Consider the following 140,393-nt stretch of genomic DNA (forward strand, 5'->3'; position numbering starts at 1 on the left):
GGGGACCCACCATCCTTGCCTGTATATAGGGGAAGGGGGACCCTGACCCACGTGACAGGACAAGGAGAGAGAATCCTCCTTCTTGAATCCCTTGAGAGGAGAAGATCTAGGTCAAAAATTGGCAGGGGTACTCAGGGCCAAGTGTAGCAACTGAAATTTCTTGTTTTGTTTTTTCAATAGGCTAGATGGGGGTTTATAAATTCCCTTTAGTATAGATGAGATCCTTTGCATGGAATTTTAAACCACCCTACAGCGTTTAAGAGAGAATTCCATTCCTGATACACAATTCTAGAGGGTCTCTTAAAAATTCCACAGAGAGATGATCCACCTCCTCAAGGTGAAACCCTGAAGGGCCGAAGTGCTACATATCTTTTCCCTACGAGGTGCGACTCCTGGGCGGTGCAGTTAAAACCCGCAGCAGGGTTGTGGCTAAAGGCAAGTGGAGAGCTCCCGAAGGCAGGGTGCGACTGTAGGGGAGCGTGGCAGAGGCTGGGCTTGTGCCAAGTGACCCCCTGGCAGCCAGGGGCCCAATTCCTGGGGGCGGGGCTTGCCACCGGCAAGCCCCGCCCCCAGGAATTGGGCCCCACTCAGGCTGGGGTTGCGGGGCCCAAGCCCGAGCCGCCGGGGCCCGAGCCCGAGCCGGCTTTAGGAAGTGCGGGGCCTGATTCAAATAGTTTCGACGGGGCCCCAGCAGGGTTGACTTAAAAAAAAACAACAAAAAAAACATAAAAAAACCACATGGGGCTTGTACTCACTGGGCCGCGCTCCTAGTCTTTGGCAGCGGGTCCTTCGTTTGCTACGGGTCTTCAGTGGCACTGAAGGACCTGCTGCCAAAGATATAGAGCGCCGTCAGGTGAATAAAAATTAAAAAGGCGCTTCTAGCCAGGGAAGGGATTCTCTGCCACTTGCCCCCCACTCAGCGTGGGGCCCTCTTAGGCGCGGGGCCCGATTCAGGGGAATTGGTGGAATTGGCCTAAAGCCGGCCCTGCTGGCAACAAATACAATTCATTAATGGCTGTTATCCGAGGAAACCAAATGCGCGGACAAGCTACATAGGTGCCCTGTTGTACGCTAGCCCCTGCCTGCCCCCTCCCGGCCGCCACGTGCCCCGGAAAGAAGGGGGTTTTCGCACAGGAGTCCTCCAAGAGCATAGAGCGGGTGGCTAGAGGAGCCAGGAGCGTAGGTAGGGCTCTGAGGAGCCGCTCTTGCCGGCGTAACGGGTTATCAGCAGGAAGGCGCTGCGCGCGCAGCTCGTGTCGTGCTTGGAGGCGGTGGCTGCGGGGTGCCCGCTCGCGCCGCAGGTCTAGCCGGAAGCGGAAGCAGCGGCGGCGGCGCAGGGCCTGAGCGGACCCGCCGAGCGCAGCTCTGAGGGGGTGCGGGACGGTGAGTGCGGGGCGTTCGGCCGCGACAGCCCCCGGAGTCGGGGAGCGCGAGCGGGGCCACAACATCCGGGAACTCGGAGTGGGGGAGGGGGAGAGACCCGGATGGGGCACGGGACGGGCCTGAGGGCCGAGACGCGCGTCCCCAGCGCCAGGTCTGAGCGTCTCCCTCCGCGGGCTTCCCCGCCTCTGCTCCCCGGTCCCGGGGCGCCCCCTGTCCCTGCCCCCCGCCTCTGGGGCTGACCCCCCCCATAACCTGAGGGTCCCGGGCGCCCCCTTCCCTGTCCCCCGCCGCTCGGGCTGTCCCCCGAGGGTCCCGGGGCGCCCCCCTTTCCCTGTCCCCCGCCGCTCGGGCTAACCCCTTCTCCCTCCGAGGGTCCGGGGGCGCCCTTTTTTCCCTGCCCCCCCGCCTCTGGGCCTGCTTTGTTTATGCTGTAGGGTGTGTGTCTGGAGCCAATTCCTCTTCTGGTTCCTTTGAGATGGGAGGGGGTTTGACATTTACGAGGGTTTTCACAGCTGAGCCCCGGTTTTGGAAAGTCTGCTGATGAAGATGTTGTAGAAATAATATAATTGTATTGGGTGAGATAGGAGGGTTTTAATTTTGGATTGTCAGCTATGTCCATTTAAAAGTCTTCATTACTGTGATCAAATGAAGGATGCAAAGAGACTAAAGTCCTTTTTTGCAACTCTCAGATAATGACCAAGTAATATTTATACTGCATTGAGGAACACTGTGCTTCCGACTGGGTTCTCTTAAAGCAGAAACTGGAAACCCCTTTGTCACAGAGTGGTTTGGGAGATGTTTTGTTTCTGTGTCTAGCTGGACTGGCAGAATAAGTGGATACACAGATTGGGGAGTCAAGTGGATGAAGGGAGGGGAAATGTTCCCCTGTGGTCTTAGAGGCTCTACTTTAGTCCCTCAATCACGAGGCTGACACTCACCTTGAGGGAAGTAGTGTTTTGCATTGTTCCCTTGTCACCATTTTTACTGTCTGAAGAAACAGTAGATGGGTCCAGAAGTTTTATCTAGATCTCTTCAGGTAGATGTGAGATCACCATGATGGGATGGTAGAATATGGTAGGAGGAACCACTGACACCCCTGGTTAGGGCTCTGCACCTCAAAAGAATGGCACTTAAAGTGTCTCAGACAGAAGGTGGAGATAAAGTAGAAATAAGGCAGCAGAAGAGATCTAGAAAATCCATACAAGATGAGGGAGAAACCAGGAATGACTGCTTTGTTTTTTGTTTTTAACTTGATTTTTTTTTTTTTAACCAGATTTGAGGGCTTTCAAAATCTGACAGGCTTTCCACATTTATCCTGTCTACATTTTGCATTTCTCTACCAAAAAAATAGACTTAATTTTATTTTCTAGCTCTCATGAATTCATCCAGTTCTGTGGGGTTTGAGTTGTGATACTGCAAGGGATACTGAGAGGATAAAAATAAATTATTTTTAATTATTTAAAAATTATTTAAATCAGATTTGAGTTAAAATACATTTTCTTTTAAAAAATGTTTAAAATTACATTAGAAATTATTACCCATGGTAATGCTTAAAATGATTATGATCTATTAAAATAATGTAAATAAACCCAAAATGTGGCATCAATGAGCCCTCCTCAAATTTTAATGCATTAAATGGTGATTTTTTTTTAAAATTATATACAGAATCAGGAGGAAAGTGTAGAAATTAAGAATCTGAATAAATGTATGTTAAACTATATAATTGCTTAAATAAATGTGAAAAGGTATGGTACATCTCCCTGGATAGCAAAAAATAGTATTGCCTTTACACTAAATTTTATATTTGGTTGCAAATTAGCTCATTTTCATGGTAATACCAGTTGATCTGAATGAACCTTTCTTTAGGAAAATAACTACAAAATACAAATGCAAAACAAGTTTAAAAATGACTTAAATCATCTTGATTAAATCAATCTACCCATAGGGTTTAAATCCAAATAAGCTGTTTCACTGGAATTTTTCTTTAAAAAAAAAACAAAAACAAAAACAAACAAAAAAAAAACAAACAAAAAAAAAACCAAACCATGGAAATGGTTGATCTTGTTTTTTAAAAAAACAGTAAAATGTTATAACTTACAATTTGGCCCTAAATTGATCTGATGGTGGCTTTTTAAGAGGCTTATAGTTTGTTCCAGTTCCCAGTGTAACATTGATAGTTAATTTCTTAAAAGAAGATCTGGCCAAGCTGTCCTCAGATGCTCCCTGAGCCTGGAGCTGGCACCCAGGCTGATCCAAGCTAGAGTAGCCTTCAGGCTACTGTCTTACGTGAAGTACCAACAAGGATTTTTGAGGAGCTGGGTGTCATTGTGCAGGTTGTCTGGGCCTCTTTCTGAGACACGTAGGAACTGCTATGACTGCTTTATGCCACTAGAGGCTTTCCTTATGCCAGGGAATCCTCCTGAGGCCATTTAAACCAGGTTTTATGGCTGCTTTGCACTGGAGCAGGGCAAAGCAGTGAGAGAGGATGCTGGATAATCAATCTCTACTCTGGCCACTGCATTCTTAAATCTCACTTGTCTTTCGAATATGTGTGTGTGGAAGATTCCCTAACAGATACAGTTGAAATCTATTTTTTTCTACAAATAAGGACTCCAGTCCCCAAGAACACCATTTTGCATGTCAGTGAAAAGCTGTTAGGAAGTACTGATTTTTTTTTTTCACACCATATTAATATAGACTGGATTCTAACTACGATCAAGAAGTTGAAAGGCTCTGTATATCTACTTACAGATACTCTGAGCCATCCACATCCCTTTTGTGTCTGATTATTTAGGTGTCATTTATCTTTTTTAACAGAGCAGCAGTGCTCTTTTGTATTAAAGGGACACTTTATTTTAATTTTTTAAAAACTGACTATATTAAATAGTGTCAAGTCCTACACCTGCTCCTGAGTCTCCCTGCCAATTTCTGTAGTTTTACAATCACTTTTCCCATTTAACAGTGTGTTCTCATCCCTATTGCTTTTGTGAAACAGGGTAAACTAACTGGTATACAGAGGAAACTGTGAAACAGATTACAGTTTATTGTAAAGCAAATAAACTTGAAAAAAATACAGGGAAAAGTTTTTCCTAGCCTCTTTCAGTTACAGTAATTTTAGGTGTTTGTAACAAAAGAGGCTATAAAACTTTTTAGAAAAAAGGTGATTTTTATGTTGATGGTGTCCCTGTAATGTTTTTTTGGGTTTGATTACATGCATTGCTTGCTTTGTGAAGCCTTTTTAAAATTATAACTTATAATTATTAATAGTGCTGGTGATGGCTTTTATGGGACTTTCCTCCAACTCTTCAGGCACGTTGTCATGCTTTTCGCTTACTATGCAGTGAGCTGTAAGAGGCTTTCAGGAAGTTGGTAAAATGTGAACAGTTAGTTCCAGAGAACGTTGGAGCTCCTGAACTCTGTAGAAGTTGGTAGGGACCTGGGTGTAGGAAACTAGAAATGTTTGCCCATAGAGAAAATGACAGTTTTTACTTGAAGTGCCTTTCTTATGTCCCTAGATGCATCACTGCAAGAGATATCAATCCCCTGAGCAGGAGACCTACATGAGTCACAAATGGAAGAGGAGGAGGTCTCACAGCAGAGAATATGAAGGAAGATTGCGATACCAGCCTCAAAGGGATCTTCCAAGGAGATCACGGTCTAGAAGGTGAGAGCTGGTTTAATCGTAGGCTGGGATTCTCCTCTAAGCACCTATTCTGGAATGGGAGGGTATATATGGCTGGGTGACATATTCTCTAATGTACTTGTCTTAGATTCTAATCAGATTTCAGGGATAGAATTGGGAGATGACAACATGCATTTCCTGATCATGGCTAATAGCTTCAAAATTATAAGTCCTTGATATGGAAGTAAATGGGTTTATTTGCTTCCGAGCCTGTTGTTAAATCTTTGACTCCATATCTGACTACGACCCCTTTCTAAAATACTGAGATACCTTAAGTATTGATGAAAGAGAACTTTCTGCCCTGGAGTCAGTGTTTCTCAGTACTGATACCAAGGAGTGAATTAAATCTCTAATGTCAAACCAAGTTGTATTCTGAAATTGCTGACCATATTTAGTTACTTGGGGTAGAGTGAAAGTGTTAGGTCAATTTTTTTTAAATTTTAGGGTGTTTTAGTTAAGCTATATGTGTTCTTTCCTAATTTGACCCTGCTTCAATTCCAGCCTTGTTCAGAGTATCCATTGGAACAAACCAAAAATAATGCACAGTGCAAATAGATACAGCATAGGCACTAAGCATCTGCTGCAGGGAACACTGCTGGGAACTGTGGGGATGGAAACTGTAATGTTTGCAATTAGTGCTGCATGCCGATGTGGTACACTGTGTATCTGAAACAGGATAGCTAGTCAGCATAGCAGCTTGCACAGGTGTAGTCTGCCTGGTTCAACTTGCAACTGCAGTTTGCTAGTGCAAAGGCAATGAAAAGTGTATCCAGCTGACCCTTAAATTCTTTAACCTTTCCATTGTTGATTTTTATGTTTTGTTGTTCTTGAAGTCTTTATATCAAGATTTGAAGACTTGAGTAATTCAGCCAGAGGTAATGGGCCTATTGGCCTGCAATGTGCAGGAGGTCAGACTAGATCAAGGGTCTCAAACACGCGGCCCACGGAGTTATTTCCTGCAGCCCGCCATAGCTTCCTTCACCCCCGGTCTCCACACCCTCCCCCCCCGAGCGCACCGTATCCCTGCTCCTCCGCCTACCTCCCAGCGCTTCCCGCTACCAAACAGCTGTTTGGCGGTGCTTAGGACTTTCTAGGAGGGAGGAATGGGGACGCAGTGCGCTTGGGAGGAGGCGGAGAAGAGGCGGGGCGGGGATTTGGGGAAGGGGTTGGAATGGGGGCAGGGAAGAGGCGGGGCAGGGGTGGGGCCTCATGGAAGGGGTGGAGTGGGGGCAGGGCCGGGTACAGAGGTGGGGGGCTTTTGTATCTTTGTATGAAAAGGTGTCAGTGATGCGGCCCTCGGGCCAATGTACTAGTCCTCATGTGGCCCTTGTGGTGATTTGGGTTTGAGATCCCTGGACTAGATGAACGTGATGGTCTCTTCTGGCCTTAAAGTCTAGGAATCTGAGATCTATATTTCAGTTTCAACCAAGGTCAGTAGTGACCTAAAGTTGATGCCATCTGTTTGGCAGCCTGTGTTAAATTAGTTGGTTTTGGTCCAGTATCTAATGAATCAAGTGAAATCACTATCCTACTTGGCAACAATTGGCCCCTTGGTTGGCAAAGAGGGAGAAAAATGAAGAAAATTAGCAGCCCCCAAAATTATGATTAAAGAGTTGATTGATTGCTCTTATGTAAAGATTGAATGGCATCAAGTTGTGGTTAACTGCACATCAAGAATACATGTATAAAGTAAACTTCAGACAATCTTAAAATATAGGACATGCTCACTTTGAATGTGAAAGGGCAATAAACTGATCTTTGTCTTTATGAACTACAAGCTTTCCTACATAAACACTGACTTCTCATTTAGTATCATACACCACTATGACCATATGGGGAATCTGTATGTACAACTTATGAATTCTGGTTGATATGAAATTATCATGGAATGCCTCTGTGTGGATATGGAAGCAAACATTTGCTGACACTACTATAGCATGTCTTTCCTAGACCTAATAAATGGAGTTGTTAACTTTCACGATTGTGCTTTAACCTGACAATGGGTGTGCTAAGGAGGTTGCCTGAGCAGGAAAACCAGTTTGACTAAATTTCTCTTCCGGGGGCTGATGAAGTGGAGTGTGCAAAATCACCAGCAGAACAAAGAATCCAGGTGTTGGTAGAGGACATAACTCAGGACTCAGACACAAGGGCCAGAAAGGGAAAGAGATGGGCTTGCTTTTGTTGTGGGAGTAGCGGGTAGCAGGCATTTAGACCATGGCATTGCCTCTGCCAAGAGGGATATCAGACATGAGATCTGCATCCTAGAGCCTGGGACAGGGCCTAAACTCTGCCCAGCCCCAGCAAGCTAAGGGAATGTGGGTGTGACTGGGGTCCCAGGGGAGCCACACTGAGATTGCTCAGTTAGGGCAAACTGTAAAGAATGGGGCAGAGAATCCCCAAAACTGGTGGTTATTCTGATATTTAGATTTACCAAGCCAGCAACAAAACAGCTTCTATAATGCTGTACTGGTTACCCAGGCCCAAAAACACAGTTCCCTTAAACTTTAAGGCTTAAAGCAACCCAGCCTTAGGCTCCCACCCAGACAACCAAGTCAAATATGGTAGGGCTTACTGAAAATCTTGTTCATCATATAAAAAGTTCTACCAGTCCCAACAGATGGTACACATTACCTACCAGGTTAATGACTATTTCAGATGTTACCCAAATACATGCGTACAACCAATTCTTGTCAACTAAACTAAAATTTATTTAAAAAGAAAACAGAGATAGTATTGGTTAAAAGATCATTATACATACAGCTATAAATAGAGTGTTTAGGTCAGTTTTATAGTAGAGATGGTGAGCTTCAGAGTTGCAAAGAGTCCTTTCCAAAATCAAGTATCAGAGGGGTAGCCGTGTTAGTCTGAATCTGTAAAAAGCAACAAAGGGTTCTGTGGCACCTTTAAGACTAACAGAAGTATTGGGAGCATAAGCTTTCGTGAAAGCTTATGCTCCCAATACTTCTGTTAGTCTTAAAGATGCCATAGGACCCTCTGTTTCCAAAATCAGTTCGTCAGATTATAGCTCAGTGTCCAAATATTGAATATCTGGGCAGTCCAGATGAGACTGGAGATCTCCTTCTTACGCCTCAAACTTCCCCTGAATGAAGCTTAAGAAGATCTGAGATGAAAGACTTTTGATCTTGAACTAATCATGTATAGAGATTTTTTTGCAGCATCTTGACAGCACCCATCCTTGGGTGAACAATAGGCTTTTGAAGTAACCTATTTTCTCACTGGTAACACTGGTCTACAATTTTTGAGAAGTCGTCTGCTTCAGAGATAAAATGTGCGATTTATTATGTATTTTGATGTGCTGAATTCAAATATGACAATTAAAACAACTGATTGGCTACTGTTTCTAAGATATTTAAGTTTTTACATTTTATGTCTATGTATAGTGTGTAGATAGAGTTTTAATCATAAATTGTAAACCCTAGGTCTTTTCATGTGTTTATGGTTGCTTTACATGATAATTTTTCACCTGTCCTGTTTATGTAACGCTTTAAAAATCAGCAAAAGGGTTATATAAATAAAATTTATTATGAAACAAAGGGCAAAAAACTATTATGTACATAGTTTAGTCCTATTCAGTGTCTACTCGGCACTTCTTGGCTTGTCTCTTGTATTCATTAAATGGAGCATCTCTTGTCACTGTCCAGCAATAGTCTGCAAGCATTGATGGGCTCCATTTACCCTGATAGCGTTTCTCCATTGTTGCAATGTCCTGGTGAAATCGCTCGCCGTGCTCGTCGCTCACTGCTCCGCAGTTCGGTGGAAAAAAATCTAGATGAGAGTGCAAAAAATGTATCTTTAGTGACATGTTGCAACCAAGGCTTTTGTATGCCTTGAGGAGGTTTTCTACCAACAACCTGTAGTTGTCTGCCTTGTTGTTTCCGAGAAAATTTATTGCCACTAACTGGGAGGCTTTCTGTGCCGTCTTTTCCTTGCCATGCAGTGCATGGTCAAATGCATCATCTCGAAGAAGTTCACGAATCTGAGGACCAACAAAGACACCTTCCTTTATCTTAGCTTCACTTAACCTTGGAAATTTTCCACGGAGGTACTTGAAAGCTGCTTGTGTTTTGTCAATGGCCTTGACAAAGTTGTTCATCAGACCCAGCTTGATGTGTAAGGGTGGTACAAAATCTTCCTTGATTCAACAAGTGGTGGATGCTGAACACTCTTCCTCCCAGGCTCCAATGACTGTCGGAGTGGCCAGTCTTTCTTGATGTAGTGGGAATCTCTTGCATGACTATCCCATTCGCAGAGAAAACAGCAGTACTTTGTGTATCCAGTCTGCAGAGCAAGCAAGAGAGCAATAACCTTCAAATCACCACAAAGCTGCCAGTGATGTTGGTCATAGTTTATGCACCTCAAAAGTTGTTTCATGTTGTCATAGGTTTCCTTCATATGGACTGCATGACCAACTGGAATTGATGGCAAAACATTGCCATTATGCAGTAAAACAGCTTTAAGACTCGTCTTCGATGAATCAATGAACAGTCTCCACTCATCTGGATTGTGAACGATGTTGAGGGCTGCCATCACACCATCGATGTTGTTGCAGGCTACAAGATCACCTTCCATGAAGAAGAATGGGACAAGATTCTTTTGACGGTCACGGAACATGGAAACCCTAACATCACCTGCCAGGAGATTCCACTGCTGTAATCTGGAGCCCAACAGCTCTGCCTTACTCTTGGGTAGTTCCAAATCCCTGACAAGGTCATTCAGTTCACCTTGTGTTATGAGATGTGGTTCAGAGGAGGAGGATGGGAGAAAATGTGGGTCCTGTGACATTCATGGTTCAGGACCAGAAGTTTCATCCTCTTCCTCGTCTGACTCAAGTGAGAATGATTCTGGTGCATCAGGAACCGGCAGTCCTTCTCTGTGGGGTACTGGGCGTATAGCTGATGGAATGTTTGGGTAATGCACAGTCCCATTTTTTCTTCTTTGACACACCTTTACCAACTGGAGGCACCATGCAGAAGTAACAATTGCTGGTATGATCTGTTGGCTCTCTCCAAATCATTGGCACTGCAAAAGGCATAGATTTCCTTTTCCTGTTCAACCACTGGTGAAGATTTGTTGCACAAGTGTTGCAGCATATGTGTGGGGCCCACCTCTTGTCCTGATCTCCAATTTTGCAACCAAAATAAAGGTGATAGGCTTTCTTAACCATAATGGTTATACTGCGCTTTTGTGACGCAAAAGTCACTTCACCACAAACATAGCAGAAGTTATTTGCACTGTTCACACAAGTACGAGGCATCTCTGCTCACTTTGGCTAAACAGAAATGTGTCCCTTTGCAAAATCAAACACTGACAAATAAGAGAGCACGACACTGTATGATTTCTAGAGCTGATATAGGGCAATTTGTTCAGCAGAGTGATGTAAGCTTCGTTATGATTGCATCATCCATGACTTCTAGGAATAACATGATGCAATTCATATCATCTATGACGCAATACCTGCTTCAGATTGCATCATTCATTGTTTTGCCTAAAAAGCAAGTATTGTCCAAACCCAGTCATAGATTTATTCATAGATCCAGTCAAAGATGTATTTTAGTCATTTCTGGTTTAAATTGAGCTCCCTTCCCTTTATAACTCACTTATCCTCCGCCATTCCCAAGTCAAGAGTCGTATATACTGACCCAATAGCATATCTTGAAAACTAGAGCCAATCAACAATTTTAAGCATCATTTTCGTTCTCAGTGACCCAGAATTAGTAAAGTTTGACTACATTTATTTCAGAAGCATTTTGGCTGTAGAGCAGTGTAATTAGCTACATGGATTATCATAAGGCAATTGCTTATCTCCCACCATTTGCAAGTGATTTGCTGTATACTTCAAAGAGAAATTGAGACAGTGATATCACTATATTTACAGTTCATTTAAATGTTAATATCTTTATCTTCAAGTGATTGCTCATGTCAATTCCAAGCAGGTGTGTGCGCGCTGCATCCACAGTCATCAAAAGGTTTTCCCCCTAGCAGTACCCATCAGGTTGGCTGTGTAGTCCCCTGGAGTGGCGCCTTTATGGCGGTGTATATAGGTCCCCGCCAACCTGTTGCCTCTTCAGTTCCTTCTTACTGCCAGTTGGAGCTTCTCTTTCTCTCTTGCCTCGGGCAAACGATTCCCTAGCATTCACTTTCTTTGTTTTGTAAATAGTTTTTATTAGCATAGTATTGTTAGTTTTTAGTTTAGTTAGTAGTAAAGTCTTTGTAGGGGGCTTCTACCCCCCCCCCCCCACTCCCCTTCGGGAACCAGGGCATGCCTTGGTCTCAAGGCTTCAGACCCCATGGGTTTTGTCAAAAGCCTATGTCCAGGGAAGATCCTCACGACTCCTGCTTAAAGTGCTTGGGAGAAGCCCATCAGAGTGTAGAAATCTGCAGGAGCTTCCACCCAAGAACAAAAAAGGAGAGGGACTTCAGACTTAAACTTCTTCTTATGGAGTCGGCCCTTCGCCCGCAGCTGGCACAGCCTGTGTCGGTGCTAAAATCCAGCATTTCAGGCGGCGCACACCGGCCTCAGTAAGGGATGCCGTGGTGCTGGCAAAGGACCCGGCACCCAGAGACTCGCAGAACCAACACTCTCCGGCACTGAAGACCACTTCAGTGGCCTCTCAGCACCGGTCATGCTTGCCGGTGCCGCAGAAGAAGCAAGGAACTGAGAGGGGGCGTTTGCCAACAGAGCAGTGGAGCGCGATGGAGCTCGCGCAGTGTGTCCTGTGCTGGGACACTCAGCTCCTGCTCAAGCGAAACTGGCACCGTTGACGCCGGTCAAACAGGCGGAACGGTTGAGTCCGGTCCCATTGGACTCCCCGGTGCAGGAGAGCCAGATGTGTGAGTTGGACATGCCATGTACCCTGGACGCATTTGAAGCCACAAGGGACCTTATAGAGATGATGGCCCAGCAGTTTCTGGAACTGGCACTGCACAAGGGGCCAGTTCTCTCCAAGGGCAAACTGGCCATGCTTCGGCAGCAGTCCCTCTCACCGGGGCACCGCTCTCTGGCACCCTCGTGGTCCCTAAGGTTGGACTCAACCTTGTAGCCGGAGTCCTATATCTCCAGGCGGAGCCAGCACCATTCTTATTGTTCCTGGCAGGAGGAGGCACACCACGTCCCTATGATGCCCTGGCCTCCTCAATGGCAAGCTCCAATGCAATGGCCGTTCTGGACCCCCTGGGCATACCATCAAACCCAGGGGCTGAGCTCCAGGTCCCTGTCCATTGCTTCAGACAGGTAGAGCCCCCCATCTGCCTCAATGGTAAGGGAACCTCCAAAAGGACCGGAGCCCGACACCCAACCCGGCACCATGCCAGCCACCGTGCGGACAGCATCGCTGGGGGAGGAACCTCATGAATTGGAGGGTCAGGAGGAACCTGTGCCCATGGGGACTTCTTCATCTTCCTCTCCAGACAAGGCAATAGCGTCTGCCTCTTTGCCGGCCATGGACAATAGGGCCCATCAAGAGCTGCTTAGAAGAGTATCTCAAAACCTAGGTCTTCAGGCAGTGGACGTGTCAGAAGACATCCCATGGATATTCTGATGCCAGAAGAGTTGTCAAGAGTGGCCTTTCCCTTGATCAAGACCATTCATAATACCACAAAGATCCTCTGGTAAACTCCTGCCTCCATTCCTCCCATGGCAAAGGGGGTGGAAAGGAAATACTTTGTACCCTCCAAGCGATAAAAATACCTCTTCACCTGCCCTCAACTGGGCATGTTGGTAGTGGATGTGGCCAATGCCAAGGAAGGGCAGGGGCAGTAAGGCCCTATGCCAAAATCCAAAGAAGTTGGACTTCTTTGACCATAAGGTCTATTCCATCGGGGGGCTCCTGCTTCGAATTGCTAACCAGCAAGCGGTGCTCAGCTGCTCCCTCTGTCCAAGTTTAAGGAGCTCCTTCCAACAGACTCCCTTTCTGACTTTGGAGCTGTTATTGAGGAGGATAAGGCGATTGCAAGGACTTCCTTCAAGGGTGTGTTGGACACGGCGGACTTGGCCACCTGCACAATGTCCAGTGCCATTGTTATGCGCTGAAGCTGGTGGTTGCAGGTCTCGGGCCTCCCACCAGAGGTACAGCAGACCATTCAAGACTTGCCCTTTGACGGCTCGGGTCTGTTCGCAGAGCAGATGGACTCTAGGCTTCATAGCCTAAAAGTCTCTAGGAAAACCTTAAAGTCACTGGACTTCCACATGCCAGCCCCACAGAGGAAGCATTTTAAGCCTCAGCCCCTGTCTCGCTTCTACCCCTCTGAGCAGAGATGGGACTATAGCAGGAAACGGGGTAGGAGTAATAGGCAAAGGCCTCCGCAGTCCTTCTTGAATCAGGGACAGGGCTCAACGAGGCAGTCTCCAGCTTCTAAGAAGGCTTTTTAAAAGGCATGCCTGAGCGGCGCAACACCAGTCCACATCCCAGATCCTTCCCCACCTTTTGTGAACCATCTATCCCATTTCTACTGTGCTTTGGCCCAAATAACCTCAGACCGGTAGGTCCTGAGCGTGATAGAATTGGGATATTCTTTCCAATTCTTTTCCCTCCCACCTTCCCTCCCTGTCACTCTTTAGGGACCCTTCTCACGAGCAACTTCTAGTGCAAGAGGTGCAAACGTTCTTACTTCTCGGGGCGGTAGAGGTCCCTCTGAAGTTTAGGGGCAAGGGTATGAACTCATGATATTTCCTAATTCCCAAGGCCAAGGGTGGGCGCAGGACTATTTTAGACCTGGAAAACTTCAACAGATTCATGAAGAAGTTGAAGTTCTGCATGGTCTCCCTGGCTTCCATCATCCCCTCTCTGGATCTGGGGGACTGGTATGCCGCCCTCGACTTGAAGGACGTGTCCTTCAGGTCTCCATAATTCTGTCCCACATAAGATTTCAATTTGTGGTAAACAACATCCACCATCAGTTCACAGTCTTCCCTTTCAGCCTTTTGGTGGCCCCTCAGGTGTTCACCACGTGCATGGCAGTCGTGGCGGCCTTCCTACGGAAGCAGCAGGTGCAGGTATTTCCCTGCCTGGACGACTGGCTAATCTAGGGACAATCTCGGGCCCAAATGGAGAACCATATGAGCCTGGTGCGCATGATGTTCCTCAAGCTTGGCCTCATTCTGAACAAAGGTGGCAAAGTCAACTATAACCCCACTCAGAGGTTAGTTTATCGGCACCCTAAACTCCACCCAGGCCAGGGCTTTTCTTATGGAAGCTTGTTTCCTTACCATGAGCGCCATCGTAAACGATCTCAGCAGATTCCCAGCCATGACGGTGCGGAATTGCCTAAAATGACTTGGACCTATGGCTGCTTGTGCGTAAGTGGTACAGCATGCCAGACTGCGGCTTCGTCCCCTGCAGGCTTGGCTGGCCCTGGTCTATAGGCCGAACCGAGACCACCTGGACAGACTGGTCATTCTTACCCTTCAGGTTCTCGAGTCCTTCCAGTGGTGGCTCGACCCACAAACAGTATGTGCGGGAATACCCTTCTCCAAACCTCAAATGATGCTGTCACTAGTATCCGATACATTGGTGATGGGATGGAGAGCACACTTAGGCGACCTCAGGACTCAAGGTCTATGGTCCTAGGCAGAACTTTTGCTGCACATCAGCATCAAGGAGCTGTGTGCAGTGTGCCTTGCTTGCCAGATATTTCAAACCCATCTTCAGGGCAGATGTGTGTCAGTATCGACAGACAACACCACAGCCATGTGTTGTATAAACAAACAGGGTGGTGCTTGCTCCTCTCCCACGGGTCAGAAAGCCCTCAACCTGTGGGAATTTTGCATTGCCCACTCAATACAATTGGAGGCCTCGTACCTTCCAGGTTCACAGAACAAACTGGCCAACCACCTCTGCAGGTCCTTTCACAGCCACAAGTGGTCTCTTTGCCCGGATTTCCCCATCAGTGTTTTCCAAAGATGGGGCTCTCCCCAGGTAGACTTGTTTGCGACACAACACAACAGGAAATGTCAGCAGTTCTGCTCCTTCCTGAATCACTGCCAGGGCTCGCTTGCAGACGCCTTCCTCCTTTCCCTGAAAGGGTGCCTGCTGTATGCATTCCCACCATTCCCTCTCATCCACAAAGTCCTCAAGGGCCGACAGGACAAAGCGTAGCTAATTTTGATAGCTCCAGTGTGGTCACGTCAAAACTAGTTCACCATGCTGCTGGGTCTGTCCGTGGACACACCTCTAACGCTGCCCCTGGTTCCGGACTTGATTACCCAGGACCATAGCTGCCTCCATCACCCCAAGCTGGAATCTCTCCATCTCATGGCATGGAAACTCTATGGCTAAATCTGTTGGAGCTTGCATGCTCAGACTCGGTTAGGGAGGTTCTCCTCGGCAGCAGAAAGCCTTCCGCTCTTGCTATTTACCTGGCTAAGTGGAAGAGGTTTGCAATTTGGTCACTTCAGAAGGACACTCCTCCATTGCAGACCTCGATTCCCTTCATCCTGGACTGTTTACGCCATCACTTGCCAAAGATTCTGGCTCCACCGTTGACGATGCGCTCCACAAGAACGCAAGCTTCCTCTGCAGCGTTTCTGGCTCAGGTCCCCAATCAGGACATCTGCAGGGCGGTGACGTGGCCATTGGTTCACACCTTTGTCGCACTATGCCATCACTCAGCAGGCTAGAGACGATGCCGCATTTGGTAGAGCAGTTTTTCAGTCTGCAACTCGGTGAACTCCGACCCCTCCTCTGGGGGACTGCTTGGGAGTCACCTACTTGGAATTGACATGAGCAATCACTTGAAGAGGAAAAACCTTTTGTCACTATTGTTCTTCGAGATGTGCTCTCATGTCCATTGCACGAGCCACCCAGGAGTATCCGGCAAGAAGGAACAGAAGAGGCAGCGGGTGGGCAGGGACCTATATACACCACCATAAAGGCGCCACTCCAGGGGGCTCCACAGCTGACCCAACGGGTACCGCTAGGGGAAAAACCTTCCGATGACTGTGTGTGCAGCGTGCACACACCTACTTGGAGTGGACATGAGCATCACATCTCAAAGAACAACAGTTATGAAAGGTAGGTAACACTTTTTTATTTCTGAATTAAGAGAATCCAGTGATAGACAGAAACTGTTTGATTACATTCTAATAGCATATATGTAAACACTACGGCTGTCAAGCGATTAAAAAATTTAATCGTGCTGTTAAACAATAATAGAATACCATTTAAATAAATATTTTTGCATGTTTTCTACATTTTCCACATATATTAATTTCAATTACAACACAGAATACAAAGTGTACAGTGCTCACTTTATATTTTTGATTACAAATATTTGCACTGTAAAAAACAAAAGTACATTTCAATTCATCTAATGCAAGTATCGTAGTGCAATCTCTTTATAATGAAAGTTGAACGTACAAATGTAGAATTTTGTACAAAAAATAACTGCATTCAAAAATAAACAATGTAAAACTTTAGAACCTACAAATCCACTCAGTTCTACTTCAGCCAATCGCTCAGACAAACAACTTTGGTTACAATTTGCAGGAGATAATGTTGCCTGCTTCTTGTTTACAATATCACCCGAAAGTGAGAACAAGTGTTCTTATAGCACTGTTGTAGCCAGCATCGCAAGATATTTACATGCCAGAAGTGTTAAAGATTCATTTGTCCCTTCATGTTTCAACCACCATTTCAGAAGATGTGTCCATGGTGATGATGGGTTCTGCTCGATAATGATCCAAAGCAGACCGGACCGAGACATGTTCATTTTCATCATCTGAGTCAGATGCCACCAGCAGAAGCTTGATTTTCTTTTTTGGTGGTTTGGGTTCTGTAGTTTCCGCATCAGAGTGTTGCTCTTTTAAGACATCAGAAAGCATGCTCCACACCTCATCCTTCTCAGATTTTGGAAGGCATTTCAGATTCTTAAAACTTGGGTCGAGTGCTGTAGCTATCCTTGGAAATCTCACATTCATACCTTCTTTACGTTTTGTCAAATCTGCTGTGAAAGTGTTTTTAAAACAAACTTGTGCTGGGTCATCATCCGAGACTGCTATAACATTAAATATATTGCAGAATGCGGATAAAATGGACAGAAGACATACAGTTCTCCCCCAAGGAGTTCAGTAACAGATCTAATTAACGCATTATTTTTTAACGAGCATCATCAGCATGGAAGCATGAAGGGGCATATGAATGTTTAGCATATCTGGCACGTAAATACCTTGCAACGCCAGCTACAAAAGTGTCATGCGAATGCCTGTTCTCACTTTCAGGTGACATTGTAAATAAGGAGTCGTCAGTAGTATCTCCAGTAAATGTAAACAAACTTATTTGTCTTAGCTATTGGCTGAACAAGAAGTAGGACTGAGTGGACTTGTAGGCTCTAAAGTAAATATTTGTAATATAAAGTGAGCACTCTACATTTTGTATTCTGCGTTGTAATAGAAATCAATATATTTGAAAATGTAGAAAAACATCCAAAAATAATAAATTTTAGTTGGTATTGTTTCAGTGTGATTAATGATGATTAATTCTTTTGTTGTTAATTGTGAGAGTTAACTGCGATTAATCAACAGCCCTAGTAAACACACACACAAACACAAATATTATCTATCAGTATATTTCTAAAGGTTGAATCTGGGTCAATTAGCCTGCAAGTTCCTTACTGGCCCCGGATCACAGGGGGATTCGCTGTTTGGATCACAGCAGTCTGGTCTGTCAGGAGAAGCTCGATCAGATTTGTGGACCCCCCCCCCCCCTTTTTTTTTTTTTAAAGTAGTAACATCATTATATTATTATACTATTTAAAAACGGAAGCACTTGGTACTGAGGTTGAGGCTTCAGTTTATAAATAATTGTGGAAGAGAAGTTTGTAGCTGATAAAGGTAGGAGGTCTAGCATCCTTTGGCACTTAGTAACACAAGCAGATTTTTATACTATCTTGGTCTAAAATTTACTCTAAACATTGTATAACTTGATGCAATGTTATAGCTGGTCAGTCCCAGACTAGAGAGACAAGGTAAGTGAGGTAATCTCTCTTGTTGGACCAACTTCTGTTGGTAAGAGAGAGAGGCTTTGGAGCCACACAGAGCTCTTCTTTAGGTATAACTTTGGTGTTATTGACCAGTCATAGAATCATAGAATATTAGGGTTGGAAGGGCCATCAGGAGTTCATCTAGTCCAACCCCCTGCTCAAAGCAGGACCAACCCCAACTAAATCATCCCAACCAGGGCTTTGTCAAGCCTGACGTTAAAAACCTCTAAGGAAGGCGATCCCACCACTTCCCTAGGTAACCCATTCCAGTGCTTCACCACCCTCTTAGTGAAAAAGTTTTTTTTCCTAATATCCAACGTAAACCTCCCCCACTACAACTTGAGACCATTGCTCCTTGTTCTGTCATCTGGTACCACTGAGAACAGTCTAGATCCATCCTCTTTGGAACCCCCTTTCAGGTAGTTGAAAGCAGCTATCAAATCCTCCCTCATTCTTTTCTTCTGCAGACTAAACAATCCCAGTTCCCTCAGCCTCTCCTCATAAGTCATCATTTTTGTTGCCCTCTGCTGGACTCTTTCCAATTTTTCCACATCCTTCTTGTAGTGTGGGGCCCAAAACTGGACACAGTAGTCCAGATGAGGCCTCACCAATGTTGAATAGAGGGGAATGATCACGTCCCTCAATCTGCTGGCAATGCCCCTACTTATACAGCCCAAAATGCCATTAGCCTTCTTGGCAACAAGGGCACACTGTTGACTTATATCCAGCTTTTCGTCCACTGTAACCCCTAAGTTCTTTTCTGCAGAACTCCTGCCTAGCCATTCAGTCCCTAGTCTGTAGCAATGCATGGGATTCTTCCGTCCTAAGTGCAGGACTTTGCCCTTGTCCTTGTTGAACCTCATCCGATTTCTTTTGGCCCAATCCTCTTTGTCTAGGTTCCTCTGTTATCTTATCCCTACCCTCCAGCATATCTGCCACTCCTCCCAGTTTAGTGTCATCTGCAAACTTGCTGAGAGTGCAGACCACACCATCCTCCAGATCATTAATGAAGATATTGAACAAAACCGGCCCCAGGACCAACCCTTGGGGCACTCCGCTTGATACCGGCTGCCAACTAGACATGGAGCCATTGATCACTACTCATTGAGCCCAACGATCTATCCAGCTTTCTGTCCACCTTGTAGTCCATTCATCCAGCCCATACTTCTTTAACTTGCAGGCAAGAATACTGTGGGAGACCGTATCAAAAGCTTTGTTAAAGTCAAGGAATAACACATCCACTGCTTTCCCCTCATCCACAGAGCCAGTTATCACGTCATCAGAGACCAGGGTGGATTTGATTTAAATCATTATTTAAATCACTAGCCAGGAATACTCGATTTAATCATGGATTTCTACATAAAAGTGCATTCTTGTTGGTTGTTATAACCTTAATACATATTCCTCACAACTCAGAGATAGATGTAGGTTTCATTTTTAGAAGGTACGCACTATATATTTTTAAAGCGATTTATTTTGAAAACTTTTCAGATTAGTTTTACAGCTATATCAGAAAATGAATGGTTGTTTGGTTATTTCATTTACCAAAGGTAATTGAAGCAGATATTTATGAAGTCACTGGGAGGAGGACTATCTCCAATTCAACAGGTTAATCATTAATATTTCTTGCCATGCTGTATTAGGAGGAGAACATCACCAGACAGACATTTAAATTGTTTTATTTAACTAAAACAACAACGTTATGTATTCTGGATTTTTTTTCTTTAATAGCAAACATAATATTTTAACAAAACAAGCATATGACTTTTTGAATTTAGTTAAATATTCACGTTTTTTAAAATCAGATTTGTTTTTGTTAAAATTGTTTAACTAAAATAGTTAAATGAACTATATTTTTTAAAAAAATTAAATTGACTGGGTCAACATGAGAAACTTAAAATATTGGCATTTGCAGCTAACTCAGTCGTCTTCACCTTCATTTTCCTGTTTGTTCATAATCTGGAAAAGAAAAACAAGCTTTCCTGCTTTTTGAGGTCCCAAACGATTTCTCAATTTGGAATGAATTAGTCCAAAGGAAGAAAATGTTCTTCTTACACCAGCAAAAGAAGCTACTGCTGTTAAAAGTGAGATTATCACTTCAACAGTCTATGAATCCAAGTTGCTTAAGTGACTTCCACCAGTTCACTGGTGTGACTTTCTTTAAAACATCATCAGCAAACATATATTTCTTGAATGGTTCTTATTCCCAAACTGGGTCTCTCTTACGGCCTGCTGCCATTATAGGTTTTCCCTTCTAGTGAGAGAATGGTATGGTAGATCTCAAATCAGTGAAGGCTACACTCAGAAAGACCTCAAGACTTCTGGAATATGCTGTTCAAACAGTTTCACTTTTGTTTCTACTGCCTGTCCCTCCCTTCTCACATTTATCTCCAGACTACTTCTTGTCCAGAACTATTCTGCCACCCAACAATCTCCTATTCACTGAACTTTTTGAAACTTTGCACCTTTAGAGAGAGGTAAGGGATTGACTCTGTACACAAATTTTCAGAGGAAAAGTAGGGATGAGGTCTGTTATTTCTCACCTCTATATATTTATTTATTTATTTAAGAACATTTTTGCTGTTAACAAGCATGTTATCTCTGGAGAGACAAATCCACAGTTTGAGAACAGCAAAACTAAACATCTCTGATGGTATCTTCTAGACCAGAGGTGGGCAAACTATGGCCCGTGGGCCACATCTGGCCCACGGGACCCTCCTGCCTGGCCCCTGAGCTCCTGGCCTGGGAGGGTAGCCCCTGGCCCCTCCCCGGCTGTTCCCCTTACCCGCAGCCTCAGCTTGCCCCGCTGCTGCAATGCTTTGGGTGCCGGGGCTGCAAGCTCCTGGGGCAGTGCAGCTGCAGAGCCCTGCCTGACCCGGTGCTCCAGGCAGCACGGTAAGGGGGGGTTGGATAGAGGGCAGGGGAGTTCGGGGAGGGGGGTGTGGTAGTCGGGGTGGGGGTGTGGATAGGGGTTGGGGCGGTCAGAGGGAGGGGAACGGGGGTTAAATGGAGGTGGGGGCCCCGGGGGACAGTCAGGAAGGAGGGGAGGGTTGGATGAGGGAGCGGGGGGCGGTCGGGGCATGGGTTCCGGGGGTGATCAGGGGACAGGGAGAAAGGGTGGTTGGATGGGGCAAGGGTCCTGGGGGGCAGTCAGGAAGGAAAGGACAGGTTAGATGGAGGGGCGGGGGTTCTGGGGGCTGTCAGGGGACAGGGGGGGTTGGATGGGGCAGGAGTGGGAGTCCGGGGGGGGAAGGGCGCTCAGGGGGTGAGAAGCGGGGAGGTCAGATAGGGGGCAGAGGAGGCACAGCCTCCCCTAACCGGCCTCCATAGAATTTCCAAAACCCGACGTGGTCCTCAGGCCAAAAAGTTTGCCCACCCCTGAGCACTGAGTCCAATTGGGTAGATAGAAAGATTAACCTAAATAATCTGTACAGAAACCCCTGGAACCCCATAAGATTGGGTCCATAATCCATGAACTATTGGAACTCATTTACAAAACTTTTCTTAAACATTACATGAATATATTGTCTCATACTATAGAATTAGAATTTATTATCCTTATTCCATGATGAGATACATTATAACTCAAAGATATCTTAATTAAGATATCTGTAGATGGGTTTTTTTCCTCAAAAAGGATTTTATAAAAAAAATCCAATTTAAAAAAAAAATGATTTTTTTTATTTATTTTTTAAATAAAAATCTTTTTTTTATCCATCCTGTCTGAGACTAGGGACTGACTATAGAGACTGAACGGTCCTTTTGGCCCACAGAGGTAATCCTTTCTGGTCAAGATGTGCAGTAACATGGGGGATGCTTGTGTTGAGCATTCAGCACCTGCTCTGTAATTAAATGAAGGACTCTAGTCTTTAGGGCTGTCAATGAGAGGAAGGATGGTGTGGTGGTTAAGGCAATGGTGGGGTTAAGTCCCCATTGTGCTACCCTGGGATTCTCTGTCCGCCTGGGCAAATCACTCTCTCTGGGCCTTAATTCCCCATCTGTTTAAAAACACAAAACAAAAAAACTTCCCTGCTGCATAGGGGAAGGGAGGGGTTGTGAGGAAAGTACTCTCAGACTGTGGTGATAAGGCACATAGATAGTATCTAGTCCTTCCCAGATCTACATTTGCACATTAAACCTTTTTTCCCACAAAGGAGAGAATACCATATGGTTTCTGACATCCCTTCCGTTTGAAATACTTGGCCAAAAGTCCTGTGATATGGTGCAAACTCCCAGATCAGGCTTCAGTTCAGAACTAGATCTGCTACCGTTGTTCCTCACTACCCTGTGGAGGGCACAAGAGCATGCATAGTCAGGCTGCCTTTGTGTGCAGCAGCGCTCTGTTGTTTGTGCAGTGTGCTCTGCCTTTTCAGGTTTGTAAGTGGGTTCTTATTTGTAATGCAGCCACGAGAGGATGCCTTACCAAAGGAGGTATAGAGACAGACGGGAGAGTGATAACTACAGGTTTGAAGACCGAAGCCCTTCTTTCGGAGAGGATTATTACTCTACCCGCTCACACCACTGCCGGAGATCGCGGGACAGAGAGCACCACCGAACGAGGAAGCACCAGCATCGCTGCCGGAAACGCAAGACCAGGTCTTGTAGCAGTGCCTCATCGGTGAGTAGCATCCAGATGAGTTCAGGATTGTTCAGGTTTTAACTTTTTACCTTCTGTAGCTCTGAATACACTGGGTGAGTACCTCTAATCCCTCTTCTGTTTTGTTCTTGATTATGTTTCACTTCACTGTGTCTTTAAACTGGAAGCATTAATAGTTGTTAATTTTGACAGACCATTCCTAGCACCTGGAAATAAAGCCTAGCTTCCCAAGGCACAGGGTGGGCAGGGGGAGTGCAGTGAAGCCAGATGGATCACTTGTCTGCACACTTACAAGGGGAGCGCCTGGATGCAGACCTGCACTGTTGCAGTATCCACTATGGTTGTGTGTCCTCCTCTTTTATTCGCTTGAAGGTTCCACTTCTGCTGCATATTGAAACTTCTGCCTGACTGGATATTGCTACATTGTGATAGCATAAGATACTTTAGTGTAGATATGTTTGTTGTGGCAGAATCTTGTATCCCTTAGGACAAGTCAGCTGTGTCAAACCCATTCTTCAGAACTGTTAGCACTCTGGTTATCAACCACTTCCCCACAATACTCGGGAGAGGTGCCCTGTCGTCACTAGTTTCCTTGGACTGAAGTTTTGTTTGAGAATGTCACCGTTCTCTCTCTAACTGGAATGAACTGCAACCTCCCTCTCCTAGTTAGTGATGATTAACAATCAACTTGTGGTTGGGGGTGGGAGGGGGGAGAGGAGAAGTTATCCCAGGACAATGGAGTGACTTGGAAGTGTTGTGAGATGCTCATCCAAATGTCTTAACTTTACCGCCTCTGTCATACCCTAGTAAGGACCCGTTACTACTATTCACAGTTCTCAAGTTTGTTGCTTTTATATAGTTTAAACAAAGTGACTGATTCCTAACCCCTGTGGCTATACTGGATACTTGCATGGTTTGGAACGCTTAATGGCCCATCACTTTCCTTTTTTTCCAGACGATTTTATTTGAGTTTTAATGCCAAGGTTAAACGATTGAAATGCTCCAATAACAACTGTGCGTGTGTGGTGGTACTGTGCAGGTTTCGGTTGTTGTGATCTCTACTCTTCGTGTTGGGAAGTCACAGCAGCTATGTCAAATATTCTCTGAAACTTTTCTCCATTTCATACGATCTCTTAAACTTTGTCTGTAGTTCATTCTTCTTGACTTGTTGGGGGAAGGAATATGGCGGAGCACGTATTAGGAAGTTCAGACATGGAAGTGTAGAGCCCTGTTACCATATCTCTCACTAGATAGAATGTAACTAATTTTACACTTTTTTTTTTTTTTTTTTTTATTGAGGGACTAAATAGAAAAGTTCAGTCATTGGACAGAAGAGTTGTTGGCTTTGGTTGGGGTGTTTCTGCTGGTGGGAAGGAACCTCCAGGAATGTTTGGCTGGTTTTCCAGTAGAAGCTAGTAGCGATGGGCTTGATTGTGAGCTCTTACCTTTGGCAGACCAGGATCTATTAAGTATAAGGCTCTCCAGGGACTTAACTCTCCTGCTCCTAGAATTCTTTCAAGCTTTAAGTCTGTTCAAAGGAAGGATGACAACACTGGCCCTATATGGGTCCAATCAGGCTTGCAGATGCAGGATCAATTCTGTTGTTGGTTCCATCAGGATGGGAAGGGCTGAGTAGTATTGGGTCAAGGGTGGGACAAGTCCCTGGGATAGTTGGAGATGTTTATTAATAAACATACAAAGGAAAGCGGGACAGACTCCACAAAGGGGGAACTGCTAATCGGCTTCTACTGGACAGCCTGACCAACCTGACTTGTGTACTCTACCCATCGGCACACTTGCCACAGGAGAAAGTGACGTGACTGGCAAAGCATTCGCTCTTCTTGCGCCGCTGGCAGTGTCCTCTATTCAGATAGAGGAATCTGCTCCTCTGTGGCAAAACCTGGGGGGAATGCTTGTACGAACCCAGTGACTGGAGCATCCCAGCTGCTGCTCCCTTCCAGAGAAGAGGGTGGCACTTTCCGCTAAGAGGCAGCTGCATCAGACACTGTAGCTAATGAGACAGTTCTTTACATACCTGTAGCTGTTTTTTACTTTTCTGTTTTGAAGTTAGTTTGTGTCTTGACGTGTCCCTTGCAATATCCCTATCGTTATATATGCTGTGTGCCTTATGAAATGCGGGGATCTGGAAAATCCAACCACCGATGCATCGTCGTCTCCACCTTTGAATGACAACTCAATCTGCCAATCGGAACTGCCCGCTGTGTGCGATTGGTCGGATGGCGTTTCGGGGGGCGGTGTGTGCAGAGAAGCCAACAGAGCAGTAAACGCAGCAGGAGCGTGGAAGATGACAAGGAAGGTCACCTGGTGTGCAGAATCGGCGATTGGCTCCAAGAGCGATGTACAGCCACCTTTCGTAAAACTTTACCTCTCTACTTTCTATCCCCATGTTAGACAAGATCTCTCTTATTGTACTAGAGGGGTCTCTAGTGTTTATTGCTTATAAATGGGCTGACCAGTAATTGCCTGAAGCAGACAATAGACACTTCTGTTTTAAAGAGTGTAGCAGGGAGATACCTTTTTGAGATGTGAATGCTGTGAAATTGCAGGACCTCATGCCCTTCTGGTTCTCGAAGCTCACATCGGCTCTTGTTTTCTCTCCTAGATGAGATTGTCGGCAGCCTAGGTGAAGGCACTTTTGGCAAAGTTGTGGAGTGTGTGGACCATGCCAGGTATGCTATCCTTGGTTTCCAAGTGACTTACCTATCATGTACCAGTCAGTTCAGACATTGATGAGGTGGGGTGGATTTGTCCTGTCCTCTTCAGGTGGTCTTCAGTTTTCTCTTAGATGCTGATACACAATCCCCAGCTCTTCCACACTCAGCATCTGGCGCTGAGCCCGTGGCCTGTTTAGTCTAGATGCCACTGTGCTCTTCCTGTCCTTTCCAAAAAAAAAAGTCACTAGCAAAGTGGGAGGGGAGAGAAGAGAGATGCTTAAGTGACCGTATTGATTACAACATGAGGCCATCGTATTCTGTGGCTTTCTGCAGTTCTGTTAGAAGCAGTTATTCAACATTAGTTTGCCTCAGCTGGGATTCCACTCAACATCTTCTTTTGCTAATAGACAAGAATGGACAGATCATCAAATTCCCCACAAGCTGTTACTTTGCTGGCCTTGCTCTCCACTCCGTTATATGCCCATCCCAGGTTTGCCAAAGGGATATCATCCCTTTTCTGTCACTGTTTCTGCTATTAATATGACTGCCAAGAGTTTACTTTGAAACATCTCTGAACAACATATGTTGTAGGGCTTGGCTTGACCAATGGAAACAAGATGTGTTTATATGCCTGCAGGGGAGGCTTGCTACAGCCTAGTAACTACTGCAGAATTACAATCACGTGATGTATACTTTCTGATGACCATTTAGTGAAATGGGGAATGCTTGATTTCCCCCTTCCCCCAAAGTATGAACTTTGGCTTTTGTGTCTACTGGGGCAGAGTTAAGCCAGTGATGGTGATTTGTGTGAGACTGTGATGTATTGCAAAACGTGCAAGCTTAACTCTCATTTTCCTGGGTCTCTAATGTTCTTGAAGGGTAGTATAGACTCAGGGCACTATATGCTTGTGACCTGAACAGCACCTTAATTTTTTGGGAGGTAGGGGAAAATGTTTTTAGTTTGCATTGTCTTTGCCCAGGACCCCATTGAGCTAGGGGCTATACAAACCCAACAGATAAGACCGTCCTTGCCCCAGAGAGCTTAGTCATAAATGGGGCTGAAGAGAGCACAGGACTTTGGGAGGAAAGCATTTTTCCCCTTTGTGAAGTTTGCAGGGGTGGAATCCCTCTCTTGTGCACTGTAAAATATGGAGTAGGGAAATCCCAGTCCTTAAATCCTTCGGAGGTGCACCAGAGGTAATCCCTCAGAGACCAGTGAGGAGGATGAGGAAAGCAAAGAGGTGTGGCCAGCAGTACATCGGGGATCATTTCCACCTCTCCCATCCTGGGGATATATGAGGGGCTCCCCACTCCTGTAGTACTTGCAGAGTAAGGTGTCACTTGGATAAGTGCATTAGCCCCCAGCAAGCCTTGGGAGGGTGACTGGGGACCATTCCCACAAAGTGGTTTTAGTTGCCTCTGGTGGAAGAATATGCAGATGAAGCGGGGGTGATGGATTCTCCTTGATCCTGGCTTTTCCCATGCTGCATTTCCCAGTTTCATGCTGCAGTCAATTACAGGGCATAACTTACTAATACAGTGATGAGCGGCTCTGGTTTGCTCCCACTGAATGGCCCTGAGAACTGATTTGGGGAGGGGAAGAAAAATGACCGGTGTCTCCTACCACACCCCAGGATTTATTATAGAGACATTTTCTCATTCCCCATCTAAAAAGGAATTGGGTAAGAATCTCAGAAACTGGGAATTGTTTTTTGTCTAGGGACAATTATTTGTTGAGGTGGTCTGGGCCACTCCATGTCTGACCCATTCATGTGTCATCTTCCCCTCTGCAGAGGTAAATCCCAGGTGGCACTGAAAATTATTAGAAATGTAGGAAAGTACCGAGAAGCAGCCAGACTGGAAATTAATGTCCTAAAGAAAATTCGAGAGAGAGACAAGGACAACAAATAGTAAGTTTGATCTCTTGCATAGAAGTTGCTGCTGCTTAGTGCTGTCAATGTATCTACTCAGAGAGGAGAGTGGTTGGTGCAAGGTAGCATGGGGGGAGAACCGGAGATAAGAGCATGGAAACTTAATACCTGTCTTTTCCATCTACCTAGAAAATGGTGTTGTCTTCTCCCTCGTCCACCCGCTGGGATTGGGAATATAGAAGGGCTTTTTTAGTCTGAATTGTGACTTTTATTCCTAGGTCCCGGAATATGTAATTATTGACCATTTAAATATCTGGGAATTGGGTTAATTTATCCTTCCATATTAGCTAAACACAGTTCTTTATAGTGAAACATTTGCCCTCCCCCCTCCCTTCAGTGTAAGAATTTTGCTGCTTACACTAGGATACCTATGTCCTTGGCATCTCTGGATGATTGAGCAGGTGAGTCTCAGGTTGCTTAGAGAGAAGCATGGCTGTGCTGTGTGTGCAAACTGAGTGTTTGTGTGCTAGTCACTTGGAGAGAGGGAGGGATGGGAATACTACTTCCTTAGAAGAGTGTTGTGTGGCCAGTAACATCCTTATTATCCATTCTATCCAGTTTGTGTGTCCTGATGTCCGATTGGTTCAACTTCCATGGCCACATGTGCATCGCCTTTGAGCTTCTGGGCAAGAACACTTTTGAATTCCTGAAGGAGAATAACTTTCAGCCATATCCCCTCCCCCAGATCCGGCACATGGCATACCAGCTCTGCCATGCCTTGAGATGTAAGTTACCCAGATTCCTTTGCCACGGTTGTCTGCAGCAATGAGGTGAGTTCTACTCGCCAGCTAGTGTTTTCTTTGAGAAATGTCAGTTTGTTTTTACATGCATGTTAATAGTGTCTGAACGTTTTGGCTAGTCTCACTTTTTACAGTCTGAAGAGTTTAAAATCAGGTGAGCGATTCCGATGTTTTTGGAGAACAGTGAAGGGAGGTGGATTGAGGACATGGCTTCTAGATTCACCTCAGTTCTCCCCTGAAAGAGAGGGGAAACTAAACCTTGTAAGCTTCACAGAGATGAGACTTACTACCTGTATGTGGCGGACGCGATGGGATGGCTGAAATGTATATTTAACAGTTAAAATGTGATGACATATAATGAAGAACTTGGCTTCAAATAAGAGAATTCTATGTAGCTTAATGAAGTTGTTTGATACACAGTTGACATGGGCCATGGTGCAGCACATTGCACTCTGGTTCAAAGTATGGTCCCTGGGGGCAAGGGAGCATGTGTTTGCAGGGGGCCTATGTAACAGACATAGCTGTACGGAGGGTCCAGTGCTTGATTCTTAAACTTTTCTCTCCTCTCTCCCCACCCCTCTCCGCAGTTTTACATGACAACCAGCTGACTCACACTGACCTCAAACCTGAAAACATCCTCTTTGTGAATTCCGATTTCGACACCATGTACAATGAGACCAAGGTAGGTTATGTCTCTGAGCGAGAGGGTGAAACAATTGAATGCCTTGCTTCTTTCTGTAAGAAAAAGATTTTCCTTTTTCCCATTCTCTGGTTGAGCATGAGGCCATCATCTCCAGTGGCTTGGACACGGGAGATGAGGTCAGGAGGCCTGCATTCTATTCCTGACCATTCCAATCTGTAAAACGAAGAGTACTTGGCTACCTAGGTTAAAGAGCTTTGAGATCTCTGATGGAAGGCGCTATACAAGTGCAATGTTTCTGTATTTTGTGCTTTTTACTGCTGACATGGATATCCAGGTTCCTTATAGATATTTCTTGTGTTGCAGAGCTGTGAGGAGAAATCTATTAGGAACACAAACATCCGTGTGGCTGACTTTGGAAGTGCCACCTTTGACCATGAGCATCACACTACTATTGTTGCTACTCGGCATTACCGCCCGCCAGAGGTGATTCTGGGTGAGTGGAGTTACGCTTCTATCTTTACTGATGGGTTTTTTGTGAGTGGGCCACGGGGTACATTAGGGTAAGAATTGGGCTTTGCGAGAGAACTGACTGGAAAATCTCTGATTCTGGAATGGAGAAGGGGACAATCTACAGTGGCATATTTAGACAAAAAGTTAAACCTGCTGCTGTGATGGGTCTCTTGGGAGCGAAGGTTTGGGTGGTGCTGCAGATGGGGCATTGGGACTGCTGAGGCACCACACCCAGTCTGCATCACGTCCAAAGCCTGGAACAAAGACGACGCTTTTGTATAAGCAAAATATTGTCCGTAAATACGTGCACAGAATTTTGGGTGAGTGCTCAGCGCAGAGATGTGGGATGCTCGTGTGAGGTATCGCAGTTGAGTTAATCCGAGAATAACCACTTCAGTGCACATCTCTCTGATCTGGGACTCTGACTCGCAGAGGACTAAGCAGTCATCTCGCCACAGAAATCCACTGGGCGTGTAGCTGAGTTTTAGGTCTCTCCAGTTTTAAGCTCCACATTTGTCACTGGAAGCTCAGTCATTTTCTCTCCTCTTCATTGCAGAGCTGGGCTGGGCACAGCCGTGTGATGTCTGGAGTATTGGCTGCATTCTATTTGAGTATTACCGTGGCTTCACACTCTTTCAGGTACACTTTTGCAAGGCCTTTATGCCCTTGACTGAACTGTGTAAGCTTTAGTTCCCAAATCGACAATGGGATTTATGCTCCTAATTTCCATTGAACTCAGTGGAAGTTAGGAGCCCAAATACCTTTGTCGATTTGGGCCTACATTTTTCTGGGTACCATGAGGAGATTGTCCTACTAGCCCGTCCTTGGAAGGGTGGGTTTAGACCTTCCTGTCTTTGTTATGTGACTGTTTCAAGGCTTAGAAAATAACCCAGTCGCTCTTCCTCCACAGACTCATGAGAATCGTGAGCACCTTGTAATGATGGAAAAAATCCTTGGGCCAATCCCATCTCCAATGATCCACAAAACCCGGTGAGAACCAGCTTCTGAACTCTGAGCAGCTGACTTGGCTGTTGCATTGTTCTGGTGATGGAGGAGTAGGCGGGATACCATCTCTGATGCAGAGAAGCCATACATCAGAATCCTAACACTAGGGTTGTAGCTCTGGGTGGAGATCATAGGGTCAAGAAAAGACTTGAACTTGAAATAAAGATGATGTTGCGTACAGGGGCTGGGAAAAATGGCCGAGCAGCCTAGAAATAGTGGAACCCTGTTACTCTATACCACTCAGAGGGCCTTGCCTAGGATTTCTTTCATACTTTTGCTGAGACCACCGTTCCTGGCTGAGAAGACAGTGAACTTTCATGCAAACAGTATCAAAATCTGAAACGTCTATCATTTTCTGGCAGCATGGTCCAGTGGCTAAGGCACTACAGTGGGAGTCAGGCGACCTGGGTTCTGTTCCCTGCTCTGCTGTTGACCCTAATGTTTGCCCTTGGGCAAGTCACTTCCCCTCTCTGCCTGTTTTTCCCATCTGTGAAATGGGAATGATACTTTACTATCTTTGTAAAGTGCTTTGAAATCCATGGATGAAAAATGCTATATACGAGCTTTATATTAAAACCCAAAGTATTGGCTGCTAGAAATCATCTAGCTTTGCTTTAATGAGGCTCAACTTTTAAGACCACCTTGATTGCTGGCTAGGTTGCTAGAATACCCAGCATATAGTTTTCTGAAGTGCTTTGAAAAAGGGGTACAGCATCCTCTATGTAATATAGTTTGAGTCTTAGTACTGATGTTTGCCTTGCAGTGAAGCTATGCATACCCCATACGTGTGCACCCCCAGATTTCTCTTGCAGATAGGACTCTTGAATAGTTCCTTTTATTGTACAGGAAACAGAAGTACTTCCACAAGGGGGGCCTGGTATGGGATGAGAACACATCAGATGGAAGATACGTCCAAGAGAACTGCAAACCACTGCGGGTATGAGACGCTGCTCTGATTTCTATAGAAAGCTTAGGTAGCTCTGCTATGGATGCTGAGATTCCTAGCTTGCGGTGTGTCACCTGGCACATTCTTGGAGTGAGATGATACTGGATGGAAATGGGGGTGCTGCTGTCAGTATCTAAATGACATGGGAGACAGATTGGTAGCTTCATTCCATATATGCAGGGAGCACCTTGGCACAAAAACAAAACCTTGCTGAGACTAGAGTGACTGGTCTGTCCCAATAGAATTGTTTTAAGCTGTATTAGCTTTTACAGGGCCTATTACCCAATGCTTTATAATCACTCCCGATCCTGTTCTAGATCAGCTGTAGTCGCAGTTAGTAAAGACTTCACTTTGTGTCAGTGCGGTGTGGTAAGAATCAGAAATTAGGGATGGAATGGTTAGGCCATGTAGCTCCTCCTCCAGCCAGTTCAGGACTGCTCCCTACACTGGGCAAGGCCTCAGAATTCCATGGCGGCACCACAATCCCGCAGATGGGATTAGGAGTGGGAGCCTGATCCCTAATGGTGCTGAGCACTCCAGCTTCAGTGGATGCTCTGCACTTCTGAAACTCGGGGCCTTGGTTCTGTACAGGATCTGTGACTGGATTGCTGTGGCCTGGAGCAAGTCTCTTCGGGTGCCTCCAATTCCCCAGCTGTGAGATAGGAACCGTGATGGTGAAGATCGCTATAGAAAGATGTGCTGGTTACTCTTACTCTGCCTTTATTCTTAAAGGAAGCTGAGGACATGTCTCTGTCTCATGGCTGGCTAGTTTTATCCTTTCTGAGGCAGGACAGGGAACCCTCTTCTGTGGCTGCTGCTCACTGAAAGGACTTGGGGAGAACCCCAGCTTACACGGAATCTGATCTTCCAAACTGTTCCAGGCAGGAAGGCTGAGGGGATCTGTGCAGGACTGCAGCTGGGCATGGCAGCCTTGGCTTTGTCTGTTGGAAGGTTGGGATCCAGCTTGTGTCCCCATCACAGGGCAGAGGAGCCCTGTGCTGGAGAGGAAGATTGGTTCCGTAATCAGGGAGCTAGACTGGGACTCTGGACACCTGGATTCCATTCCCTACTCAGCTGCCAACTTCCTATGTGACCTTGGGCAAGTCACTTAGCGTCACTGTGCCCCAGTTCCTCCTCTGCCCAATGGGAGCGATAGCTCTGCCCTACCTTCCAAGGGGTGTGATGATAAATACAGTACAGAGTGTGAGATGCTCAGATACTATGGTGATGGGAGTGGAGGCTCTATGCAAGGGTACATATATGATGGCTCCCAAGGGATTTCACCCTACAAGGGAGTAGTAGTATGTAGGTGGGACTTCTCACCCAGTGGAGACCATCAGAGATTTGCCTGGTGCTCTACTGGATAAAAATTAATCTAATAGACATGGATGCAGCAGGAATGTGGGAGATGGAAGGGGCTTCAAGATGGGCCACATCAGGCTAGAGGTGGCTGTGACCTCAACAGAAGTTGCACTGAGGCCAAAAATGTGGAACTGTTGATAGGGGAGCAGTGACACTTCCCTCAACATTTGCTTTGAGCTGCTGCTGTAGCTGGTGGAGGAAGACACTCGCCACTACCAGAGGGTTTTACCACCCCTAGCTTTGTCTGCTTGTGGAGGAAGTAAAGGGACAACCTTTGAAACTTTCTTTGAATGCCCAAAATCTCTTGTAACTTCCCTGGGCTTTCTCAGGAATAAAGGTATGATGGTGTAGCACCCTGTCATAGCTGTAGCGGTGTTGCCAACTCTCAAGCTATCTAGTGTGGAGGGTCGTGTCTAGTTTTTTGCCAGATGTTTGTCTGCATTTTTCCACAGCTGAATCTGTACTATTCTGTTTCAGAGCTACTTGCTGTATGATTCACCGGACCATGTGCAGCTGTTTGACTTGATGAGAAGGATGTTAGAGTTTGATCCTTCCAAGAGGATCACATTCTCTGAAGCTCTGCTGCACCCGTTCTTTAGTGGCCTGTCTCCAGAGGAAAGGATGTTGTGTAGTCGAGTCTCAAACCGTGACCTGAGCAGATGACAGATGGGTGGGTGGTGATGCCTGCTGGATATGAACATACTCCTGGATCAGTCTGACCTCTGCTGTAGAGGCTCCAATCAGCCCTCCTGTAGCACAGAGTTCAGAGGTACTGGTGCAATGTGATATGGACCCTGGGCATGGGAGGGGGGAGAAGAAAGCTACATGGAAAGCACAGATGTCTCATATTTATATGTTGTAAAGTTAAAATAAAGTGTTTCTTATTGTTTGATAATTTACTTGTAGGAATGTGTCCAGCTATTTTTTTGCTCCCACCCTGCCATATTTTTTCTGTTAAATAAAGAGTGGTTTTATATTTCTCCACAAAACGGCATCGTTATGAATGTGAGATGTTCCTGCTTTACTGGCTCTAGGCAGTCCTTCGTTTCCAAGCACGGTCTGGCCTAACCTTGCTTTGTCCTTTCCATTAGCTAGTGTGTAAAAGGTTGTAGGACAGAGGTACTGCACTGTTAATCTCAAGGCTGGCTGTGGTATTGAAGGGGAGGATTGGGGTTACTTTTTGGTGATTTGCTAGTCCCCTTCAATAACTGCCAGGGAAATATAAATCCCTTTTCAAAACACTTGTAACTGCTTGTATTGTGCTTGGCTAAAGTTTTGAAGCACCTTATTCAGGAAAGTAACTAGTAGAATGTCTTGGCTTAATTGTGCAAAAGGGCTCTTTCTTGCAGGTGGGGCAAACTTTTCCCATATACATAAGTCACTGAACACACATGAATAGTTGCACTTTATTTCAAGGCTGGTATTACCCCAGCTGCTGCATGAATTGTGGAACAACAGTGTTTGTTATGATGATATGACTGAAGCATGGATTTGATTACACGGAGTTGTGATGCAATAGTCTTTACACTGGGTGCCTGAAGTCAGGGTTTTTTCCACTGCTGCTGAAAAAAGGGTGCATGTTTTCTTCTGACAAGCTGTGAGGGAATGATGCAGAACTTAAATCTACTGTTGGTTACTATTGAGCAGTGAAAGTTGCATTTCTGCTTTCTAGAAAAGCAAAGTCCAGTCCAGTCCTTATTTATAGGCAGCTGCTTTTCCTTGGCCCTGGGAAAGTCAGCTCCTGAGTATTTACTACACCAAGTCCTTGCCCACTGGTGGAAATGTTCAGATCCCTTGAAGCCTACATCTTAACAAAGAGCTCTGACAAACGGGCAGGGGGAGGCTGTATCCCTTCCTGCTGTTGTCTATTGCATCCAGCATAAAGCATGTGTGTCTGCAGTAGCTGTGTGACAATAAAAGGGCCAAGAATCCCAAAGCCTTGATCACATGGATGTGCAACAAGATGCATCTGGTCTAGGACAAGGCCAATTATTTCATTCCTCTGGCAAGAATACAACTCTGCTTGTCAGAAGAAAGCAAGCACCCTTACCCTTGTGCTACTTAGAAGGGAGAATGCATTAAGTTTAGTAACACACACAACTTGTCCCAAAGCCTTGTAGTTGTGCTTGAGATGAGTCTCAGTGCCTACACACTTTCACTTGCCCAGAGGCATCAAGTGTCTGTAGCAGCAATAACACTGGGTACTTTAATTCTTTATTTAAAAAATACCCTTTGAGCAATTTTTACTACCTCTTCTAATATGGCTGGTAGGACCTCAGCCACTGCTGCACGCTTCAAAGAAAAAATTCAAAGTGCTTCTTAACCTTTCCAATCTTGCACCCTGCTCACAAAGGACAGAGTTGAATAACCAACCTTCAACCTGGACAAGTTTAAGATGCTTGTAAAATAGAGGAGAGGAGACAAGCAGCAGGCTGTTTTCTAACAGGTGATAGTCAGCTCTGCTTTTATAAAGGAAGGAGAGAACAAGGCAATGACAGAGTTACCGGTACAGGGATTAATCAGTTTTTCACCTTGTGTAGGCAGTTGCTACATCCTCAGTACCTTAAACTAAAGCTGGCTGCAAGGATAACCCCTCACCCTGCTGTCAATAACCAGCCCTTAGCATTAAATGCTATTGCATTAAGTTGAAACTAGTGTTTTACCTGAGGCATAGGTGCTCTAAGCCTTGCAGAGAAACACACACAGAGCTACAGCCAGATACACCCAGTGATGTTAGTGAAGAGTTCAGTCAGTGATAATCTGTTAGCACTAAGGCCATTAAGTGTAAACCAGTGGACAGAGTTTAGTAGTCTAACCCTCTGCATGAGAAATGTGCTGAACCACAGGCCCTTTATCCTCATGAGGTAGATGAGTTCTGTGCTGTTTGGCAAGGGAAGTCCTTTAACAAGCCCAGATGCAGCAGAGTCCTGACTGTACTGCCTGGATACTAATGTACCATGGAATAAGAGCAGGGCAATTCTCCAATGCCCCTGCCCAACATTCCCACAGCATGTGGTATGAAATACCTGCTTGCCATCTCCCCTGGGGTACATTCAATAGTGCTCTACAGATTAGGGTGTGGTGTATTTTCCCATTCTTCAGTGACTTGGAGCACTGCTCAGGTAGACAACCTTTCTTCCTTTTGATACTGGAAGTCTCTTCCCAGCCACCCTCTTTTTTACTTCGCTTGGTGCACTCAGCTTTGTTTCTAACAGCTCTTCTATGATGTGTAGTGACAGGACTTTTTTTTTTTTTTTAAACATACAAGTGCCTGACTTGTATCCCCACATAACCCAGCTGGTTGAACAGGGTGCTCTGCATGCAGTTTCTTCATGAGTTCAGGTGCTGAATACCCACACACAAAGGCTGCTCTACACTTTAGCAAGAGGAGATCTAGCTCCCCAGGGAAAGGCACCAACAGAAGCTTTGAATTCAGTCAGTGCCAGCACAGACCTACCAGGCCAGTAGAGTCCCATGCTGAAGGCAGAACTTTAAGCAGAGCCTATGCTCCCAGCAAAGTTCAAACCACAGCAGAGGAACATAGGTCTGTTTTGCTAGAAAGGAAATTTGGAAAGCTCAAACTCTCAGGCAGAGCACTGTTTTGGTCCAAGTTTAATATTTCTCATCACTAGCCAGTGATAGTTTGGCACTTTTAGAGACAATAAAAGGGTCCAGCATGATAGATTTACAGAGCCAGCCAAAGGTTCAGGAACTCACTTACTCTAGGCAGTGCAATGAATACAAATACTTTCCTTGCAGCACATAGGGAAAAAAATCTGCAGCCCCAAACCAGCTAGCAAAGTAAAAAGGGTGAGACCACCTACAGTAATTCAGGTCAGACCTTCCCCTCAAGGGTGATGTAGCTGGAAAGATCAAAGCTTTCTGAAAGCCACATGATACAACAGTGGTCACTACCAGTGGTGATGCCTGAGGCATAAGGGACCAGATTTCAGTGCACTAGTGCATGCAGGAGCAATACTGCAGATGCTTCTGAAGGCAGCCTAACAAATCAGCTTGCCAAGCACAATAGCATTTGCTGTAGAACTACCAACATCATCTGTGCCCAGGAGGCCATACAGCTAGTAGTGCTACAGTGAGCTGACAAGCAGGCCTGGAGGAAGATTCCTCCACTAAAGAGTTAACATAAGCCTTCCATAACACCCCCCCCCCCCCCCCAACACACTGTGCACGCACTCCTGTCTCCCAGGCTGTCTACATATTAAGACAAACAGCATTTGACTCATCTTTACAGTTTGCATAACCAGGAGAGGCAAGTGCCCTATGATTTCCACTGACTCCATTGAGATCCATGTGGAACAGTGCATTAGAACAAAGCACATATGCTTTTCAGGAGGGAGGATCCTCCCCCTGACGTGGCTGTTGCTCCCAAAGGGAATGGAACATTGCCATGCTTCACAAGACGTATTCAAGTGCAGGGTGTGCTGCGGGGGGGGGCCACTGAGGCTCTACAATAATATATCCAAGCACTACCTGTGCTGAACACAAGGTATTAAAGAAAAGAGAGTAACATGCTGTTCCCCTCGCATCTTCTCCAAATCACTGAGGTTACTCAGCTCGCTGGAGAAATAAAAACCCACCTTAGAAAATGCCTTTCCCAAAGCACTGTCTGGTGGAAGGACACCATGGTAAACACCTCACTCCCCTACAGTTTCCAGACCCGGGCTGCATTCACTTAGCAAGCGGTCAAGGAACAAAAGCTTTACACCCGCTTTCTAAACAGGGAGCCTCATCCACAGGGGTTTGGCAGCCCCAGGAAGAGACTTAACTATAATTGCTCTCATGAACATAAAAGAAAGAAAGTGAACAAAATCAAAACAGTAAAACTGTAACAGACATTTCTACATTATCATTGAGGGGTTCTGCTCCTGAAAGGGGCCCCCCGCTGGGTCAAATTTCCCCCCCAGAAGTACTAAAAAAAACAGAGCATCATCTTGTAAACCTCCAAGTTGTCGGACAGTTGCATCTGAAAAGAAACCCTCTCACCCACTTTAACCATCCTCTGGCTGGTGACCAGACACTGCCTTTCCCAATGTTAGATACCAGCTTCTTCCACATTCCTTCATCCAATGGCACAAGAGAGAGAAAGCATCTTGCAGTAACATTTGCTCCCTTAATTTTTATGTTTTTAATACACATATTTCTTCTGGAAGAAACAAACTCCAGAACTTTAAGGCGTCAAGAGTTTACTTGTCAGGATCCTTTATACAGCTTGCTAGGCAGGACTCTGCCCCAACTCCCACTCCAGGGCTGATACACTGCAGGGTCTGCTCTATGTTGAATGCAGCGGGATGACAAATTTGCAGCCAAAGGGTGAGTGGTAGTTTATTCCCACTTCCTGAAAGACTTTCTGTGGAATGCCGATGTCACACAGATATACTCGCCCTGCCCTCTCACCCAGCGGCAGGGGCAGGCCCAAGGCCAGTGACCACTTGGCATCAATGCCCTGCTCCATTTCACTCATAGGAGGGTCTATGCTGAGGACTGGGGCTCGGTTCTGGTTGGCCCAGTCCACAGCTGCTTTGTACCAAGGCTGATCTCTCAGGAAAGCATTTTCATGACAATCCAGGCAGTTTATCACCAGGTCAACAGGGGTATCTGGGAGATCTGAAAGAAACATGCATGTTTTAATGTGCATCCAGTACCAGCGTAGGAGAGAACCTCCCCTCCACAGAAACTGCAGCTGCCTACAAAGAACTGTACTCCCAACCTCCCTCCCTGCATCTCCAGAATTCTTCCAACCTCCCTACAGAGCAAGAGGCCTAAAGGAGGCCCATTTTAGCACTCAGAAGCAGCAAAGTAACAACAGACTTTGCCAGCTAGATATAGATTCTCCCACAACCGTCTGCCAATGGAAACTCAAAGGCTTGAGTTGCAGGTTGGCAATTTCTGCTCATCATGCTGAAGTGTGGCACTTTCGGGATGGACGTGGTTGAAATTGATTAGTTTTGAATCCAGGCCTCCGGAGGGACATCACTTCAATGAACCAACTGGCCCCCTGAAGAGACCACCTGCCAGAACAGCTCTGTCAGGTTATGTGGTAGTACCTGCAATGTAACACCAGGTTCTAATGCAGAGTGTCTTGTTGTGTATAGCCTGGCCACTATTCCTCTCCTCCTGCCACTAGGGCCCTACACAATGAGTTTTATGCCTAACATTTGTCAAGCTTTAAACATGCTTTAATCTGGTGGGGAAAGTCCCCTGGATTCTAATTGAATCTACTGCCAGGAAATCTTATAAAACAGCCAACGCTTTTGTAAACCCTACCCAAAAAATATGATTTGCTCAGCTGAGCCACCACAGCTCTCCAGGGATCAGTGGTATGCCATTGTCACTAACGATATCCAAAGAGATCCATTAAAAAAACATGGGGGAAGTTTACCAGCCAGAGAAGAAGAAAACTGGGAAGGGGACGGGCATTTTGGAGAATGTGCCATTGGTTAGGCAGCTGGTGTGCTGCAACTGCTGCTTGTCATGCTAATCAGTACTATCTCGTCGTTTTCTTGTATTCCCTCCACATCATCTGTCTATTGTATTCACCTGTTGTCTCATCTTAAAAAAAGTAATTGCACGATTAATCGCACTGTTAATAATAGAATACCATTTATTGAAATATTTTTGAATGTTTTCTACATTTTCAAATATATTGATTTCAATCTCAACACAGTTTGTGTACAGTGCTCACTTTATATTTATTTTTTAATACAAATATTTGCACTGTAAAAAACAAAATATATAGTATATTTCAATTCACCTAATACAAGTACTGTAGTGCAATCTCTTTATCATGAAAGTCGAACTTACAAATGTCAAATTATATACAAAAAATAACTGCATTCAAAAATAAAACAATGTAAAATTTAGAGCCTACAAGTCCACTCAGTCCTACTTCAGCCAATCGCTCAGACAAACAAGTCTGGTTAAATTTGCAGAGATAATAGTGCCCACTTCTTGTTTACAATGTCACCTGAAAGTGAGAACAGGCGTTTGCACGGCACTGTTGTAACCAGTGTCGCAAGATATTTACATGCCAGATGCATATGTCCCTTCATGCTTCAACCACCATTCCATGCTGATGACGGGTTCGGCTCGATAACAATCCAAAGCAGAGTGGACCGATGCATGTTCATTTTCATTATCTGTGTCAGATGTCACCAGCAGAAGGTTGATTTTTTTTTTTTTTTTTTGGTGGGTCAAGTGCTGTAGCTATTTTTAGAAATCTCACATTGGTACCTCCTTTGCGTTTTGTCAAATCTGCAGTGACAGTGTTCGTAAATCAAACAACAGGTGCTGGGTCATCATCCGAGACTGCTACAACATGAAATATATGGCAGAATGCAGGTAAAACAGAGCAGGGACATACAATTCTCCCCCAAGGAGTTCAGTCACAAATGTAATTAACACATTTTTTTTTTTTAAATGAATATCATCAGCATGGAAGCATGTCCTCCAGAATGGTGGCTGAAGCATGAAGGGGCATACGAATGTCTAGCATACCTGGCATGTAAATACCTTGCAACGCCGGCTACAAAAGTGCCATGCAAACGCCTGTTCTCACTTTCAGGTTACATTGTAAATAAGAAGCAGGCAGCAGTATCTCCCTTGTTAACAAACTTGTTAGTCTTAGCGATTGACTGAACAAGAAGTAGGACTGAGTGGATTTGTAGGCTCTAAAGTTTTACATTGTTTTTGAGTGCAATTACGTAACAAAAAAATCTACACTTGTAAGTTACACTTTCACGATACAGATTGCACTCCAGTACTTGTATGAGGTGAATTGAAAAATACTATCATTTTTACAGTGCAAATATTTGTAATAAAAAAATTAATATAGTTAATATAGAAAAACATTCAAAAATATTTAAAAAATTTCAATTGGTATTCTGTTATTTAACAGTGTGATTAATCGCGATTAATTTTTTTGAATTAATCGCGTGAGTTAAGTGTGATTAATCGACAGCCCTACAAATAATCCATAGGTATGTAAAAGGAGGGAATGCCACTGGTGACCACTAAGTGGTGCCACTGGACTAAGAATACACGACAGTGTTAGAATAAACACGCTCAATTAGACAGACAAGTTCCCTTCCAAGAAAAATGGGTTACTTACCTGTACAGTAACCATTGTTCTTCAAGATGTGTTGTGCACATATACTTTCCATTGAGACTCGAGTGCATTGGATGCACACACACCTACAGCGGAACATTTCTGTGCACAATCACTCGAAGGAAAACTGTTGATGCTACGACAGCGCAGGCCTTCAGTGCTGCACTCCTAAATAGGACCTGACTGTTTCAGCACAAGCTTCTTCAAGTTGCTCAGTGTCCCAGCTTTCACCAAAGCCTTACACTGCTTACCTTTGACACTGGACACCTGCTGGCCTTGGGTTTTGCTGAAGAGGTTCAGCTCATTAGTGATGGATTCCAGCATCTTGACAAAGTTGGGTAGGAAGAGAATGACATGAACGTCATGGTTGGAAAGATGCCGTCCACAACTGATTCCCTGGGCCCCCTTCACATGGGGGCCACACAGCAGAGCGACTGTGGGTCGCTGGTGAACATTTTTAGGATTCAACCTGAAACACAGAGATGGGGAAACCATTAAAACCCAAGCGTCTTCTGCATTCTTTCCATGGGAGAGTGATGACAATAGAATCTAGAGCGTGGAGGTCCCAGAAATCTCCCTAAGCTGTTTAACTATCTGAAGATGAGGAACCCAGAGTTCTCCTGCTCTGGAAAGACATATATATGCTGTGACAGCATCTCATTCTGTCCAGCACACATGCACTGGGAAATTACTGATGACCTACCTGTTCCACTTCAGTGTTTCCTCAGAAGGTAAAACAGACAGCAAAACTCTGGAACCTTGCAGCACTATTCTATTCATCTCACCAGTACCCTGTCCACAAGGGCTCTGTTTCAAAACAAGGGGGCACTTCCACTGGATGCTTAGAAGGTGTTGCAGTTCAAGCAGGTTTGAGTTCCATGGTTTCACCTTTTCCTTTGTTTGGCTCTTTTTGTGGGGCTTTGCTGTGAGACCATTGTTCTATAGTAGCATACAGTGCAACACAGTGAGAATAAAAGAGCCATTTTGCCCCTCTTCAATGGGCTTGTTTTGAACCCAAGAAAGGAATGAATGACTAAGAGCTTTTTAAAGCATAGTAATGCCACCATGAACTTCGGGTTCACCTCAGACCGATCAGATACATTAAAAGGTAGAAAACAATTCATACTACCATATTTTTAAAGCACTCCTATTACCGCCCTGCACCACCAGTTTCAGGTGCAACAACAGATTAAGTGGATTTGTCTACTTTCTATCCACCAAGGCAGGCTCATGAATGATCTCAGGGCATAAGCAAGCATCAGTTGTTAGGGAAAGCGCTGCTGCTGTGCAGACAATGTTTTGTGAGACTTTGGACTGAGGTGCAGCACTATCTACATAACAGAAGCGGGAGTTAGGGCTCTCTCTCCAGTGGGATGAAAATACCTTAAAACATTAGGGTCATGTAAATCAGGCTTAAAAGTATATTGCAATTATGTGTCTACTTGACTAGTTAGTGACTGCACACTGAAGGCAGGTATTTGCTCACACAAGGGGCATGCACGCACACACATGCAGACAGGACCAACTGCATATCTGACCTCTTGTCAAATTAGGCCCCAGGAAAAGATTAAGACTCCCAAACTGGATTCAAGTTTAAAAAAAAAACCTAAGTGATATTGTAACTAGATGGTGCATTCCTCTTAGTTCTTGAGTTTTGTTTTTATTGGCATCTGCCTTTAAAAATATGACATTTAAAATAAATACCAAAAGAAGGGTTTCGTTATTCATGCAAAGGATCAGCTAATCCGAAATTATAAGTGTTTTCATCTTTCTTGAGTTACGTCTTCCCTGAGTTAGCTTCTCTGAAAAAGTTTCCACCAGGAATTGAGTTATTCTTTATTCCCTCCTCTGTTGATTTTGTATTTGACAAAGGGACATTACTCATTCTGGGATATAGAAACCCAGGCGAAGCCATGAGTAAATCAATACATCCAGAGTACTGGAATAAGGATGGTCTCTCCAAGAGGGTTTCCTGGTGCTCTATATACATACAATGTAGGGGGAGGGACAATAAGAAAGTGAGACTATAGGCAAAGCTCTCCCCTCGGTTGGCATTTAGTCATCTGGATTACTGTCTCATTTTCATGGTCATTTGAGGACTGACGCATGAATACAGTGTGGGGTTTGCATAACAGGCTAGAATAGTGCTTCTGTGTCCAGACAAGGAGGGAGAGCATCTAGACAAAGCCACATCTGGCCATCTGGATTAGCATGGCCCTGTATGTACGATGTAGTAGTTACTGTGATAGATCGACAATACCCTGCAATATCCTGAATGAACTTTCTGAATTAAATGAAACTTTATAAAATTAAGTTTAACATTATTGGGGTCTATTATATTAAACATGCAACTGTGTATGTTTTATTGTGGAACTGTATGGGCTTGTCTACACTGGCACTTTACAGCGCTGCAACTTTCTCACTTGGGTGTGAAAAAACACTGGCTGGGAGCTAGATGCCTGAGAGCAGATGCCTGAGAGCAGATGCCATTGCTGGACAGGTGCAGTGTCCTGAACTGTGACAGTTACAAAGATTTTCACTGGAGACTACTTTATACAACTTCCTTTGGCCACATCTTTGATGAACAAGCTGGTTTCCGTAAACTCCATTCACAAGGCAAATGGGGAGATTCACAGCAGGGATTTTTTGGTTGTTTACCTGTTGGGTCCTCCGAGCAGACTCAATGCCATCTGGCTGGCGCACACCCCAGTCATCTCCAGTCTGCGCTCCAGAGTCAGCCCATGTTTCTCAGCTACTGAAAGCACCTTTTTGTGCAGTTCATAAGAGACGCTTGGGACGACTAGCCCAGAGTCTGCAATTCAAAGAGAAGGGGAAGGAAGGACAGAATAACCAGACACATCCAGAGGGTTAAGATCTGTTCTGAACTAAGGGCTGGTCTACACTGGGGAGGGGAGGGGAGAATCGATCTAAGATATGCAACTTCAGCTACAAAAATAGCGTTGCTGAAGTTGACGTATCTTAGATCGATTTACCTCGGGTCCTCACGGCGCGGGATCGATGGCCACGGCTCCCCCGTCGACTCCACTTCCACCCCTCACTCTGGTGGAGTTCCGGAGTCGACGGGGAGCACATTCGGGGATCAATTTATTGATTTAGACGAGACGCGATAAATCGATCCCCGATAGATCGATTACTACCCGCCGATCCAGCGGGTAGTGAAGATGTACCCTACATGACAGACCGCTCCTAAATGAATATAACAAAGAGGCTACTTGTCTCTACAGGAGGTCCCCTTATCTCTGAAGGGTGGATCAGCAGCTGTGCTCCCAGCAGGCTCCAGCTCCCTTCAGGAGGCAGCCATTTGAATCTCAACTAGCTAGGTGTTGCACTTATTCGGCACACTGCCACAGGAACTATTTCTTCAAGGGGTGTGAGAATGACTGCTGCACTACAGCCTGCATTCTCCTCTAGGCTCCTAAGAAACAAATTTGGAGGACAAACCACAATTACTAATTGGGAAAGGGGCCTCCTGGCTCAAGTTATTACTGCAAGCATGCCCAGAACTTGAAAAAAAAGGTTTCTTTGGAAGTAACTTAATCGTGGAAGCTCAACAGCAAAAGTGACCTCGTCTTAGTAGACCCCTGTCCTCGCCAACTAGCAGCCTCTGCTCAAGAACAGGACAGCAAGGGGAGCATAGCAATTCTGGATTGAGGAGTCTTTGGGAAGGACGTTTCCCCAAACTTCTGCTTACTCCATGTCTTACCCAGTGCTATCTGATTACCACTACCACAAGCACTAGCATTTCCCTCCTTAATCAGAGCGCGGTTACATTGTTTCTAAACCCAGACTCTCCAGGATAAACTGCCCCACAGCCTGGAGACTGCCCTAGGATGGAATCTCCCCCTCAGCGAGTGGAATACATGGATAAACTGAAAAAGCTAGATGGATTTGTGAGGGCAAACTGTATAAAAGCCAGCCAGTTTCCTACTTCATAAGTCTCAAAACAAAAAATTTTTCTTCCTCCATCAACTTAACTTCTTATTCATATAGCTGGCGAGGGCACCATGTTACTCACACCACCTATAATCCCCTAAATCTTAGCGGCTTCACATCACCACCAGAAGAAATGAAAGGGTGTCCCCCACAATCCCACTATACTGTGTCACCCTGTCTCAGACTTTATGCAACCTCCAAAAAATCCCAAATGTCTTCTCTGGCTGAACTGATCTCAGCAGGCGGTGCTGGCTTCCTGGCCAGGAATCCATACCTCTAAACTGAGAAAGATAGCAAACTAAAGCCCTGTAACTATATAGAGTGGGATTCTCAATAGTTTTTGCAATGGTATTTGGGGACCTACCTCTTGCCAGCCCTTTGAATAATCCAGCCATAGACTTTATCAGGCAGCAAACAGCTCAAAGGCTTCTGATTGGTGACTGTGATAGTTTTACCATGGCACATCTCAATCTAAGAACCAGCCCTATGCAGAGTGTGGCTGAGAAAATGGTTCAGTTGCATTCTGCAATTATTTTAGTTCTGTTTATTAACAGCTCTCATCTTCTGCAAGCCCATGAGAGCCATCCTTCAAGTACTTATACAGCATCATGACAGCCCACAGAGCAGCTGGGCTTAGAATAATATGGCAGACATCCATCCAAAGGGCAGCCCATGGATAACTCCTTTAGGGGGAGAAGATCTTGTAGCCTGAAAACTCCACTCTTATTCTTTAAATTACTTGGGTTCTTTACTAGGGGCTTCCATGACACACTGAACACAAGAAACCACCTCCAAACTCATTGCAAGGGATGTGCACATGGCTGTGACAGACTTTAGTGGCACTGGAAGCCAGGGAACAGAAGCTGTGACCTAGAAGCACCCCAAGGAGAGGAAAGATATTATACCTTTACTTGACAATAATGACCAGCCAAATTAAAGGATCCTGAAGCTCCAAAAGGATGAGACCACCAACCTCTACACATTTTGCTCAATCCAGCCTCATTATCTGTTCAAGTTCATTATCCCTAACACAAGTAACGTAAAAGAAATATCTTTGAGCTAATGGAGGATAGCTGTCAAGGTCACCTCAGCTGTACCCTGCCGGGGAAATCTGTAGAGCCCTGCAAATCTGCAGATATCCGTGGATGAGGATATATGGGAACCATTTTTGCAGATCAGATGCGGATACAAATTTTGTATCTATGCAGGGCTCTAGAAATCTGGTCACAGAACACCAAGTCCCAACAAGAACTATATCATTCCAGGATCTGCTCTGGTTCTCCACACAGCAAAATCCCAGAGGGACAGAACTTCTGCCAGGATCACATGGGCACAAGAATAATGAAGAGGTCACTATATATTTCTCAGTGTTTATCCGACACTTGTGTGTTGTTTGGCAACACCATTCTCTAACACACCAGGACTTGCCCCAACTCTGGAGCGGAAAAAAAGACTGGATCAGCAGGACTGAAGTGCTGAAAATAACATATCCTGCTGCGATGGATGGCAGAGTAGAGATGTTTTCTCACTTCTACAGTGAGATCCCAAGAAGTCAACAGGTAAAACAAGCTGGATTTTAAGTATCTGGAGCTACGACTACCCAATTCTCTACAACCCTCCAACTCTAAGCAAGAATGAACTTGCACTAATGGGGCACCTTTCATGCAATGAATCCCAAGAATTGTACAGACTTTACTAATTTTGGAAAATCCACTTCCCTGCCACAGAAAGGCAAACCCCTCTGAGCTGGAACACAGCAGCTGTAAACCGGCACATGACAGGAATACATAACCGCTTAGGACAGGAAGTTTAGAATACTGTATCCAATTCAAAATGCAGGGGGAATCAGGTAGAAAGAATGTGCTCGCAAAATATCATTGGAACTTTGACCACACAGGTCAAGACCTTTAACATCTCAACTAAAAGTTCTCAAATAATGCAGCACCTTCTAGCGCTGTGTTAGAATAATGGCTCAGTAAAAACTCTAGGGATATATGATACTCGTCCCTCAATATTCCACCCTGCAGTACCTGGATTTCCCTACATACCAGCACAGCTCAATTCTGCTTAGCTTGTGATATTTGATAATCACAGCTTGAGGGGGAATGACTGCAGGCAGGCAAGCAAATTCTTGGCTCACTTCTGTTTGGCTAATTCAGATACACTGCTCTGAACTGAATAAGCAGTGCCTAGAGGCATTCAGGAACAATCAGCAGCCTCCAAATGAGTGAAGGCTTTGGGATTTATTGTTGAACATTCTGTCTGTTGTCACTTTGTGGGACTGGCAGGTGAGAGGCACAGGAAGCATGAGGGAGATACATTACAGATAAAAAAAAAAAATGTACATCACTCACAAGAAGATGAAGCTCTCTTTTACAGCTTAGGCATGGCATGAAGTGCCAGGCAGAGGGCCTAACTGAAGTGCCAAAAAATCTGGTACTTTCATTAATGTTGCCCTACTTCTGCAATAGTCACAAACATCAATCCTGATTCATTTTCACACATGTATCAGTTACAAACGCAGTCTACGTATGAACCCAGGAACAGCGTCAATTCAGCTAATGGTGTAGCTGCACTGGTGCCAACTCCCAAGCACCAACAAGGGCAAGCCAGAGTTTGCACCAAGAGAGCTAGCTCAGGTTCCCCTTAGCTCAATCAATGTAACCCCCCTGCTTGCCCTTGTCTACCCGTACGGTGCTGCAGATCACAAAGACTGGTGGAATGGTAAATAATGACGATAGGGCAATCATACAGAGTCATCTGGATTGCTGAGTGGGCTGGGCTGATGCAAATAAAATGGTTTTAATATAGCCACAACTGCAAGGACCAAGGAATGCAGGCCATACCTACAGAATGGGGAACTGTCTCCTAGCAGTGACTCTGAAAAGGATTTAGGAGTCACAATGGCCAAGCAACTCAACATGAACTCCCAGTGCGATGCTATGGCAAAACTGACAAATACAATTTGTGGATATACAAACAGGGGAGTAGGGAAGCACTGGTGAGACCAGGACTGGAACATTGTGTGCAGTTCTGATGTCCACATTATAAACAGGATGTTGAAAAGTTGAAAAACAGGGTGCAAAGAGAGCCACAAAAAACTGTTTGAGGGCTAAAGAAGATGCCTTACAGTGAGAGACTTAAGCTAAACAGAGCGAGCTCAAAAGGAAGCTCAAGAGGTGACTCGATCACAGTGTATAAGTACCTTCATAAAGGGAGAAAACACCAGCTACTAAAAGGCTCTAATCTAGTGGAGAAGCAAAACAGGAACCAATGGCATGATGTTAAAGCCAAATTCAAATTAGAAACAAGGCACAATTTTTTAACAGTGCAGGTGATCATTTGTATTCCTGTAGCACCTAGGAGCCCTAGTCATGGACCACTGGAACAAATGATCGGAAGTGGTGGATTTTCCATCTCTCAAGATCTTCAAGCCCAGATGCCTTTCAGGAAGTTATGCTTTAGTCAAACAAATTATTGGGCCTAATGTTGGAGTAACTTAGTGAAATTCAATGGCCTGTATTGTCAGGCTAGATCTAATGGTCCTTTCCGGCCTTAACATCTAGGAATGTGTTGAAACAAACTAGACCCATTACTGCTACAGAGAAGTGGAACAGTTTTGAACACTTGACCTTGCATGTTAACAGCTAATTAAAAGACTTTTCTGTAATCAAGCTTTTATTACATGCAGCACATATGCAAGCATGTGTATTATCAGAAGTAATTTAAAACAGTTGATAGCAGCAACTTCAAAAAGCTGAACGTTCAGAGTCCTAAGCCACTAACGATCTTAAACCTGTCAAACTAGTCACGCACCTGTCAGTGTTCACACACCCTCTCTCCCTCCAGAGTCACGCAAGGTTCAGCCATAGCTCATTCCCATTCATATCTTTGCTCATTCATCAAATCTTGTTTCTCTAGCCTGAGGTAGGATTGAGTGACCCAGGTTCAGGGTCTCTCCAAACTTGTTATTTCACATACACTCCCCTCTCTGACCTGGGGCTTGTGACTCCCAAATTGCTTTTAAACAATGCAGATCTTCTTAAACTGGAGTACAGGGTCCTGGGATTCCCTGTTTACACTTTACACAGCATTCTCATTAACCAGAGGGCTGGGACTCCAGGTCCGCATTTCACACCAACCTCGTTTGGCATATTACCAGGGCCGAAGAGGGGGTGATGGGGGAAAGCCGGTACAAATTACCGGGGCCTGATGGTCTGGAAGGGGCCCGGGGCCCGACTATGTTGCATATGTTTTTGTCTTTCTCGGTAGAAAGAATTGAAAAAAGAGAAAATGATGAAGTGAATAAAAATAGCTCTAATAATGAAATTGGTTCTAGTAATATAGCAACTTGTTATTCGAGCACTATACTATCTTCGGAACCACAATACACTTCTGCAGATAAAACTGATGTTACCATCACCGAGGCTTGTTCCGCATCTTGCCTGACAAAAATAATATCGCCAACTTCTGAAATTGCACTAAATAACAACGAGAAGCTATTAAATTTTGATATTGGTCTTCTAGAATCAAATTTCACAGTCAATGAAATAGAAGATGCCATTCGAAGAGGGCCGGAACCATAGCCTAAAAATTTACCACCTGATAAAGATGGCAACCAATTTCCTGTTTATGTATTGAATTTTCGCTTAAGGAATAATGAAGTAGTTCCTCAAGATTGGTTGGTGTGGAGTAAAACTAAACAAGCCTTGTTTTGTTTTCCCTGTCGTTTATTCTGTAAACATCCAGAAGCTCATCGTTCAATTTTCACAATTGAAATTGGCTGGAGACCTTCTAAAGGTTATAAAAAACTTTACAACAGAATACCTGAACACGAAAATAGTAATAATCACTGAACATGTTATGTAGAGTGGCAAAATTTACAAAACAATCTTAATAAGACACTACAATTAATTATTATTACAAAAAATACAAAGTGAAACAAGTATGGAAAGACTTATTACAACGATTTCTGGATGTAGTTTTGTTTCTTGCAGAACGTGGATTGGCTTTTAGGGGAAGTAGCCACTTAATTGGAGATTCAAGAAATGGCAATTTCTTAGGAACGTTAGAAATCATAAGCCATTACGACCCTTTACTAACAGAGCATTTGAAAAGAGTAAAACAGTCGCAATTTGAGAAAAAAAGATTACCAGTCCATTATTTGTCAGCCGAAATCCAAAATGAATTTATTTCATGCTGTGCCGAATATGTATTTAGCTGCATTTTAAAGGAAAGAGAAATTGCAAAGTATTTTTCCATCATTGTAGATGCGAAACCAGACTCGGCACATATGGAGCAAACGACATTCATTTTGTGTTATGGTCTTGTAAACAAACAAACGAATATGAAGTTTTAGAAAGATTTATAGAATCTGTAAACTGTAATAAAAAAACGGGGAAGCCATCGCAGATTGAATTCTACAGACGCTTCAAAAACGCAATATTCCAGTAAGTGAGTGTTGTGGACAGGGCTACGACAATGGCTCTAATATGTGTGGATCGTACAAGGGTGCTCAAGCTCGAATTTTACAAATCAATCTGCTAGCTATTTTTTCTCCTTGTGCCTGTCACACTTTGAATCTATGCAGTGTTCATGCGGCAGAATGTTGTCCTGAGGTAATACCATTTTTTGGAGTCATACAAAGGCTATATAATATATTTAGTGGCAGTCCTCAGAGGTGGGAAATTATGAAAGAAAACATTGGTAGTTCGCTCCACTCCATGTCAAACACACGCTGGTCTGCTAGAGTTGAGAGTGTTAAATCCTTTGCAAAAAATCTTCCTGCGATTAAGAAGGCAATCGAGTCAGTGCTGGAATTAATACAAATCCCGTGTAAAGATTTTTAGCCGGTCCGCCCTTGCTGGGGGGCCCGAAAATTTTTTTTCACCGGTGCCTGAACTCGCTCTCGGCAGCCCTGCATATTACAACCGAAGGTTTTTCCTTTAGAGAAGAGGTGGTAAATCAGCAGCACCCTCTCCGGATGCTGAAAGTTACAATGTGTGCCTGCTCCATCAGTCTGATAGCTCGGGCAACCGTGAACACTTAGGGTACATCTACACTGCAATACATGACCTGTGACATAGCTGCAGCTGGCCCAGGTCAGCTGACTCAGGCTAGTGGGGCTTGGGCTCACAGGGTTAAAAATCACAGTGAATACATTAAGGCTTGGGCTGGAACGCAGGCTCTGAGATCCTCCAAGGGGGAAGGTTCTCAGAGCCTGGGCTCCAGCCCGGCATCTACACTGCAATTTTTAGCTCTCCAGCCTGAGCTCCATGAGCCTGAGTCAACTGAAGTGGGCTCTGAGCCTCAGTGCTGTGGGGGTTTTATTGCTGTGTAGACATACCCTTAATGGGTTAATGCAAGGGACAGTACTTGGAGCTGACAGAAAGGTACGGTAAGCTTACACAGTATCATAGCATGCAAACAGCAAGGCCTGAGCCAGTATCACACTTTGTCCTAATTGCTCTTTCACAGGAGCATGCAAGCACCAAGAAAATTTCCCTTCTTAGCACTCACGCAAGGTCCAACCAGTCAGGCTGGTTTATCTAAAACAAGCTGATGAGGTAAACAAACTCCAAGGAAAGCAATCAAGGAGGTAGCGTGTAAACCCGCAAACAATAACACTACTGCAACCAGAACTGAACTCCAGCCAAGCTTAATTATGTTTGGGTTGGAAGGTGGATCTTTACTGTTCAGTAATGAAGGTAATAAAATAGGTCAGCTTAGGCCTTAATATTAATATATATATATTACAGCTGCCCATGGAAAAAGGCAGATACAATTAACTATTCCATGACATGCACAGCAGCACTAAATCCTCATTAACCCAAGGAATGTAGAAATAATTTCTAAAGTACACTCCATACTTGGCAGACCTATGAACAAGTTACCCATTCAAATCAATACTATACCACACAGCATATGCAGAGGATACACAGGGCTGCAAAAAACCTGACATCCACTACCAAAAGGGCTAAGCTCACTAATCAGAAGTACATACAAGAAATGATGGTGGCTTTAAAAAGCAAGGTCCAGGAGCAATGTCCAGATGAGAAGTCCTACTACCCATCCCCCACCACTCAACTGCTGAGAAGGGTGATGGGATTGCTACCAGAGTGCTGTTCCTGGGCGCTACCTAGTAGAGCTCTGACATACGAAGTTTCACACACACCCTCTAGAGTCTAGCTCTTGGAAAGCAAAAGAGGAGTGGACTCTTCCCCACCCCCAAAATCCACAGCCTTTTGGCTGCAGTAAAGGGCGCGCAGGGAAATTCTCTGTCCCTTTCCAGAGCCTCCTGACAACTGCAGTGGAGAGAGCGTTTTGTCTTGTTCTAGGCCTTCTCCAGAGTTTCTATTTTTAGTTCCTCTGCCACCATGAATAGCTCCAGTTTCCACCTCTGTTGCTGCTCAGCTTTCCTAAGCAGGAGCAGCTTTACGAAATCTGCATAATTCTTGTCAGTTTCATGTAGGACACAAGGATTGTGAGTAGCAAACATGAAACTGACCAGCGTCTGTATTTCATTCTGATGCTGGTAAAGCTATGAACATGGACAGAGGCTCTTAAGACATCTGTCTCTAGACTCAGGAAGACAGTACTACATTGGTTTACACTGGATTCAGAACCTCAAAGGCTAAAAAAAACCTTAATTGTTCTACAAATTAAAGCTTAAATTCTACAGAAAAATTAACAGCAAAAACCTTTTTAACTACATCAGAAGCAGAACGCCTGACAAACAAATCAGTGGGACCACTAGACAATTGAGGTGCTAAAGGAGCACTCGGGAAGACGAAGCCATTGCAGAGAAGCTAAAGGAAATCTTTGCATCCATCTCAGATGGATGTGAGGGAGATTCCCACACCTGAGCCATTCTTTTTAGGTGGCAAATTGAGGAACTTTGCCAGATTGAGGTGTTGATAGAGGAGGTTTTGGAGCAAATTGATAAATTAAACAGTAATAAGTCACCAGGACCAGATGGTATTCACCCAAGAGTTCTCAAGGAACTCGGATATTAAATTGCAGAGCTAACTGTGGTATACAACTTATCATTCAAATCAGCCTCTTTATCAGGTGACTGGAGAATAGCTAATGTGATGCTGTTGCAAAAAAAGCAAATGCAATTTTGGGTTGCATTAACAGAGGTGATAGTACCACTCTATTCAGCACTGGTTAGGCCTCAGCGGGAGTACTGTGTCCAATTTTTGGCTACCGCTGTATACAAAGGATAGAGAGAAACTGGAAAGGATCCAGAAGTGAGCGACAAAGATGATCAAAGGGATGGAATTCAAGCCATATGAGCAAAGGCTGAAGGAACTGGGTATGTTTAATTTGGAAAAGAGGAGATTAAGGGGGGACATGACAGTGGTCTTCAACTTCGTGGTGCACTTCAGTTCTCCAGATGAGCAGCAGCAGCAGAAAGCAGGCAAATTGCTTCCCTCTTGCTCTCCTAAATAGGACATCTAGGCTTTCTTGGTAGTCAGATTTTTTTTTTTTTTTGTCAACACTTAACTTTTCTTTTTAAGTATTGTGTAATGGGGAACAAAAGGGGTATTTGGGGGGTAATTCACATGCAGAGCCCCAGGGATGGATTCAAATAAGTGATGACCGAAGAACTGATAAGCACTGTACTGGCTTCGGTGTTCGTTTTTCTCTGGAACAGATCCCAGTTTTGCAGTCTGCCTTCCCAACTCTAATGCTCCTGCTACGTTTCTGAAGAGCTTACAAGAAAATATACTACCCCTTCACCACTATCATTCTTGGTCCCCCCCACAGAAATCCTATTGACTCTATAAAAGCACAAATTATAATAAAATGCAGCACAGCCGCCTCTAAAAGATACCCCCAAAAGTCAGTCTTTTTCTTATACTTTGACAATATTTGTATAGCTTGTCATGCCAAAAAAGTCCCCTTGAATTGAACTAATCAGATTTTCACGCTAACAATCACAAAATGACACCCATGTCCATGCTTGGTGTTCTTTCTGCAAGACTGACCATCTTTGTTTTGGGAGCGGAGGTGGAAGAACCCAGGAAGTCCATCATCATCTCCTCTGACCTCAGATGCCAATCTGACCGCCTTTAGGTCTCACTTCAACAGTTTACGAGATACAAGAGGCAAACAGCTGCCAGGGTATTTTGCATTTCAAAACTATCACTTTAGCCAAAATCTACAGAGATGGTCACTTACGAGACAAAGAAGAAAACCCAATCTGTTCATTTTACCTGCTGTCTAATCAAAGAGGGCAGAAATGAAGAAGAAACGCAGCAGAACATGAATGGTCAGGGAACAACCAGTGAATAAAATATTACAAGCCCCTAAGAGAACAGCATTTGGAGAGGTGGGCCTTAACAATCTCAAAAGCTCCTCTCTGTTGGGTGAAGGTTGCTCGATTCAGAGCATCCCCTTGTCCTTTAGTGAGACAGGTTAATAGAATTAACCTTTTAAAAAAGATAGGTGAGCATAACTGTGGAAGAGAGACCAGGACTGACAATGGAACATCAGCCACTTTCATCTAGCCTTCGGGGTACTGGATTTTGAATCAAAGGCAATAAAAGATCTAGGAGTCATGGGTCATCTTAAGACTATTTATCTGAAACACACAGTTGACTATAATAATGGTTGGGCTACCAAACATTACTTCCTAGTAGTCCACTGGGTTGCTTTGCTACAAATGGATTTGTCCAGCCTTGTGTTCATTACAGAATCATAGGACTGGAAGGGACCTCGAAGGTCATCTAGTCCAGTCCCCTGCCTCATGGCAGGACTAAGTATTATCAGACCATTTCTGACAGGTATTTGGTCTAACCTGCTCTTAAAAATCTCCAATGATGGAGATTCCACAACTTCCCTAGGCAATTTATTCCAGTGCTTAACCACCCCCATTATATAGATCAGGGGTCGGCAACCTTTCAGAAGTGGTGTGCCACTTCATTTATTCACTCTAATTTAAGGTTTTGCGTGACCGTAATATATTTTAATGTTTTAGAAGGTCTCTTTCTATAAGTCTATAATATATAACTAAACTATTGTATGTAAAGTAAATAAGGTTTTTAAAACATTTAAGAAGCTTCATTTAAAATTAAATTAAAATGCAGAGCCCCCCAGACGGTGGCCAGGACCCGGGCAGCGTGAGTGCCACTGAAAATCAGCTTGCGTGCCGCCTTTGGCGCACATCATAGGTTGCCTACCCCTGCTATAAATGAACTTATTTAATGGGCAATAAAATGCACTGACAGACCAACAGTTTCTTTTGAAGAATTAGTGGCATCACACAGCTGTCCAGTCCCCTGATCTTTGCAGTGATGATACCACTTCAAAAGGCTCCCAAGTTATTCCCTGGGCAATGTGTTGGAATAAGATGCAGGAGCATGCAGGGATTCCCACCCAAATGGCTGAGCTTTCCCCCTTCAGGCATGGCAAGAGCTGGACATTAACTGCTTGTCAATCAACACAGCAACTGTGACTGTGTTCTTATTACATTCATCAGACAGACCAATCACTGTGTCAGTCAATGCTGAGCTCTCACAGGGCAATCAGTATCCAAGACAGACAGGACTAGATTAAAGAAATGACTAAAAAGTAGCTGTTTCCTGTATAACTAGAAAGTTTGCTTTCCCAACTAGAGATTCACTGATGAGTTTAGATAGAGCCTTTCTGAGAGAAAACGACGATGACTCGGGTTCCTCTTTGTTACAGATATCCAGAAATAATAGATTTCGGTACCATTGACACTAATGAGGGGCCTGTCACTCTGAACCTTCCCTCCCTTCCTGTTACTCCAACAGCTGCTACCCTTTAATCGTTAGAAGGAAGTTACCAAGTTAAACAAAAGGAAATCATGACAGGTTTCACCGTTTAAATAGATAATCAGTTATTACCCACAGATACTCTGTATCTGTGCGAGAGAAAGGGGAAGAGGCCAAAGATATTGAATCCACCGTTCTTGCAGCAAGATCAAGAGGGTTGACCCGCTAACTCCAGAATCAAGTTTATGCCAATGCTCCCCAGAGTTAGCAATAGCCAAACACACAAGAGTTTATAAGAGCTTTCACCATGCAGCTATTAGCATTTCCCTAATGGAAGGAAACTTTCCCACCTAACACAAAGGTAGTTACCCTTTATGGAGGAAGATGGGAAGACCTGGTACATAAGAAGTGGAACTTTTCTATCATTATCCCAGGGACTGTAGATGTGCCCTAGTAAGCACAAACAGGGAACTCAATGTCTGACTGCTTTCCTACTGTATAGTGACAGCTTTTTTTTGCAAACAAATGTAGAATTCCATATTGGAGACTGATCAGAAAGTTAGCTGACCCTGCAGAATGATCCATCCCTTAGATTTTTAGAGTCCTTTTCATCCTAGACTTTAAGAGGTTATGGAAACTATACAGACAGGAATCACTTAGCCTCTCCCCTGCCCCACACACTGCAACAAAAAGAGCAGTGTTTACTAATTTACTGCTCTGATCCCTTTTCAGTTATTACTTAGTTTAATATACTGACCACTTGACAAGGTAGGAGAGTGCCAAGTTGAGAAGATGATTTCATTTCCATACTCTGGCTTTGCTCTCTTCTCCTCCCCCCACCCCCTTCTCCCTGGAGTATTAGGTTATGAAGATATAGCCTTCTAAGAGATGCAATTCTTAGAGAAGATGAGGAAATTTACCTCATTAGTTGAACTAAAAGATGTCACCAGAACAAATATAAATACAAGTCCTGTTTGTACACATCTTAGTAGAAATAAGGAAGGAAATAAACCGCACAACAAGAAACAATGACCTCCTGTACTAGGCACTCTGTATGTTAGAATAACTGTTTATCCAATCTTTGTCAATTTCAAATTCAGGCCGTTAGATTATATGGCTCTTATACACACTCCCTGCTTAACTTTCACATTCGATTACAGCTCCAAAATAAACTCTGATCCAATTTCTTGGCTAAGGCCCAGCACATTCATTTCAGGCTTTTTTTTTTTTTTTTTTTTTACATAAGTTTGTTGATTGAAACCGAGTTCTGTGATTAACTGGTTTCATGCTAGAGGTGAGGGCTAGCTGATGTGTCAGCAGTTTGATCAGGCAAAGAGAAAATTTCCTCCATCCTCCACTTGTTTATATTAGGCAGACAAAGATTTGGCAGACTCATTCCCAGCAGCAAGAAGTGATTTAGGCCAGGGCACCTCCCACCTAACACTGCTATTGCATGTAATCTCTCCAGCCCCAACAACAGACCCTACATGCAAGCAGAAAGTACTACAAACAAATACTCAGACTCAGGCGGACAGAGTTTATCTGGAGAGGAACATGGTAGCAAAACAAAGATAGGCCAATGAAATTTTGGGCCACACCTCCAAAGGCATGGCAAACAACAGGAAAGTAATAGTCTAGGTGGCTCTGAATATTGTGTTCAATTCTGGTAATCACATTACCCGAAAAATACCAATGTACTAGAGGAAGAACTACAAGAATGATTAGGAGGTTGGAGGTAATAAGATTAAGACATTTATAACTATGTATCATTTAGCTAAGCATCAATTAAGGGTATAGAAGACTCTGTCGGCACATTTTTGAAGTGTGTACACTCTAAAAGGGAAAGAAACTATTTAATACACCTCTCCCCCGATATAACGTGGTCCTTGGTTATAGGTGAGACCGCGTTATATCGAACTTGCTTTGGCCCCCCGTTCCTTGTTCCCTGACCGCCCCCTCCAGAGACCCCGTCCCTAATCATCCCCAGGACCCCACCCCCTACCCAACCCCACTGTTAAGTTTGCCCATCCCTGGCCTAACACAAACATTTTCTATATTTAGATTTCATGACTACTGCAATCAAATATAACTCACTGACCCATACATCACTAACCCCTCAGCCTGACAGATTGCTATCTGCTAGGAAGGTATTGGTACTGGAATTGCAGGGGTGCATTCACACAGTTGGGGAAAACTTGCACAATGACTGCTTATACTATGCTTTGCACTAAACAGTGCTATTAACCTCTGCACAGGACTGGAAAGCGGAGGAGTGCTGCAGGTAGTATTGAGATGCACTGTTTGGGCCACTTAAGGAATTAATACGTTTGTCAACAGGATTTTACATGATGAAAACTTCAAGTTAAAGGAACATCACCGCTTAAAAATCAAGTTTTACATTCTTGTAACAGCCAAGATTACTTTAAATGGAATTGGGGGGAAAGGGGGGGGAGAAGAGAGGCGGAGGGATGTATCTCCCTAGTTATCAGAATGTGTTTTGTGCATCTAACAGCACTACATGCAGTTTCCTGTTTGTCTGGGCCCTTTCACACAGCAACAGGCGAAAGTAGTTAAAAAAAAGAGAATAACTGTAAAACTACAACATTTGGACATGGACACTCAGGAATACATATAGTACCTGAAACTACTTTCAACTCAGCATTTTAAATTGACTAGATTTCAAATTTTTAACAATAAAGCATGTTAGCAGCTTTACTGGCAGATGCTATTCAAATCCAGACAGAACATCAGAAGCTCATGAACTGTACTGCCTCATATCACAAGCAAGATACCAAGATGGTCACATGTACTGAATCCTGAGACAAACCCTCTCGGGAGCCAGGGATCAATCCACACAGGCTCTCCATGCTACTGACAGCTAAGCCTTGGTTCCAATTATCACAAGTCATGTGAACCTAGTCTGATAGTTCACAACACAACTCTATTCCACTGTAACTCCTTTTCTCCAAATCCTGGCCTTGTTCCCTATTGTAAGCTTATCCCCTTTTACCTTAATGCTTTTAATGTCTAAAATATGGCAGATAAAGAGGGTTATACTGTAAATACTGTGGTAAAGTGCATGGATCCAAGCCTCTGTAAACAAATAACCATGCTTGTTGCATTAAGGTGATAGATGCCCCCTGTGGGAACATTTCCCAGTTATCTCCTGGAGAAGCCATGGAATAAGCATCCTCAGAAGTAAACAGACCAGCATACCGGTGCAGAATTCCTTGTTAGTATTTTGGGGTACGACGATCCGTCTGTAGACGACGGGCTCTGATTCCAGGATGTTCTCATCATGCCGGTAGCGCGCTGGCCTCTCGTTGGGGGTACCCCTGGAGCGAGTGCCACTCCTCCTCTCGTAAGTGTCAATCTCTTCGAACACTGCTGCCTTATCAAAAAGCGCTAGGTTCCCTTCAAAATCAAAATCTGTGTCTGGGATTTCCTCAATGTCATCTCCAAAACACTCATCGTCTTTACTCTTCATCTGCCCGTTCTTCAGGCCACTCTTCTTTGGCGTCACCTGGTTTGGGTGGCGGCTACTGGATGACCCTAAACAAAAAATAAAACAGGTTGAAACCCAGTCACAAGTGTCACAAACATTCATTCAGATGCCTCCTTTTGTACAATTATCTAAGTTGGGTGTTCAAGATACTGAATCATTGCAGTAGTGCATGCTGCCAGGTGGTGGTAGACAGGCATTGTGCCGGCTTTCCTACACAGCACTTTAGTGCACCTCCAAATCCTGCTGACCTGCTACTCCCTCTTACAAACAGACTGTCAACAATGGCAAGTTGTGCAGTAGGCAAAAATCCACTGGAGACTAGGCAGAAGCTCCCATTCACACAGTTCTAAGGAAAAATCAAGCTATGCAGCAGTAGTATACGTACATTTATTATATGGCCCCTTAAAAATCATTTAAGCCTCATCTGGGTTGCCTCCCCATTATCCCATATGTTTGTGGGTAGAAATTATTTCCCACAGAGCAACACCAAGACTTCCCATCACAAAAGTACCTCAGAATTCCTTGTGCTGGTGACTACATGCCTCTTTGAAAGCAATGCAGCCACCAATATGGGGAATTTGGGTGTTCATCTCTGATCTGATCAAAGGCTTCTGGCTCCACATGGCTCAACTGGAAAGTTGGCCTGGACAGAGTGAAAAAGTTAAGGGTCAAGAAGTATTACTGAGCTGCTGATGGGCAGCAAGAGTCACATAAAGAGCATTTAAAGTGGGACTTTCCATGTGTTGTATGTAAGATATTCAAAATGGCAGACAAAATGTTATCCCAAAGCTTCAAACAGTATTTCAGATTGCTATTTCATTTCCCCCTTTATCTCCTGCTGCCCCACACACTAACAGACATCCCTTCATTTTTATCACTGTTTCCAGCAAGAGAAAGTACAGTGACCCTCAACTCAAAAGTTTCAACTGCACCCCTGCACTGTGACCAGACTGATTTGAAGCTAGAGTTCCAGACCTGAAAAAAGATTTGCATTAAGCCCCTATCATCAATGGCCTGACACTTATTCATTGAACAAACTACTTCATTGCAAACTGTATGAAACAGGAACATCTTATGTTTGGACAATTCTAAGCATGCTATTGGTGCTCAACACAATCATATTAGCCACAGCTACTGCCCCTTTGAGCCACTCTGTATCCTTATAGAAACAGAAAATAATCAATTGATAGGGACAAGGGATTCCCAAGTTGTCAAAAAGACATCACCAGTGCTGATGAGTTACAGAGGTCAACTAATCTGTAAAGCAGTGCTTTCTTTGCAGGGAAGTGGCAAACTCAGATCATACCTGGCTTGCTCACAGGGGAGTTACTTGTTCATTTGAGTAAGCTAGTGGTAGCTCATTCCAGTATAATGTTCCCTTTTAGACTGTCTGACCTGCTTTGGGAATCTCTTCCCATTTGTAACCAGCACTGAAACCACCTCCAAGCTGACAAGATTGAATGAGACCATGTGCTCTTGTACGAATTAAAATTCGCCTCATGTGACACTTGGAAATGATAGTTCACAGAGCTATTGCAACCCATTGGAACAAGCACCCCAAAGTGCCATAATTACTGGTGATATGACCTGTATGTGCTGGTCTTTGTGGGCGAAGTCCAGCCCCCAGAATGTATACTTGTACCAATCAGACTCCATGGAACACTCGCCAAACTGCCATATTCTCACAATTATTTTCTTCCATCATGTCATGAAATGTATGGTTCCACTGTTTCTGAATTTAAAATCCCTTCATTTACAGATTAGTCTAAACATGCCCCAGCCGCAACATTAAAAACTTAACAGAACGTGAGTGCAGGGGAGCTTTCAGATAAGACTTACAAAAAAACCCAAAACAAAACAGGAATTCCAGTCTGGTCTGTGTGGACACAAAGGATCCCAAGGCATTTTAAGAGAAGAGGGCTTTGTCCTGCTTTCCTCAGTCAACCCGTTTTCATCCTTACATACTGTTGTGCAGTACACTAGTTGCTGAGGTGGTTGTTGCTTTCCACGACAAATGTGTCAACATCTTGTAAGCTGTTGTTGTAACCTTTGGGGCGATTAGTGCTATGAAAATATACAATATATTAGTCCTTGAATACCCTATTATAAAGTTGGCTATTATTCTATTGTACCCCAATTCCCATCTGCAACTAGTGGGAAATACAAGACAAGCTACGAATAACTATGATTCTATTACAGAGGTAACAGGATTTACAGAACTGGCAGAATTTTAGAGAGCTGTTGCAAAGCTACTTGTCTAGGCAAGTTCTTTCTGTCTGGATAGACAAATTATTCACCTAGGATCAGAGACTTTGTCAAACTCTACCAGACAAGGTCAAACTGCAGAAAGTTTGAACTTTCTTAAAGTCTCTGTGCATGCTGTGTGTTGGATCCTCTACTCCAGGGGTCTCAAACTCAAATGACCACGAGGGCCACATGAGGACTAGTACATTGGCCGAGGGCCGCATTACTGACACCTCCCCCCGCCACTCTTGACCCCACACCCACTCCACCCCTTCCATGAGGCCCTGTCCCCATTCCAACCCCTTCCCTGAAATCCCCACCCCAACTCTGCCCCCTTCCTGCCCCCAGGGAGGGCAGGAGGGGTGTGGGGCTCAGGGCAGGGAGTTGGGGTGTGGGGTGCAGGAGGGGTGTGGAGTACAGCAGGGGGTTAGGCTGCAGGAGGGGCTCGGGGGGCGCGCTCCGGCCTGACAAGCACCGGAGGCAGGGCAGGCCGCCTGCCTGCCTGTCCTCGCACCGCTCCGGGAAGTGGCCGGAACCTGGGGGAGGAGGGGCACAGGGGTCTGTGTCTTGCTCTTGCTTCAGGCACCACCCCCAGCAGCTCCCATTGGCCGGGAACGGGGAACTGCGGCCAATGGGAGCTGCTGGGGGCGCTGCCTGAAGCAAGAGCAATACACAGAGCCCTGTGCCCCCTCTTCCCCACGTTCCAGCCGCTTCCCGGAGCGGCAGAAGGCAGGGCAGGCAGGGAGCCTGCCCTTCCCCTGGTGCACGTCGGGCTGGACCCACTCTAGGTAAACGCTGGGGGGGGACTGCGAGGAGCTCGCGGGCCACAGAAAACAACCCCGTGGGCTGCGTGTTTGAGACCCCTGCTCTACTCCCTTCACAGAAATCCCACTCCCCTACCATAGCACTAAAGACTTCCATTAAAAAGTACAGGTTCCTGTTTAGCATAGGAAGAACATCAAATTTTAGGTTGATTCAACATGTGCATTAATTCACTACAACTGTCAACTGCTATATTTACTCAGAAGCACTTAAGAACATCGAGCCATTTTTAGCCAAGCTAGCAATGAATAGAATCCACAAACTCAGTAGGCCAAGTTAACATCTATGGAGAGATCCATGTAAGTGCCTCAACCTGTTTACAGTTTAAGCTCCAGTGGCTAACCCCAGAATAGCCTCCACTTCTTACCAGTACTATAGATGTCCATAAGGCAAACTATCCTCTTTCCCTCCCTGGCAATAGGTTCCCTGGATAGAGAAAGTTCTACCGAGACACACGCCAGACAGCTGCATCTGTGGCTTTGCAATCTTAAGCAATTTTCCCTGGAAAACAAACAGAACTCACTGAATAACAAGACTGACTTATTGGAGGGTGCTAGTGGTGGTAGGCGTCATTTGGTTTTGCCCTTTGTTTATGTAAAAAGACACATACCCCGAGACAGGTTCTTGCTTACTTTTTATTTTAGAAATCAGTGTGTTCCTTGTTTTTGCTGAAGTACTCTAGATGACAGAGTGCTTTCCCAGCCCTCCACTGAAAAGGATGTTGACTCTTTCACAAAACTTTCCTCTTAAGTATGTCAGATGTTTGAGTTAAACAAAATAGTTTTAAGCATTCTGACTAAAAGGCTCTTCTCGACAATCGTTCCAGTATCCCATGAACACAATACTTCTCCAGCAAACACAGGAAAGTCAAGGCCTGGCATTTCTAAAATTAAAAATACAAGCAGAAACCCTTGAATTTTCTTCATTAGTCAAACAAGGAAAAAGGGCATTGATTTTTTTTCCATTATAGGTTGCCTTTAAAAAATCCAAAGGTGGCGATGATGTAAGAGAATTTTACTGTCAGAGAAGAATCTGTTTTGTTTTTAAACAAAGTGTATTTATTCCTTTGTATTATAAAAGCTATTCTGAACAAGTGACTGTGGAAACGGCATGATTGTTAAAAGGTTTCTATAAAATCAGAGCACTTAAGTCACGTTTGCCCCACCCACAAGACTTCTTCTAGCCTGACACTGCCATACAGCTGTGAAAACTTGCCATGAAAGTTTACCAGCTAAAGCACAAAATCTACTTGCCTGTCCAGATGGAGACTAATGGAAGTTTATTAACTCGTCAAAAAAGTTCCCTTCACCTTGGGTAAGTAACATTTTTTATGCCACACTAGAGGGAAAGGATTAATTACATAATACTATTACTTATATGACAGCTCCTGCAAAATCTAAGGCCAGACGTATACACAATTCTTGTACAGTTATAGACATTTTGGTTAGGGATATGATTTTTTTAATGAAATTATACCAACACAACACATAGCATGGATGCATAATGGTATACAGATGCTCACTAGGGACAGTGAAATTGATTATACACAGTGTTACCTGTACAAAAAAAAGAGATTGTTCTCATCAATTTCTTTCCAGTATAGCTATCCAAGGTTATCTGTAACTAGAGTAGGTAGTTCATTTTCAGACACAAGTGTGACTTTCAAGTTGATAGTGTCCTTTAAAGCTGTCATCTTACTACAATCAGAAGATGAAAATGAGATCAACCAGGAGATTTTTCTACATTAAAGAAGCCACACAGAGAGGAAGGATATATTTTTCACACTGATAAAGGATTCAAAAAAATTGGCAGATGACATGCAAATGCAAAAGATTAGGAAACAGGAATAAATAAGGAATTCAAGCAAGAAGAACTGTAGCACCTGGAACCGCAACATACAGAATGTGCATGCCAACCCCTTTAGCAGTCATTTATCTGTATAGTTTTGTGGGAGAGGGAAAGGTTTCAGTTACATCTCACTTCCAATCTCTTTGCTTAGATCAATACAGTAACATTGCAGAGAGCTTCCAGGAAAGCATTCAAAGATCCAAAACTAGGCAAATGATTCCCTGCAGAACTCCTGAAGAGTCTAGCTCAATAAGCCACAGAGCCTACGCTGAACAGTGTCAAGAGAAGTCTGCCTTTCACGTCAATGTCAGCTATTACTCCAATCCAGTCTGCTCCTGTTACCAAATGAGTGTTTTTAGACTTATTGCCAGACTCTTCTGAAAACAACGGCATTCTACTCTTCAGTTGCCCTGAAAAACAAAACATGGACATAGAAGCATCCCCATGTGGTGTTTCCAGGGGACAGAGCGCACTGAAGTGAATGGAGTGTAAATGCTGACAGAATAGAAAACTGCATTAGAGAAGTAGAGAGAACAATGATGGGAAAGCTCCCCCAAGCTCTCCTGCAGACATATTGAATGGGAGCCAAGATCATGCCCCTTCAAAATTAAACACACACAATTGTGGAGGGCAGCCCTTTAATCCACACTGATGGTCGCCAGCTCTGAAATACTGCTGACCACCAGAATTAGCTCTTGGGTAATGAGTCCGTTACCACCACCACAACAAAACTTGCATAATTCATGATCGCCAAAGCATATCAGAGTTGTGTCCTTACAGGACCTCCAGTCACAGAGCCTTTCTGTGGGTAGTTTGTGACCTAGATAAGGCAAAAGGTAATAAACCACACAGACTAGGGGAAAAGAAAGAAAACAAGGAGAGAGCATAAGGGAAAAAAAGTAAAGCTGAGGTGAGGGAAATGGTTAACTCAGAAGACTAATAGGATGTAGAGCTGTTCACCTCTAGGGCACTGGCTTGAATCCAATGCAGATCAGTAGTGCCTGAGATTCCTAACTGATGGCTGTTCATATATTGCTGTTGCCTTTGCTATACCTGTTTTGTGGATAAACAGAAGACAGTGTGTCTGGGATTTTCAATCCAGCTCATTCATGAGCATGCAATTCTCTCACTCTCATCACAGGGGTGCACACACAAAAACGACTCCTCCCCTCCCAGCCCATTCATTCTCCCAATACACCAGAAAAGCCAACCTCCTGTGTCTGTGTGTTCAGTTTATTAAAGTGAAAGATGTATGGCTTGGCATCAACTTGGCAGTTTGCCATGGCACAAAAAAAAAAGCACTTCCTTCAGAAAAGGTAAACAATACTTCCTGAACTTCTTTACCATTCAATTATAAACAGTCAAGCAAGTATAAAGTCTCCAGTGGGTTGGCTGCCTTCCTGTAAGATCCCTCGGGGAGCTTTTACTACCAGCCCTAGCATGAATGAGCACAGTGCCAGCATTGCACGTAACCCATTGTTGTGTAACCCACACTGCCATTAGTTGTTTACTGATTTCTGTCACACAAGCACTGTAAAGAGAGAACTATGTCCCTGACTTAGCACGCTAAAGTCATCGAAAGGTCAGTTGCAGCTGTTTTAACCCCAGCCACTATACCTTCTGAGAGAAAGCTCCAGAGAATGTCTCAGCACATTCCTCCATGGACTTCTTAATCCCCCCTCCTGCAACTAGCATCTCATCTCTTGCATCCCACTGCTGACAGATTCACACATTTAATCTGCTCCCCCAAACCTATACATTTCAGAGAGGTTAGGAGTTTGATCTGCTTACAATCCAAGTTGTCATGCACTGGACTCTCAAACATTTAATACAGAGAGTCCAAGACTCTCCACCAAAACTGTGAGGGACTGAGAAGACGACTGAATAAAGTTGTAGATCTAACACCTGTAGATGACTGAAACTCAAGCCTGCCTTATGTTTTCATTGGTTTCCAAAGATTTTCAGACAGTTTTAAATCAAATCAGTAAAAGAGGATGTGACATTTTGTTTTTTTCAGAGTAACTGTTTTCTGTCTCTTGTGTTTAAAGACGAATTGGCGGGGTTTAAAGCTCTCTCTGCTAACTACAGAGCTACCAAAAAGCTAGCAAAGTGATGTAAACTGGTGCAACTGGCACACAAGCTTCAGTCAGTGAGGTCAAAGCAAAGCAGGTCTCAGATTACAGCTGAATAAATCTGTATTTGGGAAGTTCAAAGAGGGACTTTCAGAGAGATGCCCAAGGGGATATAGCTTGGAGTGGCTGGATACAATTAAGGAAAATTCAGGAAACTTACTAAGTGAGATTTAAGAGACTATGGAAGGGACATGATGGAAGTACCATCAAATGAAACATTTAAAAACTAGACAGGATTAAGATGACAAATGTCTATACCCAAATGCAAGGACTATGGGGAACAAACAGGAAGAACTTGAAGCAAGGATGGCATAGTATTTTCCAGAGGTGGTTTTTACCATGTAATATCATGCCTTTTACCACCTCAGGAAAAAACAGCTAGTCCCAGTTTAAGGCATTTTCCAGTTTAAAAACTGTTACACTAATCCATACGCACATTACACTTAGTTTTAATTACATATTCAAGTTGTGGTTACATAAGGCGGAGAGATCAAGAGATTAATTTAGGGTTGTACAAATACAAAGTAAAACTGCAGTGAGCATAATATTAATATATGTTATTATAATAGTGAATGTCGGAATGTCTGTATACACTTTGGTTGGATATTTTTCCAAGGAAGTCACACGTCATGACTCACTTCATATTTTCAATATTATATAAACAAAAGTCAAAAACATCCGATTATGTGAAAATGACAATAATCGAGAGCTGTAGGTTTGAAGCATTAAACAATCAGAAACATGCAGAGTTGTAGACTACAAGTCCAGGTATATTTGGCCATACAGCATTCTGTATGGAGCCCAACTTTGATGGAGCAGATAGCCCGAGCCTATTCCTCAGTTTTGAATGTATTGAAAGTTTAAAAGATTTGTTCTATGCTTGCTGAACTTGAGACACATGCAATTGTACTACCAGTTCTATGAAGTCAGATGGAATATCAGCATTCTTTAGATTTTTCCCACTATATTAAAGGAAAGCTTTTTCCTTGATAGCAGATGAAAACATTGATTTTGGATACAGCAATTCTTCTACTTTAAATGCAAGTAAATATGGCAGAAAGTCAGGATTTTTGCTGAGCAACCACTGTCTTACAATTTCTTCTTGTTCAGCTGACAAATTTCTTTCCTGCATATTTTGCATGAAGGAGGTTCGCCAACATGTGTACAGGAGTAATTGCCTCAGGAAATCTCTTTTGTACTTTTACTTCACGTGGTGCAACATCTTCATTTATCAGTAGACCCAACTATACTTTGTATGCTACAATTGTTGATGTGTTCCTTTGGAGTCCGTCAAGTGCCACTGCAACTGATTTCAATTGACTGATCAAGTTATTTCCCCCTTGGTAAATCCTTTGATTATCAATTACACTGACGACCCTATCTTCAAGTTCTGCCTCATGATCACTCACAATCCTGAGATAATGTGGCTGATTATTAAACATATCACCAAGACACTAGGGCCTGATAAAATACATCCTAGAATACTCATGGAGCTGACTGAGAAGATAGCTGAGCCATTAGTGATTATCTCTGAAAAGTCATGGAAGAAGGGAGAGTTTCCAGAGACCTGGAAAAGGGCAAATATAGTGTCAATCTATAAAAAGGGAAATAAGGACAATCCAGGAATTACAGACCAGTCATTTTAACTTCAATACCCAGAAAGATAATGGAGCAAATAATTAAGCAATTTGCAAATACTCAGAAGATAATAAGGTGATAAGTAACAGTTAGCATAGATTTGTCAAGAACAAATCCTGTCAAACCAACCTAATAGCTTTCTTTGACAGGATAACATGCCTTGTGGATGGGGGGAAGCGATAGATGTGGTATATCTTGTCTTTAGTAAGGGCACGTCTACACTGGCAAAGTTACAGCGCCGCTCAGAGAGTGTTGAAGGGAAACCACTGTTAGGTGTTCACACTGTCAGCTGCCTGTGCAATAGCGTGTTCACACTTGCGACACTTGCAGCGGTATTCGGAGCAGTGTACTCTGGGCAGCTATCCCACAGAGCATCTCTTTCTCTTCTGCCACTAAGACTTGTGGGAAGGCAGAGGGGGTCGCAGGGCATCCTGGGTCCTGTCCCAATGACCCGTGATGCATTACTTCACATCCCAGCAATCCCTGTGCTTCTGTCCACATTTGGCACCATCTTTCAACGGTTTGTGTACTGCGCGCCCTGCCTCTTCGGGCTGCAGGAATGGATCCCGAACTGTTGACCTGTATGCTGCTCACTCTGACAAACACGTCATGAGTGGCAGTGGAATTAAAGTACAAAGGTAAGAGGAGTGCGACATTGATCTCTCCATGCATAGTAGCTACGACACGAGATTGCTTGTGGCATTCACGGAGGTGCTGACCATTATGAAACGCTGCTTTTGAGCACTGAGTAGTGAGATCACATCGTCATGCACGTCTGGGATGACGAGCAGTGGCTGCAAAATTTTCGGATGAGGAAAGCCACATTCATGGGACTCGCCCCAGCCCTACGGCGCAAGGACATGAGAATGAGAGCGGCTCTGATGTTGGAGAAGCACATGGCGCTGGCTACTCCAGATTGCTACTGATGGCTGTGGATGGCTTTGCACAAATGGGCTTCCCTAGCTGCGGAGGGGCGATAGATGGCATGCATATTCCAATTCTGGCACCAGACCACCTAGCCACTGAGTATAATAATCGCAAGGGGTATTTTTCAATGGTTCTCCAGGCGCTTGTGGATCACCATGGGCGTTTCACAGACATTAACGCAGACTGGCCTGGAAGGGTACATGATGCACGCATCTTTCGGAACACTGGCCTGTTCAGGAAGCTGCAAACAAGGACTTTCTTCCCGGACAAGAAGATCACCATAGGGGAAGTCAAAATGCCCACTGTGATTCTGGGAGACCCCACCTACTCCTTAATGCCGTGGCTTATGAAGCCATAAGTCAACTTGATAGCAGCAAGGAGCGGTTCAACGACAGGCTGAGCAAGTGCAGAATGACTGTTGAGTGTGCTTTTGGCCATTTAAAGGCCCGCTGGCGCTGCTTCTATGGGAAGCTGGACCTGGCCGATGACAATATTCCAATGCTTATAGCCGCATGCTGTACACTCCATAATATTTGTGAAGGGAAGGGTGAAGCTTCACTCAGGGCTGGACCTCAGAGGCTCAGCACCTGGAGGCTGAGTGTGAACAGCCAGAGACCAGGGCTCCTAGAGGGGCACAGAGCAGGGACATAAAGATCAGGGATGCCTTGAGGCAGCAATTTGAAGCTGAAAGCCACTAATATTTGTTGCTATGCTCGGGCGTGCACTGTTTGTAATGCTAGGAGGTGATTGGTGCAGACAATGCAATAAGTGGGTTTAACATAATTGTATGTTGTTTTGCAGGGCTCTTTTTGCTTTCAGTTAATATAATAAAGATTGCTTTCAGACCAACAAAATTCTTTTATTAAAAGACAACAACTGGAGGAGAGAGTCAAACAAACAAACAAAAAAAACCTTAAGCAGTAAGGGGGATGGGGAAGGGAAGGTCCCAAAAGGAGGAGGGGTCCCAGGACGGCTAAGGATTTGTGTCTGTCCAGGGATCATATCCAACCTTCTCCTTTGGAGTACAATGCAGCGGGTACTGTACTTCAGCAGGGCCAAACTGCAGAGGGATGGGTGTTGAGTGCAGTGGGTAGTGGGAGTCCACAGTGCTGGACTGTGAGGGGGGAGGAGTGGAATGTCGCTGGTATAGACGGGAGCCAGGAGGTTGATAAGAGTGTGTTGGCAGTGTCTGGGGGGCACATGGGAAAGAGTTTTGCGACAGTGGCTGCAAGGGGGGGCAGGTGTGGAGCTGCTCGGTTTGAAGAGCTAGTATCGTCTGCTTGGCGCTCCATAACCTTTAAGAGATGCTCCGTGGCTTCATTCTGGCATGCTGAGTTCTCCTTTTGGTCCCTCTTCTCGTTGTCCTGCCACTCCTTCAATTCCTGTGTGTCAGCAGCTCAGTGCATCATAACTTCACGCAGAAAGTCCTCCTTAGTTCTTCTTGGCCGCTTTCTAATTCTGCGCAGCCATTCGGCCGCCGATAAAGAGGGAGGCTGGGCTCCCAAGATCATCTCTGTGAAGTTTAAATGCAACATTTTACAGAAGCAGTATTGTTTGCAACACAGAAAACACTGATTCATTGATTTAAAACACAGCCAGTACTCACACACCTGTCACTCACTGGCTGACCCCAGGCAAGCACACGAGCCACAAGACCTCCAAAATGGTGAGTAGCCGCAGGGGTAGAGTAAATCATTCTTCCAGGACCCTGCCATACACTGGGCACGTGGCTCTTGGGGAGAGCCAGCACTGTAGGGGGAGCCTGATAATCATTCCTGTCCCCACATTTTCCACAGGATGTGATCATTATGGAAGATATCTCGCTGCTGAGGGTGAGCAGGGAATCAAGGGAGGGTCTTCTCCACGCCTGCCAGCTTCTGCCCTGGCACCTATGCAGCTCACCTCTGTGCAGCAATGGTTCCTTCCCCCGCCCCACCCCCGTGACGGCACAGTGGTGCGGGAAAGTTACCATTAATGGGGCAAGAAACAAAGCAGTTCTGCCAAAGAACCTGTGGGAGCAGATTGCCCAGTATCTCCACAAGAGTTTCCTGGAGATTTCTGAGGGAGATTCCCATGAAGTGAGGGAGTCAATCAACGGCCTGTTCCGCCGCTCAGACTAGGCATGCGGTGGGAGACAAGCCTTCTTTCTGCAGCCCTCCTGCCCCCAACAACTCGCTTCAGCAATTCCCAAAATCAGATCCACTTATCAGGGGCCTCCCCTCCTTTTTGCACTTCGACATTCTCTGACAGCTGAGACTGGCTAGCCTCCTCCGGGGTAGAAAAGAGCTCCTGGCTGCATGCATCTCTGGTCTCCAAGTCATCCTCTGCCTCTGGGTTCTCGTCCCCCTCCACATCCTCATCCAAGATTTCCTCTTCCTGGCTCGGCACGCGAGCCACCGAAGTATCCACAGTGGTCTTCGCAGTGGAGGTGGGGTTGCCACCAATTATCGCATCCAGCTCTTTGCAGAACTAGCCGCTCATGGGCGCAGCACCGGAGCGGCAGTTTGTCTCCCGCGCCTTGTGGTAGACGTTCCACAGCTCCTTCACTTTGACCCTGCACTGCAATGTATCCTGGTCATGGCCCCTTTCTATCATGCATCGTGAAAACTGTACGTAGATATCATAATTCCTACAGCTGGAGCGCAGCTGGGGCTGCACAGCCTTCTCTCCCCAAAAGCTGATGAGGTCCAGCAGCTCGGCATTGCTCCAAGCAGGGGATCGCCTGGTGCATGGAACAGGCATGGCCACCTGGAAAGATGCACTGAGACCACTGCACGCATCACTGAGCAAACAGGAAGGGGAGTTTCAAATTTCCAAAGGAATTTACAGGGTGGGGATGATGGATGGTCACCTGAGGGCAGGGCTGTAGAGTTCAAACCAATGACCAGAGAGGTGAGAACAGGCATTGTGGGACACCTCCAGGAGGCCAATCACAGTGCTGTAATCGCCACAGTGTCTACACTGGCACCGCAGCACTGTAGCTCCAACACAGAAAGCTCTATGCCTCTCATTGGGATGGTTTTTTTAAAGCACTGCAACTTGGTAGTGTGTACACCTCGGGAATTACAGTGCAGAAAGCGGCTTTATTGTGCAGAAACTTGCCAGTGTAGACAGGGCCTAAGGCTTTTGATACTGTCTCGCACAACCTTCTCATAAACAAACTAAGGAAATACAACCTATATGGAGCTACTATCAGGTGGGTGCATAACTGGTTGGAAAACTGTTCCCAGAGAGTAGTTATCAGTGAGCTGGAAGGGCATATCAAGTGGGGACCCACAGGGATCAGTTCTGGGTCCAGTTCTGTTCAATATCTTCATCAATGATTTAGATAATGGCATAGAGAGTACACTTATAAAGTTTATGGTCAATACCAAGCTGGGAATTGTTGCAAGTACTTTGGAGGATGGGATTAAAATTCAAAATGATCTGGACAAACTAGAGAAATGGTCTGAAGTAAACAGAATGAAATTCAATAAGGACAAATGCAAAGTACTCTGCTTAGGAAGGAACAATCAGTTGCACACACATAAAATGGGAAATGACTGCCTAGGAAGGAGTACTGCTGAAAAGGATCGAAGGGTGATAGGGGATCACAAGCTAAATATGAGCGAACAGTCGTCCATGTCAAGGATGGTCTGATAATACTTAGTCCTGCCATAAGTGCAGGGGCCTGTAATAGATGATCTCTCGAGGTCCCGTCCAGTCCTACGATTCTGTTTCCAGACATGTTATTTGACTTTTCCCATCATGTGTCATCATGACTTGAGTCTTAACAGAACTTGGCATTCTTTTAACCAGTATTACGAAAATACTTTACAAATCTATAGCATGTTTCATCAAAGCACTTCATGAAAGGTCTGGCTAAATCTACCTCGACAAATGTGATGCACATCCATACATAACCAAAGCGTTGCCATCTTGTTCCAAATCACTTCTCATACTTTGCATCTTTTTCTCATTGTCTGTCAGGTAGCTCTTAACACAATGACAGTTCCTTTGCGAATATTGTGGCTTCTCTTTTCAGTGTAGCATGGTACTTCCCAGTTTTCTTACTGCTTCCAGTATCAATCACTGATACAGAAACCAGTTAGATATCACTGGATCATTGTACATATTAATACTAGCTGACTGAAGTAATGTAACTGCTTTTCCATGTAATCAGTTGAGTGCTTCCATCTTTAAACCATTAGTAACTGAAACTAACTATTCACCTGCTGTCTGCTTTCGACTGGTGCTTTGTAGTCTGGCCTTAGGAAGATGATCATTGCTTGAAAAACTGGATGCTCAATAACAGAAAAGGGAATTTTACAGCCATAAAAAAAAAATGCTGTAATTTTTAAGTCTACATTTTGTTTCAATTCTGGAGTTGCTTTTGTTACACACACATCCATTTGTGGTTGAAAAACTCCCATTTCCTCCTTGTCGTCTTTGGCTGACCTGGGTGCGGCTTTCTTTTGACGTTCTTGGCAATGGCAAGTACCTTCATCCTCTGTCTGATTCTAGTGCTCACATACGTCTAGCCAAAGTCAGTGATCCTGGTGTGTCTCTGTTCTTTTCACAGCATTTTGCAACATGTTTCCTCATACAGTCTGCCTTCCCATTTACTTTTTCTTTGCAACTTGTGCATCTAAGACTCTCTTTGCCATCTTCATGAACTTTCTCAAAATAGCCATGAATTGGATCAAATGGTCTTTCACATTTGCTCAGATTGAAATATTTTGACTTGAGACACTGAGTTCAGTTGCAGCAGTTGTAACTCCAGCCAATCAGATCACGAAAAGGAGTATTGGACTAGACAGTTTGTTTGGCAGTTTACATCAAACAGAAACAAACTTCTGAATCTGGGAATTCCCCTTCTTTGTTTGCTAAACAAACGTAATTTGGATTGCTGACCAAAGAAGGGGAATTCCCCAGTTCAGAAGTTTCAGTTTCTGTTTGAGGTAGCCAAGGCAACAGCATACAGCTTCTATTTTTTGTTTTATTTTATTTCCTTTAATTAAAATTAAAAGGACCATATTACTGCAAAACTAATACCAAATTGCTAAATATTTATCACTAATTTTCATTAGTCTATTTTAATAATAATTTTATTCTTTCCACTTTCTTGGTTCAAACCAGTATTTACCAGCACCCTGAACTAAACTAGTTTTTCCTGGGAAATTGCCAACCCTGACTGAAAGTACTAGTACATAAGCTAAATTATGACTTAACTGACATCAGAGACTTGGTGGGATAAATCTCATGACTGGAATATTGCTATAGAGGGTACAGCTTGTTCAGGAAGGACAGGCAGGGAAAAAAGAAAGATGGTGTTGCATTATACACCAAGAAAATATACACTTGTGCTGAAGTCCAAAAGAAGGCGAGAGACAGACCAGTTGGAAGTCTCTGGGTTAAGAAAAAGAAAAAAGGGAAGGGGGAGAGACAGAGTGATGTCAGGAAAAAGAGGTGGATGAGGCATTTCTAGAACAAACAACAAATACCCAAAACACAAGACCTGGTAGTAATTTGGGACTTTACCTATCCAGGCATCTGTTGGAAAAACACACACATTTCAAGAACTTATTGGGGACAACTTTTTGTTTCAGAAAGTGGAGCAAGTAACTAGGGGGACAGCCTTTTGAGACTTGATTCTGATCAACTGGGTGGAATTGGTTGTGAATCTGAAGGCAATTTGGGTTAAAATGATCATGAAATGATAGATTTCATTATTCTAAGGAAAGGAAGGAGTAAAAACATCAGAATAAGGACAATGGACTTCAAAAAAGCACACAAACTCAGAGCTGGTAAGTGTGACATTATACTCCATATTCTTTATGAAAATATGCTTATGATATGAATATGACATAACTGATATATATTTTATGCAAGATGGCTCATGTGAGATATCATTGGAAAGGTTATGATTTACTGAATGCGATTATCCAATTTGTATGCCTGTATCATTTCTGTATCTGAAGCTAGTAATATTGACTATGTATCTATATTTCAACTATGTTACTTTGGGTGATGCCGGCGCTAACACTTCAGGTACAAGTGCTGATGGCCCATCAGCAAGAGACAATGGACTGTAAAAGAGCTTAGTCTTCCTGTGAACATGTTGGTCAACCTGTGAAGAATGGCTACAGGGACCCTACAGAGGCATGTGATCATGTCACCTGATACTGGAACCCATCTTGAATTCTGTACTTTTCCAGGAGAAGCTGGGGGAGGGGGCGGGGAGCAAAATAGAAACAAAGGATTCCCGCCTTATGTAAATCCTATTTGAGGAAATCCAGGTAGTCAGTTCTCCCCTGCTGCCCCAACCCAAGATGACTGCTGGAAACAACTAAGACAGAATTGGGGGAAAGAAAGGACCCATGCTGGAAGCGTGTCTGGCATGTGAAGAAGATTATTAGAACCACATTTAGGGTGAGAAGTTACATGTAACCAGTTTCTTTAGTGCAGTGTTTCTCAAACTGGGGTCGCCGCTTGTGTAGGGAAAGCCCCTGGCGTGCTGGGCCGGTTTGTTTACCTCCCCTATCGACAGGTCCGGCCGATCGTGGCTCCCACTGGCCACGGTTTGCTGCTACAGGCCAATGGGGGCTGCTGGAAGCAGCGGCCAGTAAGTCCCTCAGCCCGCGCCGCTTCCAGCAGCTCCCATTGGCCTGGAGCAGCGAACCACGGCCAGTGGGAGCTGTGATCGGCCAGACCTGCAGACGGGGCAGGTAAACAAACTGGCCCGGCCCGCCAGGTGCTTTCCCTACACAAGTCGCGACCCCAGTTTGAGAAACACTGCTTTAATGTATTAAGCTTAGTTTGCGTGCTGTTTTATTTTCTTACTAATCTGCCTTGTTTTGTCTGCTACCTCCTTAACTACTTAAAATACACCTGTTATAGTTAATAAATTTATTTTTGGTTTACAATAGAACCCAGTTTATGTGATTTCTAACTGGGGGCGGGGGGGCGCAAGAAGTTGTGCACACCCTCCTCCACATTGAGGGAAGAGGCGAATTTCATATACTTTTGGGTTTGTATTTCAAGGCAGGGTAGACATCTGGGTGCTGTGGCAAGCCCCTTAAGATGAGCCTTCTCAGAGCAGATCTCTCTCTCTGTGCAGCTGGATGTGGCCCTGCCTGTGTGCTTGGCTGGAAAAGGCTGGGGAGCCTAGCCCAGCAAGACCAAAAGGGGGCCCAGGCTGGCAGAATAGTCTGCCTCAGTGGCGTCCCAGCACACCAGGTGACAACCCAGGGGGTCCAACCTGTCACAGTACGGTCCTATAGGAAGAAAATCTAAGGGATAAAGGAGTTCAGGAGAGCTGGAAGTTTCACTATGAGACAATATTAAAGGCACAACTGCCAACTATCCCAATGTGAAGGAAAGATAGGAAGAATAGTAAGAAGTCAATATGGCTCCATTAGGAGCTCTCTAATTACCTTAAAATCAAAAGGGAACAGAAATTGCTATGGAGGAGGACAAAAGAATAGCGCAACCATGTAGGGACAAAATCAGAAAGGCTAAGGCAAAATATGAGTTACACCTAGCAAGGAACATATAAGACAATAAGAAGAGGTTCTTTAAATACACTAGTAGCAACGGAAAGACGAAGGAAAGCATAGGTCCTCTGCTTAAGAAGGCTGAGGTGCTTAATGCCTATTTTGCTTCAGTCTTCACTAAAAAGGTTAATGGTGACTAGATACAACAGGGAAAGAACAGATTAAAGAATGTTAGATGTATTCAAGTTGGGAGGGCCTGATGAAATTCATCCTAGGGTACTTAAGGAACCAACTAAAGCAAACTCAGAACCGTTAGCTACTATCTTCAAGAACTCTTGGAGGACAGGTGAGATCCAGAGTACTGGAGAAGAGCATACAGTAGTATCTATATTTAAAAAGGGGAACAAAGAGGACCCAGGGAATTATAGCTCAGTCAGCATAACTTCAACCCAGTCCCCTGCACATATATGGACCCTGCTTTCCATGCCCTCCAACACCTTGCACTCATTTCCATACCTCTTTACCTTCCCCTGAATTCTCCATCACCTGCATAGTCCGCTGCACAAACCCCCTCATACGTCTTCCAGATCCTTGCACACACACAATACTTGTGTCTTAGTACCCCTACATAACTCTTCCCTGCTTTCAACTTGCCATTCTATGTCTTTGATGCTCCCTTTCTCCCCATACTTATTCCAGGTACACCCCCATGCCACCCTGTCCTAAATTCTCATCCCTGTCCTACCTCTCACCTCTGGCTCAGCTCGGCAACCACAGCAGCAGTCCCTGAAGCCAGGATGAGGTCAGTCTACTTTTTAAAATATTGCTCTATATACACTTAAAAATAACTATTTCAGTGAAATGCTCCCCCTACGGAACATGCCCTCCCTCCCCCCAAAAATCAGATATTGGCATTGTCAACAATGTGAACAAAAATCAAAATGAATTTGATGTAGCCCAAACCATCTTGAAAATAAAAAAATCTCTAACTACTTTTGGGTGGTTGCAAGTGAATGACAGGAAAATTATTTTTAACTTTTCTGACTTCTACTAAGATTACAATAAAAGCTTGAGATGAGATGCAGCATTTAAAAGTTTTAGAGACACTGGTTTCTTTTTGTGCTCTTTGGGAGAAAAGATTTAAAATCAGATTTATAGGGAGAAGCTAGTTTCAACCTTAACTCTAGGGAGGCTACCACCATTCCATAAGAAGTTGTCCCGGACTGTAGCATGTTGTTCATAAAACTTCATACTTAGCCTCTTCTCATCTGTGCCACTGTAGATTCTGAAGGCTGCTCTGGGCAGTTGCACTTTGAAAACAGAAATATCTGCCCCCAACCCCTGTAAGTGTTAATAAGCCTTTATGGTCAAACAATGACATCATAAAAGCCAGCTCAAAGGATGCCTGCAGACTTAAACTCTATTGGTTGCTTTGTGTAAATACTAATAGCCGTACAAGCAGCCTTTCAGACCTAGATTTCACAAAGCACATGCTTAACCTTTAAGTATGTGAGCAGCCCCACAGAAATCAATAGGGCTGTGCACATGCTTAAAGTTAAGCATGTGCTTAAGAACTCTGCTAAATGTAGCAGGCCCAAGATTTTTATTCTAAGAATGACTGCTTTCTATTGTTTCCTCTAATGGTTTATAGCAGCATGTGAGGGTAGCACATACTATTGTTTAAGGCAGTGGCTCTCAACCTTTCCAGACTACTGTACCCTTTTCAAGAGTCTGATTTGTCTCGCATACCCCAAATTTCACCTCACTTAAAAATTACTTGCTTACAAAATCAGACATAAAAATACAAAAAAGTGTCATAGCACACTGTTACTGAAAAATTGCTTACTTTCTCATTTTTACCATGCAATTATAAAATAAATCAATTGGAATATAAATATTGAACTTACATTTCAGTGTATAGTATATAGAGCAGTATAAACATGTCATTGTGTGTATGAAATTTTAGTTTGTACTCACTTCACTAGTGCTTTTTATGTAGCCTGTTGTAAAACTAGGTAAATACCTAGATGAGTTGATGTATATCCAGAAGACATCTGCGTACTCCCGAGGACACATATACCCCTGGTTGAGAACATCCATTCTAATTCACTTATTCTGTTATTCGTACTTAATAAATCTCCTTCTTTTCAGGCTGAAATTTTCCAAGTTTTCCCTCAGCTTGGAGGTGATTTTTTTGAGGATTTGGAGCAAATATTTATTCACCCACAATTAAGCAGTTATGCATATATAACACACACTTTTCCCTATGCTGCAATCAGAAATGTTGTACCTGGATATGAGTGTGTTAATGCACTTCTTAGTTAGAGATGATTTCATAAAAAGGCTATATCTAGCAATCTGAAATCAGAATGTGCTGCCTGATCTTGCTAATCTCTATCCAAGATACACGCAGTCACCTACATTAGATAACCATTACACACAATCATCAGCATAGCAAAAGCAATTAAAAGAGATCCAAACCTGGAGAACTTAAAAGTCTGACATAGAATTCAGTGCAGGACTATTGTTTTAATCTGTTTCTGTCCCATCCCGCAACACCCACTCCCACCCACATTGTTTGTTGAATTTTTATCTCCCTATTATGGCAGCGGGTTCTCAGAGACCTGCTGGATTCCAGTCCCACTGCAGCGCTGTAGTCTGACACAGTTAGGAATTCTAAACTGCAGCTAAGAAATATGCCCACTGAAAAGAAGTTAAAGATAGACGGGGCCTGGAATTTATTTAAGAGAGTTCCCAGTTACCTGCGTTGATTTGATGGAAACAAACTATTTTTGTCTATGCTGTTGGAGGCTATTATAATGTGAAGTTATTTTGTGTCGAATATACATTACACACCTGGTTTTTGCCAGTGTATCCTGGATGCTCATAAAAAGTGCAATAAAACCTTACTTTCAGGGAAAAAACGTTAGAAATGGAAATGACAGATTAGGTCATCCAGTCCCTTCTACCCAACAACCCAAGGGCCAGTGTAAGAGCGTTTTATGCCCCAGTGCAGAATACTCAGAGTGAAGCCAAGTCCTGAGTGGGACGTGCATAGTCTCCTCCCATCAGTAGGGCCCTACCACATTCACGACCATGAAAAATGTGTCACGGACCATGAAATCTGGTCTTGTGTGTGCTTTTTACCCTATACTACACAGATTTCATGGGGGAGACCAGTGTTTCTCAAATTGGGGGTTCTGACCCAAAAAGGGAGTTGCAGGGGAATCGCAAGGTTATTTTAGGAGGGGTCACGGTATTGACACCCTTATTTCTCTGCTGCCTCCAGAGCTGGGTAGCCAGAAAGTGGCAGATGTTGGCCAGGTGCCCAGCTCTGAAGGCAGTGCTCCGCCAGCAACAACGCAGAAGTAAGGCTGGCAATATCATACCATGCCAGCCTTACTTCTGCGCTGCTGCCTTGAGAAGTGGGTGGCCAGAGAGTGGCGGCTGCTGACTGAAGGCCCAACTCTGCAGGCAGCAATGCGGAAGTAAGGCTGGCAATACCATACCATGCCATCCTTAAGGGTAACAATACTGTAACCCGCCCCACAATAACCCTGCAACCCCCAACAACTCCTTTTTGGGGCAGGGTCCCTACAATTACAACATCGTGACATTTCAGATTTAAATAACTGAAATCATGTATTTTTTAAAATCCTATGAGTGTGAAATTGACCAAAATGGACCATGAATTAGAGATGCCATAACAGCAGTTGTCCACTCAGAGAAACTACGGATATAGATTTTGTCATCAGTTTCTCATGTTGTTATTAATATAGCTAAAAGCCATTACTAAATCACACTTGATTTAAGACAAGTGGCTGGCAGTTTTAAGATCTATATTTATCAAACTTTTTGGGGTAAAATAATATTTGACAGCTTGTAGCACTTTCCCAAATATCTTAACAGGGTGGAGAAATTAATGGTGTGGAAACAAGAATACCAGTAACAAAATAATGTTTTTAAGTCTTTCCAGCCCCATTTAATTGCTATATTAAATACCCATTTGGGAACAGTAGTCAATGCAGCAGTGGGCTAGACTGACAGAGCTAAAGAGAAGGGAAAGCTGCTGAATGGGCAATATACTCACAGGAGTTGTGTCTACGACGGAAACCTTTGGACTGATTCAAGGATTCCAAATGTCGGTCCATGTAGCTCTTAGAGCACTGCTGCTGTTGTGGGGAGATGACAACTTCCTGATTTTTCATGTCCGTTCTCCTTGGGATAGCCTGTGGGGCACTGCTGGAAGAGGTAGGCTTCTTTAGCAATTTGCCAGTGCCGTTTTGATTGGTACCCACTTGGCACCCAATGCCAGGGATGCCCAGTTCAGTATGCTGCAGGTCCCCACTCTGTTTGCTGTCCCCAGGACTTGGGATCTGCAGAATCTTTAGCTCAGTAATATCACCTGCCCTAAACACAGGAAAGAGAACAGAAAGTAGGATTTAATATTGGTGCCCAGCTCTACAGAAATCAAGCCCCTAGTATGTTAGAGTCTGCAGCAGCATCAGAATGACATTTTTCTCTTAATTCACTGGAACCCAAGGGAAAAAAAAAACATTAACATGGATTACAATGCCTATTAGGAACACACACACACACACTTAAAGACTATATTCCTCAGACAATACATCTGACTCTTCTGGTCCTGGAAAGAAGTGAACCCCAAATACCTCTTTATCCCACTGCCTCTGTACCTAGTCAAAAGGAGTGGGTGCAAGCTGTTAACTAGTCACTCTGGAAAGAGTGGTTATAAGATATGGTCTTAGACTTTAGATTTATGAAGAATAATCAAACTTCAGAATGAATCTATTATACTGGGATATAAAAGTAATGTTGTTACCAAGACTGAATATGTTATGGACTTCGATACCTTTACCAGCATTACATGGATTCTTCCTTCTCTATTCTCCGCCCACCTCCCACTCTGAGTTTCAACTCTCTAAGGCCTGGTCTACACTGGGGGGGGAGGGTAAATCGATCTAAGTTACGCAACTTCAGTTATGCGAATAACATAGCTGAAGTCGACATACTTAGATCTACTTACCACGGTGTCTTCACTGTGGTAAGTCAACAGCTGATGCTCTCCCGTCGACTCCACCTGCGCCTCTCCGCCTGGTGGAGTACCGGAGTAGACGGGAGAGCGCTCGGTGGTCGATTTATCGCGTCTAAACTAGATGCGATAAATCAACACCCGCTGGATCGATCGCTGCCCGTTGATCCAGCGGGTAACATAGATAAGCCCTAAGGAAGAGAGACTCCCTCAGGTTGCTATTTAATCTTTGTTTAGTAATAAAATAGTTAAATCTGTGTATTTGTGGAAATCATTTAAATCTGTGTATTAACTTTGCCAATTTGCACTGATAATAGAAAAAAATCTTTGGTTACTAATCTTTACTCTTCTCCAATAATGTAACAGGGGAGCTGGGGGCAGAGGTAGAGGGCAGGTAATTTAGTAGAAGAACAGCAATACTTTCTACACAACAGTAGGCTTGTTAGTTTTGGATGCTGTTGGTATGTCTCTCCAAGGCCAATCTGCACCAATTGGCTTGCGAATTACAGAACAAGATTATTGTGTCAAAGAGAAGAGTATTCTTGCCAGACGGATATCAAGAGCTATCTAGATGGAGGAAAAGAAAGTGGCAGAAGATAAGACAGATCTGAAGATAAACATGCAGTTGGAGCCATAAAACGGATTTATTTGGGGCAAGGATCTAATTTAAATGATTAACAGCTCCACTTTCACTTCAGTCGTGCTTTAGCAAACACAAACATTAAACTTGCCATTGGCAAAAATTCCACTGAGTCTGCCAAATGTCTCATCTAACTGTAAGCTGGAGGACAGGTAATACACAGTGACTCTGTGCAGACACGCATTTTCTTTGCTCCTACCAATGTGTTCCAATTGTGATCTACATCTGTGTCACACTGTAACCCAGACAACAAAAAGCCCAAAGACAGCATCTCTTGCTTTCTGTATAGGGCCTAGCAAAAGCAATACAGGCACTTTTCAGCCAAGGATAAGCAGTAATGAGTTTTGAAGCAAAATGTCCCAATTTCAGCCATATGTAAAGTTTGCCTGGAAGAAGCAGACAGAGGAGACACTTACCTGAAGGTGACCTCTGGTACGAGGCACTTGACACCATTATGGAAAGGCCGCGTCAGGGAGATGGTCTGGCTGATCTGATCCACAGCCGACACTCGTCCCTGATAGACTCCCAGGCTGTCTCCACAGTTAATGGACACAATGCTTCCGAGCCAGTCTGTAGCCATATTTCTGACACGTGATCACTATAAAATGAAGACAGGATTGGCTGGGGGGAAAAAAAAAAAAAAATCAGGAGACTGACAAACCTAATTAGCATCAGCTATATCCCCCCATGCCACAGTCCTAGACCACATCTAGGCCCTTACTTTGGTGGCCTGTCTTTTCATAGTGGGACAAGGATAATACCTATATATACTTTAAGATCCTATTTAGATTGTAAGATCCTTTGACAGAGACCATGCCTGTAGGCTTGTCTGTAAAGTACCTAGCACAGTTTTGTGGCTACATAAATAATACTGGATAAAACAGTCTCACACAACCAGATTCCATATAATGCTGTAATCTAAAAAACACCAGTAATTTTCTGTAACACATTCCAACCCTAACTACTTTTCCTGGGGTGTTCTTGTTAAATTCCAGTTCAAGTATCTAGATCCGCCAGCCTACATTCTCTCTGGCACTTCAGTCACATACCTCTGTCCTAACTTCCCATTCTAAACACTTGTGTAGTGATAGTGGAACAGAAAGATGGCGCTATAGCTATATAGGGTAAAATTCTGACCTCACTGAACCCAGGATTTCACCCATAAAATACTATTTTATCAATCCCACAATTAGCTAATTGATAAGGTTTAACATAAAACAAAGTTCAAAAGTTACTTTGTTTGACAGTAACTGTGTATATTTCAAAGGGTAAACATTCTCATAAATACATATGGTGTGTTTATTTAAATACTTGATTCACCAGTCTCTCCTCAATTCTTAATTCTACAGTCTCTGGGAAGTACAACTTTCAATCAACACACTGAAGTGACTGTGCATGCCTTTCCATGTGTGGAGATGAGATCCCTAACCTCTGGCTGAGTTACTGAAGTCCTCAAATAATGATTTAAAGACTTCAAGTAACAGAATCTGCCATTTACATTAGTTTAAACCTGCAAAGTGACCCGTCCCATTCTGCAGAGGCAACCCCCCCCAGGGTTTCTGCCAATCTGACCTGGGAAGATTCCTTCCCAAGCCCAAATATGGTGATTCGTTGGACCCTGAGGCCTTGGCTACACTTGCGAATTACAGCGCAATAAAGCCTCCCCCAGCACTGTAGCTCACTCCCTGTCCACACTGGCAAGGCACTTACAGCGCTGTATCTCCGTGGCTACAGCGCTGCATGTACTCCACCTTCCCGAGAGGAATACTGTGTATGGCGGCACCAGTGTGGCCGCCCAATGCGCTGTGACTGGCCTCCAGAAGTATTTGGCAGTATCCCACAATGGCTGTTCTAACCACTCTGGTCATCAGTTCAAACTCTACAGCCCTGGCCTCAGGTAACCAACCATGTGACCCGCCCTTGACATTCCCCGGGAATTTTAAAAATCCCCTTCCTGGGTTCCAGGTTCTTCACGCCACCAGCTGCCTCCAACACCAGTATCTTCACCACCCAGCCCTGAAAACCACGACCCTTACCCTCTGCACTCAACCCCCATCACCATGCAGTATAGCTATCCTAGAAGTGCAGCACTCACTGCACAGCACACCAGACAGGACATAGGCAAATCTGTGATTGTACCATTCCCCACTTCACCCCCTTGCCCTTTCTGATTCCCAAGCAGTTGTGTTTCTTTTCAATAAATAAATTTTCTTTTCAATTAATGGATTTTTTGGCTTTGAAAACATTCTTTATTATTTTGCATAAGGTAAAAGATTCCTTAGCCCAGGAAATAAACAGGCACTGCAAGTCTACTCAGCAAACACTGATTCCTAAAGATTGGAGCTACTGTACTTCACTCCCGTGCAGGGCACCAGATATCACTGCTGGTTTTCAACCTCAAATTGCTCCCTCAAGGCATCCCTAATCCTGGCAGCCTCGTGTTGGGCCCCTGTAATAGCCCTGCTCTCTGGCTGTGCAAATTCAGCCTCCAGGTGTTCAACCTCGGAGGTCCATGCCTGAGTGAAGCTTTCACCCTTCCCTTCACAAATATTATGGAGGGGAGAGCACGCGGATATAACCGCGGGGATGCTGTGTTCGGCTAAGTCCAGCTTCCCATACAGAGATTGCCAATGGCCCTTTAAACGACCAAAGGCACGCTCCACAGTCATTCAGCACCGGCTCAGCCTGTAGTTGAACTGTTCCTTGCTGCTGTCAAGGCTCCCTGTGTATGGTTTCATGAGCCACGGCATTAACAGGTAAGTGGGGTCTCCAAGGATCACAATAGGCATTTCAACTTCCCCTCCTGTGATCTTCCACTCTGGGAAAAAAGTCCTGGCCTGCAGCTTCCTGAACAGCCAAGTGTTCCGAAAGATGCGTGCGTCATGCACCTTTCCGGGCCAGCCTGTGTTAATGTCAATGAAACGCCCACGGTGATCCACAAGCGCCTGGAGAACCATAGAGAAATACCCCTTCCGATTAACGTACTTGGATGCTAGGTGGGGTGGTGCCAGAATAGGAATGTGCGTCCCATCTATCGCCCCTCCACAGTTAGGGAACCCCATTTGTGCAAAGCCATCCACTATGTCCTGTACATTACCCAGAGTCATGGTTCTTCTGAGTAGGATGCGATTAATGGCCCTGCAAACTTGCATCAACACGATTCCAACGATCGACTTTCCCACTCCAAACTGGTTTGCGACCGACCGGTAGCTGTCTGGAGTTGCCAGCTTCCAGACTGCAATAGCCACCCGCTTCTCCACTGGCAGGGCAGCTCTCAATCTCGTGTGCTTGCGCCGCAGGGTGGGGGCAAGCTCCTCACACAGTCCCATGAAAGTGGCTTTTCTCATCTGAAAGTTCTGCAGCCACTGCTCGTCATCCCAGACTTCCAGGACGATGTGATCCCACCACTCGGTGCTTGTTTCCCGAGCCCAAAAGCGGCATTCCACGGTGCTGAGCATGTCCGTGAATGTCACAAGCATCGTCGGACTCCTCACTCTCACTGTCACTTTGGATCTTAAGGAATAGTTTGAAAGCCAAACGTGACATGCTGGCGAGACTCGTCAGCAGATGCCTCAGCAGTTCAGGCTCCATTTCCCGCAGACAGATCGCACTGCACAGAAACCGTTGAAAGATGGCACCAAAGGTGGACGGAAACAAAGGGATTTCTGGGATGTGAAGCGATGCATCACGGGGCGTTGGGACAGGACCCAGAATCTCCCGCACCCACGCCCCCTTCCCACAATGCCAGAATGGGAAGAGGTGCTCTGTGGGATAGCTGCCCATAATGCACCGCTCCCAATGGCACTGAAATTGCAGCAAATGTGGCCACGACAGTGCGCTGACAGCTGTCAATGTGGACAGACTGCAGCGCTTTCCCTACTCAGCTGTACGAAGACAGGTTTAACTCACACCGCTGTACAGCTACAAGTGTAGCCAAGGCCTGAGCATCTGGGCAAGACCCACCAGACACCTGGGAAAGAATTCTCTGAAGCAATTTAGAGCCCTCCCTATCAAGCATCCCATCACTGGCCATTGGAGATATTTGCTGCTAGCAGTCGCAGATCAGTTACATGCCATTGGAGGCAGACCCATCATACCATCCCCCTGGCCCCCCAACCCCGTCCCAAAAACTTATCAAGCTCAGTCTTGAAGCGAGTTAAGTTTTTTGCCCCCACTGCTCCCCTTGGAAGGCTGTCCCAAAACTTCACTCCTCTGATCATTAGAAACCTTTGTCTAATTTCAAGCCTAAACTTGTTGATGGCCAGTTTATATCCATTTGTTCTTGTGTCCATACTGGTGCTTAATTTAAATAATTCCTTTCCCTCCCTGATATTTATCCCTCTGATGTATTTATACAGAGCAGTCATATCTCCCCTCAGCCTTCTCTTGGCTAAGCTCTTTGAGTCTCCTCTCATAAGGTAGGTTTTTCATTCCTCGGATCATCCTAGTAGCCCTTCTCTGCACCTGTTTCAGTTTCAATTCACCTTCTTAAACATGGGAGACCAGAATCCCACACAGTATATTCCACATGAGGTCTCACCAGTGCTTTGTATACTGCAGTAGTTCTCAAACTTCTGTACTGGTGACCCCTTTCACATAGCAAGCTTCTGAGTGCGACCCCCCCCTTATAAATTAAAAACACTTTTAAATATATTTAATACCATTATAAATGCTGGATGCAAGTGGGGTTCGGGCTGGAAGCTGACAGCTCATGACCCCCCATGTAATAATCTCGTGACCCTCAGAAGGTCCCGAGCCCCAGTTTGAGAACCCCTGGTATACTGGTACTAACGCTTCCCTATCTCGACTGAAAATACCTCACCTGGTACATCCTAGGACTGCATTAGCCTTTTTCACACCCGCATCACATTAGCCACTCATAGTCATCCTGAGATCAACCAATACACTCATGTCTTTCTCCTCCTTTGTCGCTTCCAACTGGTAAGTCCCCAGCTTATAGCAAAAATTCTTGTTGTTAGTACCTAAGTGCATGACCTTGCACTTTGGACTATTAAATTTCATCCCATTTCTATTACAGACGCTCCCCGACTTACACAAGCGTTCCGTTCCAGAACGCCTTGCATAACTCAAATTTTGCGTAAGTCGGAAACGTACCTCCGACCATTATACACAAAAAAAACCAAAAAACCACCACCACCACCTCCTATTTTTAGCTTACGGAACTTTTTCCGTAAGTGCAGATTTGCGTAAATCGGGTCTTGCGTAACCCGGGGAGCATCTGTACTCCAGTTTTCAAGGTCATCCAGGTGTTCTTGTATGATATTCCGGTCCTCCTCTGTATTGGCAATACCTCCCAACTGTGTGTCACCCGTAAATTTTATTAGCGCACGCCCACATTTTGTTCCAAGATCATTAATAAAAATTAGGGCTGTCAAGCGATTAAAAAATTATTCATGATTAATCGCACTGTTAAACAATAATAGAATACCATTTATTTAAACATTTTTGGATTTTTTCCATTTTCAAATATATTGATTTCAATTCTAACAGAATACAGTGTACAGTGCTCACTTTATATTTATTATTACAAATATTTGCACTGTAAAAAAAGAAATAGTATTTTTCAATTAACCTAAGTACTATAGAGCAATCTCTATCATGAAAGTGCAATTTACAAAATGTAGAATTATGTAAAAAAAAATCCTGCATTCAAAAATAAAACAATGTAAAACTTTAGAGCCTACAAATCCACTCAGTCCTATTTCTTGTTCAGCCAGTCGCTCAGATAAACAAGTTTGTTTACATTTGAAGGAGATAATACTGCCTGCGTCTTGTTCACAATATCACCTGAAAGTGAGAATAGGTGTTCGCATGGCACTGCTGTAGCCAGCATTGCAAGATATTTACATGCCAGATGCACTAAAGATTCATATGTCCCTTCATGCTTCAACCACCATCCCAGAGGACATGCGTCCATGCTGATGACGGGTTCTGCTCGATAACAATCCAAAACAGTGCAGACCGACACATGTTCATTTTCATCATCTGAGTCAGATGCCACCAGCAGAAGGTTGATTTTCTTTTTTGTTGTTTCGGTTCTGTAGTTTCCTCTTTGGAGTGTTACTCTTTTAAGACTTCTGAAAGCATGCTCCACACCTCATCCCTCTCAAATTTTGGAAGGCACTTCAGATTCTTAAACCTTAGGTCGAGTACTGTAACTATCTTTAGAAATTTCACATTGGTGCCGTCTTTGCGTTTTGTCAAATCTGCAGGTAATGTGTTCTTAAAATGAACAACATGTGCTGAGTCATCATCCGAGACTACTATAACATGAAATATATGGCAGAATGTGGGTAAAATAGAGCCAGAGGCATACAATCCTTCCCCAAGGAGTTCAGTCACAAATTTAATTAATGCCTTATTTTTTTAATGAGCATCATCGGCATGGAAGCATGTCCTCTGGAATGGTGGCCGAAGCACGAAGGGGCATATGAATGTTTAGCATATCTGGAACGTAGATACTTTGCAATGCTGACTACAAAAGTCCCATGCGAATGCCTGATCTCACTTTCTGGTGACACTGTAAATAAGAAGTGGGCAGCATTATCTCCCATAAATGTAAACAAACTTGCTTGTCTTAGTGATTGGCTGAACGAGAAGTAGGACTGAGTGGACTTGTAGGCTCTAAAGTTTTGCATTGTTTTGTTTTTGAGTGCAATTATGTGACAATAACAAAAATCTACATTTGTAAGTTGCATTTTCACGATAAAAAGATTGCACTACAGTACTTTTATGAGGTGAATTGAAAAATACTATTTCTTTTGTTTATCATTTTTACAGTGCAAATATTTGTAATCAAATATAATAATATAAAATGAACAGTGTTCACTTTGTATTCTGTGTTGTAACTGAAATCAATACATTTGAAAATGCAGAAAAGCATCCAAAATATTTAATAAATTTCAATGGGTATTCTATTGTTTAGCAGTGCGATTAAAACTGCGATTAATCCTGATTAATTTTTTGAGTTAATCGCATGAGTTAACTGCAATTAATCGACAGCCCCAATAAAAATGTTAAATAAGATTAGCCCCAAGACCTATCCTTGAGGAACTCCACTAGTAACCTCCCTCCAGCATGACAGTTCACCTTTCAGCATGACCCATTGTAGTCTCCCCTTTAACCAGTTCCTTATCCATCTTTCAATTGCCATATTAATCCCCACATTCTTCAATTTAACTAATAATTTCCCAAGTGGAACTGTATCAAATGTCTTGTTGAAATCCAGATCTACTGCATTTCCTTTGTCTAAAAAAATCTGTTATCTTCTCAAAGAAGGAGATCAGGTTGGTCTGGCATATTAGTTTACATAATGTTTATACAATGCTTTGAGCTGGCAAAAAATGTTAGGAGATTAGTACATAAATATTTAAAATGCTAAATTATCACATGGGGGAAAAAAATCAATAATCTTTGCTGTGCACTTTGCGCTACAGACACCTCAGAAGAAAAAGAGCCACTAAGAGCATGTCTACACTGCATCTGGGAGCAACACTCACAGCCCAGGTCTACAAACTAGTACTTGTGGGGCTCATACCATCACTCTAGAAATTGATGTGTACTAAGGCAGGCTTCCTGCCTGTCCTGGCACCACGGACCGCACTGTGCCCCAGAAGTGGACAACAGCAGGACCGGCTCCTAGGCAGAAGCGCGCAAGCGGCTCCGCGCAGCTCTTGCCTGTAGGCACCGACACCCCCCCCCCCCAGCTCCCACTGGGAGTGCAGAGTTGGTGCTCGGGGCAGGGGCAGTGCACGGAGCCTAGGAGCCGGACCTGCTGCTGGCCACTTCTGGGGCGCAGCACAGTGTCAGAACATGTGGGAACTAGCCTGCCTTAGCCAAGCAGCACTGCCGACAGGACTTTTAACGGTCCAGTCGGCAGTGCTGACCAGAGCCGCCACAACCCAGTGTCTTCCATTCTGCAACCCAGTACTGGGTTGCGACCTGCAGTTTGAAAGCCACTGGTCTACTCCCTCCCCCTTATTTTAGAACAATACTATCCTGTCTCTCACAGTGATCTGTACCAGATGCTACAGAAGGTATAAAAACCGCACAGTAGGTAGATGGGGAATAACCTATCCCCCACATAAAGATCAAGATAAGACCTAATAGTCAGGCACTGGCATAAACCCTGAAGCATGCAGTTTAATATGCCTTCCAAAATTCATGGTAATTAATTAGCATAATTCTGGATATTCCTGATATCTATAAATACCCAATCCCTTTTTGAATCTTGTTACACTCTTGGCCTCATCCAAAGCTCACATCCAAATGTCCTGCCTTTTTCCCCAAAGATGTACAAAAGGCAACTTGTGCCAGTGTAGACACAGATTTGTGGTCATCAAGGGAACACATACACAGTTACTCCTAACATTCAGGAGAACAGCCTACAGATGAAACAGGAAAGTTTCTATTTATTATTCTTATTGTGGTAATGTCAAGAGAGCCCAATCAGGAGCAGGACTTCATTGCACAAGCCACTATACAAGTGCATAGCAAGACACGAACTCTTCTCCAGTTTGGTTACAAAGGTTAAAGAACAGTGCTTCTCATTAATTAATGGAGATGGTTTGCTTTCAGGTTACCTCATTATGTGTGTGTTATGAGTATAGAGGACTAGGATCCCATGGGTGGATGGTTACATCTTCATCCAGGAGGAGATAAGCCTGATTTTATCACTCTCTCTTGGAAGAAAAACAATGCACCCGGGCCCGGATCTATGATCACTCAAGCTAGGAGGTTTTAAAGGGTCACGGGGAAATAAAGGCGCCTTGGGGGCTCATCAAAAACAGGAAAGGGGACTCAAATCCCCCCCGGAGCAGCAGCTCTGGGGCTGCTGAGGCAAAAGGGAGGGGGAGGCAGAAGCAGCTCCCCGCTGAAATGCACCAGGTTATCCGACTCCTTGGCAGGGAGAAGAGCCACAAGGAGAACTAATTAAAGAAGGGGGCTTGTCCCCCTGAACATGGGAGAGGGGAATCACCCCCGTGCACGGGGGCAAAGTAGGGGAGGGGAACTGCCCAGGAGGGGGGCCCCCTCCTCCATGCATCTCAGTGGGGCCCCTCCCACGGACCGCCCCTGCTGGAGCCCCAGCTCCTCCCCCGGAGCCCTCCCCTTGCCGAGATGGCGGCGCGGCTGCTGCCCCAGAGGTCGAGGCCGTGTCCGCCCCGCGCTGCCCACCCCTGAGGGACAGGGGAGCCGCCCCCACCTGAGTCCCACGGCTCGCTCTCCGCCTCTCTTGGAGCTACTCTGCACACCGACCCCGACGCACGCCGGAAACACCTCCTCCACGGCGCTGTGCGTCTGCCGTCACTTCCGCCTCGGCTTGGGGTGGGGGTGGGATCGCCTCGCCCGTCTCCCGGTCATAGAGCCCTGCAATTTTGCCTCAGTGCCAGGGTGACGCTCTACCCACCCCCAGGAGCATAGACAAGTCGACCTCCCGCATCCCAGCGCCGCGCAAACTGAGCCCGCCTAACTGGCTATGCGCCTGCGCAGAGCGCCCTTCGGGGTTGAGCGTGTGTAAACCCTCTCGGCGCATGCCTCTGGTGCGCATGCTCCTTGTGCCTGATGCCGGGGAAGCGTGGTGGGTTCACTTAGAGCCCCCTTTCCAGGGAGGGGCAGTGCGGTCCTAGAGCAAAGCTCTAGGAGCTTCCAGCCCCAGCCCCAATCAGAACTCCCGGGCAGGGATATATATATACACACACACAGTTTTGTGAACTAGTTGCATGCTGTGTTGCCAATTTAATGATTGTTTGGAAATTTGAATTGAAATTGAAACATTCATACACACTTTAAAAGCATATAAAGTGTATGATCAAATATGTATATCTGAAAAAGTATAATAGATTTGAAAAGTATTACCATAGAGTAGCTGCCTTATACAGCTGTTGTTTTTTACAACGTCGGTGCATTCATTTTGGTGATGATGGCCAACATAATAATTTCAAATGATGATTTGTAAGCAAAGTCTAAATGAGCTCTCCCTGACAGCTAGTGATGTGCTGGGGGGAAAGGAGCTTCAGGACCAGATTGTATTTATGCCTAATCTACCTAGATATCCAGCAAACAGAGCTGTGTTACCCAAGTGATAGATTTTGGCTGGGGTTGGGTTACAAATCACTTAAATGTGGGGATAATGAAATGTTGTTATTCTTATTGTATGAGTAAAGGGCAGTAGAACTGTACTTAGCCTGTGCTGATTGAGGGCATCAAGGGGGGGCCGGGGACAGGTGTTTTGCTTGATGGTCTGCCTGAGTCACAAGTACTATTTGACCTGCCCCTCTCCCCTGTTTAAAGGCAGAGCTGATTAGGCTCCATAAATAGTCTTTTGTTTTGTTAAGTGATCACTGCAGCTGAAATCACTGATAACACTGCTGTACAGCCAAAATGCTTCTGAAATAAATGTAGTCAAACTTTACTAATTCTGGGTCACTGAGAACGAAAATGATGCTTAAACTTGTTGATTGGCTCTAGTTTTCAAGATATGCTATTGGATCAGTATATACGACCCTTGACTTGGGAATGGCGGAGGATAAGTGAGTTATAAAGGGAAGGAATCTCAATTTAAACCAGAAATGACTAAAATACATCTTTGACTGGATCTATGAATAAATCTATGACTGAGTTTGGACAGTACTTGCTTTTTAGGCAAAACAACGAATGATGCAATCTGAAGCTAGTATTGCGTCATACATGATATGAATTGCATCATGTTATTCCTAGAAGTCATGGATGATGCAATCATAACGAAGCTTACATCACTCTGCTGAACAAATTGCCCTATATCTAGAAATCATACAGTGTCGTGCTCTCTTATTTGTCAGTGTTTGATTTTGCAAAGGGACACATTTCTGTCTAGCCAAAGTGAGCAGAGATGCCTCGTACTTGTGTGAACAGTGCAGATAACTTCTGCTATGTTTGTGGTGAAGTGACTTTTGCGTCACAAAAGTGCAGTATAACCACTATGGTTAAGAAAGCCTATCATCTTTATTTTGGCTGCAAAATTGGAGATCAGGACAAGAGGTGGGCCCCACACATATGCTGCAACACTTGTGCAACAAATCTTTGCCAGTGGTTGAACAGGAAAAGGAAATCTATGCCTTTTGCAGTGCCAATGATTTGGAGAGAGCCAACAGATCATACCAGCAATTGTTACTTCTGCATGGTGCCTCCAGTTGGGAAAGGTGTGTCAAAGAAGAAAAAGTGGACTGTGCATTATCCAAACATTCCATCAGCTATACGCCCAGTACCCCACTGAGAAGGACTGCCGGTTCCTGATGCACCAGAATCATTCTCACTTGAGTCAGATGAGGAAGAGGAAGAGCATGAAACTTCTGGTCCTGAACCATGAATGTCACAGGACCCACATTTTCTCCCATCCTCCTCCTCTGAACCACACCTCATAACACAAGATGAACTGAATGACCTTGTCAGGGATTTGGAACTACCCAAGAGTAAGGCAGAGCTGTTGGGCTCCAGACTACAGCAGTGGAATCTCCTGGCAGGTGATGTTAGGGTTTCCATGTTCCGTGACCGTCAAAAGAATCTTGTCCCATTCTTCTTCATGGAAGGTGATCTTGTAGCCTGCAACAACATCGATGGTGTGATGGCAGCCCTCAACATCGTTCATGATCCAGATGAGTGGAGACTGTTCATTGATTCATTGAAGACGAGTCTTAAAGCTTTTTTACTGCATAATGGCAACGTTTTGCCATCAATTCCAGTTGGTCAGGAAGTCCATATGAAGGAAACCTATGACAACATGAAACAATTTTGAGGTGCATAAACTATGACCAACATCAGTGGCAGCTTTGTGGCGATTTGAAGGTTGTTGCTCTCTTGCTTGGTCTGCAGACTGGATACACAAAGTACTGCTGTTTTCTCTGTGAATGGGATAGTCATGCAAGAGATTCCCACTACATCAAGAAAGATTGGCCACTCCGACAGTCATTGGAGCCTGGGAGGAAAAGTGTTCATCATCCACTACTTGTTGAATCAAGGAAGATTTTGTTACCACCTTTACACATCAAGCTGGGTCTGATGAACAACTTTGTCAAGGCCATTGACAAAACACAAGCAGCTTTCAAGTACCTCCGTGGAAAATTTCCAAGGTTAAGTGAAGCTAAGATAAAGGAAGGTGTCTTTGTTGGTCCTCAGATTCGTGAACTTCTTCGAGATGATGCATTTGACCATGCACTGCATGGCAAGGAAAAGACGGCATGGAAAGCCTTCCAGTTAGTGGCAATAAATTTTCTGTGAAACAACAAGGCAGAGAACTACAGGTTGTTGGTTGGAAACCTCTTCAAGGCATACAAAAGCCTTGGTTGCAACACGTCACTAAAGATACATTTTTTGTACTCTCATCTAGATTTTTTTCCACCGAACTGCGGAGCAGTGAACGACGAGCACGGCGAGTGATTTCACCAGGACATTGCAAGAATGGAGAAACGCTATCAGGGCAAATGGAGCCCATCAATGCTTGCAAACTATTGCTGGACAGTGACAAGAGATGCTCCATTTAATGAATACAAGAGACAAGCCAAGAAGCGCCAAGTAGACACTGAATAGGACTAAACTATGTACATAATAGTTTTTTGCCTTTTGTTTCATAATAAATTTTATTTATATAACCCTTTTGCTGATTTTTAAAGTGTTACATAAACAGGACAGGTGAAATATTATCATGTAAAGCAACCATAAACACATGAAAAGACCTAGGTTTACAATTTATTATTAAAACTCTACTATCTATACAATATACAGAGACATAAAATGTAAAAACTTAAATATCTTAGAAACAGTAGCCAATCAGTTGTTTTAATTGTCATATTTGAATTCAGCACATCAAAATACATAATAAATAGCACATTTTATCTCTGAAGCAGACGACTTCTCAAAAATTGTAGACCAGTGTAATCAGGTCTAAGTGCATAGACCTGCTGTGGGACAGTGTTTTTGTGGAAGAGACGGCCCAGTCTGCACTAGCAGCGAGGTTCCCCCACTGAGGCCTTGGCTACACTTGCAGCTGTACAGCGCTGTGAGTTAAACCTGTCTTCGTACAGCTGAGTAGGGAAAGCGCTGCAGTCTGTCCACATTGACAGCTGCCAGCGCATTGTCGTGGCCACATTTGCGGCAATTGCAGCGCCATTGGGAGTGGTGCATTATGGGCAGCTATCCCAAAGAGCACCTCTTCCCATTCTGTAGCCGTGGGTTGTGGGAAGGGGGCGTGGGTGCGGGAGATTCTGGGTCCTGTCCCAACACCCCGTGATGCATCGCTTCGCATCCCAGAAATCCCTTTGTTTCTGTCCACATTTGGCGCCATCTTTCAACGGTTTCTGTGTAGTGCGATCTGTCTGCGGGAAATGGAGCCTGAACTGCTGAGGCGTATGCTGACGAGTTTCGCCAGCCTGTCATGTTTGGCTTTCGAACTATTCCTTAAGAACCAAAGTGACAGTGAGAGTGAGGAGTCCGACGATGCTATCGAGCCGCGTAACGCATATGACACAAAATTGCTTGTGGCATTCACGAACATGCTCAGCACCGTGGAACGCCGCTTTTGGGCTCGGGAAACAAGCACCGAGTGGTGGGATCACATCGTCCTGGAAGTCTGGGATGACGAGCAGTGGCTGCAGAACTTTCAGATGAGAAAAGCCACTTTCATGGGACTGTGTGAGGAGCTCGCCCCCACCCTGCGGCGCAAGCACACGAGATTGAGAGCTGCCCTGCCAGTGGAGAAGCGGGTGGCTATTGCAAATTGGAAGCTGGCAACTCCAGGCGCTTGTGGATCACCGTGAGCGTTTCATTGACGTTAACATAGGCTGGCCAGGAAAGGTGCTGAGCCGGTGCCGAATGACTGTGGAGTGTGTCTTTGGCCGTTTAAAGGACCATTGGCAATCTCTGTATGGGAAGCTGGACTTGGCCAAACACAGCATCCCCCGGTTATATCCGCGTGCTCTACCCTCCATAATATTTGTGAAGGGAAGGGTGAAAGCTTCACTCAGGCATGGACCTCCGAGGTTGAACACCTGGAGGCTGAATTTGCACAGCCAGAGAGCAGGGCTATTACAGGGGCCCAACACGAGGCTGCCAGGATTAGGGATGCCTTGAGGGAGCAATTTGAGGTTGAAAACCAGCAGTGATATCTGGTGCCCTGCATGGTAGTGAAGTGCAGTAGTTCCAATCTTTAGGAATCAGTGTTTGCTAAGCAGAATTGCAGTGCCTGTTTATTTCCTGGGCTAAGGAATCTTTTACTTTATGCATTAATAAAGAATGTTTCAAAGCCAAAAAATCCATTAATTGAAAAGAAAATTTATTTATTGAAAAGAATCACAACTGGTTGGGAATGAGAAAGGGCAAGGGGGTGGAGTGGGAAATGGTACAATCACAGATTCGCGTATGTCCTGTCTGGTGTGCTGTGCAGTGAGTGCTGCACTTCAGGATAGCTATACTGCATGGTGATGGGGGTTGAGTGCAAAGGGTAAGGGTCATGGTTTTCAGGGCTGGGTGGTGAAGATACTGGTGTTGGAGGCAGCTGGTGACGTGAAGAACCCGGAAGTTGGGGAAAGTGGGTTGGAGGTAACAGTGGGGCACAAGGGAAAGAATTTTGGGACAAGGGCTGGGGGGGGGGGGGGCGTTTGCGTTTGTGGTATTGCTCCTTCTACATGGCTACGAGCTCCTGGATAGCGTCTGCTTGGCATTCAAGGATGCTTATGAGCCGATCCATGCTTTGCTGCCGGTGCTCCGTGCTTTGCCGCCGCTGTGCTGCGTTTTCCTGGCGGATCCTGCTGCAGTTCTGTGCTTTTTCATTCTCTTTAATAGATTGCCGCATCACTTCTTGCAACATGTCTTCTTTGGTTTTTCGCGGTCTCTTCCTGAGTCTTTGCAGTCTCTGAGCTGGGGATAAGAGGGACGGCTGAGGTCTCAAGATTGTTGCAGCTGTATAGGCAAAATGCAACATTTAACAGAGGCAGCATTGTTTATAGCAGACAGAGTAGTGATTTCCCCTGCACTTAAGGAGGGCACACACAGGGTCTACAGAATAGCATAATTTTCCCATCCCAAACAGAGTGCGCACAACCCGCGGGAGCCTCAAAATGGTGAATAAGAGGGACTGATTGTTTCAGGGCTGTACTGTCCTCTGGGTTTCTGTGCCTTGGGGAGAGCCAACAGCTGCAGGGGGCACCTACACTGAACACTGTCCCAACATTTTCCACAGGAGTTCGTCCTGGACGATATCTTGCTGCTGAGGGCGACCTGGGAAGCAAGGGAGGGTCTTCTACTACAATGCGGCTTCCGCCCTGGCCCATATGCAGCTTGCCTGTGTGCAGCAATGGTCCCTCCGCCCTTTGCAGCACAGTGGCGCGGACACATTAGCCTGGCTGGGACAAGGACCACGGTGGCTCTCCCGATAAACCTGCGCAAGCACATTGCACACGTTCTGGATGAAACATTCGAAGAGATTACCGAGGCCGATTACCGCAATGTGATAAACCACATCAATGCACTATTCCGCATCTAGGCATGCATGCCTAACCCTCCTCTCCCAAAGAGCCTGCACTGAAAAAATTCCTTCCCAAAAGAAAAACCCGCTTACCGGGAACCTGCTCTTCTGTTTGTCCTCCACCAAGTACCAGCCGCTGCGACTGGCTACCTTCCTCCTGGCTCGAGAAGAGCTCCTGGCTGCATGCCTCCAGGGATTCCGGGGTGTCTCCATCCGCCCCACCACCCTCACTCCCATTTTCCTCCTCCCCCTCCCGCCACACCGGCTCTGAAGTGTCCATGGTGGTGCTTGGAGTGGAGGTGGGGTTAACCCCAAGTATCACATCCAGCTCTTTGTAGAATCGGCAAGCCGCGGAGGGAGCACCCGAGCGGCCATTTGCGTTGGGGGCTTTGCGGTAGGCACTCCGCAGCTCCTTCACTTTAATCCTGCACTGCAGGGCGTCCCGGTCATGGCCCCTTTCCATCATGTCCTTTGATACCTTCCCGAAGGTATCATAATTCCTACGGCTGGAGTGCAGTTGGGACTGGACAGCTTCCTCCCCCCAAACACTGACCCTTCCTGTCCCTCTTCAGGGTGCTCACAAGCACCTACTTCACGTAGAAGTGGCTCATCTTTTACAGCTAGGTGCATTGGAACCGGGAAGAGTTGGACTTAGCGAGGGGAATTAAAAACAATAGTAAGAGGTTTTACAGCCATATAAATAGGAAGAAAGCAAAGAAAGAAGAAGTGGGACTGCTGAAGACTATAGCCGGAGAGGAGATTAAAGATAATCTAGGCATGGCGCAATATCTCAATGAATATTTTGCATCGGTGTTTAATGAGGCCAATGAAGGTATTAGGGATACTAGCACCGTTACAGAGGGGCATACAGGATGGGGGATTACCGCATCCGAGGTAGAAACAAAACTAGAACGCCTTAATGGGACCAAGTCGGGTGGACCGGACGATCTTCATCCGAGAATATTGAAGGAATTGGCGCGGGAAATAGCAGGCCCATTAGCGACTATATTTAATGAATCTGTAAACTCGGGGGTGGTCCCGTTAGACTGGAGAATAGCCAATGTGGTTCCTATTTTCAAGAAAGGGAAAAAAAGTGACCCGGGTAACTATAGGCCTGTTAGTTTAACATCAGTAGTGTGCAAGGTGCTGGAGAAGATTCTGAAAGAGAAACTAGTTGAGGACCTTGAGGTTAATGGCAAATGCGATAAATTACAGCATGGTTTTACGAAGGGCAGATCGTGCCAAACGAATCTGATCTCCTTCTTTGAGAAAGTAACTGACTTATTAGATAAGGGAAATGCGGTGGACCTAATATACCTGGATTTCAGTAAAGCGTTTGATACAGTACCCCATGAGGAATTATTGGTTAAAATGAAAAACATGGGGATCGATATGAAAATCCAGAGGTGGATAAGGAATTGGTTAATGGGGAGAATGCAGCGGGTTGTATTAAAGGGTGAATTGTCGGGTTGGAGGGAGGTTACTAGTGGAGTGCCTCAAGGTTCGGTTTTGGGACCCATTTTATTTAATCTATTTATAACTGACCTCGGGACCGATTGCAAGAGTGGGCTGATAAAGTTTGCGGATGATACGAAGGTGGGAGGAGTTGCAAACTCGGAGGAGGATAGGGATATTCTGCAGGGAGACTTGAATGAGCTTGTGAATTGGAGTATCAGAAATAGGATGAAATTTAATAGTGAAAAGTGTAAGGTGATGCACTTGGGGATGAATAATAACAATTTTAGTTACAAGATGGGGACGCATTGGTTAGAAGTAACGGAAGAGGAGAAGGACCTAGGGGTCCTTGTGGACCGCAGGATGACTATGAGTCGACAATGTGACGTGGCGGTGAAAAAAGCCAATGCGGTCTTGGGATGTATTAGGCGAGGTATATCTAGTAGGGATAGGGAGGTCCTGCTTCCGTTGTATAAGGCGCTGGTGAGACCTCATTTGGAGTACTGTGTGCAGTTCTGGTCTCCAATGTTTAAAAAAGATGAACTCAAACTGGAACGGGTGCAGAGAAGGGCGACTAAGATGATCAGAGGAATGGAAAATCTGTCGTATGAAAAGAGATTAGAGGAGCTTGGGTTGTTTAGTCTGACAAAGCGAAGGCTGAGGGGGGATATGATTGCTATCTTCAAATATATCAGAGGGGTTAATACAAGGGAGGGAGAGGAATTATTCCAGCTTAGTACTAATGTGGACACGAGAACGAATGGATACAAACTGGCCGGGGGGAAGTTCAGGCTTGAAATTAGACGAAGGTTTCTGACCGTCAGAGGGGTGAAATATTGGAACGGCTTTCCGAGGGAAACGGTGGGGGCGACGGACCTGTCTGGTTTTAAGATTAAGTTGGATAAGTTTATGGAGGGAATGGTTTAATGGTAAAACATAGTAGCCAAGGAAAACCAAGCAATGGTACATGAATAGCATAATGGCCAATAAGGGTCAGGCTAGAGACTCTTGCCTATATGCTCGGGGTATTACTGATCGCCATATTTGGGGTCGGGAAGGAATTTTCCACCAGGGTAGATTGGCTGAGCCTCTGGAGGTTTTTCGCCTTCCTCCGCAGCACGGGGCAGGGATCACTAGCAGGAGGGTCTCAGCTGATTGAAGTCACTAAAACACAGGATTGGGGACTTCAACGGCAGAGTCCAGGGAAGGGTCTTGCGGCCTGCAGCATGCAGGGGGTCAGACCAGATGATCATAATGGTCCCTTCTGACCTTAAAGTCTATGAGTCTATGAGGTCCAGCAACTCGCCATTGCTCCATGCTGGGGCTCGCTTGGCGCGTGGAGGCATGGTCATCTGGAAAGATTCACTGATAGCACTCCACGCCACACCTGGCTGAGCAAACAGGAAGGGGATTTTTAAAATTCCCGTGGAATTTTAAGGGAGGGTCACATGATTGGTTACCTGAGGCCAGGGCAATAGAGTTTGAACTGATGACCAGAGTGACTAGAACAAGCATTGTGGGATACTGCCGAATACTTCTGGAGGCCAGTCACAGCGCATTGGGTGGGCCACACTGGTGCTGCAGCGGCGACGCAATACACGCTATTCCTCTCGGGGACGTGGAGTACATGCAGCGCTGCAGTCACGGAGATGCAGCGCTGCAAATGCCTTGCCAGTGTGGATGGGGAGTGAGTTACAGCACTGGGGGTGGCTTTACAGCGCTGTAATTCGCAAGTGTAGCCAAGGCCTGAGAGCTGAGCTGAAATCACTGAGAGCTGGGTGGAACCTCAAGAGACCAACTCGCAGAGGTCACAATGGCAGGTGACAGCAGAAAGTGATGGCGCAGGGTCATTGGCAACAGAGCAATGCAGTGAATGGTGGCACAACGAACAACAGTGGCCAGAGCAAACTGTGAGCAGCTGGAGGAACGAGCAAGGTGCCTTGTTGCCCCCACCTGGGAGGTGAACTCATGTGAAAGCACCTCTGAACTCTGAGTCTCCACTGACCAAGGCCAACACCGGTGAGTGTTAATGAGGCTGTTAAGAATGCTGGAGACACAACACAGTTCATGCGAACAAACATGTCTGTGGCATCATACTTTCTATTTAAGCAAGAGATACCACACACTACAAACTGGAGGCCAATGTTAAGTGCATTGTCACTTGTTCATCCTGAAGTTGAACACTGGTTCCGAACAAGACCAGCAAATGCTCACTATCTTTCTGCAAGAAACTCAACTGACTGGCTAGAAGCATGCAGTGCAACAGTGAAAGACTCAGCAGCTGAAAAAGTGAAGAACTTGCTCACCGCATTCAGAAAATTTGCATACATGGCTGATGAATGCACCACTGCAAATGGGCATCAAGTATTAAGTCATTGTGTACGTTATCTTGATGTCAGTGGTAGGCCAGTAGATGCATTTCTAGATGTTCAAGTTATAGAAAACGCATTGGCTGCATCTGTGATAACCCACATCTTAGAAGAGTTAAATGCTTGTAAATTGAGCCCCAAAGAGATGGCTGCTTGTGCATTTGATGGAGCTGCAAACTTCTCTGGAAGACATGGTGGAGTACAAGCTTTGCTCAGAGAAAAGTGTAACCCTAATCGTTAGAAGGGAGCATTGCACAACTTTAAACGAGCATGTTCCATAATTGATCAGCAGTGTAACAATGAAATAACGTTAACCAGGACGACTTTAAGTGAGGAGTAACTGTAATGCACATTGGAAAAAATAACCCCAACTATATATACAATATGTTGGGGGCTAATTTAGCTACAACTAATCAGGAAAGAGATCTTGGAGTCATCATGGATAGTTCTCTGAAGATGTTCACATAGTGTGCAGAGGCAGTCAAAAAAGCAAACAGGATGTTAGGAATCATTCAAAAAGGGATAGCAAATAAGACGGAGAATATCTTATTGCCCTTATATAAATCCATGGTACACCCACATCTTGAATACTGCGTACAGATGTGTTCTCCTCATCTCAAAAAAGTATCAGGGGGTAGCCGTGTTAGTCTGAATCTGTAAAAAAGCAACAGAGGGTCCTGTGGCACCTTAAAGACCTGGTCTATACTACGACTTTAATTCAGATTTAGCAGCGTTAATTCGAATTAACCCTGCACCCGTCCACACAACGACGCCATTTAATTCGAAATAAAGGGCTCTTTAAATCAATTTCTGTACTCCACCCCGACGAGCGGAGTAGCGCCAAAATCGATTTTATCATTTCGAATTAGGGTTACTGTGGCCGCAGTTCGATGGTATTGGCCTCCGGGATGGTATCCCACAGTGCACCATTGTGACCGCTCTGGACAGCAATCTGAACTCGGATGCACTGGCCAGGTAGACAGGAAAAGCCCCGCGAACATTTGAATTTCATTTCCTGTTTGCCCAGCGTGGAGAGCACAGGTGACCACAGATAGCTCATCAGCACAGGTAACCATGCAGGCCGATAATCGAAAAAGAGCACCAGCATGAACCATACGGGAGGTACTGGATCTGATCGCTATATGGGGAGAGGATTCAGTGCTAGCAGAACTTGGTTCTAAAAGACGAAATGCCAAAACTTTTGAAAAAATCTCCACGGGCATGATGGAGAGAGGCCAAAATAGGGACTCAGATCAGTGCCGCGTGAAAGTCAAGGAGCTCAGACAAGCCTATCAAAAAACAAAGGAGGCAAACGGTTGCTCCGGGTCAGAGCCGCGGACATGCCACTTCTACGCCGAGCTGCATGCAATTCTAGGGGGGGGCCGCCACCACTACCCCACCTGTGACCGTGGATTCCGGGTCGGGGATAGTCTCATCACCTACACCTGAGGATTCTGCGGATGGGGAAGAGGAGGAGGAGGAGGACGAGCTTGCAGAGAGCACCCAGCACTCCGTTCTCCCCAACAGTCAGGATCTTTTTCTCAGCCTGACTGAAGTACCCTCCCAACCCTCCCAAGCCAGTATCCAAGACCATGACCCCATGGAAGGGACCTCAGGTGAGTTTACCTTTTAAAATATAAAACTTGTTTTAAAAGCAAGCGTTTTTTAATGATTACTTTGCCCTGAGGACTTGGGATGCATTCGCGGCCAGTACAGCTACTGGAAAAGTCTGTTAACGTGTCTGAGGATGGAGGGGAAATCCTCCAGGGACATCTCCATGAAGCTCTCCTGGAGGTACTCCAAAAGCCTTGCCACAAGGTTTCTGGGCAGTGCAGCCTTATTCCGTCCTCCATGGTAGGACACTTGACCATGCCATGCTTGCAGCAAGTAATCTGGTATCATTGCCTGGCAGCGTATGGTCCCGGTGTTTGCTGGCATTCAAGCAACATCCGTTCTTTATCTTGCTGTGTAATCCTCAGGAGAGTGATATCGCTCATGGTAACCTGGTTGAAATATGGGAACTTAATTAAGGGGACAGAGGTGGCCGTTCCTACTGGGCTGTTTGCCTGTGGCTGAAAAGAAATCCTTCCCTGCAGTTAGCCAAGCGCGGGGGGGGAGTTGGCCCTGAGCTTTTCGCGTTTGGCTAGCAGGGATCTTCCCTGTTACCAGCCACGCGGTGGGGGGAGGGGTACAGCGATCATCCCAGAGAATTGGATGGGGGGGGGGGGTTTGTTTTCTGCTGCTGAAGGTTAACAGGAAAACCGCAGCAGTCAATGGGCTTTGCTTGGTATGTGGGAAAGGAGGGCGCAGAAGCCGAAAGACAATGGCTTACCATGGCTGCATGCAAGCTGAATTCTGTTGCCCGGACCTGTGTCTGTGATCTCTAACACCAAAGCCACAGGCACTCAATATTAAGATGGAAAATGCGGCCTTGTTCTGAAATCACATGTGCTATGTAATGTGAATAGTGTTTTTCACCATGAAAGAATATAAGCATTGTTCTGTAAAATGTATAATTTTAAAAACTTCTCTCCTTTTTTTCAACCTTCCCTCCAGCAGCTGCAAATTTTTCAAGCCTCCCTCCTCCGTCCCGAAGGCTATCTCAGATAAGGCAGCGTAGAAAGAGGACACGAGACGACATGTTCACGGAAATAATGGAATGCACCTGCAATGAAAGAGCTCATTTGAATGAGTGGAAGGACACTGTATCTAAATTTAGGAAAGATGCCAGTGAACGTGAGGTCATGAGGGACGCTCGAGATGAGAGGTGGCAGGCTGCAACGTCGGGGCTGCTACGTGAGCAAACGGACATGCTCCGGCGTCTGGTGGAGCTTCAGGAACTGCAGCAGGATGACAGAGTGCCGCTGCAGCCGCTGTATAACCTCCCTTCCCCCTCACCATGTTCCATATCCTCCTCACCCAGACGTGTAAGAACGTGGGCGGGGGGGGAGGCTCTGTGCACCCTCCCACTCCACCCCAGTGGACAGCCCAACCAAAAGGCTGTCATTATATTGAATTTGTTCAGTGTCCTTTTACTTCCCTCCTATCCTCCTCCCAAACTTCACCCAGATTACCTTGTTGGTTCTCTCCCTATGTTTATAATCACTTAATAAAGAATACATGATTTTTAAACGATAGTGACTTTATTTCCTTTGAAAGAAAGCTGGGGGAACGGGGAGGGTGGGTTCCTTACAGAGAATGAATGAGTCAATAAAGGGGATGGGTTTTCATGAAGGAGAAACAAACAGAAATTTCACACTGTAGCCTGGCCAGTCATGAAACTGGTTTTCAAAGCTTCTCTGATGCACAGCGCTTCCTGGTGTGCTCTTCTAATCGCCCTGGTGTCTGGCTGCGCGTAATCAGCAGCCAGGCGATTTGCCTCAGCCTCCCACCCTGCCATAAAGGTCTCCCCCTTACTTTCACAGAGATTGTGGAGCACACAGCAAGCAGAAATAACAATGGGGAGATTTCTTTGGCTGAGGTCAGAGCGAGTCAGTAGCGATCGCCAGCGACCTTTTAAATGGCCAAATGCACATTCTACCACCATTCTGCACTTGCTCAGCCTTTAGTTAAACAGCTCCTGACTCCTGTCCAGGCTGCCTGTGTATGGCTTCATGAGCCATGGCATTAAGGGGTAGGCTGGGTCCCCAAGAATAACTATTGACATTTCAACATCCCCAACAGTTATTTTCTGGTCCGGGAAGTAAGTCCCTTGCTGCAGCCCTTTAAACAGAGTAGTGTTCCTGAAGACGCGAGCATCATGAACCCTTCCCGGCCAGCCCACGTTGATGTTGGTGAAACGTCCCTTGTGATCCACAAGTGCTTGCAGCACCATTGAAAAGAACCCCTTGCGGTTTATGTACTGGGTACCCTGGTGCTCCGGTGCCAAGATAGGGATGTGGGTTCCATCTATCGCCCCACCACAGTTAGGGAATCCCATTGCAGCAAAGCCATCCACTATGACCTGCACATCTCCCAGAGTCACTAGCTTTCGTAGCAGCACCTCAGTGATTTCTTCGGCTACTTGCATCACAGCAGCCCCCACAGTAGATTTGCCCACTCCAAATTGATTCCCAACTGACCGGTAGCTGTCTGGCGTTGCAAGCTTCCACAGGGCTATTGCCACTCGCTTCTCAACTGTGAGGGCTGCTCTCATCTTGGTATTCTGGCGCTTCAGGGCAGGGGAAAGCAAGTCACAAAGTTCCAAGAAAGTGCCCTTACGCATGCGAAAGTTTCGCAGCCACTGGGAATCATCCCACACCTGCAACACTATGCGGTCCCACCAGTCTGTGCTTGTTTCCCGGGCCCAGAATCGGCGTCCCATGGCTATAACCTGCCCCATTAACAGCATGATCTCCAAAGGACCGGGTCCCGCGGTTCGATAGAATTCCATGTCCATATCCTCATCACTCTCGCCGCCGCGCTGCCGTAGCCTGCTCCTCGCCACCTGGTTTTCCAGGTTCTTGTTCAGCATAAACTGCACGATAAGGCGCGAGGTATTTACAATGTTCATGACTGCTGTCTTGAGCTGAGTGGGCTCCATGCTTGCCGTGGTATGGCATCTGCACTGTTCACCCAGGAAAAAGGCGCGAAACGGTTGTCTGCTGTTGCTTCCTGGAGAGGGGGGAGGATATACCCAGAACCACCCGCAACAGTGTTTTTGGCCCCATCAGGCATTGGGATCTCAACCCAGAATTCCAATGGGCGGAGGAGACTGCGGGAACTATGGGATAGCTATGGGATAGCTACCCACAGTGCAACGCTCCGGAAATCGACGCTAGCCCCGGTACATGGACGCACACCGCCGAATTAATGTGCTTAGTGTGGTTGCATACATTCGACTTTATACAATCTGTTTTCCAAATTCGAATTATATAAATTCGGATTAATCCCGTAGTGTAGACATACCCTAAGACTAACAGAAGTATTGGGAGCATAAGCTTTCGTGGGTAAGAACCTCACTTCTTCAGATGCAAGTAATGGAAATTTCCAGAGGCAGATATAAATCAGTGTGGAGATAACGAGGTTAGTTCAGTCAGGGAGGGTGAGGTGCTCTGCTAGCAGTTGGGGTGTGAACACCAAGGGAGGAGAAACTGCTTCTGTAGTTGGATAGCCATTCACAGTCTTTGTTTAATCCTGATCTGATGGTGTCAAATTTGCAAATGAACTGGAGCTCAGCAGTTTCTCTTTGGAGTCTGGTCCTGACGTTTTTTTGCTGAAAGATGGCTACTTTTACATCTGCTATATTGTGGCCACAGAGGCTGAAGTGTTCTCTTACAGGTTTTTGTATATTGCCATTCCTGATATCTGACTTGTGTCCATTTATCCTCTTGCGTAGTGACTGTCCAGTTTGGCCAATGTAACTCCCTGCTCTCCATGTGTCAGTATATAATGCCTGCATCTGTAACTTTCACTCTATGCATCTGAAGAAGTGAGGTTTTTACCCACGAAAGCTTATGCCCAAATAAATCTGTTAGTCTTTAAGGTGCCGCCAGACTCATTGTTGTTTTTATCTCAAAAAAGATATACTGGCAATAGAAAAGGTTCAGAGAAGGGCAATTAAAATTATTAGGGATTTGGAACGGGTCCCATATGAGGAGAGATTAAAGAGGCTAGGACTTTTCAGCTTGGAAAAGAGGAGACTAAGGGGGGATATAATAGAGGTATATAAAATCATGAGTGGTGTGGAGAAAGTGAATAAGGAAAAATTATTTACTTGTTACCATAATATAGGAACTAGGGGCCACCAAATGAAATTAATGGGCAACAGGTTTAAAACAAATAAAAGGAAGTTCTTCTTCACACAGCACACAGTCAACCTATGGAACTCCTTGCCTGAGGAAGTTGTGAAGGCTAGGACTATAACAGGGTTTAAAAGAGAACTAGATACATTCATGGTGGTTAAGTCCATTAATGGCTATTAGCCAGGATGGGTAAGGAATGGTGTGCCTAGCCTCTGTTTGTCAGTGGGTGGAGATGGATGTCAGGAGAGAGATCACTTGATCATTACCTGTTAGGTTCACTCCCTCTGGGACACCTGGCATTTGTCACTGTTGGTAGACAGGATACTGGGCTGGATGGACTTTTGGTCTGACCCACTATGGCCATTCTTATGTTCTTATGTACTCAACCTCTACGTAGCTTTTACAGATCCCTGTCCTATAAAACACTGACAATTGAGTGGAGTGAGGCACTACCAGCAATGGGGCTGCCATGCACTCAGGACAGAATAGAGAATTTGTACACAGAGTGGAATGTCATATGACAAATGAACAAAGATTTGACTTCAACCTTTTTGTCATCACTAGTGGCTCGACCCGATCTTTGTGCTATGTTTCCTGGGATGAAAGAAGTAGGAATTCATCTCTTGCTACTCCCAGTCACAACAGCTACAGTTGAGCGTTCTTTTTCATCATTGAATAGAATTTTGTGATCTGAAAGAAGTCGCCTTCTGCCTGATCATGTGAATGAACTAATGAGCATATCAATTGAAGGAATGGAAGTACTGAACACACAAGAAGCCATCAAAGATGAACACATTGCATACAAGAAGTTCATTAACAGAGTTGTGCAAAATTATAACAAGAAACCAAGAAGGCTGTAGATGTAGTGCTTCATAGGAGGCTTGAGTAGCCCACTTTAATTTGTGTGAAGATTTTAAAACATGAGTTAAATCTAATAAAATGGTCATGAAACATTTATCAGTTTTTACTGTGGTGCCATACAGCCTACCTTCACCTTTACAATCTCACACCTCATCAGCCCTGACCCTGCCTGTAAATTCGAACACTCCCCCTAATTTCAATTCCTGGGGAAAACTGCCCCCGGGCAGCCTGGAACACGCCTGTGTGGGCACAGCGTTCCATGGGGCTCGGCAGGGCCACCTTCTCCACCCTGTCCATGTCCTGCCCCCAGCCAGAGGGAGCCTGCCAGCCAGCTCCCTGCCCCCCACCCCGGCCACAGGCAGCACAACCCCTCCCCCCATGCTTAATTTGTGCCAGGTCCATCTCTGGTTGGCAGTTCATAGCCCCTCTCACTTCTGGGCTTGGCAGTTCATAGCCCCGGCACTTCTGGGCTTGCTGCATCAGTTATGAATGTAAAAAAATTCCTTGCACCTCAGCACCTAATTGCTTGAACCCTGGCACTACTTTCATTATAAATTAAGCACTGCCTGACCCCCTCCCGGCATGTGGGCACCACTGTCCCTTCTGCAGGACAGCGACGGGCCGCTGCACTCTCAATGCACCAAATTCACAGCTCAACTCCTGCTGCAGGAGCAGCGCACACCAGCTTGGCGGTTACACCTCAGGCTCCACTCGCAGCACTTAGGGTGAGGGTGAAATCAGACATGCGCTTATTTAACAAAGAATGGCAAGTCAAGAAGAAACAAGGAGAATGGAAACAAATGGTTAAATAGCAAATAAAATAACACACTTTCTAGAGCCTAAACTTAACTAAGATGACATTTTCATAATGACATTTAGTTTATCCAAAGCTTCTCTGATAGCGTTCAACAACCAGGTTGACTGTGATGAACACGCTGGCTGCTTGTCCTGTAGGTGAAGGACGTCTCGCACGCTTCACTTCTCTACAGAGGAAAAAGGACAGTAAACTATCTAAACTCCTACATGCTACAGGGGGCTACAACAGTGGTACCCTTAACTCACCTAACAATATTGTTAATCTATCCAACCACACACATAGCCTGGTGGAAGAGTCTGTCCTATCTCGGGGACTCTCTTTCTGCCCCACCATCCCCACGAACATGATACAGTTCTGCGGTGATCTGGAAGCCTACTTTCGTCGTCTTCGACTCAAGGAATATTTTCAACACACCACTGAATAGTGCACTTACCCACAAGAACCCACCTACTGACACTACAAGAAGAAGAACTCTGCGTGGACTCCTCCTGACGATCGAAATGACAGAGTGGACCTCTACATAGAGTGCTTCCGCAGGTGTGCACAGGCTGAAATTGTGAACAAACAGCATCACTTGCCCCATAACCTCAGCCATACAGAACGCAACGCCATCCACAGCCTCAGAAACAACTCTGACATTATAATTAAAGGGGCTGACAAAGGAGGTTCTGTAGTCATAATGAACAGGTCGGATTATGAACAGGAGGCTGCCAGGCAACTCTCCAACACCACATTCTACAGGCCACTATCCTCTGATCCCACTAAGGAATACCAAAAGAAACTACACCATCTGCTCAAGAAACTCCCGGCTACAGCACAGGAACAAATCTACACAAACACATCCCCAGAGCCCCGACCAGGGGTATTGTGTCTGCTACCCAAGATCCATAAACCTGGAAACCCTGGACGCCCCATCATCTCAGGCATCGGAACTCTTACAGCAGGATTATCTGGCTATTTGGACTCTCTCCTCAGACCCTACGCCACCAGCACTCCCAGCTATCTTCGAGACACCACCGACTTCCTGAGGAAACTACAATGCATTGGTGATCTCTCTGAAAACACCATCCTGGCCACCATGGATGTAGAAGCGCTTTACACCAATATTCCACCTGAGGATGGACTACAAGCTGTCAGGAACAGTATCCCCGATGAGGCCACAGCACGCCTGGTTGCTGAGCTTTGTGACTTTGTCCTCACCCACAACCATTTCAGATCCACAACACCCATTGAGGGGAGAGGAGGAGGCCCCATTGATACAGATTCCACTGAGGAAAGACAGGCCTGACACGCACAGAGGGAGGACGAGGCCTTCCAGGCCATCCACCAAGGGGAAAGGGAGTGGCATCATAGCTTCTTCTGAGGGTCAGTCAGAGTTTCTGGCAAAGGAATACAAGCAAGCCTCTTCTCTTACTTAAATGTCATGGCGGGAGGGAGGGACGGGAGAGGGCAATGTCCCTGCAGAACAGTCAAGACATTGCATTTTCTGGTCTTATCAAAAGAGCCACAACAGGATAAATTGCACAAGGTCAATGCTTCTGTACTTTGGAAAGCTGGAGGGCTGAACAAGGCCTAGGGATTACATAAAAAGAACAGGAGTACTTGTGGCACCTTAGAGACTAACAAATTTATTAGAGCATAAGCTTTTGTGGACTACAGCCCACTTCTTCGGATGCATAGTGGGCTGTAGTCCACGAAAGCTTGTGCTCTAATAAATTTGTTAGTCTCTAAGGTGCTACAAGTACTCCTGTTCTTTTTGCAGATACAGACTAACACGGCTGCTACTCTGAAACTAGGGATTACATAGCGCACTACTATTAGCAGTACTAGAGAGCCACCATGTTTCAAGCAGGGAGCTCAGATATATATAATTCAAATATTCCATTATTCACTCAACAAATGACTGCCCTCTACCCCTTATGCTCCTTAGAGCTCTTGAATCTCACCATTACTTTTTGGGTTACTATCATTGCCACATCTTGCAATTAAAGGGAATCATTCTCTAGTCATGTCTTTGTCATTTGACATAGATCGCTTCATAGTGACATTCAAACTGGTGTGATCTAGGGAGCTTAGATGAAGCAAGAGGACATATTTGTCTTCCTTGGTAACTTTGCCTATTACCAGTTAGGGGAATTTCAGTGCCTCATGCATTAGAAATACAATACATATTCACCACCTTCGGAATTCTCTTTGGCTGGACTGGGATGTCCTTAAGCAAAAGATGTGTGCCTACGTGGGGCCCTGAGCTTTTGAGTCAAGAACATCGTGTTTATTATTGTAATTCAGTTTCTTGAACATGATGAAAGGTGATCAATACATATTTTCTTTACTTTCATATGGTCCAAATAGGTCCAAAGATTCATCTTTTATAACAGCTTACATCATTGCCTATGATTATAGATTCTGATTTCCCAGCTGTATTTATTGTCCTGATGAGCACAAGACCTGCTATATTGGCCCAGCCCTGTAGTGTCATTAATGTGAATGTCAAAGATGAACTCAATGACTTTTCTCAGTTCATCTTTACAGGGGATTCTCTTCCACCCGATGTTTCCTTTATGAACAATATGGCAATAAGAACATATGGCTGGCACCTCCCACCTTATGTAATAAGTAGGTGTAGCAGAATTCCGTGTAAGAATCGGTACAGGGCAGATCTGCCAGCTGTCACGCATAGGTTGGGCCTAATTATTTCAGCTCATCTGGCTGCCGTTTCTGAGTCACTGACAGAAGAGCAAAATGAGAAAGTACATTACAGTCATTTCTCATTCAACAGTAAGAAACAGAAAGTGACTTCTTAGAATGCCGAAGTGTGCCCAGCAACCATGCTTGGGGTCACAGGACTCATTCCACTCATAACAATACTAAAGATGGGCTAAAATCAGAAGGATTTAACTTCCTTCCCCATCTCACATTTTGGGGGTTCGGGCTAAATGGGATCCAGACTTTAATCATGTCTGGATTTTGATTTGGAAAGCCAAAATCCAACTGATGAACTTGCAAAATCAACTCTAGCTTTTGCCCACATCTAACCTGGGCATCTGTATCTCTTCTTTATATCAGATTCCCACTTTCAAGATACCATGATGTTTCCCACTTTCCCTCCATCTCTATTGAACCCAGCTGTTTTCCACCAGAAGCCCAGGATGACTCAAGAAAATGGCCGTATTTTGTTTCACTACTAACTCCGTGGCGGGAACAGACTGTGTTTCATCTGTGATCTTGCCAACTTAAACTGCAGGCTGTGCTTATGACAATATAAAAAACAAAATAATTACAGTAGCTGAAGGTGACAGTGGGAACAATAAAGGTCATTGTGAAAGGAAAGCTTCTTTGAAGAGACAAGTCATTTCACTTACCACCTTAAGGAGATGACCACAGAGCCACCAACTGATCTGGTGAAGTGACCACATGATGCATATGATGTAGTACAGTGGTTCTCAATCTTTCCAAACTACCGTACCCCTTTCATGAATCTGATTTCGGCCCAGGGCAGCGGGGCTCGGGCTTCAGCTTCTGCATGTATCTTAGCTTTGCTGGGCCTCTGCTTGCCACCCCCTAATGCTGGCCCTGTGTAACGGGTTGTGCTCACCACCGTGGCACCTCCTGCTGGTTGTGCCTGGAATTAACTCTGTCCATCAGCAGGATGCCCTCCTCTTGTGGTGTCTCGTTCTCGGTCGCTGCTTCTCCACTGTCTCTGCTGTCTGTGAGGACCTGCATCACTCCTGAACCGCAGTGTCCTCTTCAGGGAATGCCTCTGGCTGTGCCCCAACTCCATTGTCTCCCCCTTCCAGGGGAACTGGCAGTCCTTCACCCAGCCTCTCGCTGGGCGAACTTTGGCCCTGTGACATTCTGTACCTTGTGGGAAAACCCTACACCCCCATGTCCATCCTTATAATATGATTGTGTGGTATTCAATGCAAAGTTTGTCATGTCGGGTGTCTTCGGAAGGCTCATGATGTACTGAGCATTGTTGTTATGGTAATATTATAGTAATCGTTGTTATAGTAATGTTATAATAATGTTGTAGGTTGTAATTTCATGTATATAGTTATGAAGCTGAGAATGTGTCCTCTTGGCTTAAAGCAAACCAGGCAAAAACTCTCCAAGAGCAGAGAGGCAGTTCACACCTCATCAGGGCATGTATGAAACAAACCCAGCCCAGCCTCACAGGAACAAAGGACACTGGCCTAGGCAACAACAAATGATCTGTTGGACTCTCAAGTGAGTCACCCCCATTTCTGTGGTCAGTTTGGGACTATGATGAGGTGATGCTTACCTGACTCTGAAGGGGGGGCAAAGCCAAGAGGGAAGAAAGAACATGATAAAAGTGAGAGACATTTGCCATGCTCTTCCTCTCTCTTCCACCTCCATCTACAGACATCACCCTCAAGCGACTGAAGCACTGATCAAAGGGGAGAGCCTGGCTGAAGGGCAACCAGCCAGCCTGTGGTGAGAAGCATCTAAGTTTGTAAGGGCACTGGAAGTGTTAAGATCAGCTTAGAATGCATTTTGCTTTTATTTCATTTGACCAAATCCAACCTGTTATGCTTTGACTTATAATCACTTAAAATCTATCTTTCATATTTAATAAATTTGTTTGTTTATTCTACCTGAAGCAGTGTGTTTTGTTTGAAGCATGTCAGAGTCTCCCCTTTGGATAACAAGCCTGGTACATATCAATTTCTTTGTTAAATTGGTGAACTAATATAAGCTTGCAGCGTCCAGCAGGTATAATTGGACATAGCAAGATGGAGGTTCCTAGGGTTGTGTCTGGGACCGGAGATATTGGCTAGTGCCATTCGGTTGCACAGTCCAAGGAGTAGCTTACATTAGGGTGACCAGATCACCCAGGTCAAATATCAGGACGCGGGGGTGGGGGTGGGGTGGGAAAAAAAAAAGGTGGCAAAAAAAAAACAAAACCCAACCCCCTCCCCCTCCTTCTTCCACAAGTGCTGAAGGGAGGCCCCGGAGACGCAGGGGGAGCGGGATGCCGTGAGTGAGAGTCCGGCCTGGTCCCGAGCGCAGGGAGGACTCAGTCGGGCGGTAGGGAGAGTAGGGGGGCGGCCTGCGGGACCCAAGCAGGACGGGTGGGCTAGGGCCTGCTGCCTCCACTCCAGGGCCGCCGTGGGATTGCATCAGCTGGGCTGCAGCCCAGACGCGACTGGCCAGGGATTGGGCGCAGTGTGCGCGCTGCTGGGTCCCCGCAACAGGCCCAGGCTTGGGGGGTTCTGGCCCAGGCGCCAGAGCCACAGCCGCCGAGCTTGGCCATCGGCTGCTTCCTCCGCCCACGGCAGTGGGAGCTGCAGCAACGGCTGCTCCCGATTCCCGCTGCCCGGGGGGGAGAACAGCCGCCGCCTGGCCCCGCGGGCCGCCCCCCTACTCTCCCTACCGCCCGACTGAGTCCTGCCTGTACTTGGGACCAGGCCGGACTCTCACTCACCCCGGCCCTGCGCTCCCTGCGTCTCCGGGGCCTCCCTCCAGCGCTTGCGGAGGGAGGAGGAATGGCAAGCCTGGGGAAGAGGCAGGGATTTGGGGAGGGAGCCAATCGGGGGAAGAGGGGGCGGAGTTGGGGCAGGGGGGAGGGTGGGACGCAAGCAGTTCCGGGATCCGGAGCATTTGCTTGTTTGTCCAGTGTCCCGACCTAACATTGGTTGGGACGCGAGACAAACAAGCAAATATCGGGGCAGTCCCGATAAAATTGGGACATCTGATTACCCTAGCTTACATGCCAGAGGCTGTGTGTGAACAGCCCAGGAGTGGGGGTTTTCACAGCATAGTAGGGTAAGGCTGGCTCCCACAGTCAAGGATTGGAGTGACCCAGCAGATCACTAGTCTGGATAACACCAGAGGGGAATGTCACAGGCCCCTAGTCCAGCCCCTCGCTCGCGGCAAACTGCAGTCCTTTGGCTGGCCACTTCCTTCGGCAGCTAGTGAGGCAAGGAGAGGGCCCAGGCCCACCTGCTACTCTAGGCCCCGACCCAGGGATCCTATAGCTGGCAGCGCTCACTGCCTCTCCTTCCCCTCTGCTGCTACCTGCTTTCCCTAGGCCACTTCTCCGTAGTCCCAACACCTACTCGGACCCTGTATCAAGGCCACAGTCTGGGAGCCAGCCTGACCCTGCCCAGCACTGCTCTATCCCAGGTACTTCTCTCTACAGGCAACCAGTCATTCTCCCTCAAGCTCCAGAGACAGACTCAGCTTCTCTCTGCCTTGCAGCCCGACTTATAGGGCTCAGCCTGGCCCTGACTGGCTGCTTCTAAACTTTCCTCTGGTTGGCTGGTGTAACCATGTCTTAGTGGGTCACAACTGAGGATGCCAAATTCAGGATGAACTGCTGAGAAATAGGGCAAACACAACCCAGATCTGGTGGTTTTTCTTTTATAAGATATACCAAACCAGCCACAAAAGTAAACTCCTGTTTCACCACACTGGCTAACAAGAAGACATAAAGGCAGTTTCCTCAGGCATTCCAGTTCTTATATCACCACCAAAAACACTGGATTCAGAGATGAGTGGTTCTTTACAACCAGTCTCATCAAATAATAGGTTCCTCTGATCCCAAAAGACCAGCCACACACCCAGGTCAATATATAATTTAGATCTTACCCAAAAATCACACTGATGCCAGTCCTGTAGTATCTAAAATCTAAAGGTTTATTTATAGAAAGAAAGAAAGAAAGAAAGAAAGAAAGAAAGAAAGAAAGAAAGAAAGAAAGAAAGAAAGGTGAAAGTTAAAATTGGTTAAAGGAATCAATTACATACAGTAATGGCAAAGTTCTTGGTTCAGGTTTGTAGCAGTGGTGGAATAAACTGCTGGCTTAAGTCAAGTCTCTGGAGTACATCCACAGCTTGGATTGGTCGTTCAGTCCTTTGTTCAGAGCTTCAGTTTCAAGCAAAGTTCCTCCAGAGGTAAGAAGCAGGATTAAATATTCTTTATGTCATGTTGGCTTTTTGACAGACTGACAATATCTTGTAAGTTCTGAACAAGTCTTATGGAATTAAGATAAGCCTTACTTAATTAAGTTAAACCTCATTGAATTAGGGTTAATACCTTTGGCTACGTTGTATTGAAAAGGCTATTGTGTATGTGTTGTTGTGACACTGCATGTACCTTCTCTTGTTGGGGAGAGGAGAAGTAATGAACTTGCCCTGTTATCAGCCTTTGAGGCCACCACCCTACCCCTCCACCCATTGGAGAAATGTGCACATACTAATTCAAGAAAGTAAATAAGGAAGTGTTATTTACCCCTTTTCATAACATAAGAAATAGGGGGTCACCAAATTAAATTAATAGGCAACAGGTTTAAAACAAACAAAAGGAAGTATTTTTTCACACAACTCAAAGTTAACCTGTGGAATTCTTTGCCAGAGGATGTTGTGAAGGCCAAGACCATAACACGGTTCAAAAAAGAACTAGATAAGTTCATGGAGGATAGGTCCATCAATGGCTACTAGCCAGGATGGGCAGGGATGGTGTCCCTAGCCTCTGTTTGCCAGAAGCTGGGAATGGGGTCGAAAGATTATTGTAGGGGGGTTGTGGTATTGCTACCCTTACTTCTATGCTGCTGCTGGCGGCGGCACTGCCTTCAGAGCAGGGCAGCTGGAGAGTGGTGACTGCTGGTCAGAGCCTAGCTCTGAAAGCAGTGCTGCTGGCAGCAGCAGCACAGAAATAAGGATGGCAGGGTATGGTATTGCCACCCTTACTTCTGTGCTGCTGCCTACAGAGCTGGGCTCTCAGTCAGCTGCTGCTACTCTCCAGCTGCCCAGCTCTGAAGGCAGCAGTGCAGAAATAAGGATGGCATGGTAGGGTATTGCCACCCGTACTGCTACTAGTGGGGCGCTGTCTTTAGAGTCGGGTGCCCGGCTAACAGCCGCCACTCTCCAGCCACCTAGATCAGAAGGCAGCACAGAAGTAAGGGTGGCAATACCGTACCATGCAGAGAAGTAAGGGTGGCAATACCATACTGCCATCCTTATTTCTGTGCTGCTACCAGAAGTGGTAATACTGCAACCACGCCTAAAATAACCTTGTGACTGGCCTGCAACTCCCTTTTGGATCAAGACCCCCAATATGAGAAATACTGGTCTCCCCTGTGAAATCTGTATAGTATAAGGTAAAAGCACACAAAAAAACAGATTTCAGTCTATTACATGTTTTTCATGGCCGTGAATTTGGTAGGGCCCTACTTATTAGTACATATGTGAGTTCTTTTATTGTTTTTAGTGTGCTCTCTGTAATGCTTTTTACTTTAAGAATAAAGTAGGCTTGCTTAGAAAGAGTTGGATGGCAACTTATATCTGCAGCAGTCGCGCTGTTTCTGTCTCTGAAGAGAAAGTAAGCAGGCCTGTTTTAGGCAGCCTGTCTTTGCTGGGAAATATACAGTGAAGGCAGGGAACTGTTCAGCTTGACATACCCTGGTCAGAAGGGAGAGAGTCGCAGGTCTCCACCCAAGAGAGGTAATATCTAAGGAACCAGGGGCCTAAGAGTGAAGATCCTTGCTGGACCACTGCAGGGAAATACAGGTGAAGTTGCTCGGAACTGTAACAGTCATGATAGTTTATTCAACTCTTAAGCATTTTATTAAGTTGGTCCAATAAAAGCTATCGCCTCCCCCACCTTGCCTCTCTAATATCCAACTAAAACTACACTGCATACAGCCATGGAAGTCAAAGGAAAAATTTTCAACAGCGGTGCAATTCACCCTGGACAGAGGGCACCAGCACAAGGCTTATGCATCACCTCAGTTCCCAAAGTAGGGCTTATTTGGGACCTGAGGTGATACATAGACTTTGAACAGACCATCTATCCAAAGGAAAACTTCACCTTATTGGAATAATGCACTTTTGGAATGAATTTTCAGTTGAGGAATCAACTGTGCTGAAATTCGTGGATTTTTGGGGTTTGTATACAGTTTTGGGACTAGCTGGGGGTCATTTGAATATTGCTGACTAACAAGGGCTTGCCTCTTCAGCAAATGAGGCCAGTTTAGCACTTTTCTTCACTACAGTGTTCAACTATTTTTTACTATTCAACTTGCTCTGGAGTTGATAGACTAAAGCATAGTAAGTGTGCTTGAGGGTGTCCAGTAGTGGTTTTTGGTGTCACTGCTTGGATGTGTTTGAGTATATACAGGGTCCCCATTCTTCCTTGGGTTAATACAAGTAACTTCCATTATTTACACTGAAGGTGTTGTATTACCTGTTTAAGGAACAGATAGCTTCATTAAAGCAGGGTCTCATGTAACAACTGAGTGGCTTTGAGTTATCCTAGAACCCACATGGCTCTGAACAAGTACAATCTGTATGGACATTTTCATAGCATCAAGGGCTAGGTTTTGAGAAGGTGGCATATGTAATTATAGCCACAAAAAGTGTGTGTACACACATTTCTAGTGGGATGTCCATGTACAAGTTAGATGCCACTGTATGTGCAGTTTTCTGAGAAATCTCTCACATACTATGACTCCTTGGGGCCTGGTGCAGTCTATATTTACGGCCAAGTTTCAGTCACTCTTGTGAGTTGCCTGTTTTGAGAAGGAAGTTATGCAGGGAGTAGGAAGTAATACATAGAGAAAGGGAAGTGCAGAGCAGTAGTTGCAAACCAGATTGTATCCCCTGAACCATGCAGATGGTTGGATTGTTACGCATCACCAGCTGGGACAGTGTAGACAAGTATCTAAGAGGGAACACACACAAGGATGAAACATTCTGTGAAAGTCAATCATTCATAAACTATGGTCTTTGTTCCATTTTATACTAGTGGAACAGTATTGATCTCAGTAGGGTTAGGCCTGACTTTCAGTGAAAGCAGGAGCTGAACTGGCTTTATAGCTCATGGTACATAGTCAAAAATTCCCCACTGACCTCAATAAGTATTGGATTAGGCCTGAATATAGCTACATTCTCTGTATGCAGAGAAAAGGCCTGATCTAGTCTCAGTGAGGACTGCAAAATTCTCATTGTCTTTATTGGCAGGACTGTTCCTACAGTGAGGTAACAGCTGGTTGATATCAGAACAGAGAAGCTGGATGCAAAAGTGCCTAAATCAGGCCCCTGAAAATGAGGAAGAGATCAGTAACATGCGACTGAGTTTGTTGAAGTTATCTATGGCACACAGACTTTCAGGCAACAATCAAGAGCATCTCATGTTAATGATTATTATTTCAGAGATTTTCTACATGTAATTCTTAGATATTTTATCAGTTAAATGAAACTATTACATACAGATCACATTTCAGCCAGGTACAAAATAAGCAAGCTGTGGGCATGGACATAAGTTTCCTTTATTTGTAATGAAGACATCTACTCTGGATGGACATATGGAATGCAGCAGAGATTGTCAGTATAAGATAGAGTCCCACTTACTGTCCCTCCTCCCCTTTTACTAGACTGAACATATAACTCTATTACCAATTCTCTCTAAAAACTAGTTTTAAGAGCAGCAATACACAGTTTGAAGGCAAATAATGTCTTTGGTTTCCCCTCGCACTGTCTGTCCTTTGTTTTCACCCATTTTAACTTGTGACTTTGAAAAGGTGTTTGTTAGATGAATAGATCTGGTCTAGTAAGACCGCTGAATTAATATTATTTTTGTGTACAACAGTATCAAGTTGTTTGCTAGGAGTTATTTACAAGTATCCAGACAATTGCCAAGTATTAAAGGAAATGCTCACAAATCCCAACAGTTTTATGAATTCTCTTACAAGATAAGCATGTTTCACTATTCTCCTCTTTAAAATATTTCAGGGAGAAGGATACCATGTGATTTAGCTGACCAGCCACACAGCAGGTGACATTCCTCTCTGCAACACTTAAGTTCACACAAGCTTTCAAAATAAGACTTAAGTAGTGCATGGGTATTGAGCTAGCTCTCTGCCAAAAGATGCATTTCAGCCAGCACAAATAGATTGGAAATTTCACAAATGGCTCCTGATCTGAAAATTATTCATCCCAGCCATTTAGGAGAAGGCTGGTTATGTTTCTCCTCAAAACCTTTAGACAACTGAGATGAGCCAATGAGATTAGAAATAATGGCTGCAAAAATGTGTTCTGTTTACAGGTTATACATCTGATTCTATATTCAATATATTTCACAGCCATAGCCAGCTGGTTACATATCAGAGATAATCTTAGGCTAAAGTCGCTTATTCTAAATTAAGGCACACAAAAAAACCTGGGTGCCTGTCATAAAAAGACTACACCTCAGGGATGTTAAGGGAAGTTCAGCAGAGAACTCAAGATACTCAGTGTAAAACCTCTCAAGATCAGCTGCATGATCAAAGCATGTTGCCCGATTCTGTTGTTTCTACAGGTAAGAATGATGGAGTTGGCTAATTGAAGTGTCAGATGTCACTACAGGGCATGCTCCTCAGGGTATACTTGGCAGGCTTTGCCAATTCTTGAGTCATTTGTAATACAGTCTTTGAATGCCAATAGACAGCAGCAGAGAGAGTACATTTACGTCAGAACCTCCACTATGTCAGTACAGATGCAAAGTCAACATGGCTTGTATTATCTTATGCTCTAGAGCATGTCAGCCTTCAAAGCAGTCTGGGTGGTAGTTTCCAAAAGCCAAAATATTGTGATGTTGTATTTCCCCTCTGTGTCCTAGCAATGAGAATCTGCAGCTCACCCAGATTTCTTCACTTCAAAGCGCTGTTTAATCTGGAAGTGCTCACACCTCTTGTGCTTCATGGTCAGTCCATACTGAGGTGTTATGTCTGCCTTCTCACCATCACATACGCTGAACTCCAGTTGCTGGAGCAGGGTGGTCAAGAAGAGGAAGACCTCCCACCTGCCAATGGACTCACCAATGCACTTCCTCTTCCCCAAGCCAAACATCATCACTTTCTCACTCTCTGCCCTGTTTACTTCAGTCCCTTCAGCATTGAGGAAACGCTCTGGGTTGAAGGTAGATGGATCTTTCCAAAGCTTCCTGAAATGGAAAGAGAAGACGGTAGTTGTACAGTTGTACCATCATCTGAAGGATTACTAGCAAAGCAGGCATTTCAGCATGAATAGCATCAGAACAGACTCGTGTGAAACATGGCAATAGTTTTCAACCTCACATCCCACCACTTTTACTATTCATTCGTGCTCTTACTTTTAGCACTGCAACAACAAAATCCTCTGTGCCAAATTCAGCTCTGGTGTTGCTTACTCGAAAGTTTATGTAGTTACACCAGGGATGAATTTAACCCATTATGTTAGTGACCAAAGGCAATATAGTTTCAGCTGAGGGGAAAACAAGTCATTAATGGGCTCAATTTTTTTTTAAATGATTTGAGGTTTCATAATTTGAAATTTTCCTGGGAAAACCAATTGAATATCAGACCATCCATAATGGACCTATCCATCACAAACCTATCCAGTTTTTTTTTTAAACTCAGTTATACTTTTGGCCATCACAACATCCAATGGCAATGAGTTCCACAGGTTAGTTGTACGTTGTGTGAAAATGTACATCCACTTGTTGGTGTTAAACCTGCTGTCTATTCATTTCATTGGGAGACCCTTTGTTTTTGTGTTGCGTAAAAGGATAAACAACATTTCCCTATTCAGTTTCTCCACACCATTCATGATTTTATAGACCTGTCATATCCTCCCCCATTAACCATCTCTTTTCTAAGCAGAACTGCCTTAATCTTTTTAGTCTTTTCTGGTATGGAAGTCATTCCATACCCTTTTGTCATCTTTATTGCCCCTCTCTGAAGCTTTTCCAGTTCTACTATAGCCTTTTTGAGATGGGGCAACCACAAATGGACACAGTATTCAAGGAGTGAGTGCACCATGGATTTATACAGCAGCATTATGATATTTTCCATCTTATTTTTTATCCCTTCCTGAATAGTCTCTAACATACTGTTAGTCTTTTTGATCATTGCTGTGCATTGAATGGAAGTTTTCAGAGACCTATCTGTGGTGGCACCTAGATCTTTGTTTGGTGGTAACATCTAATTTGGGGGGGGGAGATTTTCCCATATGCATTACTGTGCACTTATCAACGTTGGATTTTATTTGCCATTTTGTTGGCCACTCATCCAGTTTTGTGAGATACCTCTAACTCTTTGCATTCAGCTTTGGCTATATCTTGAATAATTTTGTATTGTCTGCAAAATTGCCACTTTGCCCCCTTTTCCAGAATAATATGTTGAATAGCACAAATCCCAGTAAAAATTCTTGGGTGACCCGCTGTTCACCTCTCCACTGTGAAAACTGACCAATTATTCCTACCCTTTCACCAGTTTCTGATCCTTGAGAGGACCTTCCCTCTTATCCCAAGGAAACTAAGTAGCCCTAAGTGCCTTTGATGAGGAACCTTCTCAAAAGCTCTGAAAATCCAAGGTTACAATATCGACTGGATCACCCTTATCCAAATGTTTGTTGAGTCCCTGAAAGAACTGTAAGATTGGTGAGGCATGGCTTTCCTTAAACTAGGTTAGTCTAGCAGGCCCAGTATGAACAACATTAGTTACTGTGGCATATGGGTATGGGGAAAGGCTCAAACATTAGTATCTAAAAGCCACATTGGTCCCAGTTCTCCTCTCACAAGGTTGAAAGTCAGAACTCTATTCGAATCCATGGAATTCTACTAGTGTAAGTGAAAAGAATAAGACCCATTGTTTACCAGTCATACAGTAAATCCTCAGTGAGATCGCTCCTCTCCCCCCCACCCCAACCAGAAACTTCAACCTGTTTACAGGGTTTCTATTGAAATAATTTCTGCAGCATATTCCCAATAATCCAGTACAGTCATTTAGGACTCATCTAGATTTGGTTTACTGATATAAAGGCATTGGAACAATTTTAGCACCAACCCATCTTATTTGGTCTGACTGAACTTACTCATCGTGATTGACTTGCCACTGGTTGACAAACACACAGAGGTCCTTCGGGATGAAGTAGCCATTCAGTACTGTGTCTCTCGTTGTGCTGAAAGAAACAGGGGTTGTCTTAAGTTTAAAAAGCTGCAAGGCCCCTTTCAGGTGAATCAAAGTGAGGTGACAGTTCTAGAGAAGTGTCCTGTTTTGTACATCTTATTTGCATTCCTCAGACTTGTGTTAGTTGATAGCCCATCCTTGTTTGTACTTGCAGAGTTAATTGTGAACATTTCTGGAAAATGGAGGAGAACTTCCAAACTCATGTTACTAGCAAAGAAAGTTCCTGTCACAGGAAATAAATGCCTGTTGAAGTGATCAGGTCACATGGTTTCTCCCAAGGAAGAGAAGAAAACATTAAGACACTATGTGATAGCTCTTAATGGCCCTGCATCAGGTGAATTGCAGGGTTTGAAGTGAAACTAACTGTACTTGGGATTCAGTAGCTTGCAATCAACAACCAGTGCAGCTACACAGATACAAACCCCAACTAAAGCCACCCTTTGCATCAATACAGCCACATCAGTTGCTGGATTGGAGTTAATCCCATGTATAGGTACGGTCACAGGAAGGGTTTGAATAATTAATTCAAATGTGCTGCCAAGTATTTCCCCCCCATTCATCTTAAGGAGGGAGGGTGCCTTTTGCACTGTTCCCACAGAAGAGTATGGTTTACTTGGCTTCATATCGGGAGGTGGTTAAGGTGATAACAGGGTAAAGAATTCGGTGTTAGTCTGCACAGGAAGGGGGCTGAGTCAGAAGACCAGTCTCACCGAGCAGCACTGAAAAAAGGGCACAAACCAGCCTTGACAGTTACAGGACTTACCAGTGAGGAATGGTGAAGGGCAGGAAAGAGGAATGTCTGAACATCTCTAAGATAAAAGCTTCTGTATAAAACAGCATGGGCCGGTCTGACAGTCTGGGTCTCCTCTCTCTGCCAATCGTCTGATCTACAGGTTAGAGTGGAGGAAGAAGTTGTTTGGAACCCAGCCTTTGAGACACAGACCTTGAAACTGTATATAACAAAACATGAACCTACCTAATTCTTCATGAATCTTCTTCTGAATTTCTGGATATGTCACAAGATACATGAGACTCCAGGACAACGCAGTTGTCACAGTGTCAAAACCTGGACAGACAAAGGAAAAGCATTTAGTCATCATGTGAAGACAAGTCAAAGGAAATTTACACCCCCATGACTTTAGATTTTCATCATTTCTTGGCCAATTTTGCAAGTTGTTAATGTTAGTATCAGTGCACTTTTTTTGGTCAGCTCTGTAAGATTAATCAAAAATGTGGATGTGCCACAACTTAAACTCAAGGGTATCTGAACCCAAAATTTTAGTTCAGATCCATCTCTAGTAGCTTTATCATCCCAACTCTGGATTGTCAACACTAAACAGCAGTACACAACTGTCTCTTGAGAACTTGTTTCATGGTTACAGTTCCTACAAAGTTCTTCAGGGGGACTGAATTGCCAAAGACTCTTGATTCAAGAACTTCTAAGCTTTCAGTTTGTAAAAATTTAACTGCTCTCCTCCTAACAGTAGCCAACTGAAGTATCCTTTATGCCTCAGAATGAGAGTTGCATGAATCAAAGGCCTGGAGATAAATTGGAACAGAAAAGGCTGAGATTGCTTTGGATTTGAATGCAAGTATTTTTACCAGCTCCAAAAAGGTCATTGACAATGTTGACAATCTTCTGATCAGAGAGTTGAATGTTGGCAGATTCATCCACTTTCTTCTCCTGACAATGCTCAATCAGGGAGTCGGTGATGTCTCGAATATTGTCCTGAAATAGGAAAGTCCATAGGTTGTAAAGGGTACCAAATTCCAAAACACTAAGGCAGTTAAACAAGAACAGTCCACTGCTGGAGGGAGGAAAGTCTAGTGCCTCGTTGCCACAGGTGTGTGAACTCCAAAGCATGATTACACTGCAGGTTCAGACATGCAAATAATCTTTTCTCCCCTGCAGTTATTAGCTAACAGATAATGCTATTTGTCCCAAGTTATGATAATAGAGAGGACTATATTGCTTCCTACAGCAGCTATGAAACTTAGATTAAAAAAAGAGTTATAATCAATTGAAAACATTTAATAGCAAAATATAGCAATAATGCCTCTAAATAGTCTGTTTGTAAGAAGTAACTGGGTTTTAATTTGTAAGGTTTCAGTGGGAGAAATGCTATTTGGCTAGAGAGAAGAAGATGTTGCATGATCTCCACTACCTCTTCTCTAACCTCTGCTTCAATTGATATTTGTTTGTGAGCCAGAAAGCAAAAGAGAAAAGACAATGAGCAGATAATGAAGGACAGAGCAGGAAAATGGATGCAAATGAATCACCTTCAAGCCTGTTACCTTATCAAAGCTGCTGTAGTGCTCCTTAACAATCTTCTGCACAAAGGAGTCAAACTTCTTATTGAGATCCTTGAAAATTTTCATGGCGCGGCTAGGGAGATACTGGAGCACTGGAATGAAATCTGCAGGGTTGCCAGAGGCAGCCACCTCCCCAAATTCATTGCTCAGGTTTACCATACTGAGCAGCTCCTGGTCATCATGGTTGTAACGCTTGCCAAAGCACATGGCACAGATTACATTGGTCACAGAGACCACCATGTACCGATAGGGGTCAAACCTCTTCTCTTCCTCCATCAGTTGCAGAAACTTTCTTACTAGGTAGTCAGCTTCTTTGGAGACATGCTCCTCGAGGAGGCAGGTGGACGAAGAGTTGGGGCTGCGCGAAACAGAAAAGGTCTTCAGGGCATTCTGGGCCAACTTCCTGCGAGCTCTCCACACCTCCCCTGAATCAGTGCTGAAGGTCAAGCTCTGGCCATCTCCAATATTGCGAAAGCTGTAGAGATCAGGGCGCCCCATGAAGACCTCCCCTTGCTTCACCAGGGCTTGTTTGATGGTGTCCAACCCACTCAGCACCAGCACAGGTCTGGTGCCGATCTGTATCTGCATCACATCTCCATACTTCTGGCTCATCTGAGTCAAGGTCAGGTGTGGATTGCTCCCCAGCTCCAGCACATTGCCAATCAGGGGGTAACCCCTTGGTCCTGAGAGCCTCTTCAGCCCCTTGGGGATCTGCTGCCGGAAGGATCTGATGACCATGAACGTCAGACAGAAGACAGCAGAGGCAATAAGGATCTCGGTGACGGAGATAATGCCCTGGCTTCCCACCAGTGACATTGCAGCCTTCATCTTCAAGGGACTAAGAACCCTAAAATTAAACAAAAGAAAGGTATGAGGTAAAGTCCAGAAGGCATCTCAGGTTATAAGGCAGTGTTATCTGATGGTTACTTCATAAAGCTAGCAGTCAGGAAACCTGCATTCTAATCTTGGTTGGGGCACTTGCTTTATGACCTTACACAAGTTACTTGGGGTTACATTATGATGCCCTGTACTCAGACTGAGTAATACTTTTCTGTGAGTTGTCCCATTGATTTTCCCACTTTGCAGTTGTGGGGTTTATTCAGTCACTGAGTTTGTGGACATCACTGCCTTTTAAACACCCCCACAAGATATATAAATGTATGTGCAGCAAAATAATCCCCCTTGATCTTTACCAAAGAGGAGATAGGATAGGACATTTAAGTGTTGCTTTCTAAACATTATGTGCTACATGTTGTACAGTCAGGTTCCCAGAGACAGTGCTTTTGTAGCTTCACCAAGTCAGTGGCATTGAAACAATTTTTATAGTGGGGGGTGTGTGTGCTGAAAGCCACTGAACAAAACGGTAAGCTCTGTATATGATGGAAATTACTTCAAGCCAAAGGGTTCTGATGCCCCCCCCAAGTTCCAGCACCTCTGCACTAAGTGACAATATTCATTGCCTTAACTCTAATTTACAGAGTGTTCTTATCAAGATGCAGTTGCAAATTTCATTGCAACATCTATTTCCCAGAGACTATTTCTACTTGAACCATATTACTTTAAATGACCATAGTGAAAAAACTTGCCACACTGATTTTATTCCTAAATGATCCCAGGACCAGAGATCTTGCTCCTTTCATCCCAAGAGTTATAATACCTTACATTTATATAGAAGCCTTTAAAAGGATCCTAAAACATTTTACATACTACATGCCTATGACAGTGTGCCATTAAACAGCTATAAACAGAGCTTGTTGTAAGCTAGCACCCTGGTCACTAGGTTATGTCTACACAGGGATAAAAGCTGCAGCTGGTCCAGGTCAGCTGACTTGGACTCAGGCTTGTGGGGCTAAAACATGGTGTGTAGACATTCAGACTCGGGCTAGAGACTGAGCTTTGGGATCATCCACCCTTGAAGGGTCCCAGAGCTCAGACTCCAGCCTGAACCCAAACATCTACACAGCAAGTTTTTAGCTCTGGAACCAGAGCCCTGAGAACCTGAGTCAGCTGAGCCAGGCCACCTGTGGGTTTTCTATCCCTATGTAGACATACCCTTAGATAGAGCACCCAGGGTACGGGCTGTAGAGTAGGAGGGAGTTAGGTAGTTTGAGCAGGTTTGGAAAGTTAGAAGAGATCGCTTGGATCTGTAGAGAACCTGATGAGTTAGAGGTAACTAGCTCATCAGCTGGATAGCCGGGAGAAGAAGGCAAGCCGTATACAAGACTGAACCAGGGTGCAGGAGGGGGACTCCTAGCTGCTGCTATATTCAGTTGGTCTAACACTTGGCACACAAGGGAGAAATAATACAGATGCTCTGATGGATTATGTATGCTGTTTAATTCACCCTGGCAGGGTTTCCAGGAACTGAAGGGGGACCTGCTTACAGGCAGGGACGGCTTTAGGAAGTGCGGGGCCCAATTCGAACAGTCGACGGGGCCCCGGCAGGGAACACATAAAAAAAAACACGCAGGGCTTGTACTCACCCAGCCGTGCTCCTAGTCTTTGGCGGCAGGTCCTTCACTCACTCCGGGTCTTCGGCAGTACTGAAGGACCCGCCGCCAAAGACCCGGAGCGCCTCCAGGTGAGTAAAAATTAAAAAGGTGCCTCTAGCCAGGGAAGGGATTCTTTGCCACTTGCCCCCCAATCTGGGCAGCCCTGCCACTGGACGCGGGGCCCTCTTAGGCGCGGAGCCCGATTCGGGGGAATTGGTGGAATTGGCCTAAAGCCGGCCCTGCTTACAGAGCCAAATTCTCCTCATCTTATTCATATGGTTAGTGAGTCCTATTGATTTTCTAGGGGTCACCAGCCCTGTAGCATTCCACCCCAGCTCATCTAAAGAATGCATGCAGGGTTTTCCTTAGAATATCCAAGAAGAACTTCATTGCTGAAATGTTGCCATTTCTGGAGTGGAACATCATGGTTCCCTAAAAGGCTGTGGCAGCATTATACCAGCATTTACTAGGGGAATGAAGAGAAGGTGCCTTAATGACTTGGAGCTACCAAGGGGAAATTCTGGGGTATAGAAGGTAGTTACCCAAGTTAAAATTTGGCCCTAACACTGGGTCTGCTGGCTCTAGTCTTGCTGACTGTATCACAGGATGCAGGACTTTAGTGTTTGATCTCAGTTTAAGATCACCAGGAATATGCACATGTAGAAGGGAGAGATGGGGCTATCAAGATCTCTGTAAAATTCTTAGTATGACCACACCACATTTCTTTATGCCAGGGGGGTTCGTGGGTGGGGGGGGGGGAAGTGTAATCTAAAGGCAAAGCCTAGTTCAGCTTTAGTCAAGAGTCTCCGTTATAACTAGTGTGTGCCTCTCTCCAGAAGGGTCTATTGAATGAGCAGCAGTCTCTCTACTTACAGCACCAGTACATAGTAGCGCACAGATTAGACACCGATTCCTTTCATGTGTTTGTTTCTGACACACTAGATCTTATCAGTTCCAAAGAGCACAGTATGGTTGTTAGTGTCACTATTCACCCATTAAAGATTGACATAGGGGAGGGAGTGCCTCTCATTTCCACGAAGGGAGAGATATAAGCTAGTGAGTGAGGAAATCAGTCCAGATTTTTCCATCTCCTACTTGACACTGAAGGAAGAGAGTCTGCTCATTCACTGAGAACAAGGAGATGATGTGTAGACTCTTTAAAAGGGGTCAGTTCTCCTGGGTGGGGGGTGCTTTTTTTAAGTCACCAGGAAACCCAGACTGGACTTTTGTGCCCATCACTGAATGGACATTTGCTTATTTCATGCAAAAACAGGAACAGTCTTCCTAATTATTTAGTGAAAGGAAATTATTAGAGACTAGGAAAACATTAAGCGGTGGATTTCCACTCCTACAAGGAAGCCAGACAATTCCCAAGGAAGACACCGCTTCCCTGCAGAAGCGAGGCACAGTGGGCAGAGGTGGATCTGAAAATAAGGGTCTCTCATAAGATGTCCTCCTTTCTAAATGTCCTATATTTGGGGACACTTAAATCAGACCATCTGATCTAAAGCAAATTTGTGGGGTTTAAAACAGTTTTGCCAGACACTATTTACTTTCCTTTGTCTACATTTCTTGTTCCTTCTATAGGAGATGTCTAGGTTTTGAGTCATGCCCCCCAACAAGCATCCTATATTGCTTACTCATCCAAATCTTAAGGGAAGAGAGGTCAGAGCCTTAATATGGGAACCCTTTGGAAAACTCCTCTTGTACACCCACACATACAAACCCAGCTTGGCTAGAGTGCTCTTAACTGATGAGATTCCCATCCAGACAAATAAGTCAGTGGCAGAAGATTTAGGGCTCCATCCTTTTGCTGTTGAATGGAAGTTTTGCTAATAATTTTGACAGGAGCAAGACCTGGCCCTTAATTATTGCCAAAGATATATCCGTGCAGGATGTTGGAGATGACTGTTTGCATGACTTCTTGCTTGTGAATGTGGGAGACAGAGTTATAACTGACCCCATGGTATTTCATCTGCAAGCTACATGCTCAGGGGGATAGGGTATCATTCCAGCTATTAGGTTCCACTCTGATTTTCTGCAAACAGTTTTTAGCTTGACCTGATAATGCATCACACGATAGCTCAGGACTCCAGGTAATTTGAGCGCCTAAGAAGTTCTATCACTAGTGGGGGAGTGGGGAAGACTTTTCTACATTATATGTGCAAAGCCACCAGACAGACACATTTATCAGCCCCCCCCCCCCCCCCAGCGTTTACACTGCGGCTGGATCTCCAGAGAAGCACTGCAGAGACAGGGAACGGGGGAAAGCAGCCTGCGGTACCTGTGCGTCCCAGATGCTTGGCGCAGCTTGCCGTGGAGACCTCTTCTAAGGAGTCGGGTGCTCCTGGGTGCAGCTCGGAGATGCCCGTGGTCTGCGGCTTGTGTGTGTGTGTGGAGAGATACAAGGTGCTCCTCCCCAGCAACTTGACTGAAGTGACACTTTCTGCCAGCTTTATATGCGCCTCCTTGCACCCTGATTGGCCGATCATTCTCCCGTCACGTGACAAAAGTGTGCACAAAGCTTCCAACTGCAAAGTAATGACTAGCAGCTCCATCCCCATCATAACAACCGCTGCAGTTTGCAATGGACAGGATCCCTGGAGAGCGCCAGGGATTCGCTCCGAGCAGCAGCACAGACAGATGTCAGTGCAGTGCCAGAAACAGGGGCTCTCCAGCGCTGAGGCCGCTGCGCCTGCTGGAGGAAGCGCGGGAGAAGGGGAGGTTGGCTCAGTCCATGCAAGAGCGCGATTCCTCCATCCTGCTTCTGGAAACCCGAATCCCCGGGTCTCGGCTGTTGCTCGTCCTTGAGCTCACTAGCGCTGGGGAGTCTTTGTTGGCAGAGGGGGAGGAGGTCGGGTCAGGTGGGCATCTCTGTGCCCGGAGTCGTGAGGGCTTCAGGAGCTCAGCTCAGAGTGTTTCCGAGAATGCTGAATGCGCCTGGTGGCTTTGGTGCGCAAAATACTCAACCAGTCCTAACCCTCCACCCCAACAACCCTGTACAGCAACACATCAGTATCCAGGGCAGAGGCTGGCGCCAGCGGTGCCCGACAGCTTCTATTGCCCGGCGCAGTCCTGGGGGATGGGGGGGAGTCACTAGCCTAACCCCCCACCCCCCACCCCATGGCGCGGGGGTGCCATTCCAGCGGCTGTCACTGTGATCTGTGAGAGAAAGAGGTGGTGGTGGTAACCTTTTTATTGGACCAACTTCTTCTGATGAAAGAGACAAGCTTTGGAGTTTGCACAGAGCTCTTCTTCGGGCGATCTCTGTGCAGACACCCTTCCCCTTAGCGCAGACAGCTTAGCGCTTCGCTTCTCGTCTTCCCCCGCCAGTGGCCCCAGAAGTATCCTCCTCTCCTGAAGTTACTGACCGGCTGCTCTGCTCCAAGGGACATTCTCCCGACAGGGCATTGCCCCCCAGTGAATAGGAGAAACCTCATTGTTCTTTGATTTCTCTCGGAAGGGGCCAAATATTCATACCATTGCAACTGTAAAGAGAATCGACCCGGGTTGCCTTTGCGGAGCGCGGAGGGTGATGAGCAGAAAGCCGACGTGAAAATGCCTTTTATTATTAGAAAAGCGGGGGCCTGATAGCCAGGCCAAAGGATTCCTAAAATCCCGAGGGCTGGGGCATACCCACTAGTTAGCCACTGAGCCGATTAGGGGCAGAGGCAGAGCCACATCCCGTGTGTTTCTATAGCGTCTGTAACATGCCCAGGCGAAGACAGTAACCCTGGGAAGTAGGGTTCGTACTTGGAAAGTTTCATAGCGGGGGTATGGAAGGAAAGTCCCATTTACACACCTTCCCCCACCCCTCCATCTCACCCTGGAGGGGACCCGCTGCTCTGTTCCCCTTTCGTTTGCCCCAGGCACTGCTCCATTTCATCCCAGGGCTGCGAAGTAGAGGTGTCATCCCTGATCACTGGGGAGCAAAGTTTTCCTGGCCCTGGAGCGAGGGTTCCGGGGAGTTGGGGGCCGGGGAAAGAGGGGCCGGATTGTGCGCCCAACGCAGGGGGTTAACGTTGTTCAGGCAGCAGCTTTCTGCCCCTGAGCCGGGCGAAGTTAAAGATTGGTGAGGTTCGCGTGAGAAGCGCTTTGGCTCCGTTTCACCACTTTCCCCGGGCAAACAAGCCGGGAGAGATTGGGGAGCATTAGGGGAGGGGGAGCTGCAGGGGGATGAGGCGGTGGAGCAGGGGGAGGGGAGGTCACTGTTCCAAAGGCACCTTTTGCAACGTGGCAGGAGGGAGCAAGGGCAGATTAGCAGGAGCAGGGGACTGCACGAATGGGCAACCTGTGGGAAGCCCCCGATCCTCACGGAAAGCTCCCAGCAACCACAGCAGCTCTGATCACGCGTGGGGGGGGGGGGGAGAGGAGATGACAGCACAGCCAGGTGCTGCTTCCACAGTAGCCAGGTCTCTCTTAATTTGCAGTTAAATTGAGTGGGTAATGAAAGAGAGACAACGTACAGTAGGCGCGTCTGCAATATCGTCAGCTAATGCAGGGTCCGATCCGGGTCCCCCTGAAGTCATTGGGTAAAAACACCCCGCGGGAGGCAGGATCGGGCCCACAGAGTATTAACTCCAATAGGTTCAGCCGAAGTCCCGGCACCAAACCGGTTACAGAGGGGGAGAGGCTGGAGGGTGGCGGATGCGCTGCGCTAATGGAAAGTAACCTGGCTGGCTCCCTTGAGAACCTAGTCCTGCTCCCTTTTAAGTCGATTGCAAAACTCCCTTGACTTTCCTTGGGAGCAGGATCGGGCCCCTGGGCAGCAGGGCTGGAGTCCTGCCCCCCTGACGGGTGCGGGTAGCCTGGAGGGAGGGCTGAGCTGCCTTGCCTCGCTCCCTATCCCCCCCGGGTTGTGCTGGGGAGGGGATAAGGGGGCAGCCTTCTAATGCAGCCACTGAGCTCCGGGGGATCGCGTGAGAAGGGGCCTCGAATAATTAAACTCTCCGGACAAACCTGTAACGCCCTGGTCACTCAGTCACGCTATGGGAGGACTCTTAAAGGGACAGCGCCCTGTTACAGTGTGTTCTTTATTCTCCCCAGCTGTTTGTCCATGGATGGCTTTGGGGCAGGATGCTGGAGGGGGCGGGAAGGGGGAGGGTTGTAAACAGCTAACGCATGTTCGCATGCAGAGCCAGGTGCTCACAAGAAAACAGCGGCGGAGGAGGGGGGGTGTTTACAGTCCCTGTGTATCAATATCCTGTCAACACCCCTTGAGCTAATTTCCCGCACGCAGGCACCTGCCAAATCACACTCCAGCCTCGACCCTTGATGGGGAACAATTACCCAACGCCCAAACTGCCGCTTAGCATGCAAGGAACATATAACCTGATGCCAGTGCTGATAGCCGCCACGCCACCCCCTGGGGGCTCGCTGGCTGTGCGAGGCTGAGACATAGGCAGGCTGCAGCAGAACGAGCTCGGGCACCCTCTCCGGGCACTGCAGGAGCCCTCCAGGGCTGCAGAGTCGGTAAGGCAGAAAGGCCCAGCAGAAGCGTTTGTTTCTTGAAGAGACAGGCGCAGGGTCTCAGGCTGAAGACTGGCTCAGGGTGAGGGTGTGTTCAGGTGCGTGAGGCTCTGCTGAAGGTGCCTGGCACGCAAGGCTGATTCTTTGAACTTGTCCTCATTAACCCCGGCAGCCAGGAGCCACTCAGCTCTGTCTGGGCTTGGCAGAAGCTGTGAGCTGCAGCTAGCAGGAGGGAGCTGCTGATACTTCTTTGGAGTGGAATTAGGGCCGTGTGGGGGCAGTTTATCTCATTCCCCCCAAGACCCATATAAACTAGTGCTCTCCCACCCTGGAGAGCTGACAGTCCTGGCTAATCAGTCTGTGGCCTTCAGAAACTGTGTCTCCTCCAGCAGCAGTTCTCAACCAGGAGTCCGGGGCCCCTATGGGGTGGGGGCAGCAAGCAGGTTTCAGGGCATCCGCCAAGCACGGGGGGTGTTAGACTTGCTAGGGCCCAAGGCAGAAAGCCTAAGCCCTGGTGCTGAAGCCTGGGGCCCCACCACTGCCACCCTGGGCTGAAGCTGAAGCCTAAGCAACTTAGCTTCACAGGGCCTCTGTGGCATGGGACCCCAGGCAATTGTCCTGTTTGCTACTCCCCCACACCCCAGCCCTGGCTTTTATATGCAGAAAAACAGTTGTGGCACAGGTAGGCCATGGAGTTTTGATGGTGGGGGGAGGACCTCAGAAAGAAAAAGATTGAGAATCCCTGTCCTCCAACACTTTACCTCCTGCAGAAGGTTCGTTCTGCAGAGTAAGTGTCATTAATTCAAAGCATAGCTCTGACTGGCCTTGTGAGTAGTTAAAAACTACACAAAGTTACACGTGCAGACATCACCACCTGAAAACTCTCACACTGATGCCTATCTTTGTTCAGCGCCAGTGTGTTCATCTCAGCCATTTCACACCTGCATGAATCACAATTTATTTGTACAGGGACAACAGTTTGGAACAGGTATGGAAACAAGATCTCTGATTCAAAGAGCTTTACTGTCTAAATGCAGCAACCCCAACAAATCTTTTTATCTAACAAGACGCACAGATATTTGTGCCTGTACAAGTGACTTTATCTGCCATCGGTTACTATGACTACCATGGATGTAATAACTATCTTATATATTGGCCATGAATCCCATATTTGAATAACATTACATTTAGAATACTGACACACAACAATTTATGTAACTATACAGACATATTACTACTAAATGCAGGAAGTAAGTGCATAGTAGAATTTAAGTTTCAAAAACACACGTCAGGCAGAACACAGCCATGTAACCTTATCTGATCACCTTGATCCCAGGAGGCAGTATACAGTAAAAGACAATGAATGCCCCAAAACAAAAAAGGAGAGAGATGTACTTTCTAAAATGCAATCTACAATCCATTCTTTTGTTCCATGTACGATGCATATCAAATTGAGCATTTAGAAGTTACAGCTGCAAAATTCAAGTTTAAGATTGACTTGAGGGCTAAGGCCTAGATCTGTCTTTAAAAACCATGTAAGCATTGGCTGAGCAAATGGATGCATTTTTGGGTCAGTTAATCCAAGCAGGATTCGGAAGTGGCTCATATTTTTCCCAAACAGACTGATCTATTTGTTATAATACAGCTGAAAGTATTAAACCAGATCAACTGTTTTCAAACGTGGTTATAGCTGGGGTGATTTAAGTATCTATTGTGGCCAGGGAATTATTTTAAACAAACACATTGGACCCAAACATGGTCTTAACAAGTCTTAACATGGTTCTAACTCAATTTGGTATGATTTACTTCAACCACAAGTTGTTGGCCTAGAAGAAGGAACCACTAGAGGATGTTCTATGGTCTGTATCAAACAGGAGGTCATAATTGTCCCTTCTGGCCTTAAAATGTATGAACACATTGTAACCCTATTGAATGTGAAGGCCCTAAAATCTTGTGTGCACATGGTTGCAAACCTCGGGTAGTTACAGTGCAAGCTCTAATGTGCACAGGGTCTCTTCAGTCTTTTCCCACTTTTGACTTAAAATTAACTTCATTCCTGAAAAGAAACCAGCAAGTGAACATAAAGGCTGGTAAAACAGATAGAAGAAGCTGCTTTGCTCCATTTCCATTCTGGTTCACTGGCTTCTGGAGCTGAGTTTGGTTTTGTCTGTTTCTCTTATGTCATTCATTTGTAAAGTCACACAAGCAATTAGTAACAGAAGAACTGATTATATGTATGTGCTGGGTTTCTCTCAGGGTCGGCTCCAGGCACCAGCTTGGCAAGCTGGTGCTTGGGGCGGCCTCTCTGGAGAGGGGCGGCACGTCCAGCTATTCGGTGGCAATTTGGCGGACGGTCCCTCACTCCCGCTCGGAGCAAAGGACCTCCCGCCGAATTACCGCCGCAGATCGCAATCGCGGCTTTTGGCAAAGACCCTGGTACCAGCCCTGGTTTCTCTGTACCTCATCCCAGAAACTATATTATTAGATCCCACATCCATGAACTATGTTATTATCTCATCCTCATCTTCCACAGGCCAAATCATCCAGGCCAATGGGATTGTATTTGATGTGCAGAAATGTTTTCATATATTGTGCGCATTCCTGGATTTAAAAAACATTCCATATTGCACCTATTTACTACAGTGCTGGGGGTTCCAACGAATGACTATCACAACACTTAACCGGTTGATTAAGAACAGCTGACTCCTAACTCTATTGTGATGCATTCTTCTGAAAGACCTGGAAATAAACAAGTGGGGGATCCAACTCTCAAAAGATGAACTAGACCAGAGGTTCTCAAACTGTGGTCCGTGGACCACCAGTGGTCCATGAGCGCCATTCAGGTGGTCCATGGATAGTTCTCTCTAAGGTGCGTGCCTGGGTGGCTGCACATGAGACAATAAAGGGCCACCCACCTAATTATTGGAGCTGCGTAGAGGGTGGGGAGAATTTGGGATGTGTAGGGCTGCAGCAGCCAGAGATAAAGAGGTGACTTTCCCCAGCTCCGGGGCTATGGCTGCCAGGGAGAGACAGCCCTCCTTTCCAGCCCCAGCTTGGGGGCTGCCACAGCAGGGGAGAGAGGGCACATCCATCGCATTAGAAAGGTAAGACTACTGATATTAAAATATGAGTAGTGTGCTTTTAGCTGTAGAATACAAAATGTTAATTATTATTAATTTTGTTTATATAGCACTTTTATCCAAAGTGCTTTACAATACTTAGCTAATGGTACAAACAACATTTGGAAAGATCATTAAGTGGTCTGCCGAGACCCTCAACAATTTTCAAGTGGTCTGCAGAAAAAAAAAAGTTTGAGAACCACTGAACTAGGCCATTAGCTCTTCCAGGATTCCATGCACAGACATTGACCTCTCCAGCAGCAAAGGCGCTGTGGCAACTCTGTTTCTTAATGTGGTGGAGGCCCAGGCTGACATCTGACTGAGGATGAGGGGTGGATTCAGGCAGAAATTCTCCTTCAATGGGGAATGAATCAGGACCCTACAGTTCCTCTGTTTACTCTCTCCCCACTTCCCCCCACCCTTCAAATATCCCTTCCCAAAGTTTTTATCAGGACAGGCCTCTCTGCTGCCAAGGGGAGATACTGCTGCTAGCAGGGAGTGTTAGAATGTGCCCTTGCTTGGAAATGGCCAAATCACATTTGCAGCTGTGGCGAATTTACAGCCAGATTACTGCCCAAGTTGCACTGTGGGTAAAAGAACAGGAGAGCAGCATGAGAACTACATTATCACAGAGAGAGGTGGAATTCAGTCAGGTGGGGGGGGAAAGAGTTTATCGTGTTACCTATCCAGAATTCTGGGGCAGTGTCAGACAACATCTGCAGCAGCATTGTCATAGAAACCACACACGTGCAGGGCCGGTGCAAGGAAGTTTCGTGCCCTAGGCAAAACTTCTACCTTGCGCCCCCACCCCCCCCCCCCCTGAGGCCCCCCCCCCCGGGACCCCCCCCCCCCCGCCGCCCCCCCCCCCCCACCCATCCGCCAGCTCCCCCCCCAGCCATGCGGCAGCTCCCCACCCCAGCTCACCTCTGCTACGCCCCCTCCCGGAGCACGCTGCCCCCCCCCGCCGGCAATGACAATAATTGCATGGAGCGGCTGCTGTGCTGAGAGAGGAAGTCTGAGTATGTGTCAGTGCATCACCGGCAGCCCAGCCCAGGAACGCTGTAAAAAAAATTGGGGGCACCGCTTTTTGGCGCCCCCAAATCTTGGCGCCCTAGGCAACCACCTAGTTTGCCTTAATGGTAGCACAGGCCTTGCACACATGTACCACTGGTGGAATCTTTATTACAGCATTTCACCCTGCTAGATGTGGGGTGGGAGCAGGCACCTCAGGAAAAGGGAATGCCCCCTGTCACATGTAACTCCAGATAGCATAAACTCGGGGTCCCCCTGGGTGCAGGACTGAGTGAAACTGACCAGAGATCCCCATGGCTAAATATGCACTGGTTTCTACGGACTATAGGCGAGTGTTTGTGAAACAAAAATAACCAGGGCAGCAAAACCCTCTCTAAAGCACTAATCTCCGCTTGTGAAACGCTCGTCCCATTGAAGACCATTTCAAAACTCCCCATTGATTTTAGCGGGGCCAGGGTTTTTTCACCCCCTCTGTCTATAAAGTCCGCAGAGAAACCGCACTCAAAAGAAGCAGTTGGAAATGGTGAGGGAGATCCCCGGGCATAGTCCCAGGGGCTGCCCTTCCTCCCCTGGCTTGTGTCCCTTTCTCACCCCCGCCCCCCCGTGACTCCGGTGCCAGAGGCTGGGGGGTGCGGGGGAGGCCCGGAAGGACAGAGAGACAGGATTGAAGGGCAGAGGGATGGAGTGGAGGGGAAAGCAGAGGGATGCGCAGGTACCACAGCAGCAGGTTAAAGTTTATCAGGTAGCAGCGCTTTCTGCCCCTGCCCTCGCTCGGGTTAACGATTGCCCAGGTTCGCGTGCGAAGTCGTTTGGCTGCGTTTCCCCGCTTTTCCCGTGCAGACACAAACAGGACCGGGGCGCTGCGTGTGGGGGAGACAAGCCAAAGGCAGCTGAGGGGCAGAGGACAAGGGAGGTCACTGCTCCAGACTTGGAGGCACTTTCTGAAACGTTGGCAGGACGGGGCATGGCGTGAGAAGGGAGATGGGCAGCGGCAGAAGGCCGCGCTGCAGGAAGGGCGATGCCAATGTGCAACCTGCTGGGAAGCCCTGGCTCCCCCCCCCCGAGAACCCTCCACCTCCCCCCCCACACACACACCGGACCCTGACACTCCCGGGGCTCCGCTCACACCCTGGGGGGTTCAGCTGAGCTCGGCAGGCAAGGGGCGAGCGCTGACCCCCTAGCTGTGCGATCCGTGTTCTCCCAACGTGAATGGGGACACGCGCCACGCGTGTCTGAAATGTATCCAGTTAGCAGCGCTGGACACTTGGGAGCCGAGCAGGGGAGACAGGAGAGGGCACCGGACCGGCTCCGGGGGAGGTGCCGCGGCAGCTTTGGCTGCAGCCACTTGGCTCCGAGGGATCGCGTGAGAAGGGGCCGGGATGCCCGCACTCCCCGGGCAAACCTGTAATTCACGCCCTGGTCACTCAGTCAGGCGCTGAGCGCTCTTAAAGGGACAGCGCACTTTGCAGTGGCCTCTCAGGCACGTCCAGAACTCAGGCCGAGGCCCAGACGCCCCCAAAGGAGGCCAGCACCTACACTTTGGCCGCTGGACTACTGATCTCGCAGCCCATCGAGCCTGGGTTATAGAGGGAGCGGCCCAGGACAGAGCTAACAAAGGCAGAGGGCGAGTTACAACATGTTGGGGCAAGGGAAGGGCTATTTACAAGCCCTTGCTCCAGTCCAAACACCTTCTGTGGGCACCTCTTGGGTAGAGCTCAGCTGCACCACAGCCACAAATTAAAGGCCAGGTTGTTTATAGCAGGGGGTGGGAGCAATTTCATAAGGCTCAGGCAGCTGATTGGCATGCTCTGTAATCTTCTGCTGTTTCCAACAGTCACGCAAAGGTCTCCCTGCCCTGCATTGGCTGACAGACCCATTCCTTCTCTTCTGTTTAGGGACCGCAGTTGGTTGGGGCCTATTTCTTTAATACTAGAAAGGCCGGCTGCCTGAGGAGTCCCCCTCTGAGATATCCCCTCTTGGAGGAAGCATGTTAATCTAGAACTTAGAGCAAACCACTGGGATTCAAGAGATCTGGCATCTGTTCTCTACTCTGCCACATATTTCCTTTGTGACCCTGGCCACTTCTTCCAATCTCTCCGTGCCTTAGTTTCCCCCACTGTAAAATGGAGATTATAGTCTGGGAGGGGGGAGCAGGGAATTGTATTTAATTAAGGTCTGTTGAAGAGCTTTTAAATCTTCATATGGAAGGGGAAATAAAAGCTCAAAGTATTGGTCTTGAGAGGCTTTGTTAAAATAATGGAAAAGAAAAGGGGCAGCGTGGCCATGAGCAGTAGTTCTCAGCCTTTTGGGGGCTCAGGAGCTGTTTGTAAACTGCCAAGGCCGGTTGCTACCCAGTAAATAGCTTTAGTGCAAAACTATCTGGCTTACTGACTATTGCTTCCCCAGGATATATGCTATACATGTTAACATAATAAGCACCAAATAAGGATACGGTATGTCCCATAGTGGCAGCTCCTGTTTTACAGGGCTGGCTGGGCTCAGCTCCCCACTCCAGGTGTTGCTTCCTCCAGTGTTGCAGCACCTCTTGTCCTGGACCCCTTGATGGCCAAATTTGTATGAGTGGTGTTGCAGTCTTGTGTATGGGGTTGCAGTGCCACTCACTGAAATTTGGCCTGATCCCTGTCATCCCAATGGAGGGGCATCTGGGCCAAAACTCAGTTTTACTGTAAACCTGTGCACCAGGTCACAGTGCCTGGAATGGGGAGCCAAACCTAGCCGGCCTCATGGCACCGGAGCTGCAGAAGCTGCTGCAGCTGCAGGATAGAGTTTGGGGCAAGCTCTGCAACCTCCCACACACACCCATCCCAGGGGCAGGACTTGCCCCCTTCCCTTGAACTAAGAACCACTTAATGCCAACTGGTAAAGGGGTTACAAGACTATTCTGATTCTGGTATGTACATTCGGATTCATTAAGGAATGTCAGGTGAGGTCTTAAATGAAAGCCAGGTCACACTGATCATTGTGAAATGTATGCACAGATGCTATGTAAGGAGTTGTGTATGTCTACTGAAAATATGGTCTTAAATTGTCTAACACACAGCAGAGGTGGAGAAACAGGTTTTCTGTCAGACAAGAGATGTTTATTCAGTTGTCTCTCCACTGGATGTGAAGTAAGCATTATAAGCTAGCACAATGGATGCCCATTTCCATAGGAAATTACCAAAAGTTGTGAAGTCAACAGGAAAGCAGCACTCAGGAAAAATAACCCATGTGGGGGTTCATGTAGCCTCTGACTACAGACAATGCATTTGGGAGATATAGTAGGAGGCAAAGAAACCACCCCCTTATCCTGCCTCTAAGATGTAAACAGGCAGTGCATTTACATTCATGTAAACAAGGTCACCACCAACCTTGGTTGAAGAAGCTGTGGAAAACTTTGGGTGAGATAAGCTTCTTTAGACAGCAGAGTATGTTGTAAATTAAGTTTAGTCTCTAGAAAGCTGTTATGATTTTGTTTTGTATGTAACCTTTTGTTTCCCATTTTCTTACTCACGATCACCTGAATGTTGAATCTTTAATAATAAACGTATTGTTGTTGTAATTATAAATATATCTCAGTGCTGTGATAATAAACAAGGTACTAATCCTGAATTGAATCATTCAAGCTGGTGTGAACACTGTTCTTTTGGGTCAGCAGACCTGGTATTCCTGTGAGCGTTCAGTGGA

At 45.4% G+C, this 140,393-nt stretch overlaps 3 protein-coding genes across 7 annotated transcripts; 1 reads left to right on the forward strand and 2 right to left on the reverse strand.

Moving 5' to 3' along the window:
- The first annotated feature begins 1,225 nt into the window (after positions 1-1,225).
- CLK3 (CDC like kinase 3) lies at positions 1,226-33,369 on the forward strand. Of its 2 annotated transcripts, none has more exons than XM_034784775.1 (13): positions 1,226-1,383; positions 4,899-5,047; positions 22,466-22,679; positions 24,924-25,017; positions 25,282-25,348; positions 27,127-27,243; positions 27,823-27,989; positions 28,592-28,686; positions 29,011-29,140; positions 29,714-29,796; positions 30,068-30,147; positions 31,009-31,099; positions 32,948-33,369. In XM_034784775.1, exons 2-13 carry the CDS (start codon positions 4,899-4,901, stop codon positions 33,131-33,133), a joined length of 1,473 nt encoding a protein of 490 aa, XP_034640666.1. In that variant the 5' UTR covers positions 1,226-1,383; the 3' UTR covers positions 33,134-33,369. The 2 variants fall into 2 exon arrangements, with proteins under 2 accessions (XP_034640666.1, XP_034640667.1); XM_034784776.1 differs by lacking the exon at positions 1,226-1,383 and adding an exon at positions 1,515-1,534.
- Positions 33,370-36,630: 3,261 nt separating this feature from the next.
- EDC3 (enhancer of mRNA decapping 3) lies at positions 36,631-90,988 on the reverse strand. Of its 4 annotated transcripts, none has more exons than XM_034784773.1 (7): positions 90,799-90,988; positions 81,992-82,173; positions 79,976-80,295; positions 58,511-58,846; positions 43,254-43,407; positions 40,847-41,064; positions 36,631-38,095 (listed from the first exon to the last, which is right to left on the reverse strand). In XM_034784773.1, exons 2-7 carry the CDS (start codon positions 82,153-82,155, stop codon positions 37,761-37,763), a joined length of 1,527 nt encoding a protein of 508 aa, XP_034640664.1. In that variant the 5' UTR covers positions 82,156-82,173; positions 90,799-90,988; the 3' UTR covers positions 36,631-37,760. The 4 variants fall into 4 exon arrangements, with proteins under 4 accessions (XP_034640664.1, XP_034640662.1, XP_034640665.1 ...); XM_034784771.1 differs by having other exon boundaries at positions 81,992-82,196; positions 90,799-90,986; XM_034784774.1 differs by lacking the exon at positions 90,799-90,988 and adding an exon at positions 90,179-90,643.
- A 27,583-nt stretch (positions 90,989-118,571) lies between these two features.
- Positions 118,572-129,501, reverse strand: LOC117884466 (cytochrome P450 1A5-like). Its single transcript, XM_034784885.1, has 7 exons — positions 129,371-129,501; positions 124,577-125,441; positions 123,884-124,010; positions 123,258-123,347; positions 123,045-123,168; positions 122,187-122,273; positions 118,572-120,276 (listed from the first exon to the last, which is right to left on the reverse strand). Exons 2-7 carry the CDS (start codon positions 125,420-125,422, stop codon positions 119,970-119,972), a joined length of 1,581 nt encoding a protein of 526 aa, XP_034640776.1. The 5' UTR covers positions 125,423-125,441; positions 129,371-129,501; the 3' UTR covers positions 118,572-119,969.
- Between the last annotated feature and the right edge of the window lie 10,892 nt (positions 129,502-140,393).

This window comes from Trachemys scripta, chromosome 10, assembly GCF_013100865.1.
Source record: "Trachemys scripta elegans isolate TJP31775 chromosome 10, CAS_Tse_1.0, whole genome shotgun sequence".
Classification (NCBI taxonomy): domain Eukaryota; kingdom Metazoa; phylum Chordata; order Testudines; family Emydidae; genus Trachemys; species Trachemys scripta.

Excerpts from the sequence above, each read along its gene's own strand:
- CLK3 (XM_034784775.1), top strand. The coding sequence starts at position 4,899 with ATGCATCACTGCAAGAGATATCAATCCCCTGAGCAGGAGACCTACATG. Across the intron at positions 25,018-25,281 it reads CGATTGGCTCCAAGAGCGAT|ATGAGATTGTCGGCAGCCTA; the intron begins GTACAGCCACCT and ends TTTCTCTCCTAG. Across the intron at positions 25,349-27,126 it reads GAGTGTGTGGACCATGCCAG|AGGTAAATCCCAGGTGGCAC; the intron begins GTATGCTATCCT and ends TCCCCTCTGCAG.
- EDC3 (XM_034784773.1), bottom strand. The coding sequence starts at position 82,155 with ATGGCTACAGACTGGCTCGGAAGCATTGTGTCCATTAACTGTGGAGAC. Across the intron at positions 80,296-81,991 it reads GTACCAGAGGTCACCTTCAG|GGCAGGTGATATTACTGAGC; the intron begins GTAAGTGTCTCC and ends TCCTGTGTTTAG. Across the intron at positions 41,065-43,253 it reads CTGCTCGGAGGACCCAACAG|GTTGAATCCTAAAAATGTTC; the intron begins GTAAACAACCAA and ends TCTGTGTTTCAG.
- LOC117884466 (XM_034784885.1), bottom strand. The coding sequence starts at position 125,422 with ATGAAGGCTGCAATGTCACTGGTGGGAAGCCAGGGCATTATCTCCGTC. Across the intron at positions 124,011-124,576 it reads ACTACAGCAGCTTTGATAAG|GACAATATTCGAGACATCAC; the intron begins GTAACAGGCTTG and ends TTCCTATTTCAG. Across the intron at positions 122,274-123,044 it reads CCCTTCACCATTCCTCACTG|CACAACGAGAGACACAGTAC; the intron begins GTAAGTCCTGTA and ends TGTTTCTTTCAG.